This window comes from Oncorhynchus clarkii, chromosome 3, assembly GCF_045791955.1.
Source record: "Oncorhynchus clarkii lewisi isolate Uvic-CL-2024 chromosome 3, UVic_Ocla_1.0, whole genome shotgun sequence".
NCBI lineage: Eukaryota > Metazoa > Chordata > Actinopteri > Salmoniformes > Salmonidae > Oncorhynchus > Oncorhynchus clarkii.
The window spans coordinates 51,366,114-51,488,009 of record NC_092149.1 but is presented as its reverse complement, the minus strand read 5'-3'; the positions used below and the strand labels follow the sequence as shown (position 1 = coordinate 51,488,009).

Here is a 121,896-nt window from a genome sequence, read left to right as displayed (position 1 = left end):
CAATCAAAGCGCACAGTATGTTTCGTGTTTAATCTTTAATTATAAAAACTGTAAATTTGGATCTTGTATGCCGATTGATTGATTGCCGTCAGTTATTCACGATAATCCACAGGTAATGCCTATTAACAGTTAAATGTTATTTGTCAATGCACATCCACTGTCCCACAGCCCAGCCAGGAAATTCATAAACTTGATCTCCTCTGGGGAAAAAAGCATCTAGCGACCACAACGGAAATAAGCCTGACATCATTGTGCAATCCAGTCCCGAAAAAAAAAAAAAAGAAAGTATTTTTTATTTTAATCAATCAATCTACAATCCATTATTTCCCCAAGTTTCTAACACCATGGGAACCTCATCCCAATCACAATACATCCAGCATGATTTTGTGATAAACATTTATTTAGTAACTGTGAGTAACTACACTTGTAGTGTTCACATTACATGTAATCTGCAATTTGTCAAAATGATACATTTATAAAAATGTTAGAAATATAAATCTACATACATCTAATACAAAACAAATATAGATGTGATAATTCACCGGTCTGTTTAGTATTGCAAATTTGTAATATCGTGGACACGTGCTTGCCAGGAAGATCTCTAAACTGATGCTCAAATACGATAACATGACTCTGTGCTTAAATAAAAAATACAATTTAAAAAAAACATTCTTAAAAAGAGCCCAGGGTAAATTGCAAATAATGCTGATAACAAACACACCAGTCACTTTGGGCTTGTTTGGTTGAGGAAGAAAAAAAATGTAGATAACTTGAAGGAAATTAAATACCTTTAAATAAATGGATAAAGCACAAACAGCTGGAATGTGGATAATGTCAAAGGTAATGTTATAAATATTAACATCTGAAACCTGCTATAACTGAAAAGTAAGTAGAAAAGAAAAGTGCACAAAGAGAGCAAAAAGGTCATCAAGCCCATTTTCAAGCCCATTTCTGAGTGTGTCGGAGAAGGTGAGTGTCTGAGCAACGCAGCTTTTAGGGTCGTTCCACGAAATGAGTGCCTTTCGCATCCCTTTGATATTTAAAGTAGAAATTGTACACAAATATGGCATTTTAAAAGCCTGTCATATTAAAACGAAGTGCCCTTTAAAATAGACCACCTGGAAAATGAAATCAATCTGATCCGTAGCCCTTTACACTCGCAGCGCTGTGTGGGTTTTTGACTTGACAGCCTTTCCGAACATGAGCACCTTGCCCGACAAAAAGTTGTCCCCATCCCTCCCGCTAAGTGGGCAACCGCCTTGACGTCATACAAGCCACGAGGCCAAATGTGCAGTTCACATTTCCATATCATAAAACTCATGTCCAGTGTCAACGTTAATGATCACTATGTTTGACGTACAGCTACAAGACGCCATGGAGTCACACCCTTGGTTGTTCTGAGCAGAATGAGCCCGTTTGTTTATTGTGAGAAACTCGCCGTTGCGCACACGCCTGAAGGCACTCATGACTCCTTTCAATGCTCACCAAAATGAGGATCGGCTTCCCCGAATTGCATTGTGAAAGCCTAACCCTGTAATATCGTATATGTTATAACTTAAGCTAGTCGTGTTGGATGCAGGGTTGTGTTCCAAACAAAACAAGTGTGTTGCTCCAGTTCCTCAAAGGAACAGCTAGGAGATCTAAAAAAAACAACAACCCCACCTTATAGTTGGAAGACTCTGTCATAAAAGTGCATTACAATTTCTTAGGAACAGTGCACACTTTGGAGAGGTGTGTGTGGCCACTTGAAGACACCAGTTAGTCCTCGCACTCCAAACCCTTTGTCATTTCGATGTCTTGCGTTGCACCTACCCCACATTTGCCAGGGATATTCTTATCATGTTACTGAATGTAGCCATAGTATTTTCAGATTTCGTTATCAACAAATGTGACAAAAAAAAGCACATTAAAATGTTTTTAAAAATGCACATAAAAGCAACAGTATAATGATTGTATTCAATCTTGTGTCAGATGAACTGTTGAGTCATCTTTGGCCTACTAATTTCGCCATCTCCAAACTGTTCCATTTCAATCGCTAACATGGTCATGCATATGCTTTTCATATTTCTTCTGTAAGACACATTTCAACTTAGCCCCATCCATATAGGCCAGTGTAAAGGGCTAATATGAATAAAGACTTGAATAAAGTGCCAAAGTTATTCGGCATTTTGTTCCTCTCTGCATCCTATTCCTTATCAAATATGTTTTTCCAAAAGGAACATTGAACATCTAATAGTCAAATCACAGTGTAAAAGCAGGTGAGCTGGTTCTACTCTTCCAGGACATTTTCTGGTGTTTCGTGGTGGAAAACTGAGGAGGGTCAAGAATAACACATCGACCTTGTTACCCATAGATAGAGGGGCTAGAAATGTTTTAACAAGAAAAACATTGATTTGAAACTTGCATTCCATCGCCCCTTCCTGTTGCACACAACGTGCTTCCATTCCCCCGTGAACGAGGAAATAAGCTACACTACTCAAAAAGCACCTAATTGGTGGAACGACCCATTGAAGAGATTAAAGGCTAAAACACAGGGGATATCATCTGTTAGTCTTGTACCGGTCGTGCCGTTCATTCCTCCTCCTCCTCCTCTTCCTCCATCACCTCCACCAGGAGTTCGGCTGTGCACGTGGCCTCGCCCAGGCTGTTGACAGCCTTGACGGTGTATTTGGCATCGTCGTCGCCGTTCACCTCAGAGATCACCAGGCTGCAGTTGCCCTCCTCGTCGTAATCAATCTGGAAGTGGCGGGTCTCCTTGATTGGCTGTTCGTCTTTGTACCACACCACCTCTGGATCAGGGTAGCCTGGGAAAACACAAACATTCTTTATACTGTATATGTCTCTCAAATGGCACCTCCTATTCCCTGGCCCATAGGGGCCCGGGTCCATACATGTCAATTAGGAGATTGTAATGTATGTAAATGAGGAGGTTGTGAGACATTACCCTCGATCTTGCAGTCAAATCTGGCTGCGCTCCCCTCCACCACCTCCACATCCTTGATGACTGAGCTGAAGGTGGGCTTGACCTGGGTTTTCTCCTCATACTCTAGGCATTCAAGGAACTGGTTGTCCTCTATGAAACATGGGACAATGGTGGGGGGGAACAAAATTACACATTGATTTTACCTCAAGTTGAACTTAAAGTGGCACTATGCAAAAATCGCTCCGCCATTTCCTGGTTGCTAAAACTCTAGTAGTTCACCTAATTTCAGTGTATATGACAAAATAAGCTAGTATAGTGTAGAGAATCATTGTACCATCTAAACCACTGTGAAATATATTTTCCCATAACCAAAAATATGGTTGCCTCAGCCGTTTGAATCTGGTGTACAAAACCGAAAGTAATAAGACGCAAAAACAAAACTTAAGGGGAAGCATAGAACTAGCACACATAGAACAGATCTACCGCTTCTTAGACTTGCATTCAAGTAGAATGATAGATCAATAACTACACATTTCTATGTGAATTTGGTCAGGTTGCAAAAAGTTACATCTAGCCACTTTAACCAAAAACTGCTTTGAGTTTGCTCGGGGGTACATCAGAAAGGTTTGGAACATTCAGAAGGAGGTTAAAAAAAAAAGAAGCCGTGCCACCTTCAGTAGGGGAGCCTTTCTTGGCACTGACGCCCGCCAACATCGCCATTGATGACAGCCTTCCGATGGCCCGCACTGCATGTCCGGTTTTCTGCCGTGAAATCAATGATACATTCGTTACATTCTGTCGCAGTACAAACAGTCCTTGGTATAGGAATAGACATCAACAAGAAATGTTACGAGGACACTTATGAATTAATGGCCTTGTTTGTAACAATAAGAAATGACCTGTTAGTTTGCCATGAAGTACAGAGTAGGGCTGTGTCCTATAGGCAGGATATTAAGGAGATAAGGGAGAGGCCAGAGTTGACGCAGAGGGAAGCCTGAGGAAGATAGTCCTGACTGATTTACAGAGAGACAATCTCAAAGACTAAAGATGCAGAGGTCAGTACAGAGTTCAGCACAGATGGAGAATGATAAGAGGGATGAAGGATGGAGAGACAAACAGAACTTGAAAGTGTTGGAGGAGAGACTGGTGTGAGAAGGAAGAGGTCAGAGGGCACTGACAGGAGTGTTGGGCTGGGTCAGGAGAAACTTGTTAAGTTGGCTTCTCCACAATCTGATGTGATTCGCCATCTCAGTCCATATGTATAACCAGATCAGATCTACTGTCCACTGGTGTATGTCATGCTGACCGTGGGGAAAACAGGTCTGAATAAATGTCCCAAATGGCACCCTATTCCATTTATAGTGCACTACTTTTGACCAGAGCTATATATGGCATTGGCTGCCATTTGGGACGCAATCTATGATCTTAACATTTTGCTTCTATAAACAAAGCATGGTGGATAACTTGATCCCTGAGATTGTTGCCTTCAGAATTTGTACATTTTGATCAAAAACACAGGTCAAACGAACATCTCTCCACTTTCACCGTCTCTACTGTTTTGTGTTCTAGTTTTCCGAAGTAATACTCACAGTTTGTACTTTTCAACCTCATGAACTACTAATGGACCTCCATGGTGACCGTTTCACGCAATGAGAGGTTTGCTCATGGGCGAGCACTCAAAGAAGGAGTTTAACTGCAGGGACTTGGAAGCTCAGGGTACGCTAACAGACAACAGTGATTTTCGCAGCGCCTCTTACAGTGGAACTTTAGCCAAACTCATAGTGCACTGTATCTAGCACATTTTCTCAATCTCAATCTCAAACCTGTTTGGGTGCTTCTACACCTGCATTGCTTGCTGTTTGGGGTTTTAGGCTGGGTTTCTGTACAGCACTTTGAGATATCAGCTGATGTACGAAGGGCTATATAAATACATTTGATTTGATTTGATTTGGGTGGATTAATACGTTACGACACCGCTCCAACAGTGCTCGTCTCGTGGTTAAGACGGATGGCCATATGTTGATCTGTAACCGGAGACATGGTCTGCATCCCCAAATGTCACCCTATTCTATAGTGCACTACTTTTGACCGAGGCTCATAGGGTGCCATTTGGGACACAGTACACGATCTGGTTCTGCTGTTACCAACCTGCCATTTCCTTCTCAAGATGTACTTCTTCATCCTCTCCTTGGACAGCTTCTTGGCCTCCATTTTGCCAGTGTCTTGTTTTAGCCACGGGTGCTCATAGCACTGATCGCATGTCAGCCTAGCCCTACGATCACAGAGACACATGCACATTGAGAGGCGCAAAGACTTTAGTCACACTGTATTACAAATCATCAGACAGATTTGGACCGAGATCTGGGGCTACGTCCCAAATGGCATCGTATTCCATACATAATGCACTACTTTTGACCAGAGCCCTAGTCAAAAGTCTTGCACTACTTGGGGAATAGGGTGCCATTTGGGATGTATTCAGAGTCAAAAGCAACCGGTGGCAAAAGGAGACTAAATAACATATATATGACACCTAAACAATCTAAACAGAGACATCTGGCAGGCTGATCAAAGCCATCTTACACTCAAATCATGTCAGAACTGAGGCTTTGGCCCAAATGCCACCCTATTCCGTACACTACTTGATGATAAAGTATGGTAAAGTAGTGCACTATGTAGGGAATACTGTGCCATTTGGGACACACGTGGCTCTTTAATCAAGCCGTGTTTCAGAGCACCTCATGTTGCTTACTTCATATCTTTCTTCAGCAAGTTGGTAATGAAGTCCTTGGCGTGGTCTGAGATCTCATCGAAGGCGTCGTCTTCAAAGTCCCAAGTGGCCGAGGTCACATTGGAAAGGGTCTCATTGTCGTTATCCCCCATGAATGGGGACAGGCCACTCACCCTGAGGAATGGAGAGAGAGGGGGAGGTTGGAGAGAGGTGGAGCGAGAGAGAGAAAGCGAGAGAGACAAAGAGAGCGAGAGAAGTATAATGAACGCTTGACCTACAAAAGGGCTACCAAAAACCACTTCTGCTCTGCATGGAAAATGCGCCACACCCTGCCGGGCCCCTAAACAGCGCTCACTGGTGAGACTTGGTAAGTGTTCATCACTTTCAACGAAGCCAGTCTTATTGGGCACACCCAGATGTTTTCCATGCTAGACAGAGGTCTTATATCGGTACACCACAAAAGCTTTTTATCCACCATGTACACTTTGAGTCAGGACTCTGTAACAGGATGGATGAAACCTAGTATGTGTCCCAAATGGCACCCTACGGGCACCTTATTCCCTTAAGGCTTTGGTCAAGAGTAGTGCCCTACATAGGGAATAGGCAGCTGTTTGGGATGCACGACTGAAATCTCTGAGGCAATAGAGATCAGACAGCCTTACTTCTAACACTGCTATGTAAGCAGTGTGTAATAAATCTTTGTGGACCGAGGAGACTTCACAGAGGTTTGGGGCACTGGAGAGTATTGCTCTGCTCGGTCTCTATATCCATTTACAGGCATAGAGGTTGGAGAGGCCCAAACACTGCCTGCCTGCAGAAAGTAACTGTTGCTGTGAGCATGGAAGCCCAGAGAAATCCAATAAGGCAGCTTTGAGATTAGGGACACGGTAGCAAATATACCTTATTTGAATAGTGCATTATAGATTATCAACATATGCTCAAATGATCAACAAACTATACTAATGCAACAGCTTGCTAGGTTACAGTTAGGGTTAGGTTAAAGGTTAACGGTAGGTTAGGATAAGGGTTAGGTTTAGAGTTAACGGTAGGTTAGGATAAGGGTTAGGTTTAGGGTTAACGGTAGGTTAGGATAAGGGTTAGGTTTAGAGTTAATGTTAGGTTAGGATAAGGGTTAGTTTTAGGGTTAACATTAGGTTAGGGGTTAGGTTTAGGGTTAACATTAGGTTAGGGTAAGGGTTAACATTAGATTAGGATAAGGGTTAGGTTTAGAGTTAATGGTAGGTTAGGATAAGGGTTAGTTTTAGGGTTAACATTAGGTTAGGGGTTAGGTTTAGGGTTAACATTAGGTTAGGATAAGGGTTAGGTTTAGGGTTAACGCTAGGTTAGGATAAGGGTTAGGTTTCGGGTTAACGTTAGGTTAGGATAAGGGGGTTAGGTTTAGGGTTAACGTTAGGTTAGGATAAGGGTTAGGATTAGGGTTAGCGGAAAGTTTGTATAAATGTTGTTGACAGTTGAACATTTACAGACCATCCATTTGGGATTATCCAAATAAAGTGTTAACATAGAAGCTTACTCATTACAAGTAAGAATGGTTATAAGTGGTTATAAGGGTCATTATAACTGGTTTGACACTCACAGGATGTAGCAGATGACCCCTATACTCCACATGTCTGTTGGGTAACTGATTGCTTCATAGTTGATCACTTCAGGGGCCACAAACTCAGGGGTTCCAAACAGAACTTTCAATGTTCCAGAGCTTTCTAGGAGCACACAGGGGAAGACGGTTTCAAAAATGAAAATGGTGTTCATTTAGCATTCATTAGAATAGGAAGTTAATGAAAAGATCGATGTCGCTATGATTCTGAATTGGGATGCAAAATTCCAGTAACTTTCCCAGATGGAAGATTCCTGGAATCAGGAGGGAATCAGCAAGATATCCAGGAATCCTCCCACCAAGGATTTCTGGGAAACATCGGAATTTGGGGAAAGTTACCGGAATTCCGCAACCCTATTTCTGAAAATGCCCTGTGCACACGAGGCCTGGTTACCTAGTCTGCGAGCGAGGCCGAAGTCAATGAGTTTGATGGTGTTCCCGGTCTTGTTGACACACATGATATTCTCAGGCTTGAGGTCCAGATGGACGATGCCCTGCTTGTGGATGTAGTGAACCCCGTCCACAATCTGCAGCATGTACTTAATGACCTCCCTTTCTGTCAGCTCAAAGTCTTCATCGATGATACGCTCAAACAGCTCCCCACCAGAGATCCTGCAGAGAGCGCGAGAGAGAGAGAGAACGAGAGAAAGAATGATGGTTGAGATCTTGCAAAACACATTACAGCCAAATATGGAAATCCTTCACCGGATATCAAATACTTGTCATTTTAGAGTATCTCGAATATCGTTTTCTAGCTTAGACAGCTTACAAAGACATATCATCTAAAATTAGTACTAAGGACAATTGCGGTTTTAAATGAGAGTCAAGTGAGTCCAGTGGTCTTGTGTCAGTGTACCATTTGATAACACTATAAAAACCAGAGGGGAAATGGTCCAGTCTAATGTGTTTACATCTCAAATACTTGGCAAGTGAACTTTTTCCAAGCATCACCACATAAAAAAGCCAAAATGTCTGTCTGAAGTGTCTGTCTGGTCAAAATGAATCATTAGCCACGAATAATGGAGATGTTTAAATGCAAATCAAATTCCTTTGACATTCTCCAAAATAAACGTTATCATATCAATTTTCATACTCAGATACACTACATCAGAAGTATGTGGACACTCCTCCAAACTAGTGGATTTAGCTATTTCAGCCACACTCGTTGCTGATAGGTGTATAAAATCGGGCACACCGCCATGCAATCTCCATAGACAAACATTGGCAGTAGAATGGCCTTACAAGTCAGTTTTATCAAATTTCTGCCCTGCTAGAGCTACCCTGGTACTGTAAGTGTAAGTGCTGTTATTGTGAAGTGGAAACGTCTAGGAGCAACAATGGCTCAACGAAGTGGTAGGCCACACAAGCTCAGAGAACGGGACCGCCGAGTGCTGAAGCACGTAGCCCGTATAAATCGGCGTGGCTAAATGGAAGCAAGTCCCCAGAGCAATGTTCCAACATCTAGAAGAAAAGCCTTCCCGGAAAAGTGAAGGCTGTTATAGAAGTAAAAGGGGTAACAACTCCATAATAATGCCCATGATGTTGGAATGAGACGTCCGACAAGCAGGTGTCCACATACTTCTGGCCATGTAGTGTAATTTGTTACACGCAAGTGCCAAGTGAAAATCCTCAAGATCAAAACTGCAAATGGACCTGTATTCATTCCAGTTGTATGCCTACTAAATAACCCTCTGTTTACGTTTCTAGTAAACTATATAGGAACGTGAAGCGAGTCACAAAAAGCACTCAAACTTTTACAGATGCACAATTAGAGAGCATCCTGTCGGGCTGTATCACCGCCTGGTATGGCAAGTGCTCCACCCACAACCGCAAGGCTCTCTAGAGGGTAGTGAGGTCTGCACAACGCATCGCTGGGGGCAAACTACCTGCCCTCCAGGACACCTACACCACCCGATGTCACAGGAAGGCCATAAAGATCATCAAGGACAACAACCACTTGAGCCACTGCCTGTTCACCCCGCTATCATCCAGAAGGCGAGGTCAGTACAGGTGCATCAAAGCTGAGACCGAGAGACTGGAAAAACAGCTTCTATCTATCTATCCATCAGACTATTAAACAGCCACCACGAACATTGAGTGGCTGCTGCCAACATACGGACTCAACTCCAGGCACTTTAATAATGGAAAAATTGATGTAATAAATGTATCACTAGCCACTTTAAACAATGCCACTTAATATAATGTTTACATACCCTACATTACTCACCTCATATGTATATACTGTACACGATACCATCTACTGCATCTTGCCATCTTTATTTAATACATGTATCACTAGCCACTTTAAACAATGCCACTTAATATAATGTTTACATACCCTACATTACTCATCTCAGATGTATATACTGTACGATACCATCTACTGCATCTTGCCTATGCCGTTCTGTACCACCACTCATTCATATATCTTTATGTACATATTCTTCATCCCTTTACACTTGTGTGTATAAGGTAGTTGTTGTGAAATTGTTAGGTTAGATTACTCGTTGGTTATTACTGCATTGTCGGAGCATTTCGCTACACTCGCATTAACATCTGCTAACCATGTGTATGTGACAATAAAATTTGATATAGGGAATAGGGTAACCTAAATGAATAAACTTTTTGTAACGTATGGGTCAAATATACTCACATTTCCAAAACCATGACGATGTCTGACTTGCCTTCGAAGGCATCAATGCACTGGACAAGTTTGGGGTGATGGAGGGAGTTCATTATTGCAATCTCTTGTCTCACATTATCTTTCTCTTTTGCAGAGTAGGCCTTGATGAACTTTCCAGCCCAGTGCTTTTTCGTTCCCTTCTCCAAAAGTTTGAACACCTGTCCGAATTTCCCCCTAAAGCACAGAAAAGGAAAAGGATCATTTTTTGGGAGTCTGATACAGACGATATCATGGATGAGAGGCGTGCACAGTGGGCCTGCTGCATATGTAGATACACGTGTCAATGTGGACCAATGCTTTGATGACCAACATGTTGTCCACATCCCAAATGACACCCTATAATAGTGCCCAAATTTTGACCAGAGACCTATAGGCCCTGGTCAGAAGTAGTGTACTATATATGGTGCCTTTTGGGACATAGTAGTTGTTGATAGATGGGTACTCACGTTCCGAGCCTCTCTTCCACATCATACAGATCCTTGACTTTCACATCTGTTCTAACGATCACATCTCTGTAGTCTGGCTCTTTCTCTGAACATAGGAGCATGACACTTATGAGTCATTATGGATGTTTATAGTCACTGTCATAGCACATTATAAAGGGCATTATAAGGCATTAGAAAGGATATTATAAAACATTTGACGTATCATAGAAGATGTTACCAAAATCATTTTTTAAAGGAATCAGTTACTTATAAACTTGGAATATTGGATTGGATTAAACATACCTTCATCATCCTCAACCTCCTCCTTTTCTGTTAGAATAAATGATCAGAAAGGTTGTTAGTCATTAGTATGACTCAATCATTATTATTATGAATTAATCATCATTAATACAAATCTATGTCTGACAATGAAAATGGCTTGTTAGTTACCAATGAGGTTGATTATAAAGTGTTACCACTGAGTGTGATTTTAAGTATTACCAATGAGTGTCAGTACACCATAAACCCACTAGGGGGAGCTCACCCTCAACATCCTCCTCTAACATTGTGACAGCCTCAGACTCGGCACTGGGCTCCCCAATGCCGTAAATATTGACCGCCCGCACCCTGAACTTGTACTGGCGCTGACCCAGCAGGTTCTGGACATTATAGGAGGTGCTGTTGCAGGAGACTAGGTTCTTCCACTCCTTGTCCACTGAGTTCCATATCTCTAGGTTGTAGGACTGGACGGCACTGCCCCCATCGTAGGTGGGGCCGTACCATGACAGTGTGAGTGTGGAGCGGCGGATGTCTGAGGCGGCTGGAACTCGTGCAGGGGGATCAGGTTTGTCTGGAACACAGAGAGGTCACACAGTAGATCAACGCAACAACTGGCGAACATGCTCAGACACAATACTAGACCTTTCAACAAGCCCCACAAAACCATGTTCACATTGTGGCGATACCTGTTCCAGGCTGAGTCCCAAACGGCACCCTGTAACCTATATAGTGCACTAACTTTTGACCCTTTTGGTCCTGGTCAAAAGTAGCGCACTATATAGGGAATAGGGCGCCATTTGGGACATGCACCTATAGTTTGATGCCATTGAAAAGGCGTGATGAGTCACTCGATTTGTTAACATAGGTCTCCCAGTCCTTCCATTCACCAACATCAGTAATAACCGTGCACACAAGAGCACAGCTGTGTTGGGAATGAAGCAGCTTCCTGTCTGGCAAAAGTGGCTACCTTTTGAACCAACTCCATTCGTCAACAGCAGTTGCACCATACACAATAATGTCAGCTTCTCCATTAAAGGCACAGTACGGGGAAACTGTTCGTGAGCGCAGATGAAAAGTGAGAGCCGTGACAGGGAGGCTCCACATGGAGTCTGGATCCGTTTTATGTACTGCTGGTGTCAGACGACATGCCCCAGACTGTCTGCTAGGTACAGCACACTTATTCCCCCTGGTTTGTTTAGAGGGGTGCCACGTTACCCGAGCTGTTAAAAGCATACCCCCACTTAAATCCCCAGTGGTCCCTTGTAAAATACCAAACGAAACCGCCCCCAAAAGAGCACAGCGTGACATCAACAGCTCTGCCATGCGGGATGATTCAATGTCACTGCAAAAAAAGGGGCCACACATTACATGAAACAATTCAAAACTAAACCTCTATACTCCATACATACAGTCCAAGAACCATAAACCTAAACGCGAGGATCATATACATTAACAAGCGTCTAAGTAGTTAGGCTATTTTTTTTTTTTACCAGCGTCTAACAAGCGCTTCGTGCCTTTTCGTATGCTATTAACAGCTCTCCGGGCACATAAGCGGTGGCGTTTATATGGAGCAGCTCTAGAAGTCCTCTTTCCCTGGCTGTGGTGTATTCCAGGAGTCGGACTGGATACACTCCACTATGGACAGCAGTGGCAAAGGGCCTCACATTGAAGCAACAGCTGGAGAGAAAGCACAGCCTTAAAAGGCCACTGGAGATCCCTGCAACGGCCTGTTAGTATTAGGATACCAAGAGTTGGAGCTGGCCCGGCCCTGCATACCTTCCCTTCCCCAACAACATTCCCCAAAGCTACAGGACCACCATTCTTTTTTTTTTTTAACGAGAGACAATACAATGATCGGTATCAGTAGGAGCAGTGGTTTTAAAACAGTGGATTAATACCATATATCTCTCACTTGAAAAAGGGAAAGACTTCCGCCACTCGTAATCGCCTCCTGAATCTCATCAACGGAGGCAAAAAAAATGGCGTCGCTGCCCTATTTGTGTCAAATGGAACGTACCCACAATGGTGAGGTTGAGAGCTGCCTGTCTCAAGCCGTAGCTGTTTCGCAGTTCGAGGGTGTAGCAGCCACAGTGGTCCTGCTGGCTGTCTGCGATGGTCAGTTTACTGGTGACCTCAGTGGTTTCAATGGTTAAATCACCTTTGACCTCTTGAATCTGCATACAAGACAAAAGGCAGTGGTTTCACAGAGGCGACATATGTTCGTTGAAACCGTGTTCAAGGCTACAATGATGAGAGCTACATCCTTGAATTGGTATAGTGTAATTAAATATGATATATTTGATGGAGATGGTGGAGATAGGGGGCATAGTATTAGAGTCAGTGGGGTCCAGGATTATTGACACCCTCGATAAAGATGAGCAGAAATGACTGTATAAAATAAATAATTCAAATACTGAGCTATATTCTATTCAAGAAAAAAGGGGAAATTATACAATTGCTCAGAGAACGAGATTTTGTTTAGCAAGTAATACTTGTTTTTCTCTCCAAAAGGTAGAGGTCAAAACCTTACAATACATCCTCACCTTGCGAGGGTAACGGCACAGAGCCCTTTACTAAAATGTTTTAGGAGTTAGTAAACACATTGGGACAGATCTTAGACCATTCCTCTAAACAGAATCCTTCCAGATCCTTGATATCCTTTGTCTGCGCTTATGGACTGACATCTTCAATTCAAACCACAGGTTTTCAAAGTCCGGAGACTGAGATGGAACTGCTCCCAGGCCAATTAACCATTTCTTTGTGGATTTTGATGTATGCTTGGGGTTTTTGCCTTACTGTAATATCCACTTGCAGCCAAGTTTCAGCTTCCTGACAGAGGCAACCAGGCTTTTGGCTAAAATGTCCCTGGTACTTGATAGCTCATGATGCCATTGACCTTAACAAGGGCCCCAGGATCACTGGAAGCAAAATAGCCCCATAACATCAAAGGATCCATTACAGTAGGTATGGGGTTATTTTCTGCTTACACATTCTCATTTCGACACCAGTCATTTTTGCTCATCTTTATTTTTTTTGAACCTTTATTTAACTAGGCAAGTCAGTTAAGAACAAATTCTTATTTTCAATGACGGCCTAGGAACAGTGGGTTAACTGCCTGTTCAGGGGCAGAACGACAGATTTGTACCTTGTCAGCTCGGGGATATGAACTTGCAACCTTTCGGTTACTAGTACAACTCTCTAACCACTAGGCTACCCTGCCGCCCCTTTATCAAGGTTGTCAATTATTTTGTAAAGACTGGTCCTTACTGGTTTGCGGAACTTGAGCCAGGTGCAGTTGACTGGTGGAGCTCCTCCAAACTTACAGAGAATTTCCACCTTCTCCCCTGCCAGAATCTTCATGTCGTCTGGGAACTGGACAATCTGAGGGGGCATAGCTGAACACACACACACACACACAAAACAACAGTCACTTCAGCCAGGAACATCTATCATCAGAACAAACCTCTGCGTTTGGGCAGGCTTGTGACTTTCCGCCCTTGCCCCACGCCATTCCATTGCTAACGTCTTAATGCTCCCCGGCAGCGAACAAAGCACAACTGGAACAGCTGCTCGGATTGGGTGACGTGCTCCCCTGGCTCTCGTTATTAGAAGGCAGGTTGGTTTACACTACAGCATGGTGGGGGGGGGGGGGGATCTCCGATTGCCATTACAAGGACCCACAGACCTCTGCCATAGCAGGGAGCAGTACTCTCAGTCTTAGTTAGAGCAGCAAGGTATGGCCAGTGTTTGACACACGAGCCAGGTCCTCTGGGCTATCCCACTGCATGGATCACTGTTGTTGGACGAGATTGCTAGAGTACATAGAGTCTGGGGAATCATCTATACCGCTTGTTGACATTTTGGTTGTGGGCTCTTCAGTAGCCCAGAGAGAGTTAGTACTGGGCCCTATTGATCAAGCGACTCTCCGAGTAGGAGTGACGATAGAGGCTCAGTTAAGAATTTCCGATCCCAGTGAATAGCATGGACATGGACAGGGGGGTGCTGATCCTGGACCAGCACTCATACTCTGAGACGCCCCTAAGTAACATGTTTGCATGGCAGAGGAGTCTTTCTTACCCTGTTTGGGAGGCATCTTTGTATTCGGTTTCTTTATCCTCGCCTCACCTGGAAAAGAGAAGATCAATGATTGCAATTAGGAAGGCAGTTGTGTCAATGCATTTGATAAATGGAACAAACGAGAAGATTTGGTACAAATTGAATCCCATGTGTGACTCTTCATGTGTGAAATTGACACGATAAAAACATTGATCTGAAACCAGACGGAATCTAAAAATGTAGTGAGTGTGTCGGATTCACATAAATTAATGGCCACTGCACTTAATTATTCCATCATTGTGAGCTACCGCAGCAAGCATTAGAAAGAGCATTGCCATTCTTTTTCCTAACATATTTCTCTAATTGTGCCTGCAGCGATTTCTCTGGATCCCCGTTAAGGGCTGTTACTTTTGACAGTCAGACTGATTCGATCAAAGCAGAGGTGAAGATTTGTACAGATCATTTGACACAAGCTGGAAACAGTCCAGCGTGTGAGCAAGCCTCTGACCCAGCACATACTGTGGGAAATATATCACATTTGTAGATTTAGAATCATTGTTTAACTGGTTCATTATTTTGCATTTAGTCTTACGCGTTATTATAATAAATGATCTATAAAACATTGAGTTTTATAACCGCTTATAAGTTATTGTGGACGCTTATTATAACAGTCTGTGTCATCATAACACATTGCAAGTGTGTTATAGTGCATTATGTGCTTCATTTAAATGTTACCACTAGTTATTCCCAGGACAGTATACGGGAAAGGAGAATAAACTGTCTGATAAGTGAAATTGGGGGAGGGAGCTCTTCTCTTGTGGATGTCTTGGGAGAAAGAAGGGCTGCCTCTGTGCTCATGTCCTTTGGTATTTGCCTTTTTTGGTAATACTAAAAATAGTCAAAGTATCCAGGAAATAGCTTTTGGCACTATTTATTTTACATTTGATTGCTGTCAAGAAACAAATGTGCCAGTAAATCTAACTCATGCACAGAGTGAGGAGCAAGGAGCAACAACATCAATATTAACCAATAACAGTTTGAGCTCCAAGCTCTCAAAGTCATACTTTTTTTTGTTGCATGACAGGTCCTCCTCGCTGGAAAGAAAAACAATATTTTTTCAATACAAAACGTTTTTTTTGCTCAACGTACCAAAACGATTTGAAGTTGATAAAAGTTGTAATTGCACAAACCAAGCATTTACCATTGCAATACAAAACGATATATTTTAGCTCACGTCAAATAGAGAAGAAGCCCAACAAACAAACCAGGCTTTAACAACAACAGACTAAAATGGTTATGAGCAAACCGATTGGCTTTGCAAAGTTTTAGTGCAGAAAATGATTTATCCTTAGTAGGTCATTGCTCCTGTTGAAAAGTTCACATGCCTCAGTTCAGATTGGACTTAACTAAACTACTGCGCCCAGCCTTCGAGCACTCGGGAACAAGAAAACGAATCATTGTTTATATGTTGTAACTATGCAGTTGAGCTTCGAGGCAGTGTATCAGTTAGTTAGTTTAGCCATCCATTACGGTTCAAGTGCAAAACAGCTCTTTGTTGTATCCTTGAAAAACAGACAGCCATGTGACAAGAGACCCAGTGGAGGACTGAACATTGAAACGTGCAACAAATCATGGAGCACAAGAGAAAGGGAACGGCTGTTTAACCCCTTAAATGTAAAGGCCCCATATTTGGGGATCCTATTAGACATTATTCAATTCAGTCTGGTATGAGAACGGTAGACCCTAGGCCGAGCCGATGACCTCGTTTCAAGACGGCTGCTATATACATTCCGGTTAGCGTTATGAAGCGTAAACAAAATAAACACGGAATACATTGATACACACCGAAATCCGGGACTCCACAGATAATGAGAATGTATTGTCCGTCTGCATGTGACCTACCGTTATTGATCACCAGCCCTGAGAGTCAACATTTGTATTTTACGCAACGTTTTCAACAAACAGCAAACATCTTACGAGGTAAGCTTCGATTTGGTCTGTGTTTGAGCTATAGCTAAATGGGGGATATGAAATTAATCCTTAGGTTGGTAGGACCAAATCCAACCTAATGCCAATTGTTGTGCGTGATTTAATGGCAACATCGAATGTCCACCGAGTGACTAGATATTTGCGCCTCAAAAATATGTTGCCTGCTTACGCGCTGTAGGCATCCATTACACAGGGGATAGGCTACTATGGCAGTTTGACAGTCTTGTAGCCAATGTGATAAGCTTTCCAGGGATATGCAGTTAACCTGGGTGGGACAAAGCAAGGCCTAGAACCTTTTATGCGTAACGAACTATTGCTACCTATTTCACATTTATTTAACCAGGTAGGCCAGTTGAGAACAAGTTCTCATTTACAACTGCGACCTGGCCAAGATAAAGCAAAGCAGTGTGACAAACAACACAGTGGATAAACAAACGTACTGTCTGTCATATATTGTAAACAGATTTCATCGGTTGAATTTCATTGCTTAAGCATAAAAGATGGCTTCTCAAGGGGGTAAAAAAAAAGGTAAACTAAGAAGATCGATCAGGAAGCTAAAAAGAAGGCAGCTATGAATAAGTATACAGACAGAAGCTTTGAATAAAATATTGGTTGGACTGATTTGGACAACGAGGATTTCGACTCGCCCGATAGAGATTGCTTTCTAGAAAGATTGGATCCACTTAGATCCGTTAAGTAAATTATTTTCATGACTTTATATAGCCAATTTTATTTGTGGTTCTCATCTCTGCCTTTGTCTCCAATGTGTTACTGTTTGCATTGTGTGTGTGCTTCACACCTTCTATGTGAGTTACTGCACAGATTAAGTTTAGGCTTGGTGTTTTTACTTTACAGTAATGCCATTTTGCAAATTTAGTCTACTGTAATTCTGTGAGTCTCACACCAATATATCCCTTTATTTTATTCACCACAGAGTGAATGATGCAGACGATTTGGATGATGACGTTTGGGAGCCACCCCTCCCCAGCGGTCAAGGTCTTCACCCCTCACTGCTATGTCAATCACCCGTCTGATGGTTCTACATCCACTTTTCATAGACATCTTGAAAAAGAAAAGAGGCTTGTGGCACCATTCGTCCTAACAGAATCGTTTTCCCCAAGACCAAGGTAAAAGACATGACAAAGACAGCGTAGAGGGGGACCATACTTTGGATCAGAACTAACAAGCTGCCTTTTGTGAAATGGAAGGACACTAGGGAAGTAACCATGCTCACCACACAGCATAAGTCATTCAATAACAACCATGTCTCAAGGATGGGGAAAAAGGAAGGAAGTCCCCATTCCTGTTTCTGAGAAGGACTACAATGCCAGCATGGGGGGTGTCGACATCTCTGATGCTCTGATAGGCTACTACCAGGTCCTCCTCAAGACCAGGAAGTGGTATATGACTTTTTTTATCACTTTGTGGACATTGCTACAGTAAATGTTCTCATTCTCCACAAGCAGATGGCCAAAGAAAAAGGTCAAACCCCTCTCTCCCAGTTGGCCTTCCGAGAGCAGCTGGTGTTGGAAATGGCTGAATTAGGGGCCCAAAGCAACCTCACAACCATCACAAGACCCCCTTCTGAAGGCGAGCACCACTATCCAACACACATGCCAAAAGGAAGAAACGCAAGCATTGCACAAAACACAGGGTGGGGGTGAAATGACAGTTCTTCTGTCCGAAAAGCCAGTTCGCCTTTTTTTTCCTGGCAGAGAGAGACCGCTTCAAAGACTGTCACGACATGCACAAGCTCTGTTGATTTTATATTGTTTTTGTAAACAGCTCATTTGTATGTGGGACCAATACATTGGATATACCGAGCATAAATGTTCAGGCACTTTGGAGAGGTTGAAAAAAACAAAAAAAACACCACCACAATGTTTGAGAGAGGTTGGGTGTTGTAGACATTTAGTTTTTTATAGTGAACAATAACTTTTAGGCACATCCAGTGTGCAAAAACAGTGCAATTACCACATTTGGACACTTTGGAGAGGTTGAAAGGACACTTGAATGTACCCTGGATACCCCATAACACCACCACAATGTTTGAGTGAAGTTGTCATGGTAGAAACCGTGTTTTTATACAAAAAAATAGCAATAAGGGATTGCAAATATGTAATAGCACTGGAATGATCTAATTTACAGACATTTGGCACTTTGGAGATGTTTAGGGACACTTGGAAACGTCCCGTGACCACACCTGACACCATTTCTAGTTAGGTCTATCAATCCCATTTTTTTCTGATATTGTTCACATGTTGTGGAAGCAATCTGATGTGTTTCCATCTCTGGGCATCAATAATTCACTTTTCGCTTCTCAATGAAAGATTACTTTCAAAATCATAAAAAAGGTTATTTTGTGTGAACTTGATCTTGTGTATTCTGAACTATGTAACTACCATCTATCTTCTGATCATTGAATTATTATGTAATTACACACGCATAGCAGCTACTTTTGGGAATGTCTATTTAGGTGGAAATCTAAAATGTTGCCATTACATTTAAGAGGAAAGAATAGACTCTGGTAGGAAAAGGATCACACCGGCACCATGATACAATGCTCAATGTCACACACGATCATCTGCACCAGAAGCTCTCCAAATCTTCTACATTAGAACTGTCCTTTGTGACAAATCATTAACCAATGCCACTAGTACCTATGTTTTTAGTCGCTCAAAACGCAGTCTTGACCCTAGATGCTGACCTGGGATCAGTTTAGCATTTCTCCCACTAAGGGTTAGGATTGGGTGATGGGAAGCTGATCCTAGATCTGTACCTAGGGGGACACTTTAACCTGGAGCCCTCTACCCATCAGTGGGTCCCAGAGTCCCGACCCATCGTTTGAAAAACAGCGTTCTGCATTAAAAAAAAATCTCGGTGTCAATGTAAAAGGCACTACATCTTAAACTGTATTCCGGCATCCTGACCATGAGTCAAAGACCATATCTGTAACCTTGGTACTAATTAATATGCCACCACCTAGGATATCAAGCCTCGAAGGCTGATGGTTCCCGGTCCATATAGAGTCAGGAGCAGCGAGCAGCAGAGCGAGCGCTCCGTGTTACCCAGTCTTTTGAGAGACGTTGAAGTAGTCTAAACAAGTGGGTCCTTAACCCTTCCCCAGGGGGCCGTGCATCCTCGATCTGATTCCTTCACACGGGCCTTCAGACAACGTGGAGCCATTGTATTGCACGGCCCGGTGTCACAATCAGGCTGCAAATGCGCAGCATCCAGGGGAACAGCAGCTCCAAAACCACTCAACTCCCCGACGAGCACCATCTGTTTTCCTAATAGAGGGAGAACGTTACATCTCCCTTGTCAAGCATCGTTACAGGCTGACGAGAGGAGCAGAGGCGCAGATGAAAGCAGTTGGATGTACGAGGTGTGGGAGCAGGCAACCGCATTGGCATTCCACTCTGTGGCCAGCATGCTCTGTTTGTGCGGAGAGAGGAAGAGTATAGGGGAGAGGAGAAAAGTTGGGAGAGGAGATGCTGAGCCACCAGATAGGACAGTGCATTCTGAGGTCTGCAGGACCCTGCAGTGCTGGACTATGCCCCCAAGCGTAAGGTAAATCGTGCAGAGGTTTGAGTTTTCCAGTGGGCATGAAAAAGCTGCTTGTTTTCATCGCACTGCACCACTGACGCAATTCCCATGGCTCGCCACGCTCGGTGACTGGAGTTAGATACACCACACAAGCAAGAGCAACGGCTTTAGAAAAACCATAACAAGGCGAATACCATCAATAGCTCACTCAAAAGCACTTAAGGATTCAATAAATGACGATCATTATATTTGCTGGGCACAGTGATGAATTAGCATTTCACTGTTATATATACATATATATACTCAAATAAAATTGTATTTGTCACATGACATGCTTACTTACGAGCCCTTACTTTTTAAATTAGGCATTGTTGTGTAAGAACAATTTGCTAAACATTTAAAAGGAAACAATGTGCTGGGGTACGAGGTTATTGGGGTAATATGAACATATATATATATATAGTTAGGTGTTAAAGTGACTAGGCAATCAGGATAGATAAAAAACAGAGTAGCAGCAGCGTATGTGAAGAGTGTGAAAGTCTGTGTGAGTGTGTGCCGTCAGAGTGTGTGTGTGTGTGTGTGTGTGTGTGTGTGTGTTGGAGTGTCGGTGTAGGGTGTGTGAGTAGAGTGTAGTGAGTGTGCATTGAGCTGGTGCAAGAGAGTCAGTGAAAATAAAAGGGGGTATATGCAAATAGTCAGGGAAGCCAACGTATAGCTCCGGGGTAGAAGCTGTTCAGGAGTCTTTTGGTCCCAGACTTGGTGCTCCGGTACCAATTGCCGTGTGGTAGCAGAGAGAACAGTCTATGAGACTTGGGTGGCTGGAGTCTTTGGTAATATTTAGGGCCTTCTTCTGACACCGCCTGGTATAGAGGTCTTAGATGGCAGGGACCTCGGCCCTTGTGATGTACTGAGCCATACGCACTACCCTCTGTAGCGCCTTACGGTCAGATGCCAAGGAGTTGCCATACCAAGCGGTGATGCAGCCAGTCAAGAAGTTCTCAATGGTGCAGCTATTTTTTTGAGGATCTGAGGGCCCATGACAAGTATTTTTATCCTCCTGAGGGGGAACTGTGTTGGTGTGTTTGCACCATGATAGGTCCTTAGTGATGTGGACACAGAGGAACTTGAAGCTCTCGACCCGCTCCACTACAGTCCCGATGATGTGAATGGGGGCGTGCTCGGCCTTCCGTTTCCTGTAGTCCACAATCAGCTACCTTAACCTGCTGACGTTGAGGGAGAGGTTGTTGTCCTGTCACCACAGTGCCAGATCTCTGACCTCCTCCTTATAGTCTGTCTCATCGTCATAGGTGATCATCAGGCCTACCACCGCCGTGTCGTCGGCACACTTAATGAAGATATTGTTTTCGTGCACGGCCACGCAGTTGTGGGTGAACAGGGAGTACAGGAGAGGACAAAGGGACTATAATGGTCTGCTTGAAACATGTAGGTATTACAGACTGGGTCAGGCAGAGGTTGAAAATGTCAGTGAAGACACTTGCCAGCTAGTCAGTGCATGCTCTGAGTACAGGTCCTGGTAATCTGTCTGGCCCTGCGGTCTTGTGAATGTTTACCTGTTTAAAAAAGGTCTTACGCACATCACCTATGGAAAGCGTTATCACACAGACGACCGGAGCAGCTGGTTCGCTCATGCATGGTTCAGTGTTGCTAGCCTCAAAGCTAGCACAGAAGGCATTTAGCTCATCTCGTAGGCTCCCATCATTGGGGAGCTCACAGCTGGGTTTTCCTTTGTAATCCATGATCGTTTGCATGTCCTGCCACATCTGACGAGTGTCAGAGCCGGTGTAGTAGGATTCACTCTTAGTCCTGTATTGATGCTTTGCCTGTTTGATGGTTCGTTGGAGGGCTTAGGGGGATTTCTTATAAGCGTCCAGATTAGTGTCCTGCTCCTTGAAAGTGGCAGCTCTACCCTTTAGCTCAGTACAGATGTTGCCTTTAATCATGGCTTTCGGTTGGGATATGTACGTACGTATGGCCACTGTGGGCACGATGGTCATCGATGCATCTATTAATGAAGCTGGTGACTGATGTGGTAAATTCCTCAATGCCATCGGATGAATCCTTGAACATATTCCAGTCTGCGCTAGCGAAACAGTCCTGTAGCTTAGCATCCGCTTAATTGGACCACTTCCGTCACTGGTACTTCCTGTTTACGTTTTTGCATGTAAGCAGAAATCAGGAGGATAGAATTATGGTCAGATTTACCAAACGGAGGGCGAGGAAGAGCTTTGTATGCGTCTCTGTGTGTGGAGTAAAGGTGATCTAGAGTTTTTTTTCCGCCTCTAGTTGCGTGTTGGTGTTGGTAGATATTAGGTGGGACAGATTTCAGTTTTCCTGCATTAAAATCATAGGCCAAAAGATAAGAGCAAAAAAAACAACAAACGCACAAATGGTCAAGAGCCCGTAAAACGGATGCTATTCCCTCCAGCGCCATTATTTTATATTTTATAATATCTGCAGCAAGGCTTGCTTTCTAATGCCATTGTAAAATAACAAAATCTCTGAGATCCATAAGCACTGACCCCAAATATCACAGAGTTCCTGTACTCTAAAGCTTCACATGACATGATCCCAATACCATGGGAACATTGTTGTGAGTGAATCATTCTAAAAACAGAATTACCTCCAACCCTAGCCAATGCTGTGAACGTTAAACACCTATTTACTTGTTGCAAATCCCTCCTACTTGGGAATCCATCATTCTAAAAAGAGAATAGCGTTGACTTAATCATCAAGGGCTCTCATGTCCGGTCTCTGCCTCATGCGGGTTTCATTTTTTTTTTTTTTAAACGCCCACCACATAGCTCTTAGTTTTAGAGCTTGTTTGGGTCAGTCCACATTCCAGCAGGACAAAAGCGTATCCCTGAAGCTGGCAGATTTTCTGCAGAACCTCAGAGTATAGGAAAAAGAGGCCAGAGCATGCGAGTCAAGAGAGGGCTAAGGAGCAGGCAGACGAAAGCCTTACATGGAAGTTTGGGAAAGGAGGTTGAGTGAGCGGGGCAGCCATGCAAAAGGTCCATCTCTCCCTCCCCTCTCCCTTTCTCCTTGGGCATGTTTTAAGTTCGAGAGTGAGTGTCCCGGGCTTAAAGACAAACAGCACTCAATTAGCTCTGTCAAACATCACAGAGGAGAGGGGTGTCATAGTGGCCTCTGACCCCTGGAAGGAACCATCCAGGCTAGAGGCAGGAGGGATAAATGAACATTCTTCATGCCCAGCCCTGAGTGTGCCTGATCCAAAGCCTTTTATGTAAAGGTAGATCTGCGTGCTTGACTCAGGGCACGGGGGGGGGGGGGGGGGGGTCGACTGCTGGATTCTTTACAGGCTAATGCTTACGTCATTAAACCATATGGAAAAGAATGTGCAGTATAGCACATCGCTCTATAGAACTCCTACCTACTCCTCCAGCTTGAGAAGATTAAGACCAATAACGCCAATAAGAAAATAACATCTTCTCCATAATCTTCCCCAACACCTTTACCAATTAGCATAAATCTAACTTACACCACTTTGGCTGAAAAGATATATACAGATTTACTGATCACAGTTTTCATGTTGGTTCTCTACACAGAGAGAAGAGATTGGGCCAGATTTAATGAGTGAGGTTGGGGTCAGAAGAATATCTTAGTTTTGTTCACATGCTATAAAGAGCCCCAACCCGCTGAGAGAGAGAGGGGAAGGCAGGCTGCAGCAGTGGGAGAGACAGAGATCCCACGCCGCTCCTTTTTGGGAAATAAGGAAGCACATATTTTGGAAACTCACTCTCTGAGGTAGGGGTGGATGGCTTCTTGATCTTCTTGTCTGCTGCAGTCGAGTTTGTGTCTGTAGGATCTATGGAAGAGGGGAGAAAAAAAAACAACATGGCCCCAACAATTGGCTACTTATTTCCCTATCTGATAAACTATATGAATTCCTACTTAATGTATCAGCAACAACAGCTAACAATTGTCTCTTAAAGTACTTCATACAAATGGACCATTCATGTTAGAAATGGAATGATTCTCTGGGAACTTTCAATAAATTCGCTGGCTTTCCCGAAATCCTGGTTGGAGGCTTCCCGGAATCAGGAGGGAATAAGGGAAACCAGGGAATGCATCGCAAGTTCCCAGAATTTGGCAACCCTGCTCTGGACTATTTAAGGTGGACTGAATCATATTTGCTAAATAACGTTTCAGTATCTCATACTTTTGCACTGACGTCAACAGGAGAAGTATGCGAAAGTTAAACTAATTTGTATTTGCGTAGGAATCTAAAGCTAGAATTGAACTGTGCGTGCCTGGATATTGTTTTTATCCAGGCCTGTTAATGAGTGCTGGGGGGGTTGGGGGGAGGAGGACATGCAGTGGGAATCTGGAACAGGGACTCCAGCTAGGCTAATCTGTCCGCTGTAATTGCAGGAAGTGTCTGGGCCGAGGCCGGGGCGGCCGTGAGGCTGAGGGGGACTCATGGGAGCGGGGAGCAGTCAGAGGGACACGTCAGCCTGAAACAACTCACCATCCACCAGCACCATGCAGGAACACTCAGCTTTACCGGCAGAATTCTCTGCCCGGCACTTGTACTGGCCCTCATCCTCGGGCAAGGCCTTGTCGATGGTCAGGGAGCACTGGCCTCCTGCAGGAAAACAAAGATACACACACACACACAAGGGACCTTAGCTACAGTGGCCACAATACACACACAGCGGCCCCAAAACACACACAGACAACCATAGCCAGAGAGAACTCCATTACGACCCTATGGTTCCATGAGAACATACTAACATACTTCATGTGTTATGGTGGGACGTAAATGGGATATGTAAACCTCCGTCTCAGAGCCTGAAGCTATGCATTCTTCAGCATGACCTTCGGTGACACTAAAATGAGAATAAACGTGACCTGGAGGGTCACCAAGTAATAATTCCATCGTATTATTACTAGACATGGCTGTGTGACAGTTGGGATTTGGGGCTGTATCTCTGACATTAAATAACAGCTGGGGGTTGAGCAGGGTGCCACGTTTTTATGTTACTGTGGTGTTGATCATCTTGTTAAATAGCCTCTACCCCTAGCTCTGGTCCAGGGCGTCATTTGCCTGCGCTCTCACTAAGAGATGCATCTCCTTGTTGTCATGGGACCAGAGCAACCCTTACCCTCTGCTGCCACAAGGACAAACTATGGACTAACTTATCCCCATACAGTTGCACTGTAACTGGACACACAGTGGAGCAGGAAGGCCAGAGTCTCAGGCAATGTGAGAAATCTCCACAGCTCATCAAGCTGACTGAAATTACAGAGCTGAAATTATGGATGTCTGCATCCCAAATGACACCCTATTTCCTATGGGCCTTGCTCAAAAGTAGTGCACTATTTAGGGAATAGGGTGCCATTTGATCCCAAATGACACCCTATTTCCTATGGGCTTTGGTCAAAAGGGAATAGGGTGCCATTTGGGACGAACATGATGTGTGTGTGTGTGTGTGTGTGTGTGTGAGGGACCCCCAAGAGCCCAGAAAAAGGGAATTAGCTATTATTACTCTATTACACCACGTTGTATATGAGAGGGGCTTTTTACATGGAACCAGTACAAAATATATTGGCGCTATGATTATGTCGATGACAAAAAGTTCTACAGCTGCACCATCGAGAGCATTCTGACTGGTTGCATCACCGCCTGGCATGGAAAACTGCTTGGCCTCCGACCGCAAGGTGCTACAGAGGGTAGTGCGTACAGAGGGTAGTGCGTACGGCCCAGTACATCACTGGAGCCAAGCTTCCTGCCATCCAGGCCCTCTATACCAGGCGGTGTCAGAGGAAGGTCCTAAAAATTGTCAAAGAATCCAGCCACCCTAGTCCTAGACTGTTCTCTCTGCTACCGCACGGCAAGCAGTACCGGAGCGCCAAGTCTAGGTCCAAAAGGCTTCTTAAAAGCTTCTAACCCCAAGGCATAAGATTGCTGAACACCTCATCAAATGGCTACCCGGACTATTTGCATTAGATGCTGCTACTCACGGTTTATTATCTATGTATAGTCACTTTACCCCTACCTACACATTACCTCAATTACCTTGACTAACCCCCGCACATTGACTCGGTACCGGTACCCCCTATATATAGCCTCGTTATTATTTTATTGTTACTCTCATTTTTTACTTGAGTTTATTTAGTAAATATTTTTCTTAAATTGCATTTTTCTAAAAACTGCATTGTTGGTTAAGGGCTTGTAAGTAAGCATTTCACGGTAAGGTCTACACTTGTATTCGGTGCGTGTGACAAATACAATTTGATCGACTTCCTTATGTAAAAGGGACTTGTTCCCATCATATCCCATATCAAATGCCTGTAATACTTCGGTGAAGGAGGGAAAACTCAGTCATATCACTGTCTTTCTGTCGGTCATAGACACACTACTTTCTAATATTGGAAGCCAAGCCTCCACAGACATGAATAAGGCATTAATGAAATGCGTCCCAAATGGTAGCTTCGTCCCCATGTCCCTAAAACTCAACTCTGGAACCTTGAAGCCGGTTCCACAGCGATGTTTCATTGTTCCCCTCTAAGCAGGGACTGATTTACATTAGGTGCAATTAACTATCAGGTAGAACAGAAAACCATTCATGCTCCGGACCTCGTAGGGTACGAGTTGAATACCCCTGCCCTATGTAGTGCACTACTTTTGGGCTCTGGACTATAAAAAGGGAATAGGGTACCATTTGGGAGGCAGACATGGTCGTTTTAGTAGTAGGCCACACATTTACCTTCGTTGGACAGCTTGATAAACTTGGACGGCTTGATGACCTTCCCGTCTAGTGTCCAGGTAGTGGTAGCAGGGGGGTCACAGGTCACCTGGCACTGTAGTCGCAGTCGAGCCCCGTCCACCACGCTCACATCACTCAGCTTCTGACTGAACGATGGCTCCTTTCCAATGTTGTTATTCTTCTTATCAATAATCCCACCATCCACACAGTTGACAGCATTCTTCTCCTTCTCTTTCTTGTCAAGGGAAGAAGCAGGAGCTTTGGGTGTTGCTGCTGCTGGTACCAGAGCTGCTGCTGGAGCAGGGCTCTCCCCGTTGTTCTCCAAGCTCGTCTGCTTCTTCTTGTTGGCCAGAACCGATCTAAAATCTGCAGGCTCTCCTTTTTCGGCAGGAGCGGCGCCTTGTTTAGGGGCTCCCCCCTTCTTCCCCAGGACGGCTCTGAAGTCCACCTGTGCGGGAGTGTTGACCTTCCTCTCATCTTCAGACAGGGTCTTCGGCTTGACCCCTCTGGGCTGGAGCTGGCTCCTGAAGTCCATCTGTTCCGCCGTGATCTCCTTCAGGTCCTCCTCGGAGACGCTCTTGGTGGTGACTTTCCTGCCCAGCACCGTGCGGAAGTCGCGCTGCTCAGCCTCCTGCAGGCGGATCTGGTCCTCGGGGTGCTCCTTGGTCTCCACGCGCCTCTTCAGGAGTCCTCGGGCTGCGCTGGGCTCCTCCGACTCCTGCTGCTGCTGAATGGAGCTGCTGCTAGCGCTAGTGCTGCTGCTCGGTGCTCCTCTGCCTCGCACTGTCCCGTCCACTCCTCCCACACGCTGACAAGGCTCAAGCCTGCAGTAGCACAGAGAGACAGAGAGAGGAGGGAAAAAAACAGTGGTCGTTTAAAAGCCCCGACATCCACTGGTTAATTGGGGGGGGGACCACAACTCAACTTGATGTTACATCAGAGATGACTTCAGTAGCCTTATTAGGGCATGCACCCTGAACGGGGCCCCATCCCCCAAGCCCCTGGCTTTGAACAATGGCACAGCTGGAAAAGGTACTGTAAACTATTTATTTGGTTATATTCAGAGATTAAGCTGATTCGAAACCGGGTCTGGGGAGGGGGGAGTTAGTGGGGAGAAGGGAAGGCAAAAATAGTCCAGGCTGAGGGGACTCGACAGTGAAGCAGTAGGATAGATAGTTACATACATTTGGTGCTCTCCACTGGACACCACAGCACCCTCACTGACCAACAGAGTGGCAACACAACTGCAGTCACCCACTTTGTTCCTAGAAGAAAAGAGAGAGAGGATGAGAAGGTGAATGGAAAACTAGGGAGGGGGAAGATTTTAACTACTGGCCCTTGCTTTTAAGACCAAATCAAGAAGAGGCTCAGTGATGTGTCTCAGTGATGCCGGTCTTGGATTGCCCTAAAAACATAATTTTTCAACATTCGTAACCCTCATACTAATCCATGTATTATAGTAACCAATCCAAACATAGATTTTAAATTAAACTTTGGCAGAGGCAGACATGTGGTAGTTGCACCTTATAGCAGTGGTTCTCAAACTGTTTGACCAGCACACATTTGCAAGACACAAGATACAGAAATAAACTACATTTTACACTTAACATTTTGAGCTGAAAGTCATTCATGTTAGTAGCCAATATCAACTAGGGATATCATGTCACTTCTCTGGAGTCGAGCTGCACCATCGAGAGCATCCTGACCGGTTGCATCACTGCCTGGTATGGCAACTGCTCGGGCCGCCGACTGCCAGGCACTAGAGGGTAGTGCGAACAGCCCAGTACACCACTGGGGCCAAGCTCCCTGCCATCCAGGATCTCTATACCAGGCGGTGTCAGAGGAAGGCCCAAAAAATTGTCAAAGTCACCAGCCACCCTAGTCATAGACTGTTCTCTCTGCTACCGCACGGCAAGCGGAACTGGAGCGCCAAGTCTAGGTCCAAGAGGCTTCTAAACAGCTTCTACCCCCAAGCCATAAGACTCCGGAACACCTCATCGAATGGCTACCCAGACTATTGGCATTTGCCACCCCCCTCTTTTACACTGCTGCTACTCTCTGTGGTTATCGTCTATGTATAGTCACTTTAATAACACTACCTACATGTAGATATTACCTCAACTAACCGGTACCCCCTGTACATAGTCTCACTATTGTTATTTTACTGCTGCTCTTTAATTACTTGTTATTCTTATCCATCTTTTTTTGTAAACTGCATTGTTGGTTAGCGGCTCGTAAGTAAGCTTTTCACTGTAAGGTCTACTACACCTGTTGTATACGGCGCATGTGACTAATACAATTTGATTTGATCGGATGAATAGCATGGTCTGTCTGTCTAGCTTTTGCCTTCCTCACAAATATCGTAATAAATTAGCCAGAATGTTACATCATCAGCCACAGGTATTGAAAGCAGTGTGATGTTACAGCTATATTTATACATACAGCCAGTAACATACACAAGTGCTTTCTGGTCACTAATCTGGAAGTGTGTGCCCGCCTTTGCGTGCCAATGCCGATGACTGGTCTTTGGTCATGATCAACAGTCAAGTTTTGGCTCTGAATCACAGAGATGTTTTTTAAAGAAGAATTTGGTCCAATATTTGTCGGACTATGTTGCTAACCAGATTGAATAGGCAAAGGTCTACATATAAAATACCAATGGTATATTCAGCTTATTAAAATATGTTTGGAAACAAAATATTGTCCCCCCGTTCAGTTTCCCAAAACCTTCTCTCGACCTCCCGGGAGGTCGGGACCCCCAGCTTCAAAACAACTACCTTATAGTATGTTATATTGTAAATGGCAGTGTTATTGTGTTCCAACATAAACAGCCCCTTCTCCCGATACTACAGAAGTGAGTCATCTACTGTGTAAGGAGTCCAGCGCGTCTCAAATGGCACCGCAGAAGCCTACCTCAGGCTGATCTCGTAGTCCCCGGCGTGGTGGGGCCGGACTCGCCTGATGAGCAGGGACACCACATCCTCTTTCTGCAGAATCTCATAGTCCAGCCCAGTGGTCACCACCTGGCCCTGCTTCATCCAGCTCCACTGGGGGAAGGGGTCCCCAGCGATGGCACAGGACAGCAGGACATTCTGGCCCAAGGAGGCAGTGGTGGACTTGGGCTTAGTGATGAACCAGGGCTGCACCCCGTCCTGGGGCTCTGGAAGACAGAGACAGACAACATTATGGCATGACTAGGGTTGTGAATTTCCTGTAACTTTTTTCCATAAAATCCTGGTTGAAAGATTCCCTGATTTCCAACTTATTCTCTGATTCCAGGAATATTCCAAAAATCGGGATATCTGGAAAACCTGGGAATTTGGGGGAAAATGACCCTAGGCATAAACTACATCCTACTAGAGATATTTCATCAGAGATACTGAGCTAGCTTAGGTGGAGTTTAGGCTACTAGCCTACCTTGTACAGTGAGCGAGGCCTGGGTGCGAACCTCTCCCACTTCGTTCCACACCTCACAGGTGTACTTCCCAGTGTCCTCAGGGAAGACTTCCTGGATGAACAGACTGCATTGGTTCCCCTTCCGCTCAAAGTGGAAGTCCTCTGACTTCTGGATCTCCTTCCCATTGTGGAGCCACACAATCTCTGGATGAGGATTCCCTACGACCACAACATTTGACATTAAACCTTGTGTTTGGACGTGGTTGTGTTTGGCTTTGTCTACCTGGTCACTGTCTCCAAATTACTTTTTAGCATTATGGTCCAAAGACCAATGTAAGTCATTGTTCCAGAAGTTAACATTTTTCTTGCTTCATGCCCCAATCATCTTAAAAAGTGTCTGACATGTATCGTTTAGCTCAATAAAGCTACTTTAAGATCATTTGGACATGAAACACAAAACATACTAATTGCTTGGATAATAAAGTTGATTTTTGGACAAACATGCTAAAAAGTTAGCATTTGAAGAAGGTGGCCAGGTAAACAAAAAAAAAAAACATGGATTTCTGTCAGACTGCTTACTGAGTAAGGAAACCAATATGTAATTTTGTAATTTAAAATCATTTGAATTGTGCCCTATAGTTAGTTACATGTTGTTATGACAGGTTGTGTTACATAACACATGCTGTGACTTTGAATTATCTTGCATAATATTATGCATTTTCCACACAGGTATGATGCATGGTATAATTGAATAAATTGCATGTGGATTACTGTCATCATAAATCTCCATAAGGAAATACAGTGAGAGACCATCCCGCTCCATCACTATTTACATTAAATGATGAAAGGCCTAGAATAATAACTTAAATCATACGCCATACTACTTGCGACTCCTGCGAACAACCTCTCAGACAAACAGGAAGTGGGATGATGAAGATGATATAATAAGAAATGATAATACTCCAAGAGGCTACCCATCCCCTCAGGTCACATGTTGGAAGGAAATGCAAATGCATAAAAACAACCAAAAACCAAACAACTTATCTCTGGGGGGCTGAGCAGGAAATACCAGTGTCTAAAGCAAACAGAGTTGCTAAAAACACTGAAAACAATAGAAGATATGAGTTTTCCAGTCTGATTAACAGGAATAAGTGCCAACACAAGACACCGTACAGTGTTGTATGTATTCACTGTGGCACACCGTCATTGAAATGCTTTTCAACGGAATATAAAAACAAAGGTGTTTTTATTGGACTAGTCTAGGTAGTCTGTTTTCTTTCATTTGCTACCTAAAGAATATGACCTAGGAGGAGGAGAGACGAGGCCTTCTCTTACCCGTCACCTCTACGGTCATGATGACTTTGCTACCGTCCATGACTTTCAGATCCTTCAGACCTCGTAGGAATACAGGGGCAGACGGCTTCTTGGTGTCAACTGCATTTGGAGGGTCCGTCCTCTTGAAAATGTTCTTCGCTGAAATGTAACAACAACATTAGCAGGGTTACATTAAGAACATGAGTAATTTACTAAGCAGCACACTAAGCCAAGACAACCAACTTGAGTTTCAGCATTCCCCCAATTGACTGTTTGTCATGTAAATCAATAGTTATTCTAGATGGAGTCTTGGAATACTATACAGTTCATTCGGAAAGTATTCAGACCCCTTCACTTTTCCCACATCTTGTTACATTACAGCCTTATTCTAAAATGGATCAAATAAAAATCCTCAATTTACACACAACACCCCATAATGACAACAAAAACAGTTTTTTCAGATTTTTTTTCAAATGTATTCAAAATAAAAACAGACCTTATTTACATAAGTATTCAGACGCTTTGCCATGAGACTCGAGATTGAGCTCAGGTGCATTCTGTTTCCATTGATCATCCTTGAGATGTTTCTACAACTTGATTGGAGTCAACCTGTGGTAAATTAAATTGATTGGACATGATTTGGAAAGGCACACACCTGTCTATATAAGATCCCACAGTTGACTGCATGTTAGAGCAAACACCAAGCCATGAGGTCGAAGGAATTGTCCGTAGAGCTCCGAGAAAGGATTGGGTTGAGGCACTCCAGCATCTCTCCAGCACTCCACCAATCAGACCTTTATGGTAGAGTGGCCAGACAGAAGCCACTCCCCAGTAAAAGACACGACAACCCACTTGGAGTTTGCCAAAAGGTACCTAAAGGACTCTCAGACCATGAGAAACAAGATTCTCTGGTCTGATGAAACCAAGATTGAACTCCATGGCCTGAATACCAAGTGTCACATCTGGAGGAAACATGGCACCATCCCCACGGTGAAGCATGGTGGTGGCAACATCATGCTGTGGGGGATGTTTTTCAGCAGCAGGGACTAGGAGACTAGTCAGGATCAAGGGAAAGATGAACTGAGCAAAGTACAGAGAGATCCTTGATAAAAACCTGCTCCAGAGTGCTCAGGAGCGCAGACTGAGGCGAAGGTTCACCTTCCAACATGACCCTAAGCACACAGCCAAGACAACGCAGGACTGGCTTTGGGACACGTCTCTGAATGTCCTTGAGTGGCCCGGCCAGAGCCCGGACTTGAACCCGATCAAACATCTCTGGAGAGACCTGAAAATAGCTGTGCAGCGACGCTCCCCATACTGTCCGAATGCACTGTATATTAAGGCTGGAGTAGATTTCTTATAGTACTTCCCAAATGGCACCCTATTTCCTGTACATAGTGCAATACCTCTGACCTGAACCCTATGGGGTAATGCCACTTTAAGAATGTTTACATATCTCGCATTACTCATCTCATATGTACAGTTCCTTGCGAAAGTATTCGCCCCCCTTGAACTTTGCGACCTTTTGCCACATTTCAGGCTTCAAACATAAAGATATAAAACTGTATTTTTTTGTGAAGAATCAACAACAAGTGGGACACAATCATGAAGTGGAACGACATTTATTGAATATTTCAAACTTTTTTAACAAATCAAAAACTGAAAAATTGGGCGTGCAAAATTATTCAGCCCCTTTACTTTCAGTGCAGCAAACTCTCTCCATAAGTTCAGTGAGGATCTCTGAATGATCCAATGTTGACCTAAATGACTAATGATGATAAATACAATCCACCTGTGTGTAATCAAGTCTCCGTATAAATGCACCTGCACTGTGATAGTCTCAGAGGTCCGTTAAAAGCGCAGAGAGCATCATGAAGAACAAGGAACACACCAGGCAGGTCCGAGATACTGTTGTGAAGAAGTTTAAAGCCGGATTTGGATACAAAAAGATTTCCCAAGCTTTAAACATCCCAAGGAGCACTGTGCAAGCGATAATATTGAAATGGAAGGAGTATCAGACCACTGCAAATCTACCAAGACCTGGCTGTCCCTCTAAACTTTCAGCTCATACAAGGAGAAGACTGATCAGAGATGCAGCCAAGAGGCCCATGATCACTCTGGATGAACTGCAGAGATCTACAGCTGAGGTGGGAGACTCTGTCCATAGGACAACAATCAGTCAGTCGTATATTGCACAAATCTGGCCTTTATGGAAGAGTGGCAAGAAGAAAGCCATTTCTTAAAGATATCCATAAAAAGTGTTGTTTAAAGTTTGCCACAAGCCACCTGGGAGACACACCAAACATGTGGAAGATGAAACCAAAATTGAACTTTTTGGCAACAATGCAAAACGTTATGTTTGGCGTAAAAGCAACACAGCTGAACACACCATCCCCACTGTCAAACATGGTGGTGGCAGCATCATGGTTTGGGCCTGCTTTTCTTCAGAAGGGACAGGGAAGATGGTTAAAATTGATGGGAAGATGGATGGAGCCAAATACAGGACCATTCTGGAAGAAAACCTGATGGAGTCTGCAAAAGACCTGAGACTGGGACGGAGATTTGTCTTCCAACAAGACAATGATCCAAAACATAAAGCAAAATCTACAATGGAATGGTTCAAAAATAAACATATCCAGGTGTTAGAATGGCCAAGTCAAAGTCCAGACCTGAATCCAATCGAGAATCTGTGGAAAGAACTGAAAACTGCTGTTCACAAATGCTCTCCATCCAACCTCACTGAGCTCGAGCTGTTTTGCAAGGAGGAATGGGAAAAAATGTCAGTCTCTCGATGTGCAAAACTGATAGAGACATACCCCAAGCGACTTACAGCTGTAATCACAGCAAAAGGTGGCGCTACAAAGTATTAACTTAAGGGGGCTGAATAATTTTGCACGCCCAATTTTTCAGTTTTTGATTTGTTAAAAAAGTTTGAAATATTCAATAAATGTCGTTCCACTTCATCATTGTGTCCCACTTGTTGTTGATTCTTCACAAAAAAATACAGTTTTATATCTTTATGTTTGAAGCCTGAAATGTGGCAAAAGGTCGCAAAGTTCAAGGGGGGCGAGTAATTTCGCAAGGCACTGTATATGCTGTATCCTTAACTATCTATTGCATCTTAGCCACTGTCACTGCTCATCCATATATTTAATACTTATATATTCTCATCCCATTCCTTTACTAGATTGTGTGTAATAGGTTTTGTTGTGGAATTGTTAGATATTGCCTGTTCGATACTGCTGCACTGTCGGATCTAGAAGCATAGGCATCGCTACACTCACAATAAAATCTGCATGTGACCAATAACATTTGATTTTGATTTGATTTGGGAGCCCTGTGCATCGCTTGGGAGTCTCCGCTTGTTCAGATAAAGATGAACCTCCGGGCCAAGAGCAAGAGCTCCCCTACATCAATTACTCTGCTGGCTGGCAATCTACTGCAGCCAGGACATCTGAAACCTACAGTACTGAAGAAACCATGCCAAAGAATGTGGGAAACTGTGTTCTCAATGACATTGGCAGCCAAGCGTATAGTCGGAAAACTTTCAGAGGCTCTGGAGCAGAACGTTACAAGTGTACAGCTGATCCTCATATGGACTTGTCGTTGAAAAATTAGAGGTCGACCAATGATGAAAGCGGTGATGAAGACACGTCGGCGCCAAGGCACAGCGTGATGATTTGATCACGATTTATGGCACTGTCCGGATGGATGACCATATTTATACGCATCACAGGAGTGAAGCACACCTTCGCCAGTGGCTTTCTCTGGGGCCGGACATTGCCACGGAGGTCCAAGGATACTGGCACACTCAGAGGCATGACGATGATTTAAACTTGAGTTGACTAATGTATCTAACTGTATGGATTAAATTATCATGTTTGGATCCCTTCAGTAGCCCTGAAGAGCTGCAAGTTAAGGATTTATCTTTACAGAATTGCTGAACTAAACTGGTCGCCGGACGGCGGTCAGTTCAAAGCCCCTATCATTTAGATTGAGTGTGTCGATTAGGTTTAGAGAATGATTGTGAAGTTTTGTGCGTTTTGTTTGTTGGCCAGCAGAGTGATGCTAATTAAATCGATGGAGGCAATTGAAATGGGTTGCTTCATTCATTGAGAACTTGTATTGCACATTTCCTGGCTATACTTTGTAGGCCTAATGCCATAGTGTGGTGTGTATGCTATGTTATTAGACAGACGATTTTCTACATTGTAGAAAAATGTATGGTATGTACACATTTTATAATTATATTCTTATTGCATACTTGTAATGCATCTTTATCACTTTTAAATTGGCTTCATACTGTAGTCCTTGTAATTCAGAGTAATATTATTTGTTTTGTTGTTCTGGACTAATGATAAATGTACAGTACCAGTCAAAAGTTTGGCAACACCTATTCATTCATTTAAAAAAATATATATATATTTTCTACATTGTAGAATAACAGTGAAGACATCAAACTATGAAATAACACATATGGAATTATGTAGTAACCAAAAAAAAGTTTTGAAAAATCTAAATATATATAGTATATTTGAGATTCTTCAAAGTAGCCACCCTTTGCCTTGACAGCATTACACACTCTTGGCATTCTCTTAACCTGCTTCATGAAGACTGTTTTTCCAACAGTCTTGAATGACTTCCCACATATGCTAAGCACTTGTTGGCTGCTTTTTCTTCACTCTGCGGTCCAATTCATCCCAAACCATCTCACACCGGTCTGGTGATTGTGGAGGCCAGGTCATCTGATGCAGCACTCCATCACTCTCCTTGGTCAAATAGCCCTTACACACTATCACACCTCCTCCTCCATGCTTCACGGTGGGAACCACACATGTGAAAAATCATCCGTTCACCTACTCTGCGTCTCACAAAGACACGCCGGTTGGAACCAAAAATCTCAAATTTGGACTCATCAAACCAAAGGACAGATTTCCACTGGTTTAATGTCCATTGACCTGATTCTCGCAGTCTCCACTGAACAGTTGATGTTGAGATATGTCCGTTTCTTGAACTCTGTGAAGCATTTATTTGGGCTGCAAGCTGAGGTGTAGTTAACTCTAATGAACTTATCCTCTGCAGCAGAGGTAACTCTGGGTCTTCCCTTCCTGTGGCGGTCCTCATGCGAGCCAGTTTCATCATAGCGCTCAATGGTGTTTGCGACTGCAATTGAAGAAACTTTCAAAGTTCTTGACATTTTCCAGATTACTTTAAGACATGAAGGTCAGTCAATGATGGACTGTCATTTCCCTTTGCTTATTTGAGCTGTTCTTGCCATAATATGGACTTGGTCTTTTACCAAATAGGGCTATCTTCTATATACCACCCCTACCTTGTCACAACAAAACTGGTTTGCTCAAACGTATTAAGAAGGAAATAAATGCTACAAATGAACTTTAAAACAAGGCACACCTATTAATTGAAATGCATTCCAGGTGACTACCTCATGATGCTGGTTGAGAGAATGCCACAAGTGTGCAAAGATGTCAAGGCAAAGGGTGACTACTTTGAAGAATCTCAAATATATTTTGATTTGTTTAACACTTCTTTTTGGTTACTACATGATTCCATGAGTTATTTCATAGTTTTGATGCCATCACTATTATTCTACAATGTAGAAACTAGCAACAAAAATAAAAACGGAATGAGTAGGTGTGTCAATTTTTGACTGGTACTGTAATTATACTACACATCGTACACTTGGGTTCCACCTTGACAACTCTGCTCTAAACGTGTAAACGTGACTCAAATAATGCAAGAACTTAGATCGCTAGAAACAGCTCATAAGTATCCGAACATTGTTAATTCCATTATGGTACAAGATAGACACATTATAGTCTGGTGATGCAACGATTAGCCATCTTGCTAGACCCGTCAGAGAAGCACAGGGCTGTATACATTTTATACACATGATTATGGAGTCAGAATGAATAAATATTACGATAGAATTCCTCCTACTCTGATCACATTTCGTCATCCTCAGAGGTCGGGAGTAGAATTTCATCCATAACTACAGACTTGCCATCTGGAGAAGTTTCCAGAGCACAACGCAATGCTATTTCTGCGCCCCAAATGGCACCATTTTCCCTATTTAGTGCACTCTTTGTGAACAGAGCCCTGGTCAAAAGTAATACACTAAATAAGGAATAGGGTGCCATTTGGGATGAATACGAGATATGTCCTGAACGTTACCAGGTGCGCGTCCCAAAAGGCACCCTAACCACTATACAGTGCACTACTTTTGATCGGACACGTTACAGTACTCCAATTACAGCTCGATCACCCTTTAGACCCGTGCTCTAAACACCACAGCGACGATCTGGACACTCCAAATGACTGATGATGTGATGTTATTGGCAAACTAGTGAGGTACATGTCCTGAAAAAGCAAACACTTGGATAATCTCATTAAAGATGACCATAGGACGTGAGGGATAAGGGCAATGCTCTTGCCAAGGTCTTTAAGAGTCCAAATCAAATTACTTGACTCATCATTGTACTTTAGTCATAATGGGGTAAAAAGTTGAATCTAATGATAAAAACATGCACTATCACAATACAGTTATATAGAAAGAAATCATATATCAAAATAAAAAGGGACAGAGGGAGCAAGAGGACAAGCTGTTCTGAGCGAAACAGGCACATTTCCACGAGGGACTTCTCTATTACGGAGGGCTTCCTGAGAGAGAGAGTGAGGACCTTTTTGGCCCTCGCTCTTTGATTCATACGCACCATGTATGGCGTTTGGTTCTACGTAGAGTCAACCCCCTCCCCAGGTTCATAAATCTAGTGGCCCTAACCTTGTGGACGTCAGGACCCTACAAGACAGGGCTTGTCATAAACACAGCCCACTGTCTGTATACATACCCAGCATGCCAGAGGGAGATCCAAGGCATCTCCAGCATGTTTCCATCAGCACTACTGCTTAAAAAGCCCCGTTTCACTGCTGCCTCAGGCTGCGTCCCAAATGGCACCCTATTCCCTTTATACTATACTAACTTTTCACCTGGGCCTATGGGAGCTTTCGTCAGCCCTGGTCAAAAGTAGTGGGAATATGGTGCCATTTGGGACCGACAGTAATCTGAGGAGCCCTCATAACAGTTTACACATGGCCCAAGGGCCCAACTTTAAACAAAAGTTAATAATAATGCAGGGAGCCTAACTGCGTGGGACATCCTCTAGCCCCTCTACCAATCCTAAGGCATGCAATACTCAACAGTCAATATAAACATTTAGCATTTCCCAAAGGCATTTCAATAGTAAAAAGAAACTATCACACCTTACAGTATTCATATATCATTGGAGGCTGCTGAGGGGAGGACGGCTCATAGTAATGGCTGGGATGGAGCGTAATGGAATGGTAACTAACACAAGAAAACCATCTGTTTCATACCATTCCATTCCGGCCATTATTATGAGCCGTCCTCCCTTCAGCAGCCTCCGCTGTCATATACTGTAGGTATATGTACAGTATGATGATCTTAACTTACAGCTAACACTGCCATGGCTGTTCTTCAACAATATCTTAGCTGTGTTGAACAGCCTCACCCTACCTCTTAGACTGGCATCATATAAACGGGCACCAATCCACTCATCTACTTGTTCTCACAGGTTCAGTGTGATGCCAACTTGCCAAGCGAATCAACGGCCACTTGGCTTGCAGCTAGCCCATCTGCATGAAGCGTTGCGTCTTTAAAATCAGGGCTTAGAAAGGAGACTCTTAATCAGACTGAAGTGAAGGTTAAACCTGTAGATCGAGATCACTATGGAATCTTACAGTCAGTGTCATTACTGTTAAACATAAGTGTATTATAATGCATCGTAAAGGACTTAATAGAAAGTGCTTCCAAACAGATTCCAAAAAGATTGGCTGGTGGGTGTCCTTAAAGTTATACTCTCTCACTGCTCTAGCACTCTTTTGCTACCAAAAATGAATGAGTGCCATTAGTTCTTAATGCATGACCAAGATGGTTGGTGTGCTAGCAAGTCAAACAAGCTGTATTTCTCTCGCTCTCTCTCTCTCTCATGCTGCATGCTGAACTCACGGTGCATGTGTGGGAAAATGATGGCATTTCACATTTTAAAAAGCTGAACCTCTGCCATGAAGCCCTGTGTGCGCTGAAAGACAAGGTTTCTGTTCCAAATGGCACCCTATTCCCTACACAGTACACTACTTTTGACCAGGGCCATGGTAAAAAAATAAAAATAAAAGTTGTGGACCATATAGGGAATGTGGAGCCGTTTGGGATGTAGACAAGATGCATGCTGGAACAGAGAGAGCAGATGTTTCCTGAAATGCAACATCAGAGCCCTAAAATAGATATTATCTTAGAGCAGCAGTGTTGCTTATCAAAGGGCTCAAAGTACTCTCAATATAGACATTTCAGGGCTTTAGTAAACAGTCAAATGCTCATTCTTCTGAGAAGAGAAGCATATTTCCCATCATGGATTGAGCACATTCTCAAAGCCAAAAGATTGCTAAGACTTAAAATAGCCTGATAGTATGAGACACATTTTATGTACAGTACCAGTCAAAAGTTTGGACACACCCTCTCATTCAAGAGTTTCTTTATTGTTACTATTTTCTACATTGTCGAATAATAGTGAAAACATCCAAACAATGAAATAACACATATGGAATCATGTAGTAACCAAAAAAGGTGTTAAACAAATTAAAATACATTTTAGATTTGAGATTCTTTGCCTTGATGACAGCTTTGCACACTCTTGGCGTTCTCTCAACCAGCTTCACCTGGAATGCTTTTCAAACAGTCTTGAAGAAGTTCCCACATATGCTGAGGAGTTGTCTGCTTTTCCTTCACTCTGCGGTCCAACTCACCATCCCAAACCATCTCAATTGGGTTGAGGTCGGGGGAATTGTGGAGGGCAGGTCATCTGATACAACACTCCATCCTTCTCCTTCTTGGTCAAATAGCCCTTACATATCCTGGAGGTGTGTTTTGGGTCATTGTCTTGCTGAAAAACAAATTATAGTCCCACTAAGCTCAAACCAGATGGGATGGCGAATAGCTGCAGAATGCTGTGGTAGCCACGCTGGTTAAGTGTGCCCTGAATTCTAAATAAAACACAGACATTGTCACCAGCAACACACACCCACACCATCACACCTCCTCCTCCATGCTACACGGTGGGAACTACACATGCGGAGATCATCCGTTCACCTACTCTGCATCTGACTAAGACACGGCGGTTGGAACCAAAAATTTGGACTCATCAGACGAAAGGACAGATTTCCACCGGTCTAATGTCCATTACTCGTGTTTCTTGGCTCAAGCAAGTCTATTCTTCTTATTGGTGTCCTTTAGTAGTGGTTTCTTTTCAGCAATTCAACCATGAAGGCCTGATTCCTCTAAACAGTTGATGTTGAGATGTGTTTGTTACTTGAACTCTGTGAAACATTTATTTGGGCTGCAATCTGAGGTGCAGTTAATTGCTGATTTCTGAGGCTAGGAACTAATGAACTTATCCCCTGCAGCAGAGATACCTCTGGGTCTTCCTTTCCTGTGGCAGTCCTCATGAGAGCCAGTTTCATCATAGCACTTGATGGTTTATGCGACTGCACTTGAATAAGCTTTCAAAGTTCTTGACATTTTCCGGATTGACTGACCTTCATGCATTAAAGTAATGATGGACTGTTGTTTCCCTTTGCTTATTTGAGCTGTTCTTGGCATAATACGGACTTGGAATTTTACCAAATATTGCTATCTTCTATATACCACCCCTACCGATCGGCTCAAATGCACTAAAAAATAAAATGCCACAAATTAACTTTTAACAAGGCACACCAGTTAATTGAAATGCATTCCAGGTGACTACCTCATGAAGCTGGTTGAGAGAATGCCAAGAGTGTGCAAAGCTGTCAAGGCAAAGGGTGGCTACTTTGAAGAAACTCAAATATAAAATCTATTTGGATTTGTTTAACATTTTGCTGGTTACTACATGATTCCATATGTGTTATGGCATAGTTGATGTCTTCACTACTATTCTACAATGTAGAAAACAGTATAAAATAAAAAATAAATACAAAATAAAAAACCTTGAATGAGTCGGTGTCCAAAGGCGAGGAGACAGGTTAAAGAAGGTTTTTGAAGCCTTGAGACATGATTGTGTATGTGTGCCATTCAGAGGGTGAATGAGCAAGACAAACGATTTAAGTGTCTATGAACAATGTATGGTAGTTCTTGAGTGTGTCAAGAACTGCAACGCTGCTTTTCACACTCAACTGTTTCCCCGTGTGTATCAAGAATGGTCCACCAATCAAAGGACATCCAGTCAACTTGACACAACTGTGGGAAGCATCGGAGTCAACATGGGCCAGCATCCCTATGGAACGCTTTCGACACCTTGTAAAGTCCATGCCCCGATGAATTGAGAATGTTCTGAGGGTAACAGGGGGTGCAACTCAATATTAGGAAGGTGTTCCTAATGTTTTGTACTCTCAGTGTAATGTGTATTGTATGTACCTAGTGTCTCAGAGTACGGGTCATGATCAGTTATAACTTTTGGATCTTAATGAACAGCATATGGACAGGGAGGAGCTGAACCCACTCTGAGAAGCTTGATACATACGGTCACTGTAGAGGCTCCCAAGCCCACCTTTGACGATGACTCTGGAAGTGCACACCGCTCTCCCATGGCTGTTCTCAGCGACACATGCGTACTGGCCTTCGTCCTCTGGCAGTGCACCCTGGACTGTGAGTTGGGTCAGGCCATTCTCAAAGGCAGAGTGGGCATGCGGCACTGGCTTGTCTGGAGGGGGAGTGGGGGAAGGAACATGCGTCACACTCGGGGAGGAAACACCTAAACCCATTCCACACACAGCAACAAAAAAAAAGAAAAAAAAAATTCTTACACTAAGAGTATAAAAGTTAAGGAGAGCAGTATTACATGGAGAGAGATGATTGAAGAAAGATTATTAAGCAACTAGACTAATATTCATTCATTCATATTGAACAAAGAAAACATTTGCTGTGGAATCGCTCATAAAACAAATAAATGTGTGGTGGCAGAAAAAGACTACACACATGTAAAAAATAACAACAACAACCTTGTAACTGATCGGATGTGTGTTTTCCTGCAGGCCTGAGTTTACACAGACAGGCAGCTAGCTAGCTCGGTGTTAAATTGATCCTGGATGGGTCTCCCGAGTGGCGCAGCGTTCTATCGCAGTGCTTGCTTTGCCACTAGAGAACCTGGTTCGGGTCTAGGCTCTGTCGCAGCCGGCCGCGACCGGGAGACCAATTGGAAGGCGCACAATTGACCCAGGGTCGTCCGGGTTGAGGGAGAGTTTTGCCGGCAGGGATATATCTGTCCCATCGTCCACTAGCGACTCCCGTGGTGGCCCGGGCGCAAATGCACGCTGCCACGGTCGCCAGGTGTATGGCGTGTCCTTCGACACATTGGTGCAGCTGGCTGCCGGGTTAAATGGGTCGTCGTGTCAAGAAGCAGTGCGGCTTGGCTGGGTCGTGTTTCAGAGGACGCACGGCTCTCGACCTTCGCCTCTCCCGAGTCCGTACGGGAGTTGCAGCGATGGGACAGGAACGTAACTACCAATTGGATACCACGAAATTGTGGAGAAAGTTTTGTAACTACAGCGCACAACATGATTCAATGCACCAGTAAATAAATCGGCACAATCACATTTTGGAGCTCAAATTGAGATCATGTATACTGTGCTAATGACGACACAAAAAGAGAGTAACGGAGAGGAATGTACAATATGCCATATTTATGCACCACCTCTATATAAATGGCTCTTGCATTTCATAATCGGCCGGCACAGGTCAGAGTTTGGAAAGAGAGAGAGTCTCAGATGTCTGCTTTTGGAGCACAAACACTTGCCAAGTCTAGCTGTGTGTAATATTTCAGAAGAGGTTTCAGGAGGCAGCGATGCATGTTTTTCCTTTATATGGTTCCTAGGCCTCATATTTGTTTAATGGCTGTGGGTGTATTTTCCAGCGGAAAGAACAGAGGGCTGCGAATCGGTCGGTGCTGGGATCCCTGCTGGGAGCGGGGACTATTTCTCTTCCCTGAGATAAGTGTGATGCCATTAACTGTCCATCCGTCTTCAAGAGACCAGAGTATAACATCAACAGTTCCCGTACAGCTCAGACCTGGAGCACTAAGAGAAGTGGCCTTGTGGAAACTATGGCTACGTCCCAAGTGACACCCTACTCTCTATATAGTGCACTACTTTTGACCAGGACCCATAGGGGTCTGGTCAAAAAGTAGTATACTATGAAGGGAATAGGGTGCCATTTGTGACAGAAACTATGTTAGATCCTTCGCTAAAATCAGCAACAAGTCAATTCTATTTGAGTTTAAAGATTAAATCTCTATTTTAAAGATGCCTCTTAAAGGCCCAGTGCAGACAAAATGTGATTTTCATATGTTTTATATTTCAGCACTATGAGGTTGAAATAATACTGTGAAGTTGTGAAAATAATGATAATGCCTTTCTAGTGTACTGTAAGAGCTGTTTGAAAAGACCGCCTGAAATGTCATCTTGTTTTGCTGAGATGGAGCTTTGGCCTGCCTGGTGACGTCACTACATGGTAAATTAGTTAATAAACCAATAAGAAAGAAAGTGCCAAACCGCTCTGCCAATAACAGCTAGTTTTCAATTTTCACCTCCCCACTCAGCCCACTCCCAGACAGTCCTAGCAAATTTCTTGCTTGAGAAATTGCTCTTTGCTAAGAAGCTATTTTTATTATTTTTTTACAATTAAGTACTGTAAGGTACTTAATTGTTACCCAGAAATGATTTGATATTTAGATTAAAACGGCTGCATTGGACCTTTAATACTTTTCAGCTATGTTTTCTAACGAGGATAATTCAACTCAAACACATTTGGCCACCGAAGTAAAACAAAACACAAACAATTACATTGGCCAAGACACTTCACAAACAAGTTCAGGAGCCGAACTTTTGACTAGAAATGAAAGTTACAGTTAAGAACTGTAGCCCTATGTTGTGAGCCAAGTTAGGCTCAGGTGATAGATTGATTTTGTCTAACTCTTAACAAATTGTGATCCATCTTCATTAAATATGGAAGGATAAAAATGACCTAGCTACAATAAAAAAATACTATGTTCAGTTGGAATTCTGCTAGATCAATTGTCATGCCAAGCTTTCATTTTGGTTAGTGATATTGGGTACCCTTAGGACGTCCATACTCCCAAGGCTAAACCCTAACCCCTACTCTTACCCTAACCTTAACCCTTACCGTAACCAATTCAAACGTCAACTCCAATGAGACATAGACGTCCCAAGGCTCCCGTATAGCATTAATCCATTTTGGAGTTATGACCTTCAAAATTGCCCATTCAAGGGGTTTCCTCCGACATTCTCTACGTAGAGCAGTTAAAGATGAAAAAGATCAACATTCTCTGTGTGGGATCTGACATATTACAGAGACACATGAGCCTTCAGCAGCAGAGCAGCCAGACCTGTGAAACGGTGGTCCTGTGATGGGCCGGCCTCATGCTGAGAGGGAAAGCAGTAGCAGACTTACTATGGCGGTGTCCCAAAGGGCACCCTATTACCTTTATAGTGCACTACTTTTGACCAGGGCCCGTAGTGCACTATATAGGGAATAGGGTGCCATTCGGGAACGCATGTAATAAATTACACACACCCCACCCCACCTAGCTGATCTATTCAAGAGGGTTCTGAGTACAGGGACTTTTTGTTATTCCTACCACTTCTCCCTTCATCCTTCACTTTTCATAGGAGTGGAAGGGATTTGTCTGTCCGTCCAATGAGGTGCAAAGCATTGAAAAACAGGATTATCACCCCCCTCTTGTGGTGACTGCTACTGCTAGGGTTGCACATTTCCGGTAATTTTTGCCAAATTCCCAGGTTTCCCAGAAATTCCAGTTGGAAATTATGGGAAAGTTACTGGAACTTTGCATCCTTAGTTACTGCAGGGGGAGATGCAGGGTGGCAGGTAGCCTACCGGTTTAAGAGCGTTGGGCCAGTAACCGAAAGATTGCTGGTTTGAATCCCTGAGCCGATTAGGTGAAAAATCTGTCCGTTGTGCCCTTGAGCATGGCACCTATTTCTTAAGTCAAATGTAAAATTGTTTTAATGATGGGCTCTCTCACCGTTTAGGAGCCAGGAGATGTTAGGTAGAGGATCCCCCTCCACTGAACACTGCAGAAGGAAGTCCTGGCCCTCACTCACTGAACATCCCTTCAGGACAGTGCTGAACGCAGGGGGCTTGCCCTCCAGCCGTGGGTCTGCAGGCGAGGGAGTACACAGACAGAGTATTAAGAATACGACCTAAATGTATTACATTGGGGCCTTACATTTGAAATGCGTGTTACTGGTCAGTCTAACGGCCCATTTCCACCATAAGACTCTACCCCAGCGTTTGGCCTAAAGTACCTGCCGCAAACAATACCTACCCGGACTTGGGACAACCGACCGCGGTATCGGCAAACTGGGTGTATGACCAAATGCAATCTTTCCTTCTCTCCAGTAGAGGGCATAGGTGGACAAGAATTGTGGCAGGTCATGTCTGGGAGGACACACACTCCCAACAAAAAGACCGCTCATCTCAAACACAATAACCTGAATATGCATAGAATCCGACACGGCTCAGTATTATGGAAAATAAAAGCGATAAATTCTGGACTCTCCCTAAATTAAATCACCGTAGACTGGTGCCAGTACGTTTAGTCCAAACAAAACCACCAACCAGATTTCAAAACAGTTTCACTTGGACTATCATTCAATAAACAACCAACTGTTATTTGGTTAAAGACCGCAGACAGCTTATAAGGACCGGTCCAATAGCAACAGTGTCTCGTTTTAGTTGAACTCAGCCCAAAATCGGCATTGCCGCTGAGGAATGAACTAAACGGTCGATGTGCTCACCTCAGTTTAGCCTGCCTTCATCATTATCGTGTTTTGATTAAGACAGGCAGGGGAAATGAATTAGACGCTTATTTACCCAAAAAGGCAGAGCTGGAGACTGCGGAGACCATTTACGTCTAAACTACTGTACCTTCAACCATAGACCTGTCAGATGAAAAGGGTGACTCGATAAATATCCTGCACAACAAAGGGCCTTAGTTCACACTATTAAAACCAACAATGCTGCTCTCCCGTTCTCCTTTAGTTCCTGCCACAGTGTGTATGGTAAACACTTTTTGACCAGAGCCCTACGGGTCCCAGGGACTCAAAGGGATGGGCACATTTTAGTGACTTCCCTAGCACCACACACCTGATTTAAAATAAATCAACTGCTCATCAAGCTTTGATCATTTTAAAAATCAGATTTGTGGTGCTGGGGCAAAAATTTAAAATGTTGCACCTCTTGGTTCCCCAGGACCAGGATTCGGAAATGCTGGATAAAAATCGGGTGCCATTTGGGACCCAAACCAAGTACTTACTCTTGACCGTGAGGTTCCAAGTCGAGGACACCTTCCCAGTGCTAGTAGTCAGGGTGCATCCGTACGTCCCACTGTCCCTTTTCTGGACCTTGTCCACAGTGAGGATGTGAGTGTTGCCGTCCTGCTGGAAGCTCAGCCCTGCTCTGGGCCTCAAAGGGAAGCCATCTTTAACCCAGCTCAGGCCAGCCACGGGAGAGCCTGAGACTGGAAGAGCACATTAACAGTCAATCTAAATGGGTTAAATATGCAATAATAAAAGTAGCTAAGAACTGTTAGTGAACTGGTATTCGTGAATTGGCAAAAATGTGCATCTAAACATGACAAATACATACAGCATTTTACAGAGTTACGGTTCATATAAGGAAATCAGTCAATTGAAATCAATTCATTCCTAATCCATTTAGTTCACATGACTGGGAATACAGATATGCATCTGTTGGTCACAGATACTTTCAAAAAAAGGAAGGGTCGGGGAACAGAAAACCAGTCAGTATCTGGTGTGACCACCATTTTCCTCATGCAGCGCGACACATCTCCTTCGCATAGAGTTGATCAGGCTGTTGACTGTGACCAGTGGAATGTTGTTCCAATCCTCTTCAATGGCTGTGCGAAGTTGCTGGATATTGGCGGGAACTGGAACACGCTGTCGTACACGTAGATCCAGAGCATCCCAAACGTGCTCAATGGGTGACATGTCTGGTGAGTATGCAGGCAATGGAAGAACTGGGACATTTTCAGCCTACAGGAATTATGTATAGATCCTTCCAACAATGGGCCATGCATCATCATGCTGAAACATGAGGTGGCGGATGAATGGGATGACAATAGGCCTCGGGATGTCGTCACGGTATCTCTGTGCATTCAAATTGCAATCAATAAAATGCAATTGTTTTCATTGTTCGTAGCCCATACCATAACCCCACCACCACCACCATAGGGCATTCTGTTCACAACGTTGACATTAGCAAACCGTCTGCCATCTGCCCAGTACAGTTGAAACCGTGAAAGCACATTTTTCCAGCGTGACAGTGACCATTGAAGGTCAAGACCCTGATGAGGACGACGAGCATGCAGGTGAGCTTCACTGGGACTGTTTCTGACAGTTCTTCGGTTGTGCAAACCCCCAGTTTCATCAGCTGTCTGGGTGGCTGGTCTCAGACCATCCCGCAAGTGAAGAAGCCGGATTTGGAGGTCCTGGGCTGGTGTGGTTACACTTGGTCTATGGTTGAGAGGCCGGTTGGACGTACAGTACTGTCAAATTCCCTAAAATGACATTGGAGGCGGCTAATGGTAGAGATATTAACATTCAATTCTCTGGCAACAGCTCTGGTGGACATTCCTACAGTCAGCATGCTAATTGCACACTCCCTCTAAACTTGAGACATCTGTGGCATTGTGTTGTGACAAAACTGCACATTTTAGCATGGCCTTTTATTGTCCCAAGCACAAGGTGCACCTGTATAATGATCATGCTGTTTAATCACATTTTTGATATGCCACATCTGTTAGGTGGATGGATTATCTTGGCAAAGTTTAAATGCTCACTAACAGGGACGTAAACGTATTTCTGCACAGCATTTTTAGAGGAATAAGATGTTTGTGCTTAAGGAACATTTCTGGGACCTTTTATTTCAGGTCATGAAACATGGGACCTACACTTTACATGTTGCATTTATATTTTTGTTCAATATAATACACCATAAGATGTTTTGAATCACCTTGGCATTTGAATGCGACTTTGGTCCCCTCTTTAGTGTCCTGGCTCTGAGGTACAGAGTCAAATTTTGGTGGAGCTCCAGCAGTCACTGCTGCCCTCGCTGACCTGCTCTCTCTGGTCTGCCTTCTAGTCTCTCTAGTGGGCTCTGGAGATGGCTGTGGGGGGCTCTGGACTCCCACTGGGGGGGTCTTCACCCTATCCCTTGTATCCCTCTCAGGGGCTCTGTGTGGGTCTGGGCTGGTCCTAGCAGCTCCCTGGCCTCTTAGATGGTGTTGCAGACTGGTGGAGCTGGCAGCCTTTGGGGTTGCCACTCCAGGCTTTCTAGGGGCCTCATCAGGCAGGTCTGCAGGGGGCTTGGGAGACACCACGATGGTGGTCTTGGGCAACGCCATGGTGTCCTTCCATGTTGCTTTGGTCAGCTCTGTGTGGTCTTTGGTCTCCCTGGTGAGTGTGGCGAGTCTCTCTCTGGTCTCAGTCCTGTCTCCTGTCTTGGTAGGTGAACGCCGGTCAGCGAGCAGGCCGTTACTTGTGTGCTTGACTTCGGGTGAGTCAGTTGTCTTTGGGACAGGGGCCACCGGAGCAGAGGGACCAAGGCTGTAGTAACACATTGTCAAGGGATTGAATATTTAACTGTAGAGAAATTGTGGAATTATTTGGTAGAAATGTATACATCTCATGAAAATAATTGCTCATGGAATCACAGTTAGTAATACTACAATGCAGGGAATTGTATGAGATACATACTCACATGCCAGCCTCACTGCCTGAACCTAAAAAAAAAAGGATGCACACTGAATTTCCTCTCAAATACAACAAAAAATGTCCCAAATATAACTTGTCCCAAATGGCACCCTATTCAGTGGACCCTAGTCAAAAGGAGTGCACTACAAAGGGTAAAGTGCTATTTGGGACACAACCTGTGTGATGGCTGCAGTATCTTACCCTGAACATTCAGCTCTGCTGTAGCTGTGGCCTTCCCAGCACTGTTGGCCACAGAGCAGGTGTACATTCCTGCATCGTCCACACACACGTCTCGGATCTCCAGGAAGTGGATTCCCGACTTCTCAAACATGTTGAAGTGGGAAGAAGTATGAAGCTCTTCATCTCCCTGTGACACCCATCAAAGAGAAATAGTGACAAAGTGGAAGAGAGAGAGATGTCAGAGATTAAGACTCACCATCCTACATATTTGAAAGACAATACACCATCTCTGTTCTAACCAATGATGCAAAATCTAAATGTTAACTTTCCAAAATGTCATGCTTATTCCCTCCTAATTCAAAAAAAGATTCAAAGTGGGATTGCTGGAAAACCTGGGAATTTTGGGAAAGTTACTGAGATTACTAAACCTTCTCTCTGTTCCATCTCACCTTAAGCCAGGTAACCAGGGGCTGTGGGCGTCCTGTGATTTTGGCAGAGAACTTGCCACTCTGTCCCATTCGGACAAAGATGCGCGAGGGCCTTGTCACAAACTTAGGGGGGCTCTCCCCCCAGATACTGGGCATGCTCTCCATGGTTGACACTCCAAACCGCCCACTGGAGTCAGAGAAAACACAACCACTCACTACCTCAACATCCAAATATGTGTCTGCTTAATCACACCACTTGAACAAACACATTCCATTTGAACAATGACTTAATACAGTAAATATGAGTGACTGACAGACCACATTTACAGGCCGTTGCTTGCGGATCCAACTTTTACGGGATTTTGTCTGCAGCAATCAAAGATCCGGAGCTTCCCGAATCTTCTGTGCATGTACAGAGTATATCAAACCTTAGGACCACCTTCCTAATATTGAGTTGCACCCCCCCCCCCCCTTACTTAAATCCACAACTTGGATCCCTCCACAGCCTCATAGATGATCTAGATACTTTTTCTAACCTCTCTGCATTACAACCAAATTATGATAAGTACTACATTTAAGCAATAAGGTACGAGGGGGTGTGGTATATTGGCCATATACTGTACCAGAATCCCCAGAGGTTCCTTATTGCTATTATAAACTGGTTACCAACGTAATTAGAGCAGTACAAATACATGTTTTGTCATACCCGTGGTATAAGCTCTGATATACCACAGCTGTCAGCCAATCAGCATTCAGGGCTCGAACCATCCCAGTTTATAATATGTATTGGATCACCAAAAAAATGATACTTTTACATTACCATGTAGTTTACCAATAAAATGGTCTGACGGTGAAGTGGACATACTCGGTATTCAAAGAAATGATCTGACTACAATACATTTTAATAGAAAGTTAGCAAAAATAGATCTTGCTACAGTGGAAAGGAAATTACCTTTCCATTTGTGGAGAGATCACCCTGATTAACTCTTTAGTCATATGCCTGTTTAACTATTTAAAAAAAAATATATTATATGAGCAAAACATTTTCTTTTCTTTGGAACAGCAAGCCAGACAACATTAAACAGGCCTATTTCTATAATGATCATGAATTCAGGGAGCAAAAATGATTCAATATTAAAGCATTACACTTCTCACTAAAGGCTTCAGTCATACAGAAGCTATACTTAAAACCCGAACTGGTTCTCTAGCAAGAATATGTCACCCCATGTTCAGGAATGGGCTTTACAATCTCTCACTTTAGGTTATTTGAAAATGAAATCATCATCTCTAAAATATCGCTATTTTTAAAACAAGCCATAGAAAGTTGGTTGCAATTTCAGTTTAATCCAACAGAAAAGACCAAACAAATATTACAACAAATATTATAACCAATATTATGGTTAAACTCAAATACACTAATTGATTAAAAGTATTATTATTCATATTTCTAATGATATCATAAATAGGACTGGTGGAGTTGTCACACATGCAGCAAACAAAAATATATGGATATTTCAGCTCTACTCAAAATGATAACTAATTGCAGCATTACGGCAGAAATGGAAGAGGCAAGTGGAAGGGGGGAAAAGTAAGGAACATGTCTGTTGGCCCTGCATTAAAGACCAAAATTGTCTAAAGACAATTGTGATACTTTATTTTATTTCATTTAAGGACCAAATAATTGACAGCTGTCAGGGGGGATACAACCATCCCAGCTATGCAGATTTTGCTGGGAAGAGAGAATAATTATCAGATAAAATTTTATTGGTTACATACAGTACCCATGGTTAGCAGATGTTATTGCGAGTGTAGCGAAATGCTTGTGCTTCTAGTTGCGACAGTGCTGCAATATGTAATCTAACAATTCCTCAAAAACTACCTAATGCACACAAATCTAAGTAAAGACTAAGAATATATACATATAAATGTATGGATGAGCAATGACAGGCAGCATAGGCAAGATGCAATAGATGGTATAAAATACAGTATATAGATAGATGAATAATGCAAGATATGCAACCATTATTAAAGTGGCATTATTTAAAGTGACTAGTGATCCATTTATTAAAGTGGCCAATGATTTCAAGTCTGTATGTAGGCAACAGCCTCTGTGTTAGTGATGGTCTAGTGGCCGGGGACTTCAATGCAGGGAAACTTAAATCCGTTTGACCAAAATTCTATCAGTATGTTAAATGTGCAACCAGAGGGGAAACAACTCTGGGCCACCTTTACTCCACACACAGAGACGCATACTAAGCTCTCCCTCACCCTCCATTTGGCAAATCTGACCATCATTATATCCTTCTGATTCCAAGCAAAAATTAAAGCAGGAAGCACCAGTGACTCGATCTATACAACAGTGTCAGATGAAGAAGATGCTAAGCTACAGGACTGTTTTGCTAGCACAGACTGGAATTGGTTCCGGGATTCTTCTGATGGCATTGAGGAGCACACCACATCAGTCACTGGCTTTATCAGTAAGTGCATAGAGGATGTCGTGCCCACAGTGACTGTACGTACATAACCGGACCAGAAGCCATGGATTACAGGCAACATTCGCACTGAGCTAAAGGGTAGAGCTGCTGCGTTCAAGGAGCAGGACACTAACCCGGAAGCTTATAAGAAATCCCGCTATGCCCTCCGATGAACCAATTAACAGGTAAAGCATTAAAACAGGACTAAGATCGAATCGTACTACACCGGCTCCTCTGGCAGGGCCTGCAAACCACTACAGACTTCAAAGGGAAGCACAGCCGAGAGCTACTCAGTCACACAAGCCTACCAGACGAGCTAAATTACTTTTATGCTCGCTTCGGGGCAAGTAACACTGAAACATGCATGAGAGCATGAGCCGTTCCGGACGACTGTGTGATCACGCTCTTCACAGCCGATGTGAGTAAGACCTTTAAACAGGTCAACATTCACAAGGCCGCAGGGCCAGATGAATTACCAAGACATGTAAGCATGCGCTGACCAACTGGCTTCACTGACATTTTCAACCTCTCCCTGTCTGAGTCTGTAATACCAACATGTTTCAAGCAAGCCACCATAGACCCTGTGCCCAAGAACACTAAGGTAACCTGCCTAAATGTCTACCGACCCGTAGCACTCACGTCTGTAAGGCTGGTCATAGCTCACATCAACACCATTATCCCAGAAACCCTAGGACCCACTCCAATTTGCATACCGCACCAACAGATCCACAGATGATGCCATCTCTATTGCCCTCCACACTGCCCTTTCCCACATGGACAAAAAGGAACACCTATGTGAGAATGCTATTCGTTGACTACAGCTCAGCGTTCAACACCATTGTGCCCTCAAAGCTCATCACTAAACTAAGGACCCTGGGACTAAACACCTCCCTCTGCAACTGGATCCTGGACTTCCTGGCGGGCTGCCAACACCACATCCGCCATGCTAATCCGTAACACAGGGGCCCCTCAGGGGTGCGTGCTCAGTCCCCTCCTGTACTCCCTGTTCACTCATGACTGCATGGCCAGGCACGACTCCAACACCATCATTACGTTTGCCGATGACACAACAGTGGTAGGCCTGATCAACAACAACGATGAGACAGACTATAGGGAGGTGGTCAGAGACCTGTCTGTTTGGTGCCATGATAACAACCTCTCCCTCAACGTGATCAAGACAAAGGAGATGATTGTGGACTACAGGAAAATGAGGACCGAGCAAGCCCCCATTCTCATCGACGGGGCTGCATTGGAGCAGGTTGAGAGCTTCAAGTTCCTTGGTGTCCACATCGCCAACAATCTACCAAGACACACCACCCTTTTTTACACTACTGCTACTCTGTCTTATCTATGCAAAATCACTTTAACTCTACATACATGTACATATTATTTCAATTACCAAATCAAATTTTATTGGTCACATACAAATGGTTAGCAGATGTTAATGCGAGTGTAGCAAAATGCTTGTGCTTCTAGTTCCGAGCAGTCTTTACCGTGCAGTAATGACTAACCTGAACCTGTGCCCCTGCACCGGTACCCCCTGTAATTAGCCTCGCTACTGTTATTTTAGTGCTGCTCTTTAATTATTTGTTATTTTTTTACTTAACTTATTTTTCTTAAAACTGCATTGTTGGTTAAGGGCTTGTAAGAAAGCATTTCACTGTAAGGTCTACACCTGTTGCATTCAGCGCATGTGACATAAAATTAAATTAAATAAATCAATAATAATCTTAGCCACAATCAGCCTGATCAATTCTATGCGAAGAAGATGTATCATGCTGCATGAGGCAAATGGTGGTCACACCAGATACTGACTGGTTTTCTGATCCACGCCCCTACTTTTTTTAAGGTATCTGTGACCAACAGATGCATATCTGTATTCCCAGTCATGTGAAATCCATAGATTAGGGCAAATTAATGTATTTCAATTGACTGATTTCTTTATATGAACTGTAAATCTAAAACATTTGAAATGATTACATGTTGCGTTTTTATTTTGGTTCAATGTATATTTTATACACAGGAAAATCACGTTGACAGCACTGAGCCTTGAAAACGGCAACATTTTATTTATGCACCATGGCAAAATGTGTATAATTGCAGGAAATTAACTTTAAAACTTCCACGAGATAAGTGGGGCCCCCCATCCAAACCTCACTAAGGGCCTCAAAAGGACTAAGCAGCATAGTACCCTTTGATCTCAATCAGTTTCATGGAGATATGCATTTAGATCTACTTGAGTTTTGATGTAGCCTACAGTGTTGTTTTGAATTATGGAGGGAATACATTTTAGAGCAGATGGTGGTAAACTAGCATACTGTAGCGTACCTGTGTATGTGTATTTTGCACAGTGGCACGCGCTGTTGAGTTCTGGCCACATGAGAGAAAAGTGTGTTGCCGTTTTTGTCTTACAGTAAATGCTATTCGGGTTAGGTTATGTAGAATACTGTGATCATTATGTGATCTTGCATACCAGTGGAGGCTCTTCAAGGGAGGAAGAGGACCATCCTATTCAGTGAATTTCAACAACCAAAAAATTGTGAAACATTAAAAAAAGGTATCCTTATTAGATAAAACTATACTAAATATAATATATAATTGACTTAAACACACCGTTTTGCCATAAAATGTCTACAGTGGCCTCAACAGCACCTTTTAGGGTAGCAACATGGTGTAGCCGGAGGACAGCTATTTCCAGTCCTTCTCTGGGATCATTGTCTTCAATACAAAACCTCGGAGGCTCATGGTTCTCACCCCTTCCATAGACTTGCACAGTAATTATGACGACTTCCCGAGGGACATCATCCAGCCTCTTTCAGTATGAATTGACATGTTGTCCATCCAATCCAAGCATACACTACAGCTAGCTAGCACTGCAGTGCATAAAGTGTGGTGAGTTGCTGACTCAGAGAGAACGACAATTGTTTTGTTCAAAACTGTTCAACTACTAAGGAAGAGCAGCAGAGAGCGAGAGTGAGCTAGCTATATTTCATTGTAATTTTTTTCTTCTTCTTAGTTTACTTTTCACTTACTTAGCTAATGCAGCTAATTTAGCTTACCCAACAACCTGACTAAAGCAGAGATTAATGCTATGTATGTTAGCTAGCTGGCTAAGGTTACCCAACACTGCAACTCTAAGTCAAGGTAAGCTAACAAAAATATAAGCTTTTGGTTTTACAAATGTATTGCCACTGGGACCCGCTGGTGTAACTGCTAAACTGCTTGCTGTACACTGTACTGTGTGATAGTAAACCCACAATCCAATCCATGTGTACAAACACATTAGTTCTAGTTTGTTGATCATAACGTTATGGTGACAACTTAGGCTGTGTAGCCATTAGCGGTTATGCTATGAAGGTTTGGCTGCCTAGTCAAAGACTGACACAGCTGTTGTGTTGTCCAAAAGCAAGGGGAAAAGAAAAAGTGAGAGAAGGAAAGCGAGTAGATGCGAGAAGGAATTATACAATGAGCAAAGTGATGATGCTGTATGTGGCTGCTATAAAGGTGAACAGGGGTGTGGGTGATCAGGGGTGTATTCATTCCGCCGAGTCAGTTGCTAAATGTTTCTTAAGAGCTCCAATGTAACCTACCTAAATGACTACACCACCCTGTAGCACTCACATCTGTAAATATAAAGTGCTTTGAAAGGCTGGTCATGACACACAACACCATCATCCCAGACCCACTCAAATTTGCATACAGCCTCAACAGATCCACCAATGACGCAATCACAATTGCACTTCATACTGCCCTCTCCCACCTGGACAAGAGGGGAAATAACTATGTGAGAATGCTGTTCATAGACTACAGCTCAGCATTCAACACCATAGTCCACTCCAAGCTAGGGACCCTGGGACTGAACAACTCTGCAACTGGATCCTGGACTTTCTGACAGCTCGGACCCAGGCAGTAAGGGTAGGCAACAACAACTCCGGGACACTGACCCTCAACACGGGGGCCACTCAGGGATGTGTGCTTAGTTCCCTTCTGTACTCCCTGGTCACCCATGACTGTGTGGCCTCGCATGACCCCAACACCATCATCCTTGGTGTCAACATAACTAACAACTTAACATGGTCTACACACACCCTCACAGTTGTGAAGAGGGCATGGCAGTGCCTCTCCCCATCAGGGAGGCAGAAAATATTTGTCATGGGCCCTCAGATCCTCAAAAGGCTGCACCATCGATAGCATCTTGACAGGCTGCATCACCACTTTGTATAGCAATTGCACCGCCCTTCACCGCAAATAGCTACAAAGGGTGGTGCGGACAGCCCAGTACATCACTGGGGCTGCCATCCAGTACCTCTATATCAGACAGTGACAGAGGAATGACTGTCAATTTGTCAAAGACTCCAACTGCCCAAGCCATAGATTGTTCACTCTGCTGCCATCCAGAAAACAGTACCGGAGCGTCGGCTCTTGGACCAACAGGCTCTGAGACAGCAGTCTTATGGCTTGGGGGTAGAAGCTCAATAGCCAGACTGCTAAATAGTCAATTAAGAGTACCCATGCTCTCTGGACTGACTATCTTGCACTTGACGCTAAGCACACGCACTAGACTTGATATATACACACCATATACACACACACTCACTACACCGTCACTCCCACACAAATCACTCACGTACAAACACTACAGACGCACAGACACAAACATACATGCATTCACACATGCAGACTCACACTTTAGCACATTTTATTAGTCAAAAGCACCGAATACAACAGGTGTAGTAGACCTTACAGTGAAATGCTTACTTAAGAGCCCCTAACCAACAATGCAGTTTAAAACAATATGGATAAGAATAAGAAATAAAAGTAACAAGTAATTGAAGAACAGCAGGAAAATAATAATAGCGAGACTATATACAGGGGGGTACTGGTACAGGATCAATGAGCGGAGGCAACGGTTAGTTGAGGTAATATGTACATGTAGATAGAGCTATTAAAGTGACTATGCATAGATAACAACAGAGAGTAGCAGTGGTGTAAAAGAAGGGGGGGGGGCAATGCAAATATTCTGGGTAGCCATTTGATTAGGTGTTCAATAGTCTTATGGCTTGGGGGTATAAGCTGTTTAGAAGCCTCTTGGACCTAGACTTGGTGCTCCGGTACCGCTTGCCGTGCGGTAGCAGAAAGAACAGTCTATGACTAGGGTGGCTGGAGTCGGACAATATTTAGGACCTTCCTCTGACACTGCCTGGTATAGAGGTTCTAGGTGGCAGGGAAGCTTGGCCCCAGTGATGTACTGGGCTGTTCGCACTACCCTCTATAGTGCATTGCCGTCGGAGGCCGAGCAGTTGCCATACCAGGCAGTGATGCAACCAGTCAGGAGGATGCTCTCGATGGTGCAGCTGTAGAAGCTTTTGAGGATCTGAGGACCCATGCCAAATCTTTTCAGTCTCCTGAGGGGGAATAGGTTTTGTCGTGCCCTCTTCACGACTGTCTTGGTGTGCTTGGACCATGTTAGTTTGTTGGTGATGTGGATGCCAAGGAACTTGAAGCTCTCAATCTGCTCCACTGCAACCCCATCCATGAGAATGTGAGAGTGATCGGTCCTCTTTTTCCTGTAGTCCACAATCATCTCCTTTGTCTTGATCACGTTGAGGGAGAGGTTGTTGTCCTGGCACCACATGGCCAGGTCTCTGACCTCTTCCCTACAGGTGAGCGTTTTCTTGTTTGCTTATGGCGGAATACAGCCTCTGACTGTGTTGGTATGTAAACAGCTACAAAAAATACAGATCAAACTCTCGGTAGATATTGTGGTCTACAGATTATCATGAGATACTCTACCTCAGGTGAGCAATAGCTTGAGACTTCCTTAGATATCGTGCACCAGCTGTTATTTACAAAAATACATAGCCGGCCGCCCCTTGTCTTACCAGACGCCGCTGTTCTATCCTGCCGGTACAGCGTATAAACCACCAGCTGTATGTTGATAGTGTCATCGTTCAGCCACGACTATGTGAAGCACAAGACATTACAGTTTTGAATGTCCATGTTGATAGTTTAATCTTTTCCGTAGGTCATCTATTTTATTCCCCAAAGACTGCACATTTCCTAGCAGAATGGAAGGAAGTGGGGGTTTATTCGATTGCCTTCGAATTCTCAGAAGGAAGCAGGCTGGCTATTTGAAGAATACATTTTTGTTCATTTATTTAACACCTTTTTGGTTACTACATGATTCCATGTGTCATTTCATAGTTTCGATGTTTTCACTATTATTCTACAATGTAGAAAATAGTAAAAAATAAAACCATTGAGTAGGTGTTCTATAACTTTTGACCTGTAGTGTATGTTTCATTTGTGTGTGTTTAACTTCAATTTGTAGGCTAGGTTGTAGCAACCTCGATAGGCATAGGGAAAATTTGAGTATCATGTAGTAGCCTAAACCTATCGATGTTACATTGAGCTGGGTGAAGGGAATATGAATGACAGTCATCCAATATGCCGTATAGAAATAATGCCATGCTCATAAAAAAATGTCCTCCCTAATCTTAAATGACACAGACCGCCACTGTTGCATACATTGATTCCGCTTTGATCTAACTTTATTAAACAAGCGTCGAAGCTTCCCACCATTAGCTCTGACAAATTGAAAACCCTAGTCATTGGCGATTCCATTACCCGCAGTATTAGACTTCAAACGAATCATCCAGCGATCATACACTGTTTACCAGGGGGAGGGCTACCGTTAAGGCTATTCTGAAGATGGTGCTGGCTAAAGCTAAAACTGGCAGAGAGTGTAGAGAGTATAGAGATATTGTTATCCACGTCGGCACCAACAATGTTAGGATGAAACAGTCAAAGGTCACCAAGCGCAACATAGCTTCAGCCTGTAAAGCTAGAAAGATGTGTTTGCATCGAGTAATTGTCTCTGGCCACCTCCCAGTTAGGGGGAGTGATGAGCTCTACAGCAGAGTCTCACAACTCAATCACTTGTTGAAAACTGTTTTCTGCCCCTCCCAAAAGATAGAATTTGTAGAGAATTGGCCCTCTATCTGGGACTCACCCACAAACAGGACCAAGCCTGGCCTGTTGAGGAGTGACTGACTCCATCATAGCTGGAGGGGTGCTCTCATCTTATCTACCAACATAGACAGGGCTAACTCCTCTAGCTCCACAATGAAATAGGGTGCAGGCCAGCCACTAGCACAGTCAGTGTAGTCAGCTCAGCTATCCCATTGAGACCTGGGTTGGGCAAAACTAAACTTGGCAGTGTTCGACTTAGCAATCTCACTAGAATAAAGACCTCCTCCATTCCTGCCATTATTGAAAGAGATCGTGATACCTCGCATCTTAAAATAGGGCTACTTAATGTTCGATCCCTCACTTCAAAGGCTGTTATAGTCAATGAACTAATCTTGATGTGATTGGCCTGACTGAAACATGGCTTAAGCCTAATGAATTTACTGTGTTAAATGAGGCCTCACCTCCTGGTTACACTAGTGACCATATCCCCCTTGCATCCCGCAAAGGCGGAGGTGTTACTAACATTTACGATAGTAAATTTCAATTTACAAAAAAAATAAAATGTTTTCGTCTTTTGAGCTTCTAGTCATGAAATCTATGCAACCTACTCAATCACTTTTTATAGCTACTGTTTACAGGCCTCCTGGGCCGTATACAACGTTCCTCATTGATTTCCCTGAATTCCTATCGGACCTTGTAGTCATAGCAGATAATATTCACATTTTTGGTAATTTTAATTTTCACATGGAAAAGTCCACAGACCCACTCCCAAAGGCTTTCGGAGCCATCATCGACTCAGTGGGTTTTGTCCAACATGTCTCTGGACCTACTCACTGTCACAGTCATACTCTGGACCAAGTTTTGTCCCATGAAATACATTTTGCAGATCTTAATGTTTTTCCTCATAATCCTTGACTATCAGACCACCATTTTATTACGTTTGCAATCGCAACAAATAATCTGCTCAGACCCCAACCAAGGAGCATCAAAAGTCGTGCTATAAATTCTCAGACAACCCAAAGATTCCTTGATGCCCTTCCAGACTCCCTCTGCCTACCCAAGGACGCCAGAGGACAAAAATCAGTTAACCACCTAACTGAGGAACTCAATTTAACCTTGCGCAATACTCTAGATGCAGTTGCACCCCAAAAAACATTTGTCATAAGAAACTAGCTCCTTGGAATACAGAAAATACCCGAGCTCTGAAGCAAGCTTCCAGAAAATTGGAACGGAAATGGCACCACACCAAACTGGAAGTCTTCCGACTAGCTTGGAAAGACAGTACCGTGCAGTATCGAAGAGCCCTCACTGCTGCTCGATCATCCTATTTTTCCCACTTAATTGAGGAAAATAAGAACAATCCAAAATTATTTATGATACTGTCGCAAAGCTAACTAAAAAGCAGCATTCCCCAAGAGAGGATGGCTTTCACTTCAGCAGTAATAAATACATTAACTTTTTGAGGAAAAGATCATGATCATTAGAAAGCAAATTACGGACTCCTCTTTAAAGCTGCGTATTCCTTCAATGCTCAGCTGTCCTGAGTCTGCACAACTCTGCCAGGACCTAGGATCAAGAGAGACACTCAAGTGTTTTAGTACTACATCTCTTGACACAATGAAAATAATAAATGGCCTCTAAACCTTCAAGCTGCATACTGGACCCGATTCCAACTAAACTACTGAAAGAGCTGCTCCTGTGCTTGGCCCTCCTATGTTGAACATAATGAATGGCTCTCTATCCACCGGATGTGTACCAAACTCACCAGAAGTGGCAGTAATAAAACCTCTTGAAAAAGCCAAACCTTGACCCAGAAAATATAAAAAACTATCGGCCTATATCGAATCTTCCATTCCTCTCAAAAATTTTAGAAAAGGCTGTTGCGCAGCAACTCACTGCCTTCCTGAAGACAAACAATGTATACGAAATGCTTCAGTCTGGTTTTAGACCCCATCATAGCACTGAGACGGCACTTGTGAAGGTGGTAAATGACATTTTAATGGCATCGGACCGAGGCTCTGCATCTGTCCTCGTGCTCCTAGACCTTAGTGCTGCGGTTGATACTAAGAACAATCCAATATGGATCACCACATTCTTTTGGAGAGATTGGAAACCCAAATTGCTCTACACGGATAAGTTCTGGCCTGGTTTAGATCTCATCTGTCAGAAAGATATCAGTTTGTCTCTGTGAATGGTTTGTCCTCTGACAAATCAACTGTAAATGTTGGTGTTCCTCAAGGTTCCGTTTTATGACCACTATTGTTTTCACTATATATTTTACCTCTTGGGGATGTCATTCAAAAACATAATGTTAACTTTCACTGCTATGCTGATAACACACAGCTGTACATTTCAATGAAACATGGTGAAGCCCCAAAATTGCCCTCGCTAGAAGCCTGTGTTTCAGACATAAGGAAGTGGATAGCTGCAAACTTTCTACTTTTAAACTCGGACAAAACATAGATGCTTGTTCTAGGTCCCAAGAAACAGAGATCTTCTGTTGAATCTGACAATTAATCTTTATGGTTGTACAGTCGTCTCAAATAGGACCTCGGCGTTACTCTGGACCCTGATCTCTCTTTTGACGAACATATCAAGACTGTTTCAAGGACAGCTTTTTTCCATCTACGTAACATTGCAAAAATCAGAAACTGTCTGTCCAAAAATGATGCAGAAAAATGTATCCATGCTTTTCTTACTTCTAGGTTAGACTACGGCAATGCTCTACTTTCCGGCTACCCGGATAAAGCACTAAATAGTCTTCAGTTAGTGCTAAATATGGCTGCTAGAATCCTGACTAGAACCAAAAAATGTGATCACATTACTCCAGTGCCAGCCTCCCTACACTGGCTTCCTGTTAAGGCAAGGGCTGATTTCAAGGTTTTTATGCTAACCTACAAAGCATTACATGGGCTTGCTCCTACCTACCTTTCCGATTTGGTCCTGCCGTATATGCCTACAAGTACGCTCCGGTCACAAGACGGAGGCCTCCTAATTGTCCCTAGAATTTCGAAGCAAACATCTGGAGGCAGGGCTTTCTCCTACAGAGCTCCATTTTTATGGAATGGACTGCTTACCCATGTGAGAGACGCAGTCTCGGTCTTAACCTTTAAGTCTTTACTGAAGAATCATCTCTTCAGTAGGCCATATGATTGAGTGTAGTCTGGCCCAGGAGTGTGAAGGTGAACCGAAAGGCTCTGGAGCAACGAACCTTGCTGTCTCTGCCTGGCCGGTTCCCCTCACTCCACTGGGATTCTCTGCCTCTAACCCTATTACAGGGGCTGAGTCACTGGCTTACTGGTGCTCTTCCATGCTGTCCCTAGGAGGGGTGCGTGACTTGAATGGGTTGAGTCACTGACGTGATCTTCCCGTCTGGATTGACGCTCCCCCTTGGGTTGTGCCGTGGCGGAGATCTTTGTGGGCTATACTCGGCCTTGTCTCAGGATGGTAAGTTGGTGGTTGAAGATATCTCTCTAGTGTTGTGGGGGCTGTGCTTTGACAAAGTGGGTGAGGTTATATCCTGCCTGTTTGGCCCTGTCCGGTGGTATAATCGGATGGGACCAGTGTCTCCTGACCCTCCTGTCTCAGCCTCCAGTATTTATGCTGCAGTAGTTTGTGTCGTGGGGCTAGGGTAAGTCTGTTATATCTGGAGTACTTCTGCTGTCTTATCCGGTGTCCTGTGTGAATTTAAATATGCTCTCTCTAATTCTCTCTTTCTCAGAGGACCTGAGCCCTAGGACCATGCCTCAGGACTACCCGGCATGATGACTCCTTGCTGTCCCCAGTCCACCTGGCCGTGCTGCTGCTCCAGTTTCAACTGTTCTGGCTGCAGCTATGGAACCCTAACCTGTTCACCGGACATGCTACCTGTCCCAGACCTGCTGTTTTCACCTCTCTAGAGACAGCAGGAGCAGTAGAGATACTCTCAATGATCGGCTATGAAAAGCCAACTGCCATTTACTCCTGAGGTGCTGACTTGCTGCACCCTCGACAACTACTGTAATTATTATTATTTGACCATGCTGATCATTTATGAACATTTGAACATCTTGGCCATGTTCTGTTATAATCCGCACCCGGCACAGCCAGAAGAGGACTGGCCACCCCTCATAGCCTGGTTCTTCTCTAGGTTTCTTCCTAGGTTTTGGCCTTTCTAGGGAGTTTTTCCTAGCCACCGTGCTTCTACACCTGCATTGCTTGCTGTTTGGGGTTTTAGGCTGGGTTTCTGTACAGCAATTTGAAATATCAGCTGATGTAAGAAGAGCTACATAAATAAATTTGATTTGATTACCATTCGTCTGAGCAGCCGGTTCTCTGCGCATATAGAATATACACATGCGCTGATCCGCACGTGCAAAAGCTTCAGGAAGCTCCGGATCTTTTTAGTGCAGCGGACTAAAGATCCCTAAAAAGTTGGATTCGCAGCCATATTTATTATACCTAGAAAGCATTTTGATGAACAATATTCTGAAAATAATAAACGACCAGAACGATGAAAGGAAAGGAAAGGATGCTCACCAAATGGCAACCTATTCACTATAATGTGCATTACGTTTGACAAGGGTGCATTGGGCTCTGGTCAAAAGTAGTGCACTATATAGGGAATTTGGTGCCATTTGGGACACAGGCACATATACCTTACCCTGTTCTACTGGAGGAGGGGAGTCTGGATTTCTTCCCTGTGTTCCCTATGAGAGATGGAAAACACACCTCAAATAATGAATAAAAATAAACATCAGGATGCATCCCAAATGGCATCCTATTCCCTAAGCAGTGCACTATATAAGGAATAGGGTGCCATTGGGGAGACAGGGAATAGATTGCTGGTGCAAGTCCAGCAGCATGGGTGTAAATGAATGTGCACAGTGCAGTGTTGAAGAATGCTTCAGATCTCGCTGCAATGCCCCTTGTTACAGAGGTCATGCTCCATATGTATCTGCTAGTGTTCAGTGAGCCAGAGGTGCCTAAATAGCTGTTTACGATCTTGTAAAGCTTAACAAAATGTGGAGGACGTCTGAATGTTTACATACTTCTCCCTGGAAAGTAGTAGGTGCCAGGCCGCCTCTTTCATGCACAATGTAACCTAAGTATCCACAGTGTAAACATTGGAAATGCAAGAGGCACAGCTGGCATGGTATACACAAAGGAATTTGAAAATCTAAAAGTGTGCCAATAACACTTATGCTAACAGGAAGAAAAAGTTCCCGAAGCCTTCCATGTGGATATTATAATGGCAGCATCCCAAATGGCACCAGATTCCTTATTTAGTGCACTACTTTCGACCAGGGCTTATAGGGCTCTGGTCAAAACGTAGTGCACTATACAGTATAGGGAATAGGGGGACATTTGGGACAAAACCTCTGCTGGCTTTGCCATCGGTTACTCTAATGAGTGCCGTCTGAACAGGGAAGTAGAAAAGTATTCAACCTTATTCTTACTATTACGTAAGTTAAAAAACAGCACAAAAGCCTATGTACAATACGTATGACAGGACGTCTTGTATTTTACGGAGTAAAATAAAGGCGGTGCCATTAAAAACACTTGGCGCCGTCTTGGTTTAATTTCACCTGAGGTATTGAGGCCGTGCACATGTCCCAGTCTACTGCCTAGGCTACATTTCAAAGGAGATACAAAGGCAATGGACCCTGTCCAATTATTATTTATTTGTATTTTTAGTTAACCTTTTTTAAATAAAGGCAAGTCAATCAAGAACAAATTCTTATTTACAGTGACAGCCTAACCCGGCCAAACCCTTGTGACGCTGGGCCAATTGTGCGCCGCCCTATGGGACTCCCAATCACGGTCGGTTATGATACACCCTGGAATCGAACCATGGTCTGTAGTGACGCCTCTAGCACTGAGATTCAGTGCCTTAGACCGCTGTGCCACTCAGGAGCCCAATTGTCAACAGACCATTCTATTATTTCTGATTGGCTGATGGAGAGGGTTAGCTTGCCTTCCAAATAGCACCCTGTTCCCTATTTAGCACACAACGTTTGGACATTCCCTATTGCAGGCTCTGGTCAAAAGTAAAGCAGTATATTAGGGAATGAGTGCCATTTGGGACACAGTTTTATTGGACAGCTGCGCCTGTACCTTCTATAGTGATCTCCACTGTGACCTGGCGGCTCCCAGCATCGTTGACAGCCTCACACGTGTAACGCCCTGCATCCTCCTCCTGGACACCGTGTACCACCAGGCTGAAGGTTCCGCGGCTACTCTGTTCCATGACGAACCGCTCTCCAGCTGTCACTGCTTTCCCATTCCTGGACCACGTGACCTGGGGCTCAGGGTATCCTCTCACCTGGGGATAGATGGATGTACCTCAGTGGATTTTTCAGTGGTTAATGGTCCTGGTTGAAACAAAACAGTTGATAGGGTTAAATCAGCAATAATATCCCTGTAAAGTGGCACGGTGGATTTCTCAGTGAGGAAACCAAAAAGTTGGTAGCGCTGCAATGTCCAGGAAGAGGCATTTATTTACAGTGAGGATGGGAAGTAAACCATTGAAACATACAGTATGTACAACAAGCGTTTTCCGTGACAGACTGACCAGGTGAATCCAGATGAAAGCTATGATCCTTTGTTGATGTCACTTGTTAAATCCACTTCAAAATCAGTGTAGATGAAGGGGAGGAGACCGGTTATAGAAGGATTTAGAAGGTTTGAGACATCTGAGACAAGGATTGTGTACGTGTGCCATTCAGAGGGTGAATGAGCAAGACTAAAGATGTCAGTGCCTTTGAACAGGGTATGGTAGTAGGTGCCAGGCAGACCGGTTTGAGTGTGTCAAGAACTGCAAAAGCTGCCGTTTTTTTTTCTTCACGCACAACAGTCTCCCGTGTGCATCAGGAATGGCCCACCCCCCAAACATCCAGCCAACTTTACAACAGTGGGAACCACTGGAGTCAACATGGGCAAGCATCCCTGTGGAACATTTGACACCTTGTAGAGTCCATGCCGCGACAAATTGAGGTTGTTCTGAGGACAAAATGGAGAGGTGCAACTCAATATTAGGAAGGTGTTCCTAATGTTTTGTACACAGTGTATGTATCACATTCCCATGAACATAACACTATCATAATCAATAAACCGTTTCCATACGCTGGTTTTAAATGAGCAGGTCAAAATATTAGGGCACGGACGGACACCAAGCTCCATGACAATCTCTATACGGGCACAAAAGCATAGTGTGTTCACATCTACCCTTTTCATTAGCATAATCTTCTCAATACAATTGGAGTCGGAGCACAGGAACTCACTGGATGTGTGAAACTGACAATCTGTGGCCCATAGCCTAATTAAAGTGGATACAAAATCAATAATTAGATGTAAAAACAAAATGGACACGGCAAACTAGGATATTTACAAAAACACAAATGATAAACATAGATATCGGTAACTAGCAAGTGAAATGGAAAGCTACTGATTACCCTTAACGTTTCCGACCTCCTAGAATACAAAAAAAACACATTGGTTTTATTATCCCTGTGTTCTGGTTTCCAACTAAACCTAATTTCCTCAACTTTATTCCTTTTTCCTTAGTGCATAACTCAAGTTCTTAGTCCTTCCTGACGTTTCAATTCTCGCAATGCTCTTTTTCCCCGACACGGCCCAGGTCAGTAGCCATCACTCATCATGCCACTTGACAAGAGTGGAGTACAACACTGGTGCTGAAACAGCACAGGAAGTTAACTAGCAAAAGTGAACAGGTACAGAAGATCTGTTAAACACCTCTAACTTTCCCCCGGATCTCTGAAAGGAGCTTCCCACCTTTCTCCGATTCATCTCAGTTCCAGTTGACTTCACTAATCTCACTACAGCTTGTTTTCTCCGAAATCTTTGAAGCATCACAAATCTGCAGGCAGAGGCCACAGCTAATAAGGACAGGGGATGGGCACACTCTGTTTCCACTGGTGGCATGCCAACAATCCTCGTCTTGAACCCTGGGGGGCTTTAAGACGTTGTATTTCGGAGGAGAACCATGGTAAACCCGAACTCTGCAATTACAAGCCCCCAACTTGTTTTGAATTAACAGAAAAAAATAACGAGAAATGGACATTGTTAACCACTGCAACGGATTTCAGATTGAACATACAAATGAATAAGGTTCGACTGCTAGTAGAGAATAGAATGACTCCGTAGGCCACCCAAAATTCTGAGGCAAGCTAAAAAAGCACACAGGCCCAGCCTCGCTCTTTAAAATCAGCCACTCACATTCCAGCCTGTCAAACTAGCCTCTCTCAGTTTCAATCAAATATAACCTCTGTTGTACCCAATTCTCCGAAGGCTTGCCCAAAAATAGCAGTATTAAAGTCATTATTAAATCAAACAGACACTGGCATTTCCTTGAAAACTCAGCTGCTTGAGGCTCAGTGCCACAGAAATTTCGAGCAGACTTCGGACTTCTCATTCCTAAAGCTTCTTGTGGTCCTCTCTGGGCCTCAAACATCCTGAATGAGCAAGTTCACATGCGGAGTATAGGAAAAACACTAGGTTGTTTACACACCAAGTCAAGTTTAAAAATGCCAGAAAAACAGACAAGTACCAAGAGAAAACGGGTTGAAAACAAAAAAGGTTGCGACAAGACTATGGTCCAATGCACTGGTAGCAGAGAGGCCCTGACTGCTGATCCACCCAGAACATACGAACCTAGCTTCTGAAGACTACCAAAATACCCAAGAGTGCAAGAAGACGACAAGTAAAAAAGGGAACAAAGCAAGGAATATTCTCTCTAGTTCTTGTTGAGTCATGCTACTGGAACCCAATGTATCACCACAACAAGGGTACTACTCGCTATAACAAGGCTAATACTTACGGGATAAAAGCAGCCTTGTCCGTGAAATCCCCTCGTAATGAAGAGAGAAACTGATTAAAAGGGAAGATGCAACATTTGTTCGTTTAATCATGTAAGCAGCGATTTCCATGTGAAGAAACCAAAAAGGACATTTTGATCCCTCGCGTCGTCAGACCAGTCGCTGCTCCAAATCAATAACGTCCCAAATAGCACCCTGTTCCCTATTTAGTGCACTACTTCAGACCAGAGCTTTGGTCAAAAAGTAGTTGCGTATATGGAGAATAGGGTGCTATTTGGGACAAACCCCTGGTCTTTTTCAAGAAATAGGCCTATGGTTTATTTGTCCCAGTAATTCTCTAAAATGTCTTGTACTCGGAATGACTTTTCAACTTTGTATTCTGGAAGACACCTGTAGTGGATTACTGCTGGCGTTGGCCTCTGACGGAGACTCTAGGAGAAGAATTGTCCTCTGGCTATTGCTCAACAGACATTCATAAGAACCTATTCATGTATTCCCACCTGCATTGTAGCATACATCACACAAAGTTGTGATTTGTACCACTGGACGGGGTCAGAATACAGTAAGCTTGCGTCCCAAATTGGCACACTATTCCCAGACAGAAAAACTGATAACACTACAACCGAGCATTGTCTGGTCATTTAATGATGTTGAGTGATCAATAAGTTGACTCTCCCAGTGCTGTGAATAGCCACAGTCTACATGATGGTGAGGAATCCCACATCACTTAAGGACACAGAGTTAATGTTTAGTCCTGAGCTAATATTCCATTGGAAGGAAAATAATGAAGTATTTCACTGATTGTTTCAACATTGAAACAACCTGATGTCTCCATCACATCAACCTTTTATTTTTCCTGGCTTCACTGACACGGTCAAGCCACACTGCCAAATAGCTGCTATGAATTACACATGCAAGAGACAAATCACCAGGGTTTAACTACCGTTCCTAACCAGGGCCAGTGGATGGATGAGACGAGGAAGATGGCCTTCAAAATGTAGCCAATGTGGACAATGGACACCATTAACCAATGTAACCAGCAGAAGAAGAAAGATGGCCGCTTCCCCAACACTGGTTAGAGAAGTGAGCGGAGCGGTGGAAAAGGGTGGAGCCGTGTAGGAATAGCCTAGCAGTGGTCCACATCTGCTTTCAATATGCGAGCACTTTCAACCACCATCAGGTTTCTGGCAGCATACCTTTCACAGAGTTAACATGGAGCCTCCCTCGCATGCTGTTCCCCCTATATTTTCCTACTGGCTCGTAATTATGTAATATTGCATTCTTCTTCCCTTGGCAGGCCAATAAATGACTAGGAGGCTGGAGAGAGAGAGAGAAAGAGAGAGGTTAGAGCATGTCAGACGCCTGCCTCCATGCTGGTGGACATTCCTTGTCTTCACAGGAGCATCCCCTCTTATTGAAAACATGGCTCTGGAGCATGACAAAAACCACGCCTGCCGGGAAGGAAAATGACAGGCAGCAGGACCAGATAACCTCAAAATGGTGACACTAGGCTGGTTCACTTGCTATTCTGTCAAAGGAAAAACATTATGAATGTTTTTTCCCTGTATACTTTTTAGGAGAGGACGCACTTATGCCACATCAATAATCCTGAAGCCCCAGCCATTGACAGACATTGACATTTTGGTCATTTAGAAGACGCTCTTTTACCAGAGTAACTTCCAGTACTGAGTGCATATATTTTCATAATGGTCCCCCCCGCAGGAATCAAACCCACAACCCTGGCATTGCAAGCTCCATGCTCTGCCAACTGAGCCAGGCAGGACACTGATTTACACATCAATGTTCTCCAACTCTGATCTGGTAGAGCTTCTGGTTTTTCTTGTCCATTGAACCTCAACAGAGAGGAGACAGCACAAACATCCCTCTGCAATGAAACCTAGCAGAGTCAGTCGCTCCCCTGGGCCAAGACCGGAGACAAATCATTGTTGCAACCCTAACTCCTTCCAGAAGCAGGACAGATACTATCTGGTCATCTGCATCGGGCTGAAACACTGACTAGAGTAGAATATGCACAGATCTGCCAAAAGAGAAATCAAGTTTCCCCTACGCAACACAGAACATTTGAAAAGGCTTCAATCTGGACGAGCATAAGAATGGCACCCGACACTATACTGCCTATGGGTCCTGGTCAACAGTAGTGCACTGTATAGGGAATGGGGTGCATTTGGGACGCAGCCGTAAGGAGAGGTGATGAATCTTGCCTTCAGTAGTGATGGATGCTGCCTGGGACAGCAACAGAACCAAGTAACAAACTCCCTGACACATTACCTCCTCCTGGGAGCCGGGAAACATCTGTGCACTTGATACCCTTGTTTTGAAGGTCTGTAAATCGTAGGTGGTGGGAGGCCGCCTCAAGTGTGTGTGTGCCTGTAGCATTTGGCTGGCAGATGTCGGAGGTGTTTCATCACATCGGTACTAAAGAACCTATCGTCTTAGGGTTGGTGTTGAACATACAGTACCCACACAAACTTTATTTTTTTCCTAAAATTCCTTCACCAAGATTCTCTCACAGCACACAAACATGTGTTTAGCACCTTCCCATTTTTCAGGTACTACTGTAAAACTGCCCAAAATGTAATAGTTGGAGGAGATACATTCTGCATTGTTTCAGCTCATCCAAGCAGAACTGGAGCTGACTGGGTTCTGTTCCAGCAGCTCTGAAAAAAAACTACTCCTCAGGATGCAAGTCACAAGACTAAGATATTTTAATCCCTATGAATGACGCATTCCATAGATCTACCGTCTCAGCACCTGACCTGGATTCAAATATTATTTGAATTCTTTCAGATACTTTGAGCATTTGCTCTAGCCTGCCTGGAGTTGCAGATGGGCGGAGTTGACAGTTTCTGGGGACTATTTTATTGGTCCATTAAGCCATGCAATCTCAATCAAGCACAGATCAAGTGTTTGAAATTATTTCAAATAGTATTTGAACCCAGGTCAGCTCAGCACTGGACAGTCAGGCTGCACTAAATCAGACACTGCACTGCTGGCTCTCCTCCTCTCCTAACCAGCATGTCACCCTCATCACAACCAACCGATCGCTCACGAAAGGATTACGAAGTGACGTGTGCAAAGGAGGAGAGGCTCGACTGTCTTCACAACAAAAAATACACATCCTTCAAAATACATTAGTTAGATGTTGGATTCATCGTTAGTTTGATAGCAACAGTAATGTCTCATATTTAGCGTTATTGGAAATGCTGAATTGTGTTAAGAGTCAGACGCACATTTACTGTACGAAGGTTAAAAACGTCAGAACAACAAAACGTGACAGAAAGAGCTAGAGACTTACAGCGGAAGGTATTGTTATTGTTGGGCCAATGTGCAGCATGGGACTGCAAGTGAGGAACAGACACAGGTGTCTGTGTTTAGGAACTTTAAATAACACCGTTTTTTTTTTTTTATCCATGCTGTTAAATGGGCCAGAACAGAAGTGACCCAGACGAGCAGTCCGCCTGGGGGAAGCATTTCCATTGTCCGTTTTTACCAGTAAAGCTTTATTAGCGATATTCAAGTTAGCTGTACTTAAAAGTCATCTCAATATCACAAATGGGTGACTATACCCAAAACGAACCCATAGAATTACATAGTAGGATCTCTATGTATGAACCTACAGTATATGATCAGTATCTCAGACCAGAGTGCTATAATGGGGTTCCACAAGAACAAGTCCCCCCCCCCCCCCCCCCCCCAAACTGGAGCCCCTTCAAATGCAACAGTTGGTTCTATGGTCTCGGGAAACAGCGCCAGACTTAACCCCTGTAGGCCTAACCCCTTAAAATCGCAATATATACTAAGCTAACATATGGAATTGTTTTAAGACAGTCATAAAATGTATAATTGAGTCATTTGCTTTACTGCTATAGCCCATAGAAACGCATTGAATAAAACGTGAATAAATGGCAAAAAGGTCAAAAAATTAAATCATAACTGTCCGATATCTGAGCGATATAAGAAAACTCACGGGGGGGGGGCATTGCTGTCAATGACCAGACTTGTTCAGTGCAGCTATTTTCAGGCCATCTCAAAGTTTTCAGAGGAATTCAATGATGTGCTTCCTTACATTATGTCAAAAGTCTGTCGTGATGGCAGTCAGAACTGTGTGTCCTTTTTTAGCATGGGAATTATGAGGGTGAGACTTACTTGGATCTAGGGTAACTTCCCCCAAATTCCCAGGTTTTCCAGAAATCAGTTGGAAGATCCCAGGAATCCGAAAGAAATAAGCAGGAAATCTGGAATCCTCCAACCAGGATTTCTGGAAATCCAGAATTTTGAAACCATAAATAGGATCCTTATGATTTTCCCCCTATTCACATTTCATCCAATACAACTGGAATCTGTTAAGATCTTAAATACATTTCTAGACAAATGAAAATAAACCCGTAGATTAGGGCGACGCAGAGGGGAGTGGTAAGTTTCCTGTATGAGTGATTTAGACATGTGGAGCACCACAGGTAGCAGTGGTGGGCCACACATGTTATCAACTATGTACGTAACAAGTTTGTATATGAAGCTAAACAAGGTAGTATATTTGTCTAGCAATCAAGAACCTGCAGTGGGTTTAACATTTTTTTTTTTTCATCAAATACTCAAACCATGACATCACTTCTATGGCCATCAGCCTGGTCCTAGGGTTGTTGTGGAAGCCAGACTAACTCAGGGCAAGCAGCTATTTTGGCCACTGTTAAACCTGGACTCGATGGACCTGTGGTGCTCTGTGGTGTTAAGCATCTGTGACCACAGCTAAATGGATTCTGACAGAGTGTCTGAGGTACAGTGGCTGGACACAAAGCCAGTTCAGTTCTCCTCGCCAACGCACCCAGCAGTCCCAGGCGTTCAGCTTCATACTCCAGCCCTGGCTCCAGCCCTGGCTCCAGACAGCAGTGGCAGGTTCTGCAGCAGCATTTATCATTTCAATTTCCTCTGCCTTACCCGCTGTGTTTTAGGAGCAGACCACAAGGGTTTGCGGGCAGCGAGAGTAATCAGAGCACCATGAGACATTCGGGAGGCAAAATCTACAGAATGTGGAAGCTCATTGACGGCTACACATATGCAAAGATGGTCAATTAGAGAACCCGGACAAAGTTGAAGATAGGGGAGAGTTTTTACAGTCCCATTGCATCTTAGCCAAGAGCACTGGTTGGTTTAGGTACAACATTTAAAAAAAACAGATAGTTTGGATTAGGGCTGACCCCATTTAGTTGACTGGTCGATTGTTTGGTCGCTAGGATGTTGGTTGACCAAATTTTTTTTGTGGAGTAGTGGCAAATATACAGTAGTCTGAGAGTATGAGATACATATTATGTACAGTACCAGCCAAAAGTTGACACACCTACTAATTTTCTTTATTTTGACTATTTTCTACATTGTAGAATAATAGTGAAGACATCAAAACTATGAAATAACAAATATGGAATCATGTAGTAACCAAAAAAAAAGTGTTAAAACAAATTTAAATATATTTTATATTTGAGACTCTAAAGTAGCCACCCTTTGCCTAGAAGACAGCTTTGCACACTCAGAATTATCTTAACCAGCTTCATGCAGAGCGCACAACCTAGGCTACACAGTGAGAAAAATGTTTTGGTTTATTTAAAATTTCATTTACGAGTTGTCAATTTATTCATTGTCTTGTTTGGAGCGCTCATGAGTAAGGACACGCACTTGATTACCCATAGAAATAGGCCTAGGCTACCAGGCCTGCTCGTTACACTAAGGTAACCTGCCTAAATGACTACTGATACGTAGCACTCACGTCTGTAGCCATGAAGTGCTTTGAAAGCCTGGTCATCAACACCCTTATCCCAGAAACCCTAGACCCACTCCAATTTGCATACCGCCCCAACAGATGATGTAGTCTCTATTGCGTTCCACACTGCCCTTTCACACCTGGACAAAAGGAACACCTGTGAGAATGATATTCATTGACAACAGCTCAGCGTTCAAAACCATAGTTCCCTCAAAGCTCTAATCACTAAGCTAAGGACCCTGGGACTAAACACCTCCCTCTGCAACTGGATCCTGGACTTCCTGACAGCACGCTTCTGCCACGCTGATCCTCAACACGGGGCCCCTCAGGGGTGCGTGCTCAGTCCCCTCCTGTACTCCCTGTTCACTCATGACTGCACTCCCAGGCACAACTCCAACACCATCATTAAGTTTTCTGATGACGCAACAGCGGTAGGCCTGATCACCGACAACGATGAGGTGGTCAGAGAACTCAACGTGATCAAAACAAAGGAGCTGATTGTGGACTACAGGAAAAGGATGACCGACATTCTCATTGATGGGGTTGCAGTGGAGCAGGTTGAGAGCTTCAAGTTCCTTGGCATCCACGTCACCAACTATCATGGCCCAGTACATCACTGGGGCCAAGCTTTCTGCCATCCAGGACCTCTATACCAGGTGGTGTCAGAGGAAGTCCATAAAGATTGTCAAAGACTCCAGCCACCCTAGTCATAGACTGTTCCCTCCGCCTCCCGCACGGTAAGCGGTACCGGAGCGCCAAGTCTAGGTCAAAGAGGCTTCTAAACAGCTTCTACCCCAAACCATAAGACTCCTGAACAATTTCTTCAAATGGCTACCCTTACTATTTGTATTGTCCCCCCCCCCCCCCCTCTTCTACACTGCTGCTACTCTTATTATCTATGCAGTCACTAACTCAACATACATGTACATATTATCTCAATTACCTTGACACCGGTACCCCCTGTATAAAGCCTCGCTATTGTTATTTTACTGCTGCTCTTTAATTATGTTACTTTCATCTCTTACTTGAAGGTATTTTCTTAAAACTGCATTGTTGGTTAAGGGCTTGTAAGTAAGCATTTCACTGTAACGTCTACACCGGTTGTATTCGGTACATGTGACTAATAACATTTGTTAACGTGTGAGTCTGCATGTGTGAATGCATGTATGTTTGTGTCTGTGTTTGATTTGATAAATGTGCCCATTTGGGGATCTAATACTATTTCTGATTGTTTTAGCTCACCATCACTGTGGAGCTTCTCAAAGTCATTTGTTCTTCACCTCATACAGCAAGTAAACAAACGTTTTTAAATCAATTGAGAATGAGAATAGTTCCTCAACGCAGGCTATTTGAAAAATCTTTCCAGCGCTCTCCCTTTCAATAACCAGAGCATGAAAGGGGAAAAACAATGTAATGCTCTGATGGAAACGTCATAAAACAGGCCTACCTGATTACTTCTTATCCCTTGCGCAAATAGCCTACAGCGGTGTCGATCTGTCAGGAGGTCACTGGCGCAGGAAACTGAGGGCCCAGAATATTTTATACAATGTTGCTAGCAAGTCAATAACTGATACAAATGTTTCAAGTTCTTTGCAGACAGGCCAAGTCTAGCCAATGTGATTTAAGGGATATTTATTTTTTATCCGGATATTTTCTTACCTGCGGGCTGCTATGTTATTAGAAGTTACTTTGACATTTTCATTTAGATATCATTTTGATTAATCATTTGACATTGATTCTGAGATATGAAGACTTAATTAGAAATTATATTCAACTGTTCCATTAAAATGTGCTTATGAAAATCATAACTGGCACGCAGATCAGTAGCAATGGTACGATAACGTGGTACTCCAAATGGAAAAAGGTTGCAGACCGCTGGTGTAGCCTATTACAGGCAACTTCAGGAGCTTAATAGCACAATCTGCATAGCCCAGCAGCGGTGGTGGGGTCAGAACAGGTTTTCTTCTTGTTAGACTATATTGATCTCTGGCTCACTCTTTAGTCATTTGTGTGTCTTCATTTCGGTGCTTAAAGCATCAGACAAGATCAGTAGCTTACATTCAGCTGATTTTAATCAAACATAGGGTGTGTCTATATATGTAAAACGGCATGTTTAAACATTTTGACCAAACGATTGTTCGAAAGAACAGACGACTCTCGATCGACTACGATTATATACGTTATTTTTTATTATGGACAGCCCTAGTTTGGATCTTGGATGCTGATTGGTCGAAAGGCATTATAGTTATGGACAATATTCCTCTGCAAATGCCTGATAACAGTTCCATCAATTATCACATCTCTCCTTTAAGACTTTACTGTTTCATTTCATTCACCGGATGCAATTCAAATTCATAACATGGGTCCTAGAAACTACTTTAATGCTTCACATCAGACTCAAAATCAGCGACAGAAGCAAAATGAAAACCAGGCGGATGGGTAGAGTGGAGGTGACAGGAGTGACAGGAGTCTGCTTTCTGTAACAATACAGTCTTGTTAATCACATATCCTTTTCAATCTAAAAGAGAAATCCCACTCAATGCATTGCCATAACACCGCCGTCATGTCTTTAAAGCAATAGTCCACCGAAAATACTAAATGTTATAAAACGTTAGCATCTGGAGACAGTGGCCAGATAACCAAAGCCTGATTACACGGTAAGGAAACCAATATGTAATTTTGTAATTTGGGTGAAATATCCCTTTAACATGGAAAGCAGTGGGAGGACATTAGAAGAACTGAGACTGGGGCATCTGAAGAGCAGAGGTGTCCAAACATGGAGCAAGGCCACTGGAGAGTTGGTGTAGCTTGAGTGTGATGTGCAGTGGACGGTGTAAATCATGCATGTTTGGGGATAAGAAATACATAGACAACAAACCCACACTCTCCAGGTATAGGCATGAAATTAATAAAGTATTCTTCATAAATGCATTGCGTGGTCCTGTGTGCCTCAGCAGGTTCGATTCTCACTGGGGCCAACCATGGGGCGGCAGGGTAGCCTAGTGGTTAGAGCGTTGGACTAGTAACCGGAAGGTTGCAAGTTCAAACCCCTGAGCTGACAAGGTACACATCTGTTGTTCTGCCCCTGAACAGGCAGGTAACCCACTGTTCCTAGGCCGTCATTGACATTTTTTTTGTTCTTAACTGACTTGTTAGATTAATAAAATAAATACAAAAATGTAGGCACTCACGACTGTAAGTAACTTTGGGCCTGCTGAATGGCATACGTTATATTTCTCTTCTTGACTAGCATTTCACCCATGATAGACCTTTAATCTACCTACGGGACTTCCACCCAATTTTTTGAAGTGCCTGTTTAAAAGTATAGCCTACGACTCATCGGTTTGGAAACTTTAAAACACTTTGGGGCAGAGATTTCTTCCTTTGATTGGATAACAATGAACCATGCAAGAATCAGATGAAAAATTTGGAAATGGGAAATTCAAGCAGGTCTTCTCCGAAAGGACCATTGGGATAAATCAAGAGTGTCTAAATGACTAAAATATAATGTAAATGTAATGACCTGACAGTACCGTCTGTCAACCTCAGTTACATGTTGGGAAAAGCATTCTCAGACAAATGTTTTGGTACAAAGCCTGCTTGCTCTTCCATGGCCACATCGAGTCAGCTGATAACCGGAGACTGATGCACAATCCCAAATCAACCCCTAAACCCAGGTGATGCCCAAGGAGTGCTCAGTGAACAGCACAGTAAGGAGTCTTGGCACAGCCTCAATCTGCTAACAGGAGGTGGGGCTCAACATCAGGCCTTGACCCAAGAGCAACAAGTCCGCTTCAGCACCTCTCCACTCCTAACACAATGAAAATGATGCAACATGCAGAACTCACATGCTGGGGCGGGTTGAAAAGAAACAGATATAACCAGTACAACATCAGGAGGATAGAAGGGGATTTTGAGAGGGAAGTGGAGTGCGAGAGATCCATACCTTCCCATCCAGCCGCGCTGTCCCTCCCAGACTGACCCGGGCATTGCGGGGTGGGAGAGTGAAGGCTGGAGGATCCTGACTTGGGGAACCTCGGCCTTGTGTCAGGCTGGTCTTGGAGATCCGCGTTGTTGTCACAAGCTGCACATCCCCCATATTTCTGTACAGGATATAATGACTGTGTCAATTGTTTTGATAATGCACTTCATTTGTATAGGTTGCATCCTAAATGGCACCCTATTCCCTATGTAGTGCAGTGGACCAGGGCCCATAGAAGACTGTATAGGGAATAATGTCCCATTTGGGGCACAGCTACAGGCTGTTGGAATTCACATACTAATTTTATTTGAAGTGATTCCTGTCTCTATATACCATCAACCATCTTAGTTTCTTGCCAAATCCGTATCAACCCTAATAACAATATATGTAAAACATTTAAAAAAGGGTCATCCATTGATTCACAGTCATTACTTTAGCCGTTTTGAGCTTGTTATTCTTAGACGCCCTCGCTTAGCTTTGGCAAGCCGTAACTTAGCTGTGGAAGTAGTTAAGGAAATATTAGAAAATAACTGCAACTTCCCTTTCCTGACGTTTTGGGGGAATTACCTCCCATGTTGAGTTCGCAGCACAGACTTGAGGCGTTCACAGAAGCGGTATTCTCAGACACCTTTTCAGCCTCCACCATAAAATCAACAGTCAAACAAGCGACAAAGTTAAATAAGTAACAAAAAAATGCTCCCTGTCGTCAACAACCACAATATTTGACTACTCAAAGTTCACTGGATCGCAGTACGTGCGCTCTCTCGCTCTAGCTGGCCAACACTCATCCCTGTGAATCTCATCTAATACATTAGAACAACTAAGTAAGCATAACACCCGCATACTGTACATACAAACATACGGTCAGTCGGAAATATGCCATTGGTCATTGTGTATCCCGTCTGTGGGATGTGTTATAATCAGCACTCTCTCAATAGAGGAGTTGGGAACACCAAGGAGGGACAAGTAGAAGTGATTTAATCGTGGCTGTTTTGAGAGGTTTGATGTCTGATTCTGGTATAAACACAGGGCCCTCAGACTTGCAGACTGCAAGCCATATGAAGCTGCAGCCTGAGCCGCAGCTGGAGCCCCTTGAGAACGAACGCGAGAGGAGCAAAGGGTAGGAAAAAGTGAAAGGATTTGAGAATTCATGACTAAATGTTCCTTTGTGAAAATGGAGAGAGGAAAAAAAAAAAGCTACTGCGGTTAACAGCAGTGGCTGTAAAGTGTCAAAAACAACACATTTGAGTTTGGCCTTTATTTTAATACAATTCATATCCCCCACCTCTACACAATGCCACCCAACATCACATGGGATTAATAATGTCAAAACAGCTGCTTAATTGATGTGGCGTGTCGTCAAGGCCCTCTTGCTCTTTCGGTGTTGTGAGACAGGTGTCAGTTCAGGGTCACTGAGGGGCTCTGCAGTGTGATTTTGGTTGGGGCCCTGGTCAAAAATAGTGCACTGTAGACAATAGGGAGCCATTGGGTTATTACCTCACAGAGACCAGTAATAGTAGGACACATTCAGAACGGGTCGGCTATGAGATTGACATGCTCTGCCCCGAAACAAAAGCCTCACACCCATTAAGGACGAAGATGAAGGATTTAACTTGAACTCAGAGCACAACTGCTAGCTCATTTAATATGTAATGTGACTAACAATAAAGAAGCATGGCGGGCCCTAAAGTGAATGCAGTCTACCGGCAACATTTACTAATTACTATTCACCTGCATCTGGAAGTAATTCAAGTCTCACAGCTGATCAGACCATGTTGCGATACCATGTCGGCAACGTAAGAATTCAAATAGAATCTTTGCTCAGCAGTGACCCATACGACGATACCGCATGATAATTTGCCCTGCACGTTAGCCAACGTCGTGGTGACGTCACCATACGCCGTGTTGCATTCTCACTTTCATGTCAACACTAGAAAACAGTTAGTAAAACATTTGAACAATTAAGAAAGCTTGCGCAACAGAAAGAGAGAAGGGAAACAAATCAGAGAGAAGCCGCCGACTCACTGTGTATTCTCGTGGTGGGCTGGCTTCGCAGTCGGAGGGGCAGTGGTGGATCAAGGCCTGCTTCTGTTTAGTGTTCAGGAAGCCTGATGCTTGCTAGTTGGCTGCCCCGGGGCTGGGTTTGTGTGCGTCCCAACTCCTTTTTTTTCAGCATGGAGAAAATGAGTATTAGGTAGGAACACATTAAGGTACAGTAGAGCTGTTAGGACAAACAGAGCCGCACATCTTTACATGGACTAAGAGACAGATTGGTTGATTAGTTTATTGATTGATTGAATTTAAAAACAATGAAGCCAAAAGAAGGCCGATGTCCATTGGGGTTCTTTAGGGTCCATACGATGTTACTTTATAGCCTGTCTTTGTTCAACTAACACAACATCATATTAAACAAGTCTATCAGGGAACACATGGTGCTTCTGTTCAGCTCCAAATCAAAAGGAAAATGAGGAAAACCTGATGTGGACAAAATTGGAGAACATAACCTCAGGTGGAATCTAAACATGTGCTTGGTGAGGACTTCAAAATGTAAACAGTGCTGTTGCATGTGTCGACTTCCCAGCATCCACAGCGTTAACATAAAATGGTCTCTGTCTGAGAAAACACTTAAATTAGACAGGATGTGCAAGGCCAATAATAACCACAAGCGTGAAAGCGTCCATTTGCTGTATAAACCATCAAAATATTCCATGCACACACATTTTGACAAAAAGGTTGGGCACAGACAATACAATGTTGATTCCATGTTGGTTCAATGTAATATCATTGAAATGACGTGGAAACAACGTTGATTCAACCAGTGTGTGCCAAGTGTGTAACTACTGCATTATTATTCTGCCTACATCCCAAATGGCACCCTACATAATGCACTACTTTTGACCAGCACCCTATTGGCTCTGGTCAAAAGTAGTGCACTATATATGGACTATGGGGGCATTTGGGACATACACTATAATCCATTACCAGGATGCCATGTTGCTTTCCCAAATATTAAAAAATAACAATGGGTTCCTATCAGCAAAGCCACACCCAGGCCTGTGTTTCATTAATCCTTTCTTAGAACAACAAGATAGGGATGTTGGTGCTTTATCAGTTGACACATTGCAGAGTGTATATTCAGAGCTTCACAGTCTGTTTGACCAATCATGTTTTGCATGGCCCTGAAACAAACATGAATCATAACTCACATTCGACATGGTCGATGTTAAGGTTCGTACCCTTTCAAAGCCAATATCAATAAAACATGGAATATAGTTTAGCAAGGCAAATGAAAAATACTTGCCATAGCTGACAGAAGAAACACCTCAAAAAAGGTGCCGCTGCTATAGTGCTAACCCACAGGAATATTGGTTCTATCCACAGTACCTCAATAGCAATGATCCTAACATCTAAGGGTTAAGTCACTGAGATGCATATCTGGAACACCTGGCTGGGAGAGATGTAGTCCTTCTCCGTTTGGGTTTGGGGCTCTCTTTTGCACCGGTGTTAGCAATAAGCAAACACCTCAGACGTTTACATGGCCATGGGGTCATTCACCTTCGCTGAAGGCCATTAGGGTGTAGTGCTCAGTGATTAACTGAAAATGTGGGTTATTTTTTGGTTTTTAAAAACAACTAATAGATCGACATCGGTTCAGTTATTTGAATTTAATTTTGTGAATTTTTTTTCTTCTGTGAGTTGAATACACAGTTTCTCTAGAGATAAATAAGATCAAGCCCGAACTGTGCGATATAGTAAGGGATTTGTAGGTTCCAACAGGCCAATATCCTAATAGTTTTCGCAGAAAACATGATAATTAACTACAATGACCATAATCCATTGCACGCCTACTTGTCCGGTCTGTGTGGGGGCAGACACGGCGAGGGAGAGAAGAGACAAAAGGGCTGGATCAAGAGGGCTGGAGAGCAGTACCTTCATGAGGTATCTCTACCTGAAAATACATGATCTAAGTGATGCCTTTTTTACTTTCAAGAACTACCGAAATAGTGATTGTCAGACAGCATAGGCAGCAGCTCTATAGAGATGAGAAACGAAATAATGAAGTATTTTTCTAAAGAAATGAAATAACAAAAGTCACCCTTTAAAACAAATGGAATATGCACAACTACTGAAATATTTTATTCAAGTAAAGTGATGTAAATAAATGGTTATTAAGTGATAAGCAGTAATGGACAGTCAGTACCATCATAGTACATTTATGAATTGTTTTATTCTGTGTCGTTACAGAATTCATGTTAAAAAATATTGAAACCGAAAACCGTGATTATTTTTCAATAATCTAAACGAAACCGAAAACCGTGATTATTTTTCAATAATCTAAACAAAACCAACCTCAAAAAGCACTTATTGACACAAACCAGTGCGCCTAGCACCTACCACCATACCCTGTTCAAAAGGTTCTTCAATATTTTGTCTTGACTATACATCCTCTGAAAGGCACACATACACAATCCATGTCTCAATGGTTAAAAATCCTTCTTTAACCCGTCTCCTCCCCTCCATCTACACTGATTGAAGTGGATTTAACAAGTGACATCAATAAGGAATCATAGCTTTCACCTGGATTCACCTGGTCAGTCTACGTCATGGAAAGAGCAGGTGTTCCTAATGTTTTGTACACTCGGTTTATAAAGAAATAGGAGGGTGCCGTTTCAGAAACAACCTGTGGACTGATAAAACACCTGGAATCCCACAGTTAAAAAGTTACTGTTTTGGCCACTATCAACAAATAGCCGTCTAAACGTTACTGTACCTCAGTCAAATAACCAGCAAATCAAATGTTTTGGGACCCGTGAATGAAACCAACTAGCAGTTAAAGAGATATTATTTTAAATTAGGCAAGATCGGCTGGGGATCACTTTATGTGTTGCACAGTGTTTAATGTCAGCCCACGCGGCGAAGTGCTTATCACATTGAACATTCAACTGCGCAACAGAACATGGCGGAACTCAAGGTCAGACCCATAGAGGAAATGTAACAATATCAGAAGCAACACGTAAGTGTGTGTCGGGAATGGGACATTTCTGCTAGAAATATACACTGTACTCAGCAACTACCATAAGTGGACAATTGACACAGCCCATGACTCACCAGGATGATATGAACAGGGGCCTCCAGTCAAATATACTGAACAAAAATATAAATGCAACATTTTAAAAGATTTTACTGAGTTACAGTCTATAAGGAAATCAGTCAATTGAAATACATTCATTAAGCCCTGATCTATGGATTTCACATGACTGGGAATACAGATATGCATCGGTTGGTCACAGACACCTTAAAAAAAAAGGTAGGGGCGTGGATCAGTATCTGGTGTGACCACCATTTGCCCCAGCAAACCGCTCGCCCACACGATGCCATACATTTGCTCTGCGGTTGTGAGACCGGGTGGACTTACTGCCAAATTCCCTAAAACGACATTGGAGGCGGCTAATGGTAGCGATATTAACATTAAATTCCCTGGGAACAGCTCTGGTGGACATTCCTTCAGTCAGCATGCCAATTGCACGCTCCCTCAAAACTTGAGACATCTGTGGCATTGTGTTGTGTGACAAAACTGCACATTGAGTGGCCTTTTGTCACCAGCACAAGGTGCACTTGTGTAATGATCATGCTGTTTAATCAGCTTCTTGATATGCCACACCTGTTAGGTGGATGGATTATCAAGGCAAAGGAGAAATGCTCACTAACAGGGATGCACAACATTTGAGAGAAATAAGCTTTTTGTGCATACGGAACATTTCTGGAAACTTATTTCAGGTCATGAAACATAGAATCAACACTTTACATGTTGTGTTTATATTTTTTTGTTAAGTGTACAAAAGGCCACAAGGAAAGGAGAAGGATTGGGTGAAACTGGATGATGTGTGTACACACGTCTAATCTTATCAACAGTAGAAATCCCACTTGTTGGGGCTTTTGGTAAACGTGACAGCTGGGAAGACGTAAGTGATAGATAAATGGTCCGTGGTATACAGAGACAATGCTACTGTTTGGCAATAGCAGCAGGAAGCTCTGAGTCACTGACAGGACTGTGACAAGGCTAGAAACAACCCTGTAACCCTCAACACACTAAGTCCCAAATGGCACCCTATTCCCTATGTAGTGCACTACCTTTGACCAGGGCCCATAGGGCCCTGGTCAAAAGAAGGGCACTATATAGGGAATAACGTGCCATTTGAAGGGGACACAGATTTTTAGCTCAGTTGTTACAGCATTGCGGGGCTCAGTTGATAGAGCATGGCGCTTGCAACACCAGGGTTGTGGGTTCGATTCTAGATAAGAGCGTCTGCGAAATGACTTAGATGTAAATCGCTTAGCCACACAACGATGCTGGGGTGCTGTTGTCAGTTTTGAATAGCCATAGGCCTTACCAATGCCCCATAACGGTTCCATTTGTCAAATGTGACTGTAGGTCGAGACATTTGTCCTATCAAACTATAATAATTAAGTTATTACTAGGTTTGCAAAATTCCAGTAACTTTCCAAAATTGGACGATACTGGATTTCTTGCTTACTCCCTCCTGATTTCCGGAATCTTCCAACTGGGATTTCTGGAAAACCTGCGAACGTACCGGAGGTTTGCAACCCTAGTTGTGACATATTCTACCACAGAACAGACGAACAGGTCAAGAGCGTCCTTCTCTAGCTACATTACATGAGCTGCTGCAACACTAGCCAGCTCCATTGTCCCCTTGTAGTCAATATCTGGACACGGGAAAGGGCTGACTTTAGACTTCTGCTCCTATTCAAGGCCGTCTTTAGATTCTGGGTGTCAAAGTAGCCAACTGCCAGAGCCCAGCTAGTGAGAGAGGATTACTACTACAGTGTTATTAACTGGATTGACTGTTCAACCACCTGCATTTCATTATTTACGGCACTGCTCGTGTCCAACTGATTATGGATCAAGCACATGAACACGTTTTAGGTGTTGTGAGCAGCAACTTCAACATTGTGAGAATTCTGTGCAACCTTCGGCACGCGTTTACAGTGAACAGAGGCTGTACCCTTACAGTTTTAGACAGTAGCCAATAGGCCATTTGATCATAATGTAGGCCTACCAACACAACCAGTGGATTAAATCCCATAAGATTTTCACATGGAAATAGCTTTTGATTTCTATGATATAGCCTACAGTAGCCACTGTGTGTGTGTGTGTGTGTGTGTGTGTGTGTGTGTGTGTGTGTATGTATATATATATACACACACACACACACACACACACACACACACACACACACACACACACACACACAGGGGCAAAAAAAGTATTTAGTCAGCCACCAATTGTGCAAGTTCTCCCACTTAAAAAGATGAGGCCTGTAATTTTCATCATAGGTACACTTCAACTATGACAGACAAAATGAGAAAAAAATAAAAATCCAGAAAATCACATTGTAGGATTTTTTTATGAATTTATTTGCAAATTATGGTGGAAAATAAGTATTTGGTCACCTACAAACAATCAATATTTGTCTCGCACAGACCTGTAACAACTTCTTTAAGAGGCTCCTCTGTCCTCCACTCCACCTGTAATAATGGACCTGTTATCAGTATAAAAAAGACACCTGTCCACAACCTCAAACAGTCACACTCCAAACTCCACTATGGCCAAGACCAAAGAGCCGTCAAAGGACACCAGAAACAAAATTGTAGACCTGCACCAGGCTGGGAAGACTGAATCTGCAATAGGTAAGCAGCTTGTTTGAAGAAATCAACTGTGGGAGCAATTATTAGGAAATGGAAGACATACAAGACCACTGATAATCTCCCTCGATCTGGGGCTCCCCGCAAGATCTCACCCCGTGGGGTCAAAATGATCACAAGAACGGTGAGCAAAAATCCCAGAACCACATGGGGGGACCTAGTGAATGACCTGCAGAGAGCTGGGACCAAAGTAACAAAGCCTACCATCAGTAACACACTACGCCGCCAGGGACTCAAATCCTGCAGTGCCAGACATGTCCCCCTGCTTAAGCCAGTACATGTCCAGGCCCGTCTGAAGTTTGCTAGAGAGCATTTGGATGATCCAGAAGAAGATTGGGAGAATGTCATATGGTCAGATGAAACCAAAATATAACTTTTTGGTAAAAACTCAACTCGTCGTGTTTGGAGGACAAAGAATGCTGAGTTGCATCCAAAGAACACCATACCTACTGTCAAGCATGGGGGTGGAAACATCATGCTTTGGGGCTGTTTTTCTGCAAAGGGACCAGGACGACTGATCCGTGTAAAGGAAAGAATGAATGGGGCCATGTATCATGAGATTGAGTGAAAACCTCCTTCCATCAGCAAGGGCATTGAAGATGAAACGTGGCTGGGTCTTTCAGCATGACAATGATCCCAAACACACCGCCCAGGTAAACGAAGGAGTGGCTTCGTAAGAAGCATTTCAAGGTCCTGGAGCGGCCTAGCCAGTCTCCAGATCTCAACCCCATAGAAAATCTTTGGAGGGAGTTGAAAGTCCGTGTTGCTCAGCAACAGCCCCAAAACATCACTGCTCTAGAGGAGATCTGCATGGAGGAATGAGCCAAAATACCAGCAACAGTGTGAAAACCTTGAAGACTTACAGAAAACGTTTGACCTCTGTCATTGCCAACAAAGGGTATATAACAAAGTATTGAGGTAAACTTTTGTTATTGACCAAATACTTATTTTCCACCATAATTTGCAAATAAATTCATTAAAAAAAATCCTACAATGTGATTTTCTGGATTTTTTTTCTCATTTTATCTGTCATAGTTGAAGTGTACCTATGATTAAAATTACAGGCCTGGGAGAATGGGAGAACTTGCACAATTGGTGGCTGACTAAATACTTTTTTGCCCCACTGTATGCATGTATGTATATATGTAGTTCAATACAGGCCTACATTGCATGAAACTTTTGAAAACGTTTTTACATTATGAAGGGCTTGACAAATTAATATTTTTTTACTTGGTCTTCAACACCATAGTTGACTGTAAATTTGATTGTATGAGGCAAGAAACCACTTTACAAAATACAATGTATTATGTATGTACAATGTATACACCTTGAAACGTAGCCTACACGTTTTGTGCTTTTGTAGGAAGCAGTAACTCCCCCAATGCCTACCTATACTTATCTATAACTGGGATAATAACTCGCTAAATAGCAAAGAATATCAACACATGCGGTCATGTGCGACTCTGCGCTCCATTCTGAACAGATCTGAAAAGCGCCTTCACTTGCGGGTGATTGAAAGACTGCTCATGGGCTAACGTTACCCTGATAATATAATTCTACTCCGTTGCGCTCTGGCTCTGCATACAACAAAGTCACGGACTTGGTCTTGCAAAGTTATATTTATTTTGGTTTGTTCAATTGAAAAAGGGGTTGAGATCATGTTCATTCTATCACAGAAAAAAAACGTTGATCTAGATAAGTTAGTGCCAACTAATGAAGCGAACACAGTGAAGTTCAATATCTTGCGTCTATGCGCCGCCTGGCATTCCTTCTACGAGGCAGTCCTGGAGGAAGTAAGCAGTTTTGCGGGAACATTCACCTAACCCAAAAGGATAAATACACTACATTATTTTATGTTCATCTACTGCAGTGTTTTTAGTTTAATTTGGAACTCAAAAAGGCACCTCAGGTTTAAAATGGCTATAGTTCGGTCTCTCTTCCCATCCTGACAGAGTTGTGGATCATTGTGGTTTACTGATTGGTTTGGTGTAGGCTACGACCTGTGAGTTCTGGTTAATAAACCACTCAATTTGAAAACCGGATCCTCGGTTGTTGACATTCTTTTCTTTGTGATCTAGAGGTCATTACATTGGTGTCAGAAGTAAAAACAAAAATTAAGATCGCTAGCTATCTGACTACGGTGGCTAGATACGAGGATTAGCACGGTGGCTAGATACGAGGATGAGCCTAGCAGAGAGACTGAAAATGCTTTATGGTAGTCCAAGAGTGAAGGAAGAGTCAGCGGACGAATAGGTGATGGAGGTGCATGGTTTGGTTTATTCGGATCGCCATTAACTTTTGTCGACGTAGCAACTATTCTTCCTGGGCTCCGCAAAAAAACACAAGTAACAAAACACTGCTAGACAAGGACACATTTTAAATACAACAACAAAAAATATACATAATATCAACAATACCACAAAGAAATAATGGTGTGTGTTAGAGTGTGCCATTCCATATATTTTTTTTAAAGGTAATTTTGCTTTTTGCTTGAGTAATTGGAGATGGAAGGGAATTACATGAGATCATGGCTCTGTATAATACTGTGTTGCCGTGAATTTGTCTTGGACTTGGGGACTGTGAAGAGACCCCTGGTGGCATTTCTTGTGGGTTAAGTATGGGTGTCTGACCTGAATGTTATTCGGCTATGCAAACAATCGGACATTTTCAGTACAGTAGCACGTCTCATAAAACTAGGAGAAGCAGTTCATCTCGTCAACCCTCAACCAGGAAAGACTGTCATTCATGTAGTTGATGTTAGCTCTATGTGCAGTAAAGGGAGAGGCGTGCTGCTTTGTTTTGAGCCAGCTGCAGCTTTGCTAAGGTCTTTCTTTGCTGCACTTGACCATATTACCAGACAGGACCAGAAACTGAACAACTAGAACAGTTGATTTGTGTGTCAAAAACACATAACATATTTGTATAAAACAGACATACCCCTCCCCATTTTCACATCTTTGTCAATATGACTTGATCCATGATAGTTGACCATCCAATGTTATTCCTAGGACTTCAACTTCAAAATGGTCACACCCTTTATACACAACTCCAGTTGATGTCAAGAGAATATTTTGAACCAAATACAATGCTTTTAGTTTTAGATTTAAGACCAATATATTAATTCATTCCAATACTGACTAACTCCTCATTTAGAATTTCAGTGATCTCACTGGCTTTGGGGGTTGACATGTAGTGTGTGTGATGATTTGCATACATAGTCATTCTAGCTTTGTGTAATACCAGTGGCAAATTATTTGTAAAAATAGAGAAGAGTAACAGCCCTGAGGGACAACGCACTGTACATATCTGATGTTAGAGAAGCTTCCATTAAAGAACACTCTCTGGGTTCTATTGGATAAATAACTCTCCAACCATTTGATAGCAGGTGATGTACAGCCATATCAACTGAGTGTCTTCAATAACAATTTATGATCAATAACATAAAAGGCTGCACTGAAATCCTCACAATAGAGCTCCAACTATAATTTTATCAATTTATTTTAACCAATCATCTGTCACCTGAGTCAGTGCAAGTTGAGTGCCCTTCTGTATATGCATGCTGAAAGTCAGTAGTTAATGCTATTTTTCAGAGAACAAGTTGTATTTGGTCAAACACAATTATCTCTATCAGTTTAATAGGTAGCAAACTGATTGGGCTGCTTTTCGAGCCAGCAAAGGCTGCTTTCCTATTTCTAGGCAGTGGAATTACTTTAGCTTCCTTTCACACCTGTGGATGCACACACTCCTTTAGCCGTCATACTGCTCAGGAAGGAGATGCGTTCTGTCTCCTAGAGATGAACATACTTTGGTGCGAAAAGTGCAAATCAATCCCAGAACAACAGCTCAGCAAGGAAGAAGCCACTGCTCCAAAACCGCCATAAAAAGCCAGATTACGTTTTGCAACTGGACATGGGGACAAAGATCATACTTTTTGGAGAAATGTCCTCTGGTCTGATGAAACAAAAATAGAACTGTTTGGCCTTAATGACCATCGTTATGTTTGGTGGTAAAAGGGGGAGGCTTGCAACCCGAAGAACACCATCCCAACAGTGAAGTACAGGGGTGGCAGCATCGTGCTGTGGGGGTGCTTTGCTGCAGGAGGGACTGGTGTACTTCAAAATAGACGGCATCATGAGGGAGGAAAATTATGTGGATATATTGAAGCAACATCTCAAGACATCAGTCAGGAAGCTAAAGCTTGGTCACAAATGCATCTTCGAAATGGACAATGACCCCAAGCATACATTCAAAATTGTGGCAAAATGGCTTAAGGACAACAAAGTCAAGGTATTGGAGTGGCCATCACAAAGCCCTGACCTCAATCCTATAGAAAATGTGTGGGCAGAACTGAAAAGGCATGTGCGAGCAACGAGGCCTACAAACCTGACTCAGTTACACCAGCTCTGTCAGGAGGAATGGGCCAAAATTCACCCCAACTTATTGTGGGAAGCTTGTGGAAGGCAACCCAAAACATCTGACCAAAGTTAAACAATTTAAAGGCAATGCTACCAAATACTAATTGAGTGTATGTAAACTTCTGACCCACTGGGAATGTGATGAAATAAATAAAAGCTTAAATAAATCACTACTATTATTCTGACATTTTACATTCTTAAAATAAAGTGGTGATCCTTACTGACTTAAGACAGGGAATTCTTACTGAGTTTAAATGTATTTGGCTAAGGTGTATGTAAACTTCCGACTTCAACTGTATGTATGCATGTATGTAATAATGACAATTAAAACAATACTGAATGAACAATGAACACTTATTTTAACTTAATATAATAAAAATCTATTTAGTCTCAAACAAATAATGAAACATGTTCAATTTGGTTTAAATAATGCAAAAACAGTGTTGGAGAAGAAAGTGCAATATGTACCATGTAAAAAAAGCTAACGTTTAAGTTCCTCGCTCAGAACATATGAAAGCTGGTGGTTCAATATTCCCAATTAAGAAGTTTTAGGTTGTAGTTATTTTAGGAATTATGACGCGTCAACTATTTCTCTCTATACCATTTGTATTTCATATACCTTTGACTATTGGATATTCTAATAGGCACTATAGTATTGCCAGCCTAATCTCAGGAGATGATAGGCTTGAAGTCATAAACAGTGCAGTGATTCACGCATTGCTAAGAGCTGCTGGCAAACGCAGTAAAGTTTGAAAGAATGCTTAGGAGCCTGCTGCTGCCTATCACCGCTCAGTCAGACTGCTCTATCAAATATCAAATCATAGACTTAATTATAAAATAATACACAGAAATAAGAGCCTTAGGTAATTAATATGGTCAAATCCGGAAACTATAATTTTATCGAATGGGTGGCAACCCTAAGTCTAAATATTGCTGTTACATTGCACAAGCATCAATGTTAAGTCATAATTATGTAAAATTCTGGCAAATTAGTTCGCAACGAGCCAGGCGGCCCAAACTGTTGCATATACCCTGACTCTGAAGTGACACAATTTGCCTAGTTAATATTGCCTGCTAACATGAATTTCCTTTAACTACACTGCTCAAAAAAATAAAGGGAACACTAAAATAACACATCCTAGATCTAAATGACTGAAATATTCTTATTAAATACTTTTTTCTTTACATAGTTGAACGTGCTGACAACAAAATCACACAAATTATCAATGGAAATCAAATTTATCAACCCATGGAGGTCTGGATTTGGAGTGACACTCGAAATTGAAGTGGAAAACCACACTACAGGCTGATCCAACTTTGATATAATGTCCTTAAAACAAGTCAAAATGAGGCTCAGTAGTGTGTGTGGCATCCACGTGCCTGTATGACCTCCCTACAACGCCTGGGCACGCTCCTGATGAGGTGGCGGATGGTCTCCTGAGGGATCTCTTCCCAGACCTGGACTAAAGCATCCGCCAACTCATGGACAGTCTGTGGTGCAACGTGGCGTTGGTGGATGGAGCGAGACATGATGTCCCAGATGTGCTCAATTGGACTCAGGTCTGGGGAACGGGCGGGCCAGTCCATAGCATCAATGCCTTCCTCTAGCAGGAACTGCTGACACACTCCAGCCACATGAGGTCTAACATTGTCTTGCATTAGGAGGAACCCAGGGCCAACCGCACCAGCATATGGTCTCACAAGGGGTCTGAGGATCTCATCTCAGTACCTAATGGCAGTCAGGCTACCTCTGGCGAGCACATGGAGGGCTGTGCGGCCCCCCAAAGAAATGCCACCCCACACCATGACTGACCCACCGCCAAACCAGTCATGCTGGAGGATGTTGCAGGCAGCAGAACATTCTCCACAGCGTCTCCAGACTCTCACATCTGTCACCTGCTCAGTGTGAACCTGCTTTCATCTGTGAAGAGCACAGGGCGCCAGTGGCGAATTTGCCAATCTTGGTGTTCTCTGGCAAATGCCAAACGTCCTACACGGTGTTGGGCTGTAAGCACAACCCCCACCTGTGGACATCAGGCCCTCATACCACCCTAATGGAGTCTGTTTCTGACCATTTGAGCAGACACATGCACATTTGTGGCCTGCTGGAGGTCATTTTGCAGGGCTCTGGCAGTGCTCCTCCTGCTCCTCCTTGCACAAAGGCGGAGGTAGCGGTCCTGCTGCTGGGTTGTTGCCCTCCTACACGTCTCCTGATGTACTGGCCTGTCTCCTGGTAGCGCCTCCATGCTCTGGACATTACGCTGACAGAAACAGCAAACCTTCTTGCCACAGCTCGCATTGATGTCCCATCCTGGATGAGCTGCACTACCTGAGCCACTTGTGTGGGTTGTAGAGGCCGTCTCATGCTACCACTAGAGTGAAAGCACCGCCAGCATTCAAAAGTGACCAAAACATCAGCCAGGAAGCATAGGAACTGGTCTGTGGTTACCACCTGCAGAACCACTCCTTTATTGTGGGTGTCTTGATAATTGCCTATAATTTCCACCTGTTGTCTATTCCATTTGCACAACAGCATGCGAAATGTATTGTCAATCAGTGTTGCTTCCTAAGTGGACAGTTTGATTTCACAGAAGCATGATCGACTTGGAGTTACATTGTGTTGTTTAAGTGTTCCCTTTATTTTTTTGAGCAGTGTAAATATGCAGGTTTAAAAATATATACTTTGTGTACTGATTTTAAGAAAGGTATTGATGTTTATGGTTAGATACATTCGTGCAACGATTGTGCTTTTTTCGCAAATGCGATTTGTTAAAATATCACCCGTTTTTGCTTAGTAGGCTGTGATTCGATGATAGATTAAGAGACACAGCATTAATTATATGCAACCCAGGACAAGCTAGTTAATCTAGTAATATCATCAACCATGTGTAGTTAACTAGTGATTATGTTAAGATTGGTTGTTTTTTATAAGATAAGTTTAATGCTAGCTAGCAACTTACCTTGACTCCTTGCTGGACACGCGTAACAGGTGGTTAAGCCTGCCACGCAGTTTCCTCGTGGAATGCAATGTAATCGGTCATAATTGGCATCCAAAAATGTTATGAAAACTTGAAATCGGTCAACCTCTACTTTGAGTCATACGATTCTTCAATTCAGAGGGCTCTAACAGTTCTCGCCACTAATTTCTTAACATGCTTGTCAAAAATGTCATGAATCATTTTACAAGTACTTCCAGTGCTACATCTGGATAATGTTATATCGCTACAGCCAATGGGAACTGATATTGCTTTGGAGCATTAGTGAAGATATGATCAATACAAGTGGTTGTCACAGATCCAACACTATTGGTATACACTGCAGTTGACTGAGTGATAACCTGGGTCATATCACAGGCATTAGTCACATCACAGGCATTAGTCACAGAAGCTTCCTCTTGAGAGGACAGCTAGTTGCTAATCAGTCAATGTTCAGGTCACCCAGAGAATAGACCTCTGTGTTCATCACACACTATCAAGCGTTTCACAAACATTATCTATACTGAACAAAAATAAACACCACATGTAAATTGTTAGTCCCATGTTTCATGAGCTGAAATAAAATATCCCAGAAATGTTCTATACACGCACACAACTTGTTTTCTCTCAAAATGTTGTGTACAAATTTGTTTACAACCCTGTTAGTGAGCATTTCTCCTTCGTCAAGAAACTCTATCCACCTGACAGGCATAAAATATCAAGAAACTGATTAAACAGCATGATCATTACACAGATGCACCTTGTGCTGGGGACAATAAAGGGCCACTAAAATGTGCAGCTTTGTCACACAACACAATGCCACAGATGTCTCAAGTTCTGAGGCAGTGTGCAATTGGCATGCTGACTGCAGGAATGTCCAACAGAATTGTTGCCACATAATTGAGTGTTAATTTCTCTACCGTAAGCTGCCTCAAACGTTGTTTGCAAGAATTTGGCAGTTCATCCAACCGGCCTGACAACTGCAAGCCACATGTAACCACGCCAATCTAGGACCTCCACATCCAGCTTCTTCACCTGCGGGATTTTCTAAGGAGGTGGTGGGGGAGTGCTGAGGGGTATTTCTGTCTGTAATGAAGCCCTTTTGTGGGGTAAAACTCATTCTGATTGGCTGGGCCCCTGCCTAGTCATGTGAAATCCATAGATTATGGCCTAATTTATTTATTTCAATTGACTGATTGTTGCATGTTGCGTTTATATTTTTGTTCAGTTTAGATACTGACTGTTAGCATTTGGTGGCCTACAGCACATCCCTAAAATAATAGGCTTTAGATGAGCCAGGTGAACCTGTAACCACAACACCTCAATAACACTTGCCATGAGATCACTTCTTAACATTACAGGGATATGGCACTGAATATATACAGCAACACCTCCCCCATAGGCATTCCTGTCTCTTCTGTAGATGTTATATCCTTGTATTGCTACTGCTGTAACATCAAAGGAATTATCTAAGTGAAGCTCAGAAATGGCTAATATATTAAATGTTATCTGATAATCATAAATTAATGATTTCATTAACCTTATTTCTAAGGCTACAAATATGAATATGGGCTATTTGAACCCTTTTCTGGGTAGTTTATCAGAGATAGACATAATATGGAAAAGAACAAAAAGCAAGAGAAGAAAAAAAGCATTCAGCAGTCCATCAACCAGTTGGTGTATGTAAGTGTGTGTGCGCTGCAGGGTTTACACTACGAACCCACATAGACATCGAAGGACCTGGCTGAGGTGGTCGTGAGGGCATCGGGGCGCACAAAGCCTGCTTGCACAAACCATGCTCGGTCCTGTTCATTGTTGCTTGGCCCGGAGGAGAGACGTGATTATAGGGCTTTAGTTAGAACACTGAGGGCTACTGCGCTCCAAACGGAGTAATAGATGCAAGCAGACAGGGGAGCCTCTACGGGTGGTAGCTAAGGACTATGAGAGCCTCACTTGCGGACATACGCTCACATCCCCCCCCTCCTTGCAGAGCAAGCTGGCACACGACCAGTTCATACAGGCGCTCTCTGCTACGGAGCTGCACACACAGACACAGCTGGCTCATCCAGAGTCCTTACAGAAAGCCTTGGAGTTGGCTTTGGAGAGGGAGATTGTGTGGGCGTGGTCTTCAGTGGGGGCGTTTGGAAATACACCCACTTTGCGGGCTGTGGTGCAGAGTAGCCCAGAGCTGGAAAAGCCTGCATGAGTGACTGAAATGACTGAACTCATTTGTGCTGTATCACTCCAGACAGCACACAACACACGCCCTGGCCCCATGGTCTGCTGGGGGAGTGGCCAGCCAGGCCATTTGCGCAGGAATTGCCCAATGTCCCCCAGAGCCCAGGGAAACGTCTTGGGGTCCGCATAGACGGTGCCGTGCAGACCCCTGTCTCTCTTTCCCAACCCCCACCATCGCCAGGGGGAGCCCAACAGCACAGACGGGGGAGCGAGGCTCCACTTCCCCCAGAAGCAGACAACTGCAAGCGGATGGGCGGGCCGGACCTGTGTTGGGGACTTTTGTCACATCCCAGTCACTGTGGAGGGGGTGCTCTGCTCTGCCCTGGTGGACACTGGATCCACAGTAACCATGGTGAGACTGGAAATTGTAACAGGTTGGGCTCAGTTTGAGGCCACAACTGTGCAGCTTTGCACAGTCACGGTGAGATCTGCTGGCACCCATGGAAAGGAAGGGGATAATTACAGTAGGGGTCAGGACGGTGCATCATCCTGTGTGGGAAGGAAGCTAGATCTAGACAGGTGCACACTGAGCTTCCAGGGAGGGCCTGCAGTCACCGACACAGGCGGCAGGTAGCCTAGTGGTTAGAGCTTTGGAATGGTAACTGAAAGGGTGCAAGATCGAATCCCTGAGCTAACAAGGTAAAAATCAGTGGTTCCTAACCTATTTCATTTACACCAACTGAATTTTGACTGCCCGGAGTACCCCCCAGGAAGTTCCCCTTCATACGCATTTTACCAGTAGTCCTATGGTCTCATGAGTCTCCTCAAGTACCCACTGTGGATAGGCCAAGTACCCCCATGGGTCCTAGTACACCAGGTTCGGAACAACTGACCTAAACCACCATTGCTGCCGAAGGATAAGAGGTTCACATGGACAGGCCATGTGATCCGTGTGAGAAAAGCAGTTAAGAGCTTTGGCCCAGTAACCGAAAGGTCTCTGGTTCGAATCCCCGAACCGACTGTCGATGTGGCCTTGAGTAAAGGACTTAACACTAATTCCGCCTGTAAACCGCTCTGGATAAGAGCATCTGCTAAATGAAATAGATTATAAAAACATTTTCATTTATCGGGGTCATTACAATACATCTTCAAACATGTATGATATTGTATGACCGGGTAAGACGTATGATACTATACATCCTATGACTTGCATGATATTGTACAACAGCTATTCCATTCATAATGTAAGGTAACGTAATATATCATCCTGAATGAAGCGTCACATATGTATATATATATATAGAACAATACGAATTGCCCTGCGACCACGAATTAAAATACGCTACATGATTATCTATTTATCTACTGCAGTGTTTACGTGCAATTTAGAACTCAAAGGCAATAAATGAAAGGCTCAAAAAAAACATTAGCTTGAAAATATTCTGGTGAAGTATTAGGCTACTAATCATTCAGTAGAATCATGTAAATAGTAATTTCATACATTTAAATAAAAAAGTTTTAAAAAACGCTGAAAAATGGAAACCCATGCAATAAGAGAAATCTAAATAAATAAATTAAGTAGGATATAATAAAAGTTGTCATAGTCAGTTGCTTTATTATAAACGTAAGCCTATGCAATACCGGTAGCCTAGGCTCTGCCAAACATTTTCAATATTTCAGTTGGATTTACCTTAGCAGCACGTTGCAGAGTGCTACAAAGTAGTGCCCCCCCAATATGAAGCGCTGCTCCTTTGCTCAAACGTTTCACTCTGAAGGGAGAAACTTTTCCTCAAAGAACTCAGCGAGAAAATGAATCGCGCTTTCAAAGACAGGTAAGTCACTCACCCGTCGGACTTACCGTCGAGACTACTTTATTCAGTTCTTGCGGTTTTCGTTTGCCAGTATCAAACTTTTTGGCGTCAGTTCTAACATGCGTTGCGAGACGTTTCATTGGTCGTGTGAGATGGGAAAGGGGAAGGTCTGGAAATGTGCACATCTCTCCCCAAAATGTACTGTCTGGTCTGGGTCACAGCATTTGTGAACTGTAAATTCTGTATGAACTACATGATGTATATTGTTCTCAGCTCAAGGGTGTTTTGAACCAATGGCCATCAACTTCTTACATGTATTTGAGGATTAGTACAATATTTTCAGATGGTAAATTCAAATAGATAAAACTTAAATACGATTTTCAGTGCTTAGTTCACATAGCCTGCAATCAGAAAGCTATTATTCTGAAATGTAATCATCTTTTAATCCTTTATAGATAGTTATTGATAACATTGAATGCCCCGTTTATCAGGCTTACTTGTGATTACTCAAAACAAAAAGGACCGGCTAGTGTCGTTTCTCTGCATTTCTCACTGTACTCAATCCACAAGAAGTTCAGACACCATAGTTGACTACTATCACCAAGAGCCACTAGCTGTATCTCCCGATTTTGAAAGCCCAATTTAAAAGTGTCAAGTATTTTTTGTGCTATGAAATACATTGGGGGAAAAGTACTCAATTGTCACACTTAAAAGTAAAGATACCTTAATAGAAAATGATTTACGTAAAAGTGAAAGTCACCCAGTAAAATACTACTTGAGTAAAAGTCTAAAAGTATTTGCTTTTAAATATACTTTGGATTTTATAATTTTTTAAATTTACGGATAGCACACTCCAACACTCAAGACATCAATTACAAACGAAGTATGTCTTAGGTCTCTCTTTATGTAGTGTTGTGTTGTCTCTCTTGACATGATGTGTGTTTTGTCTTATATATATATATTTTTTTTTATTTATTTTATTTTTTTATCCCAGCCCCCATCCCCCAGGAGGCCTTTTGTCTTTTGGTAGGCCATCATTGTAAATAAGAATTTGTTCATAACTGGCTTACCTAGTTAAATGAAGGTTAAATAAATAAAAGTGTTTAGTGAGTCCGCCAGATTAGAGGCAATATGGGTTGACTCGGGATGTTCTCTTGATAAGTGTGTGAATTTTCCTGCCCTGCTAAGCATTCAAAGTGTAACAAGTACTTTTGGGTGTCAGGGAAAATGTATTGAGTAAAAGTACATTATTTTCTTTAGGAATGTAGTGAAGTAAAAGTTGTGAAAAATCTAAATAATAAAGTCATGTACAGATACCCCAAAAACCTACTTAAGTAGTACTTTCAAGTATTTTTACTTAAGTACTTTACACCACTGATGAAATATTACTGTGAAAAATAAATGTTTTAGGAGCTGAGCAGTGGTAAGAGTTGAGGCAGACAGTTGTAACATGTGGAATGGTAATTTAGTCCGTATGGGTTTGAAGTTAGAGGCTGAATGGATACCTGCCACGTCTCCTGGCTGTTACAGTCCCCCCGGTAAAATGCATTTCTTGACTTGCAGCTGACTTCACAACCTGTCAACTGTCAGTGATGGCAGTGCTATATAGGAAACACAGAAAGCAAAAAGAAGACAGCGGACTGAATGTTGGAAAAACAGCCCATATGTTAGAAACAAACTACCAAGCGCTTGAGAGAAAGTGTCAAAGGGAACGTGTGATTCGATTAGGATAATGATGAGATATGTTTCTTAGGTTTATGCAAAGGAAGACTTGAGATATTTAGTGTGGTATTCTGTCAACAACTTGATCAAATAACACACGCTGGAAGTCAAACTGCATACTTACCAAACCTCATCTAACTTTTTGAACAGATCATATCTCATTTTCCAATTGTGCATTGAGAGGTCAGCATCAATGTTACATCATTGCTCTCTAGTGGATATTGTACTATGTCGTACTACTGCACTTCAGTTTATCAGTCCATCAGCAGATCAGTGTGTTCTCTATAACTCAGTGTCCTATCCTATCCTTTAATGTACTGTGTTGGTTAAGCAAAGGAGCAATAGGGTTTGTACCTCTCTGGGCGGGCTAAGCAGTTCTCCTGAGTACTTACTGTGTCTCAGGCATTACAAAATGATAAACGTCTGAATAGGTCAGCTATAACACACTTCACAAAAACAATGATATACGCTGTTATATTAAAGGTGTTCAGCTTCTATTAGGCAATCTCATATTACATGTAAAAATGTTGACACCCACCCCTACCCATTCCAGAAAGAGGCAGGTCTTACAGTAGGCTACTTGGGAATCATGGGAATCAGATCAAGAGTAGCTAGCCCACCGGAAAGGTAAAAGTAAACATTCTCTGGGAGTGCTGCCTCAAACGAAACTCCAGACAAAACAGTCCTAGACCGTCTGAAACACAGAGGTATAGGAAGCCCCCCCTCGGTCTTCCCTCCACATACGGTATAAACCCTGCTCTAGGGAAGGCCATTTAAAATGGTTTTCAACACTGAGCCTTAGCAACCCCCCCCCCCCCCCCCCCCCATACACATTAGTTGTATATCTTAAGTCATGTAGTGAAAAACATTGGTATGTTTTATTGGAGTGTCCTGGTGTATTTAACACTCCACACTTCTCTTACTTCTCCTACTTCCGAGTGTATTCCACTGGCTTGTTAACACCGACTACACCATTTGGATGGAAGGATGGAAAATGTAATTAGGATAAAATACTATAAATGCAAATGTTATGGAAAGCACTTGACCTTACATGGCACCTGTATAGTTCTGGTCCAGGGCGTTAGTACGGCTGCTAACGCTGTTAAGGGGCTCAGAGTTAGCAGCCGTGCTAACACCCTGGACCAGAGATAGTTACTGTATAACCTTGTTGACCTTGACATTTAGAGAAGTCAATATGAGAGGGAGAGGCGCCCCTGATCTGCATATCTCCCGTAGTTAATGCAGTAATTATTTTCTTCCTGGCAGTTTGTGGCTGTATCTCTGTAATTGGCCAACCCACTCCACTGATTAAAGCAGTCAACCCGCTGTGTGGTTTCTAGGAATGTTTTATGGCCTGGTTTTGGCAACACACTTTTCCAATTGGAGAGTGGTACTGCCATGTGGCAAGACATTCCGTCGTTTGAGGTGAGGTTTTTGGTTTGTAAACTGAAATGCGTAAGTTATTGAGGCTTATATGTCTTTGGATATTTTTTTAAAGTTAATGCCATTGCCAAAGTCCAATTTGTTTAAGTTTGTGGACAGTGAGGATGTTTCAAATGTTACAAAATCCATAACAATTGTTAACCCATACAGTTTTACAATATAACCCAGGCCTTCTGGTGCATACCACCATCTACTGGCTAAAGTTAGAAAGTGTACTACTGAATTATCCCCAGCTGTCTCATATGAATAGTTCTCCACCCAATACATGCAACAACTCTCCCATAATATCCTGTGGTCAGTTTGCCAATCTCTTTTTGAAATAGTCATTTTTCCCACAGATTATTTTCCCTGTGTATTACAGATATGCAAAATCTATTTTATAAAGGATAACAACTTTTAGGGTGCATGCAGTGCCTGCCTTAGCCACATTTCCCCATAACCTGGGTTCAGTAATATACTGTATTGAGCTTGCAAGGAAGAAGCTCAGTGCATATTAAGCACTCAAGGTTTTTGTTAAGGTATTTTACTGTCTCTTGATTTTCATGGCTCTGTGATGTTTTTGATGTGCAGTACAGCTGCTCTTCTCTTGAAACGTTTGGTCAAACAATTTAAATCATGAGGGTAATAATGTCCACATAATCATGGTCATTCTCCCAAGACAAGTCATAGGCTACTTCCCGCTTTATACCTGATTTAGGCTTACGCTGTCCGTATTAGGACTTCCTCCTGGTTGTGGCTGTCGGATGCTTTAACCATATGCTGTGCATTTGTCTCTGTCTGCGGGTCTGTGTTTGTGGGTAAACCATGAGGATCCTGGCAGAGGACCTGTTAACAGGCCATAGTCTGATGGCCGCAGGCCGCCTGGCCCAGAGATCAACAACTTAGACTGCAGAACATCCCGTGCTCTGGTCACCATGGAAACGGCAGGAGCTGGATCGAACCAAGTAATCAGAGGATGATTTGCAATATCATCTAATCTACCTGTATGTATCCTAGGCTCAGTAGACAGAATATTCCAATCACGAACGCAAACAACAAAGGAATCTGTCTCAGAAATTACCATTTTGAACTCCACAAAGCATTTTGTTGCTGACAAGATGCACAAAGGAGGGTTTCAATTACCACAATTTAATTGTGGTTGGAGATATAGCTACAGGGCAAACACAATATCAAAGCAAATCAGACAGGATTTTTCAGAACTCAGATAATCATAAAAAGACAATGTAATGAAAGCAAAGTGTGCATGCATTAGACAGCACACACACACATTCAGAACTGAGCAAGCTTAAAATAGCCAGAGAGAAGTGTGTATTTTGGTGGCAGGGCCCGACCTGGTTGGTTGAGGAAGGCTGTCACTTCCTGGCACCTGGTGGCCCAGCGGGCCCATCTGTGGGATGACACATTCCCAGTATTAGGGGTGGTCTTATGGGGAGAACTACATACCTACACACACACACACACACACACACACGCGTACATACACACACACACACGCACACGCACACTGGCTGTAGGCCTACAAAACGGCACCATTTGAAAATATTGCTGTTATCTCATCACATTGAAGGCTTCTTTGGAAAGCTCTTTGTGATGTCTAAGATCACATTCTTTAGCAGTCAACGTAAAGCAGAAAAGAGGAGTTCTAGTCTAGAGTCTAAAATAGAATAACAGTTATTTCCACGACAATGGGATCTGATTAGTAAGGATGAATCGTGTCGTTGGGATCCAGATGCAATTTGCGATTGTTGATGAAGTCTGACACTTTCACCCCACCATTGTTCCCGTGAGGAACAAAACAGGACACAGAGACAATAAGGAATTTATAATGAATGCAAAATGATTCAAGAAAAGGATTTCACTCGGAGCAGTGAGGTGACTTGACACTGACCCACGGCTTTGAATACATCTTCAAACCCTATCTATGGAGGTGCCATAAATGCCTTTCACTCACGCGTTCTCTTTTTCTGTTGTTGTTGTTGATACCCGAGAACTCGGTCAACCCGCAGTTGTGAGATGTTCCCATTCCCAACTGCAGGCAGGTGTAGAGAAGCGGAAGGTTTCAAAGGACACACATGTATCTGGAGGCTTACAGTTGGGATCGCAGTTCAGTACGTAGCAGGTGTAACATCTTTAAGGGTCTGTCAAGACATGGAATAAGAGGGTAAATATTCCAGGAAGTCCCATTGCAGTCAGAAGACCTCTTCCTCAAGGGACACATACTATATTGGTCATATGAGAGAGGCAGTATATAGGCTATGTATAGAAATGATCTACAATGAAATGAGCATTTACAATGCATTAATATTTACCTTTCCAAGATAACTGCAACATGAAGTAAGGAATTTATTCCATTCAATTTATCCACCAAACTTTCCTATTGAAAGGATGCGGCTCAAGATGTCCTCTGGCATATTCACGCTTTTCCATTCATACCCAATCTCCAGCTTCCTAATGCTCCCCCTTTCAGATAACTGGGTACACTACCTGACCAAAAGTATGTGGACACCTGCTCATTACAAAATCATGAGCATTAATATGGAGTTGGTCCCCCGTTTGCTGCTACAACAGCCTCCATTCTTCTGGGAAGGCTTTCCACTAGATGTTGGAACATTGCTGCGGGAACTTGCTTCCATTCAGCAACAAGAGCATTAGTGAGGTCGGGCACTGATGTTGGCCGATTTAGGTCTGACTCGCAGTCAGCGTTCCAATTCATTCCAAAAGTATTTGATGGGTTTGAGGTCATGGCTCTGTGCAGGCCAATCAATTTCTTCCACCCCGATCTCGACAACCCATTTCTGAATGGACCTCACTTTGTGCACGGGGGCATTGTCATGCTGAAACAGGAAAGGGTCTTCCCCAAACTGTTGCCACAAAGTTGGAAGCACAGAATTGTCTAGAATGTAATTGTATGCTATAGCATTAAGATTTATCTTCATTGGAACTAAGGGACCTAGCCCAAACCATGAAAAACAACCCAAGACCATTATTCCTCATCCACCAAACTTTACAGTTGGCACTATGCATTGGGGCAGGTAGCGTTCTCCTGGCATCCGCCAAACCCAGATTTGTCTGTCGGACTGCCAGATGGTGAAGCGTGATTCATCACTCCAGAGAATGCGTTTCCACTGCTCCAGAGTCCAATGGCGGCGAGCTTTACACCACTCAAGCCGATGCTTGGCATTGCGCATGGTGTTCTTAGGCTTGTGTGTGGCTGCTGGAAACCCATTTCATTAAGCTTCCGACAAACAGTTATTGTGTTGACGTTGCTTCCAGAGGCAGTTTGGAACTCGGTAGTGAGTGTTGCAACTGAGGACAGACCATTTTAACGCACAAATGCGCTTCAGCACTCTGCAGTCCCGTTCTGTGAGCTTGTGTGGCCTACCACTTCACGGCTGAGCCATTGTTGCTCCTAGACGTTTCCACTTCACCATAACAGCACTTACAGTTGACCAGGGCAGCTCTAGCAGGGCATAATTTTGACGAACTGACTTGTTGGAAAGTTGGCATCCTATGACAGTACCACATTGAAAGTCACTGAGCTCTTCAGTAAGGCCATTCTACTGCCAATGTTTGTCTATGGAGATTGCATGGCTGCGAGAGCAAAATAATTGTGTCAATGTTTTTTTTAATCTCCTATTAATAAGTCTATTAGCTATATAACTTTTTCAGTTTAAACATTTTATTCATTTAGCAGACACTCTTATTCAGAGCAATTTACAGAAGCAATTAGGTTTAAGTGCACATCGACAGATTTGTTCACCTAATGGGCTTGAGGACCTTTCGGTTACTGGCCCAACGCTCTTAACTGCTTATTATTGTTATTATTATATATATCATCTCTGTATTCTGTTATTTAATTGAATGATTATGTTACATATTTTTGGATTGGTTAACTTGCCACTCAAAGGTCTACTAAGCAGAAACGCGTTGGCGTTTATTTGTCACGCTATTTGAAATATCTCTATCGAAGTGCCAAGTAAATAAAGTCTTATTTAAATCAAAGAAGTTGCTCCTTTCGTTATTCAAGACTGCCTTGATGGAAAAAGAAAGCTCCACGACTAATTCTTTTAGACCTACTTGTGATGGCCATCCAATCGTTTTTTTTCCCTGCCAGCAAGCACAGGCATTCCAATATAAGAAGAATGATCCATTTATTGTTCTCCTTTAGCTCTATCCCAAGAAGGAAAACACATTTTACTCCTCTGCGTTTTTGGTAATGAATACCTTCTGGGTAGGTAGCCACATAACATAGCGTTAAATCGTTGTGCTACTATTGTCTTACATTTGTTGGTGGTCTACTGAAAAACTAGGCTATCACTAGAGGGGAGTATTTAGCTTTCTATCTACCGGCCAGACAACAGCGTGACCACAGTGCCGCATTGAATCCGATGTCTTTGTGATTTTAATAAGCCTAATGAAATAACAGCGAACGTTATCTTTCATATTTAGGGAAGGCTACACAAATGTTTAATTCAAATTGATCCGAAACTGCTCTCAAGAAACGGGCCAGTAGAATAGAATGAGATTTGGGAAAAGTTCCTAAGTGTTTCCATACATAATTGACTATTAATTAGGCCTATGATGAGATGTTGCGATAGGGGGCATCACGGGGACAACGGGAGAGTGAGTGCCTTTTGAATGACGGGACGTGCTTTGTCAAATCATGGGGTGAGAGAGGTAGCTGGTAGGCCAATGGACTAACATTAGTTGTTTATCGCCCTACATATAGAAATGGAGTTATCACATGGAATTGTGTAGGCTTCAAGCACACGTTGCAGAGCAGTAGCCTATCTGCATTGTGATGATCAAATCAAATTGTATTGGTCACATACACATATTTAGCAGATGCTTCTGCGGGTGTAGCGAAAGGCTTGTCCCTCTATTTGGCAGGGTGTTTAAAAATAAATAAATTGCTATCTATGTTGGGAGAAAATACATAGGCTATTGGTTTGAATAAAGGGGTTGTGTCTAATCCCCAAATAAGTGATATATTGCGGCTTCTTGTCAACTTTCTCCACAGCAGTTTATTCACCTTAGCAATCTAGTGAAAAGGGAAAGGAGTGTGTTTAGGGGGCGAGGGTATAGGGGCGGAGGGGTCTGCTTCTGAGCTATTGTTGGGAATACATCCTGCTGTTCCAGGCTGTGCTGATACAGCTCCTATCTGCGCGATTAGCGGATTTTACAATAAACAAGGAGGCAAGGGATTTGGGGGTTAGATACGGACTTCGTACTATTATGACTTTTTTTTTCTGTAAACGACTTAGGTTATATATGTAAAATCATGTTGATGCTTTTTTTCATAGCCAGACCAATTTCATTATGCAGCTTTCGTGACATCACTGGAACGAACTGCCAAGAAACCGTTGTAATGCAACCATATGCCGATGCCTTGACTTTATAGGCTACAGCTAATTTTCTGGGATGCTCTGGGCTATATTATACTCAAGACGTGGGGCGTTTAGTGTAAATCCTCTGTTTTCCCAGCAGAACAACCCATTTGAAATCGTACGGTATCTTCATTTTGTCACGCGCGCATTGGGTTCCTTTTGTGGCGCCGGGGCTGCGAACGGAGGAGGTTGAATGTGAAACAATAGAGCGCAAAATACAGCCCAAGCACAAGGACGGAAACCCACGACTGAAAAACGCGAGCGCCTGTGACAAAGAACTCAAGAACATGAAGAAGCCAGCCCGCGCTGCACTGATTTGGTTAAAGTAATCACTGGATATATTTCGGGCTACATTGTCTCTTGAAATCCTCTAGTAGAAAACATGAATTCTGCTGAAGCAGCCGAGGAGGGACCGAATGATTCAGATACGGATGCTTTTTTCAAAACCGGTAGGATGAAAGTACAATATTTGAAACCCTTTATTTCAGTGAAGTGAAACGTTTTGATACATGCAATGCTGGACGGGGTAAGCCATTGTCTTGAACCTATGGCAAATCATCTATTGCCGTAGCCCCAATTGGTCTCTGTTGGCGAGTCCCTCGGCTTAGGTACCAGTTCTCAAATCTAATGAGCACTAAAATATAAGAAATGTGCTATTCATTGACACTGTGTAAACATTGAATCGAGGATATCTGTATAATTATGTGATATGTTGTTGTTATAACGTATATCAGATGTGTGTGTATAAGGGACACACTGTTGCTTTTGTTGGACATGTATTTACCTTCTACATTCATTATTGCACCACCTTGAACGCACACACACGCACTCATACTGCCGTGTGTGTGTGTGTTGTAAACACTTGTCACCAGAAGAAGCTGACAGCTTGGGATGATCTTGTGCCATCTATCAACCAACACTGGACTGCTTAAATGAGTGGCTGTCGGTTGCTGTGGGACTCCATCAGAGGGGAAAGGCAGTTTCTCAAGGAACAACTCTGACACTTGTCATGTTTAGAGACCCTTCCCAGCACCATGTGGGTTTAGGATCTAAGACTGTATTCCTGCCTAGTCCGCTGTGCCTGTGCCTGTGTGTGTGTGTGTGTGTGTGTCAAGCACATTCTGTATGCTCTACTGGAGAAGTGGGACACACCCTGCCTCTCCATCTATAGTCTAGTGCATGGGAATCACACCAAGCTCTGCCAGCACACCCACTAGTTTTCATCTCACGTTAATATATATATATATGTTTTCTTTGTAGTCTATCAGGCAACCTCCTTAGTAGGGTGGGGAGCAGATGAGAACCAGGAAGTGGGACAAAACACAAGCTGGTGGAAAAGTGGAGCCCCAGCCCCTAAGACATTGTGCCTTTGGCGTCAAGGTGTACGGAACCACAACAGCACTGGCTTCCTCTACGCCCGAAATGGAATTGAAATGACTCACAGATGGCGAGATCAGTAAAAGCCACTGGCGAGGAATATGACTTTTCTGTGGTGGTGCAGTGGAGACCATGCGAGGACACCTGCTCCTGTTTTTCAATAGGTCTGTCATTGATAGTTCTATTGATACACCATGACAGGACCTACCCTAGGGGCAGGCAGGCAGGGGGGTAGAGACCATAAACCATAAAGGTCCCACTCAACCACAGCACCAACCAGGAGTGGGTGTTTACCACGAGAGAAAGATGCTATGTGGCTGAATGCGCTGTAATCCATTCACAAAGGCCGGCTGAAAGTGGGTTTATGTCCTGAGCCACACAGGAGTCTCCATGCCTGCTCATTCAGAGCTTAGAGGTAGATTAACCTTGAATGCAAACTTGAATTCTCCCCTCGTTGTAAAGTGGCTTCTGAGTAGAAGCATTTTCTCGCATACAGGACATAGGTATTTCGCCTGCAAGTCATCAGAGAAGCCTGGTGAAAATGTATTTCTCCCTCCGTCTGCCTTTTCGACATGTAATTGGTAGCCATGGCAATCACTTCGCTGGGTAATTTCGCCCGCTGCACCTGGCTTTTAACAAGTAGCGCCCGAGCAGAGCAAGGGTCACCATTAGTCCAGGTAATAATTGCTGGAGATTGACAGAGGCAAGCTCTTGGATCAATATCTGAATTGCTCGAAGCATTTCAGTCTGCAGGAAATAAGTCAAACTGAGAAGAAACACCAGAGCAGCTGGGTCGGAAGGAACTACTTTAGTTGATTGGACCAACATTGTGAATATGAAGTCTCAAATCAAATCAAATTGTATTGGTCACATCCACATGGTTAGCAGATGTTAATGCGAGTTTAGGGAAATGCTTGTGCTTCTAGTTCCGACAGTGCAGTAATATCTAACAAGTAATCTTAACAAATTCACAACAACTACCTTATACACACAACTGTAAAGGGATGAATAAGAATATGTACATATAAATATATGGATGAGTGATGGCCGTGCGGCATAGGCGAGATGCAGTAGATGGTATAGAGTACAGTATATAGGTGTGAGATGAGTAATGTAGGATATGTAACCATTATTAAAGTGGCGTTATTTAAAGTGACTAGTGATACCTTTATTAGGTCCATTTATTTAAGTGGCCAGAGATTTGAGTTAGTATGTTGGCAGCAGCTTCTCTGTGCTGGTGATGGCTGTTTAACAGTCTGATGGCCTTGAGAGAGAAGCTGTTTTTCAGTCTCTCGGTCTCAGCTTTGATGCACCTTTTACTGACCTCGCCTCCTGGATGATAGCGGGGTGAACAGGCAGTGGCTCTGGTTGTTGTCCTTGATTAGCTTTTTGGCATTCCTGTGACATCGGGTGCTGTAGGTGTCCTGTAGTTTTCCCCCGGTGATGCGTTGTGCAGACTGCACTACCCTGTGGAAAGCCTTGCGGTTGAGGGACGTGCAGTTGCCGTACCAGGCGGTGATACAGCCCGACAGGATGCTCTCGATTGTGCATCTGTAAAAGTTTGTCAGTGTTTTAGGTGAAAAGCAAAATTTCTGCAGCCTCCTGAGGTTGTTGCGCCTTCTTCACCACGCTGTCTGTGTGGGTGGACCATTTGGGTGGATGGACCACATCACGTCCGTGATGTGTACGCAGAGGAACTTAAAACTTTCCACCTTCTCCACTGCTGTGCTGTCGATGTGAATGGGGGGTACTCCCTCTGCTGTTTCCTGAAGTTCACGATCATCTCCTTTGTTTTGTTGACAGAGGTTATTTTCCTGACACCACACTCCGAGGGCCCTCACCTCCTCCCTGTAGGCTGTCTCATCGTTGTTGGTAATCAAGCCTACCACTCTGGTGTCGTCTGCAAACTTGATGTTTGAGGTGTGCATGGCCACGCAGTCATGGGTGAACAGGGAGTACAGGAGAGGGCTGAGAACGCACCCTTGTGGAGTCCCAGTGTTCAGGATCAGCGGGGTGGAGATGTTGTTTCCTACCTTCACCACCTGGGGGCGGCCCGTCAGAAAGTCCAGGACCCAGTTGCACAGGGCGGGGTTGAGACCCAGGGTCTCAACCTTAATGACGAGTTTGGAGGGTACTATGGTGTTAAATGCTGAACTATCGTCAATGAACAGCATTCTTACATAGGTATTCCTTGTCCAGATGGAATAGGGCAGTGTGCAGTGTGATGGCGATTGCCTCGTCAGTGGACCTATTGGGGCGGTAAGCAAATTGAAATGGGTCTAGGGTGTCAGGTAGGGTGGAGGTGATTTGATACTTGACTACTGTTTCAAAGCACTTTATGATGACAGAAGTGAGTGCAACGGGGCGATAGTCATTTAGTTCAGTTACCCTTGCTATCTTGGGAACAGGAACAATGGTGGCCATCTTGAAGCATGTGGGGACAGCAGACTGGGATTGATTGAATATGTCTGTTAACACACCAGCCAGCTGGTCTGCGCATGCTCTGAGGACGTGGCTCGGGATGCCATCTGGGCTGGCAGCCTTGCGAGGGTTAACACGTTTTACTCACGTTGGACACGGAGACACGGAGAAGGAGAGGCCACAGGCTGTGGTAGCGGGCCGTGTTAGTGGCACTGTATTGTCCTCAAAGTGAGCATAGAAGTTGTTTCATTTGTCTTTGAGTAAGACGTAGCAAGAAGTAGGCAAAAACTGGGCTTACTAACCAAATTGATTGATAACACGACTAGGCCTAAATTTTGGATTAAAACAGGATGATAAAACCCATTTCATCTCTTACTTTTTTGTTGTTGTATTTTCTTAGAACTGTATTGTTGGTTAAGGGCTTGTAAGTAAGCATTTCACTGTAAGGTTGTATTCGGCGCATGTGACAAATATCATTTGATTTGATAAAAAAAATATATTTTGAATTACGCAGTTCGTAAGTGGCTATGGGGCGTTGTAGAGGGCTAGCTCCATTCATTATTCAAATCCCTGGTCAGTGTGTTGGTGCTAGAGATGAGCGTGGGGTGGAGTGTGTGGTCACAGCCTGCTCAAATCTGCTAGGGCAGCTGGTTGACCTTAGCGCCCCCAGGACCTTAATTTTCCACTTCATTGTGTGATATAGGACCTGCTCCCTCTCGGGAGACTATGTCTGCATCCCAAATGGCACCGTATTCCCTATATTGTGCACTACTTTTAGAGTACCTGTATAGGAAGTAGGGTGCAAATTGAAATGCACAAAATGACAAAGACTGCCTGGGCTGGATGGTCATGATTCTTAATATCTTAGCTCACAGTCATAGTTTGATGAGGGGCTTGCCATTTTATTTAATTTAAAAGCTAAGGTTAACTGTTGATAGCTCCATCTAGGTAATATCAGGACACTGCATATGAGGTTCCCTATGCATTCAGGCATGTGATTAATGTGTGGAGATGCACACGAGTACACAAAACATTACAATGTAATTGGCTCCCCAGTGACAGGAAAGATATTGACATTAATTCACACACCTGTGAATATTCCTCGCTTTGTTTTGTTCTTTTTTTCACTTCATATCCCCTTTAGTATAATAAGCATAATTCAAAGTAATAGATTCAATAAATGATCATCATTGCCATCAGCCAATGTGTATAGGCTACCTCAGTGCAATGTATATTCTTCCAGGCCATGCATTGAACATTTAGACAGTATAGCCTTGTCCCTATGCCGCTTTACCTACCCCCTGCACATCTGCTCTGACCAAACACAATGCAGGTCTGGGTGTTTTGATCTTGGCACATGAAAGAGAATCTGTGAAAGAGAATGAAACAATGCTGACTGAATGGAGTCATGGTGTCCCTGCAGTCTGAGAGCCAGGCAGGCAGACAGGCAGGCAGGCAGGTTCGACCCCATCGGGACAAGCTTTGGCCTGGGTACTGCATCATCGGGCCGCCCCCTCCTCCTCCTGGTAGTCGTACCAGGCCTGGCCCAGCCGTGCCCTGATAGTTAATGACTTCTTTGCTGTGCTGTGCTCCATGCTGCGTGGGTAGCAGCCAGAGGGGAAAAACAATGGGCTCCCAATCCCCCCGCTGTCAGCCGGAACATTGGGTGTGTGCTGAGCTGAGGGCCTTCCCCTCTCTCCCCGTCCCCTCTCTCCCTGTCCCTTCTCCCCTCAGCTGGCCAGGCACATCAGGCTCAGTCTACACTGTAATGCACCGTGCCGCCAGGGAGGAAAATGGCTAATTTGCCAATGTAAACCACTGGGGTAATAGAGAGAGTGAGATAATTTTGTGAGGATTATTGAGTCATGATCTGACGTGGAGGAGGGAGTAAAGAAGAGGGCGAAAGAGGGATGTCCCCCACTTCTAAAAGCAGCAGGCTCCTCACCGTTCATGACGAACCATATGCTGTCAGTGTTTTGTTGGGGGCGGGCTGGTTGGTTAGTCTGAGAGGGTAATGGAGGGAGATCTTATTAGCTGATCCATCACTGCTGCTGCTGGGATATCAAGGCTTTTAGAGAAATTGACAAAGTAGTCGAAGCAGCTCCCTAAGGACAGCATCTGGGCAATTCCACGGTAACAGCATCTAGGCAATTCCACGGTAACAGAATTGCGCTGAGAATCAGATTTTTCACTTAAAATTTATGCCAAACAAAAACCGTTGATTTCAAAGTTTAACAAACTGTACAACTCTATGCACAAGGACTACTTTTAACAATTTACACTAACAATTTGACAACAAAAAAACATGTTCTGGAAGAACTGTGCGAATGCAAAGTTTGGTAACAGAATTTCAGTAAAATCTCCTTCAGTTTTTTGTGTCCACGTTTCTAAAAACTGTTTAATACGTGCTCTGAATTAAGATTTAACGATTTCTGAATGGGGTGTTAGCTATGACATGACGCATTGACTTTGAAAAAATCTATTTCGGTTATTGAACTACAGTAAGTGAAGTGGATTTACACCCGGTAACGTAATTGCGGTAACAGAATTTCATCATGGGTCCCTGATCTGTAGTACACAGACACATAATTATGGATATGAACATCATTCTCTTCATGGTGATGTATCCTATATAGGTCCACAAAGTTATAAATATGCATTATCCTCCTTTGCATATTTGGGTATTATTCTACACAATGGCTATTATTTTAATGAGATCTGTCCCCAAACAAGACCAAATTTGGTTGGACCGGACCGGAATCTGAAACGATCATAGACGTCAATGTTTCACAATATTGGACATCAAAGTACAGCACAGTAGAGCTCAGTAGACTACAGTAGAGAATAGTACAGTGCAGTTCAGTATAGTACATTATAGTGTACTCAACTCTAGTGTGCTCTACTATGTAGGGTACTGAACTCTACTATATTGTGTTGTCCAAACTTGTGAACCCAACTGTGGTTTGTGACTACTATGATTTCCCGTTCTAGCCGTTGCAGAAATTCCATTACCAATTTGGTAACGGAATTGACAGTTTTAACCACTTAATAATTAATAAACAACATTTATATCCGTAAAAACACTAGAACTAATTGATAGTTCTACCTTTACTTGTTACTTTGGGGAACTTTTCGTTATCCTCTCTCCTCATGGCTGGTGACTCCAGCCAGTGAGCGACAAAGAAATGTTGGTAACGGAATTTACTTCAACATGATTGTGTTTTGATGTATTTCTAATACATTTGAAATACTTTTTCTGGTAGATGTTTTCTAAGACCTCTTTTTCAGCTGTTTGACCAGAAATCAAATCCTTTGCATATTCCACATTTTTTCAGATGGAAAATGGTTGAAAAATGTACACTGGGTCAGGGTTTCTGCCTGGAAAATGTGTTGCTGGATATTTGACCTGCAGCATTTTAATTTACCGGGCATTTGAGAAATTTACCCTTATGGATTGGGTGCATAACCTGATTAGGGCGTCCACCCACGGTGCTCAGAATGACAGAAATCACATTTATATTATGGTAATTCATATTAACTGAACATGCAAGTTGAGAATGCGTGGTCCTTACTGAATTCTGATGTGCTCTTTGAAGACGTCAGAGTAACTGTCCACGTTTACTTTTCCTCAGCCAACAAGACGAGTAACGAACATTCCAATCACTAGCCTATGTCAATCTACTATCCCCCGTAGTAGAAAAGTCTACCTATTCTATTGGTCAGCTTGTCGAGAAAGAAATAGCCTATTCCAAACAGACTCTGGGACAGTTTGGGATGATAGATCCCAAATTCATACAACCAGTAGGCCTAGGATACATTAAAAAATATATATATATTTAAAAAAAAGTCTGATGCAACAGATCAGAATGTTTAGCTTAAAATGTTGATATACTATTATTTCTTCACATTATAAGCGCAGTAATGCGCACAAGGCAGTAGGCTAGGTGGGAATCAGTGGAGGCTGGTGGGACGGAGCTATAGGAGGACAGGCTAATTATAACGAATGGAGTCAAAGGACGTTTACATACATTTGATGTGTTTGATACGTTCCATTCATTCCATTCCAGCCATTACAATAAGCCCGACCTCCTATAGCTCCTCCCCTGGCGCGAATGTTCATTCCATAATGCAATTAGCAGGAAAACACTCACGTCAAAAGGGAATCATGCGAGCGGTTTCATGTGAAGGACATGAAAATATCCGTTAGAAATTTTGAAAGAGGGTAGATCTAATGTGCAACAACTATCATGGGTTGCTAATATGACCAGGATTGTGGGCTACTGGACGATGAAAGAAAGATGATGTAAAAATAATTGCCTCCACGGATATGGTCTGATTTTGGCTAGGCTGCTTTGAAGTAAAGTAACACATGCCCCATAATACGTATTAAAAAGTTCAGGGTTCAAACAATTACATATGCGTTTTCAAAATGCATACTGCCTCCAGCTCATTGTAAAGTGGTGTGTGACACGCTGATGAAACCTGCCTTCCGCTGCCTATGTTTGCTGTTTGAGATTCTGTAGCAGGAGCTCTCGTACTGTCTGACAGATTTTCCGCTCAAAGGCGGAATCTGTATACTGTACGCGTGTGATAAATAAGATACATATCCAATATACTGTACAATATACATGTCGAATATATTTCCATCGACTGGTATTTCCATCAATGAATAGGCTAAAAAGCATTATTTCCCAATGTTTTTTTTCTTCTCCCGGACAATTGGCTGATGGCAATTTCATTTATCGGCTTTTCAATTTTTATCAGCCAAAGGCCGGCTATTACCGGCGAACAGAAACCCTGCACTGAGTGCACAAAACATTAAGAACACCTGCTCTTTCCATGATATGGACTGACCAGGTGAATATAGGTGAACGCTATGATCCCATATTGATATTACTTATTCAATTCAATCAGTGTAGATGAAGGGGAGGAGACAGGTTAAAGAAGGACTTTTAAGCCTTGAGACTATCGAGACATGGGATTGTGTGTGTGTGCCATTCAGAGGGTGAATGGGCAAGACAAAATATTGTGTGCCTTTGAACGGGGTATGGTCGGTCGGTAGTAGGTGTCAGGCGCACCGGTTTGTGTCAAGGTGTTCTTAATCTTTTGTACACTCAGTGTATATACACTTTCATTTCAAAACAATATAGACTCTTAGCTTTCATTAGACACCCAATTTGACACGCTCCCATGAACTTCAGATGTTGGTGCACATAGGTGTTTTCACGTGGATATTACCATCTGTGTGTATTCTGATAAAGAGTCTAAATACCTAACAAGAGTTTAGGTTTTCTTCTACCTGATTGTTTATCAGTAGTGGCTTTTGTTGAGTTTTAGAGGGTTGTTGAGTTTCAGAGGATGGTTGGGCTTCAGAGGGTTTCATTGCCATTTTCAACCATCATATTTCCGCGTCATATTTAATACGTGTGCTGCTGCACAATTTAAAGCAGCCATTTCAGCAGTCATTTCAGTCATGTCATTTCAGTATGCCTAAAGCAACGCAGTGAGATGACTGCAGTAAAGGGTTACATCTCACAGAGACCATTATCCATTTCCGCTGGGAATTTACATGACTAACTCATTCTGAACAAATCTCAATGTAATTGGTGCTGTGATAACTCTACATTTGTATTGAATGAATGTTAAATTAATGTAGGCCTACTTTCTAATCTAGATATGTATGGTAATGGAATTGTGTAACATTTTGGGTACTTTATTCATTAAGGTATCAGTGTCTGCACCGTTAATGGCATGGGTGCTTGGGACTCCACTCTGACTTATGATTTACAGGCTGCATCTCACATGGCACCCTATTCCCTATATAATGCACTACTTTTGAAACATGGCTCTAGTCAAAAGTAGTACACTAAATAGGAAATTGGGTACCATTTGGGACATGGGCTTAGCAACCAGTTAGACCACTTGCTCAGCCTTTCTATGCTGCCCAGTTTAATGTATTTTATATCCACTCAAGTGGTTAGGCCTATATCATTATTTCTCTCTCTTGTCCATGAAGTCTCAAGCTTTTTGAAAAACTCCAGAGAGGAAATGTAGCAAGGCCTCTGAGATTGAAGATGGAAAGCATACAAGTAACTGCCAAAATAATAAATAATTACAAGCAGGTGTTTACACATAGGTATCGTTCTTGAGTTAATTAAACAATTAACATCCCATCATGCTTAGGGTCATGTATACAAATGCGAGGCAGTGCATTATTTTGGCTACCATGGCTATGCCCCATAGGATAACTATGCCCTCATCTGAATGGTTTGATAAGCAAGAAAACAATCTAAACCATATGCCATGGCCGTCTCAGTCACCAGATCTCAACCCAATTTTACACTTATGGGAGCCTGACGAGCCGGCGGGAGCCTGACGAGCCGGCCGTGCCGGCAGGGGCCTGACCAGCCGGCGGGAGCCTGACGAGCCGTTCCACCACGGCCTTTGTGGAACGGGTAAGGGTTGTAACTTACCTCTGGGCAGGTTCCTAGGATCCTTACACTGAGCGCACACCGAGCAGGAGAAAACATAAATCCTCACACCCTTAGCCAAAGTGGGCCACCAGTACTTCCCACCAAGACAGCGCACCGTCCGACCGATCCCAGGATGACCAGAGGAGGGTGACGTGTGGGCCCAATAGATCAGCCGGTCGCGGACAGCAGACGGAACGTACAGACGCCCAGCTGGACACTGGAGGGGAGCGGGCTCTGCACGTAACGCCTGCTCAATGTCCGTGTCCAGCTCCCACACTACTGGTGCCACCAGGCTAGAGGCGGGGAGTATGGGAGTGGGATCCATGGGTCGCTCCTCTGTGTCATACAGCCGGGACAATGCGTCTGCCTTAAAGTTCTGAGAGCCTGGTCTGTAAGAAAGAGTGAACACAAAACGGGTGAAAAACATGGCCCACATTGCCTGGAGAGGGTTCAGTCTCCTCTCCGCCCGGATGTACTCCAGATTGCGGTGGTCAGTCCAGATGAGAAAAGGGTGTTTAGCCCCCTCAAGCCAATGTCTCCACACCTTCAAGGCTTCTACGACAGCTAACAGCTCTCGGTCCCCCACATCATAGTTTCGCTCCGCTGGGCTGAGCTTCTTCGGGAAGAACGCTGAGAGAGCACCGCTCCTATCCCAGCCTCGGACGCATCCACCTCCACTGTGAACGCCAAAGAGGGATCCGGATGGGCCAACATGGGAGCCGAGGTAAACAGAGCCCTCAGGTGACTAAAAGCCTTGTCCGCCTCAGCTGACCACTGCAAGCGCACCGGTCCTCCCTTCAGCAGTGAGGTAATGGGAGTCGCCACCTGACCAAAACCTCGGATAAACCTCTGGTAGTAGTTGGTAAACTCTAAGAACCGATGCACCTTCTTTACCGGTCACTCTCCATCTCCACCCCTGACATGGAAATGAGATACCCTAGGAAGGAGACAGACTTTTGGAAGAACAGGCATTTCTCAGCCTTGATGTGCAGGTCATGCTCCAACAGGCGACCAAGCACTCTGCGCACCATGGACACATGCTCGGCACGTGTAGTGGAGTATATCAAAATCTCATCAATATACACCACTACACCCTGCCCATGCAGGTCCCTGAAAATCTTGTCTACAAAGGCTTGGAAGATTGATGGCGCATTCATCAACCCGTACGGCATGATGAGGTACTCATAGTCCCCAGAGGTGGTACTGAAAGCCGTCTTCCACTCGTCTCCCTCCCGGATAAGCGCTCCTGAGATCTAGTTGACTCTTATCGCTGTGGCTATGAGCGGTAGTGGGTAACTATGCCTCACAGTGATCTGATTCAGACCCCGATAGTCAATAAACGGGCAGAACTCGGACAGAACGGACAGAACGGACAGAACTCCCTCCTTCTTCTTCTTCACAAAAAATAAACTTGAGGAGGCGGGTGAAGTGGAGGACCGAATGTACCCCTGATGCAGGGATTCAGAGACATATGTTTCCATAGCCTCCGTCTCCGCCTGTGAGAGGGGATACAGGTGACTCCTGGGAAGTGCCGTGTCTACCAGGAGGTCTATCACACAATCGCCCCGTCGATGAGGTGGTAAATGAGTCGCCTTCTTTTTGGAGAAGGCGAGAGCCAAATCGGCATATTCAGGGGGAATGCGCACCGACTCTCCACCGTAGTAGCCTCAAAAGAAACCCCTAAACACCTACCTGAGCACTCTCGCGACCACCCCGTGAGAGCCCTCTGTGGCCAAGAAACAGTGGGGTTATGACAAGCTAACCAGGGTAGGCCCAGCACCAGGGGCAACGCAGGAGAGTCAATAAGGAAGAGACTAATTCTCTCTGTATGACCCCCCTGCGTCACCATGCCCAAAGGAGCGGTGGCCTCCCTAATCAACCCTGACCCTAATGGTCGACTATCTAAGGTGTGAACGGGGAACGGCACATCCATGGGAACGATGAGGATCCATAAACTATAGACTAAAGCTCTATCAATAAAATTCCCAGCCGCGCCTGAATCGACGAGCACGTTATGCTGGGAATATGTGGAAAACTCAGGAAATGTGACAGACACAAACATATGTGCAACAGAGGGCTCTGGGTGAGAAAGGTCACAGATGGTGCACAAGCGGGAACTCCCTCCGGTCTCCATGCGCACCGCCCCTCCCAGCTCCATGGGTATTGGAGAGGGGGTGCGGGAGGATGGAACCACCAGACCCCGATCTGAACGTCCGCAAGTAGCCAGCAGGTTGTCCAGCCATATGGACAGGTCCACCAGCTGGTCAAATGTGAGGGTGGTGTCTCTGCAGACCAGCTCCCGATGGACGTCCTCGCGCAGACTGCAGCGGTAATGGTCGATCAGGGCCCTGTTGTTCCTTCCCGCGCCGGCAGCCAGGGTCCTGAACTCCTGGGCGCTCCTCGTCTCCTGCCTCAGATGGTAGAGGCGCTCACCCGCCGCTCTACCCTCGGGCGGGTGGTCAAAGACTGCCCGGTGAACCCCTCAAACTGGTCCAACGCCACATCTCCCTCTCTCCACACGGCGTTGGCCCACTCCAGGGCTCTCCCGGTGAGGCACGAGACGAGGGTGGACACCCTATCACGGTCCGATGGAGCCCGGTGGACAGTGACCAGATAGAGGTCTAACTGCAACAAGAACCTCTGGCAGTTCGCAGCCCTCCCGTTGTACTCCTGGGGCAAGGAGAGACGGATCCCACTGGGTTCAGGCGGGAAAGGGGCACTCAGGAGAGAGCCCGGTTGTGCTGGTGGAGGCGCTGGAAGAACTCCCTGTCTCTCCCAGCGGTCCATTGTCTGGACAACGCAAACCATGGCGGCGCCAAGATGGTAAAGCATAACTGTGTGCTCCTGGACGCGCTCCTCCACCTCAATGGCCGGGGTACCCTCTCCTGCTGACTCCATAGTTAAGGTCGGAGATTCTGTAATGGGTGCGTGTTGGTGGCAGGGAAGTCAGGCGCAGGAGAACGAACTTGGTATAAACACAGTCGTTTAATAAGTGCTCAAAAAACTTTAAAAAAAAACAAAATATACAAAATAATAAAATTGGGTACAAAACCCGTCGCACACCAACACGACTTGCACATAACATACAATCAAACAATCTCCGACAAGGACATGAGGGGAAACTGAGGGTTAAATACACAACATGTAATTGATGGGATTGGAATCAGGTGTGAAGGAAGACAAGACAAAACCAATGTAAAATGAGAAATGGATCAGCGATGGCTAGAAGGTCGGTGACGTCAACTGCCGAACACCGCCCAAACAAGGAGAGGGACCGACTTCGGCGGAAGTCTTGACACTAAAAGTGAACTGACATAAATGGCCTACAAGTTCACCAAGGAGGAGTAGCCTATTTAGCTAGCTAGCTAGATAAAGTATGCTCACTTCCTCGAGGGCGAGTAGCTTAGCTAACGAATGGCTAACATTCGTTAGCTTAAAATGCTAAAATTGGTGCAAATCAAGATAGCTAGTTAGCTTTGCTAGCCAGATAGCTATTTTACAAAGCCGAAGAGGCACAGGCAAGTAGAAGAATGAGGCAACGTTGAAACAAGGGATGTTGACAAGAGAGACATGGGAGATATGTAGGATGTGCCTAGGACAAGAGCCAGCTTTGACTTGGTAGGACATAATTCCTTCTTGTATAGTTGTTAATAATAATACTACTAATAATATTTATTTTATATAGTGCTTTTCATTACAAACAGAATCTCAAAGGTGCTTCTTTTTTTTTAATCCCAGAAAAACAAATGGCAGATTCTTGGGCAATTTGGCTTTCACAGCTTCAGATGATTTTGTTGAACAATTATAACGACTATTGTGGCCATTTCATTTACCTGACAATGAATTGTTACTCCAAATTCCATGATCAATTTCTTTGATATGGAGGCATCAGTTGTCCTCAAAATCAAGAATTGAACTCCAATAATTCATCAATGTTGACTTAGATTTTGACTGCCTTCCTGGTCCACAGTGATTTGGAATTGGGACTGGTGGTGTCGTAGGTGGTCAATAAAATACCCCAAACAATATTGATTTGGTGCATCCAATCCTGTTTTGGACAGATGGGTCCACTGACTCAATGACCCAATGAGGGACAGTGCTACTGATGTAATGGCAGTGGTCCGTTGGTTGGCTCAGGGAGTCGGTGGTAAACTAATTACATGGGGGGTCAAGCACGGCACTGCCCCCTGAAAAAGTCAAATGATACCAACTCATAGCAGTAATGTGAGGATGATAGTCGGATGGCAGGGTCCCGAGTGGCTGCCTACGAGATAAGGGCACACAATGACAGAGTGGAACAGGGTCAGGAGCAGCCTGCTGGTGGTGTGTTTATGTGTGTGTGTGTGTGTGCCTGCGTGCATGCATGCGTGGGTGGAGAGATTATACTCTCAAACACCACTCCACACCAGGAGTCCATCAGGAAGGAAAGCATGCCAACCGGAGGATACAATTGGATGATGTGCTCTTGACTTTCTCTCGGGTAGGACTGGCTCTTTACACAGGCCCATAGGGAAACCCCCTCTTCACCGTCCCTCTGTCTGTCCAGCCACCAAGAACAGGTGATTCAGAGGAGTGGCGAGGAGACTCAGCGGTGGTCTGAGTCTCAATGTCTGTTGTTTTGCCTCGTAATGAAAACACTGCTTTTGAGACCCCCTCTCATGCCAGTGTCTATATCTGGCTGCAGGATTCTCGGGTGGCTCATAGCCACAATATAATGAGAAAATGAAAATGGATATGAGAGAGTCATTTCAAGGGAAATGCTGTTGTTATTGCTGTCCTCCGTCAGAAATGGACCCCCGATCCTCATTCCCTGTCCCGGTCATGGATGCAGAGTCTGTGTGTGTGCTTGAGTGCGAGTGTATTTGTGCACATGCGTACAGTATGTGTGTGTTTGCCTTAGCCCCTGACCTCCCTCCTCTCCGAGCACTCAGCCTTGACTCACCCGTCAGCCACAAGGTCACATGGGATGGAGCTGGAGAGCACTCATTAATTTTTCATCATATCCTGCTCTGCTCACTCCAGTCAACTCACTGTGTTCCTCCGCTGTGTTCCAAATGGCACCCTATTACGCTGTATACTAAAGATGCCCCTGCAGCATCAGCTGTGTTTGCTTCATCTTGAAAAGACACCTTTGGGAGAAGGTAAGGGGTTCTTGAAGGCTTCTGTTTCGGACGATGGCTGAGGTTCCTCTCCGATGATTCATCATCCATCACAGAAATGGCTCTCAGGGCTGCTGCACGTAAACGTGTCCCACAGTGTGGGTCTGTGGGACAAACTAAAAAGGCTGTATGATGCCAGCAGTGAAGACCTAGTTCATAAATAGCCTGTTAGAAAGTGCAGCGCGTCTTCAGCACACTTCCCACTAGATTGGTCTGGTGTCAGGATGCACAGAAAAAGCCCTGGGCCAAATAAGGGGAGGAGACGGCCAGAGAGCCAGAATCACACTGTCGAAAGGAAAGATGCTTTTCTTAACACTTTTCCAAGACATTATTTCACTGTAACTGGAGCAGGGACGATTGACAAGAAATGGATGTGATCAGGGTGTTAGAGACGCCCCACAGAAATATTACAGGAAGTGATGCCAGTAAAATGCCAGGGAAGCACTCACCTCTACATCTTTGTACGCTCTCTGATAACTGTACCAGGCACAGCTGTGCGCAGTGTTGCCCACCACTACTTTACAGTAGAACAAAGCTGTAGTAACAGCAGTAACAGTATCTATACTGAAGTACTCTGCTGTCACTGTTGTAATGACAGCGTT

The 121,896-nt window shown here is 43.6% G+C and overlaps 1 protein-coding gene across 7 annotated transcripts; it reads right to left on the bottom strand.

Annotated features, from left to right (window-relative positions):
- Positions 1-382: 382 nt before the first annotated feature.
- On the bottom strand, positions 383-97,374 carry LOC139396950 (myosin light chain kinase, smooth muscle-like). 7 transcript variants are annotated; one of them, XM_071143884.1, is made up of 33 exons: positions 97,192-97,374; positions 80,234-80,369; positions 78,173-78,329; positions 65,734-65,941; positions 64,280-64,325; positions 50,213-50,378; positions 49,785-49,950; positions 49,591-49,612; positions 48,844-49,436; positions 47,126-47,329; positions 45,833-45,967; positions 42,296-42,475; positions 31,728-31,865; positions 30,414-30,611; positions 29,910-30,156; positions 28,181-28,261; positions 26,997-27,820; positions 24,755-24,871; positions 24,023-24,091; positions 14,731-14,778; positions 13,921-14,048; positions 12,671-12,827; positions 10,919-11,224; positions 10,678-10,704; positions 10,396-10,480; positions 9,920-10,123; positions 7,661-7,878; positions 7,249-7,372; positions 5,673-5,825; positions 5,072-5,195; positions 3,595-3,685; positions 2,945-3,073; positions 383-2,804 (listed from the first exon to the last, which is right to left on the bottom strand). In XM_071143884.1, the coding sequence occupies exons 3-33, from the start codon at positions 78,323-78,325 to the stop codon at positions 2,572-2,574; spliced, it is 5,574 nt and encodes a 1,857-aa protein (XP_070999985.1). In that variant the 5' UTR covers positions 78,326-78,329; positions 80,234-80,369; positions 97,192-97,374; the 3' UTR covers positions 383-2,571. The 7 variants fall into 7 exon arrangements, with proteins under 7 accessions (XP_070999985.1, XP_071000007.1, XP_070999998.1 ...); XM_071143906.1 differs by having other exon boundaries at positions 42,323-42,475; XM_071143897.1 differs by lacking the exon at positions 97,192-97,374 and adding an exon at positions 81,593-81,743 and having other exon boundaries at positions 42,323-42,475.
- Positions 97,375-121,896: the final 24,522 nt, after the last annotated feature.

Coding starts and splice junctions, on each gene's coding strand:
- LOC139396950 (XM_071143884.1), bottom strand. CDS start 78,325: ATGGGGGATGTGCAGCTTGTGACAACAACGCGGATCTCCAAGACCAGC. Junction 65,942..78,172: donor CAGCGCGGCTGGATGGGAAG/GTATGGATCTCT, acceptor ATCTATCCCCAG/GTGAGAGGATACCCTGAGCC. Junction 50,379..64,279: donor CCCTCCTCCAGTAGAACAGG/GTAAGGTATATG, acceptor CTCTGACTCCAG/TGGGCGGTTTGGAGTGTCAA.